Raw genomic sequence first — 144,179 nt, 5'->3', positions numbered from 1 at the left:
TCCCTCCCTTCCTGTTCCCTCCCCTCCTCTCTGGTTCTTTACATTCTTTCTGCTCTTTGTTTTATTGGGTCATTTTCCATTCCTCCTCTCCTCTGAATTCCCCAATCATCTTCCCTCTGTCTGGTCCAATCATCTTCCCTCTGTCTGGTCCAATCATCTTCCCTCTGTCTGGTCCAATCATCTTCCCTCTGTCTGGTCCAATCATTTTCCCTCTGTCTGGTCCAATCATCTTCCCTCTGTCTGGTCCAATCATCTTCCCTCTGTCTGGTCCAATCATCTTCCCTCTGTCTGGTCCAATCATCTTCCCTGTGTCTGGTCCAATCATCTTCCCTCTGTCTGGTCCAATCATCTTCCCTCTGTCTGGTCCAATCATCTTCCCTCTGTCTGGTCCAAGTCCCCCCATCTGGAGAAGTCATCATCATGCAGCCTGAACCAGGAACCAGCCTGCTGAATCTATACTGTTATAGGCTGGCCAGGTAGCTCACTGACCCCTTAACCTCTGACCTCAACTAGACAAAACAGACTGCTGTTAGCTGGCTAGGTAGCTCACTGACCCCCCGATCATATCACTGTTATAGGCTGGCTAGGTAGCTCACTGACCCCCCGATCATATCACTGTTATAGGCTGGCCAGGTAGCTCACTGAACCCCCCCCCCCCCCCCCCGATCATATCACTGTTATAGGCTGGCTAGGTAGCTCACTGACCCCCCGATCATATCACTGTTATAGGCTGGCCAGGTAGCTCACTGAACCCCCCCCCCCCCCCCCCCCCGATCATATCACTGTTATAGGCTGGCTAGGTAGCTCACTGACCCCCCGATCATATCACTGTTATAGGCTGGCTAGGTAGCTCACTGACCCCCCCCCCCCCCCCGATCATATCACTGTTATAGGCTGGCTAGGTAGCTCACTGACCCCCCGATCATATCACTGTTATAGGCTAGCTAGGTAGCTCACTGACCCCCCGATCATATCACTGCTGTTGGCTGGCTAGGTAGCTCACTGACCCCCCGATCATATCACTGTTATAGGCTGGCTAGGTAGCTCACTGACCCCCCCCCCGATCATATCACTGCTGTTGGCTGGCTAGGTAGCTCACTGACCCCCCCCGATCATATCACTGCTGTTAGCTGGCTAGGTAGCTCACTGACCCCCCCCCCCCGATCATATCACTGCTGTTGGCTGGCTAGGTAGCTCACTGACCCCCCCCCGATCATATCACTGCTGTTGGCTGGCTAGGTAGCTCACTGACCCCCCCCCCATATCACTGCTGTTGGCTGGCTAGGTAGCTCACTGACCCCCCCCCCGATCATATCACTGCTGTTGGCTGGCTAGGTAGCTCACTGACCCCCCCCCGATCATATCACTGCTGTTAGCTGGCTAGGTAGCTCACTGACCCCCCCCCCCCGATCATATCACTGCTGTTGGCTGGCTAGGTAGCTCACTGACCCCCCCCGATCATATCACTGCTGTTAGCTGGCTAGTAGCTCACTGACCCCCCCGATCATATCACTGCTGTTGGCTGGCTAGGTAGCTCACTGACCCCCCTCCGATCATATCACTGCTGTTGGCTGGCTAGGTAGCTCACTGACCCCCCCCGATCATATCACTGCTGTTAGCTGGCTAGGTAGCTCACTGACCCCCCCCCCCCGATCATATCACTGCTGTTGGCTGGCTAGGTAGCTCACTGACCCCCCCCGATCATATCACTGCTGTTAGCTGGCTAGTAGCTCACTGACCCCCCCTATCATATCACTGCTGTTGGCTGGCTAGGTAGCTCACTGACCCCCCCCGATCATATCACTGCTGTTAGCTGGCTAGGTAGCTCACTGAACCCCCCCCGATCATATCACTGCTGTTAGCTGGCTAGGTAGCTCACTGACCCCCCCCCCCGATCATATCACTGCTGTTGGCTGGCTAGGTAGCTCACTGAACCCCCGATCATATCACTGCTGTTGGCTGGCTAGGTAGCTCACTGAACCCCCGATCATATCACTGCTGTTGGCTGGCTAGGTAGCTCACTGACCCCCCCGATCATATCACTGCTGTTGGCTGGCTAGGTAGCTCACTGACCCCCCCCCCCGATCATATCACTGCTGTTGGCTGGCTAGGTAGCTCACTGACCCCCCCCGATCATATCACTGCTGTTAGCTGGCTAGGTAGCTCACTGACCCCCCCCCCCCGATCATATCACTGCTGTTGGCTGGCTAGGTAGCTCACTGACCCCCCCCCGATCATATCACTGCTGTTGGCTGGCTAGGTAGCTCACTGACCCCCCCCCCATATCACTGCTGTTGGCTGGCTAGGTAGCTCACTGACCCCCCCCCCGATCATATCACTGCTGTTGGCTGGCTAGGTAGCTCACTGACCCCCCCCCGATCATATCACTGCTGTTAGCTGGCTAGGTAGCTCACTGACCCCCCCCCCCCCGATCATATCACTGCTGTTGGCTGGCTAGGTAGCTCACTGACCCCCCCCGATCATATCACTGCTGTTAGCTGGCTAGTAGCTCACTGACCCCCCCGATCATATCACTGCTGTTGGCTGGCTAGGTAGCTCACTGACCCCCCCCCGATCATATCACTGCTGTTGGCTGGCTAGGTAGCTCACTGACCCCCCCCGATCATATCACTGCTGTTAGCTGGCTAGGTAGCTCACTGACCCCCCCCCCATATCACTGCTGTTGGCTGGCTAGGTAGCTCACTGACCCCCCCCCGATCATATCACTGCTGTTGGCTGGCTAGGTAGCTCACTGACCCCCCCCGATCATATCACTGCTGTTAGCTGGCTAGGTAGCTCACTGACCCCCCCCCCCGATCATATCACTGCTGTTGGCTGGCTAGGTAGCTCACTGACCCCCCCCAATCATATCACTGCTGTTAGCTGGCTAGTAGCTCACTGACCCCCCCGATCATATCACTGCTGTTGGCTGGCTAGGTAGCTCACTGACCCCCCCCGATCATATCACTGCTGTTAGCTGGCTAGGTAGCTCACTGAACCCCCCCCGATCATATCACTGCTGTTAGCTGGCTAGGTAGCTCACTGACCCCCCCCCCGATCATATCACTGCTGTTGGCTGGCTAGGTAGCTCACTGAACCCCCGATCATATCACTGCTGTTGGCTGGCTAGGTAGCTCACTGAACCCCCGATCATATCACTGCTGTTGGCTGGCTAGGTAGCTCACTGACCCCCCGATCATATCACTGCTGTTGGCTGGCTAGGTAGCTCACTGACCCCCCCGATCATATCACTGCTGTTGGCTGGCTAGGTAGCTCACTGACCCCCCCCCCCCCCCCCGATCATATCACTGCTGTTGGCTGGCTAGGTAGCTCACTGACCCCCCCCCGATCATATCACTGCTGTTGGCTGGCTAGGTAGCTCACTGACCCCCCCCGATCATATCACTGCTGTTAGCTGGCTAGGTAGCTCACTGACCCCCCCCCCCGATCATATCACTGCTGTTGGCTGGCTAGGTAGCTCACTGACCCCCCCCGATCATATCACTGCTGTTAGCTGGCTAGTAGCTCACTGACCCCCCCGATCATATCACTGCTGTTGGCTGGCTAGGTAGCTCACTGACCCCCCCCGATCATATCACTGCTGTTAGCTGGCTAGGTAGCTCACTGACCCCCCCCCCGATCATATCACTGCTGTTGGCTGGCTAGGTAGCTCACTGACCCCCCCCCCCCCCCGATCATATCACTGCTGTTGGCTGGCTAGGTAGCTCACTGACTCCCCCCCCCCCGATCATATCACTGCTGTTAGCTGGCTAGGTAGCTCACTGACCCCCCCCCGATCATATCACTGCTGTTGGCTGGCTAGGTAGCTCACTGACCCCCCCCGATCATATCACTGCTGTTAGCTGGCTAGGTAGCTCACTGACCCCCCCCCCATATCACTGCTGTTGGCTGGCTAGGTAGCTCACTGACCCCCCCCGATCATATCACTGCTGTTGGCTGGCTAGGTAGCTCACTGACCCCCCCCGATCATATCACTGCTGTTAGCTGGCTAGGTAGCTCACTGACCCCCCCCCCCGATCATATCACTGCTGTTGGCTGGCTAGGTAGCTCACTGACCCCCCCCAATCATATCACTGCTGTTAGCTGGCTAGTAGCTCACTGACCCCCCCGATCATATCACTGCTGTTGGCTGGCTAGGTAGCTCACTGACCCCCCCCGATCATATCACTGCTGTTAGCTGGCTAGGTAGCTCACTGAACCCCCCCCGATCATATCACTGCTGTTAGCTGGCTAGGTAGCTCACTGACCCCCCCCCCGATCATATCACTGCTGTTGGCTGGCTAGGTAGCTCACTGAACCCCCGATCATATCACTGCTGTTGGCTGGCTAGGTAGCTCACTGAACCCCCGATCATATCACTGCTGTTGGCTGGCTAGGTAGCTCACTGACCCCCCGATCATATCACTGCTGTTGGCTGGCTAGGTAGCTCACTGACCCCCCCGATCATATCACTGCTGTTGGCTGGCTAGGTAGCTCACTGACCCCCCCCCCCCCCCCGATCATATCACTGCTGTTGGCTGGCTAGGTAGCTCACTGACCCCCCCCCGATCATATCACTGCTGTTGGCTGGCTAGGTAGCTCACTGACCCCCCCCGATCATATCACTGCTGTTAGCTGGCTAGGTAGCTCACTGACCCCCCCCCCCGATCATATCACTGCTGTTGGCTGGCTAGGTAGCTCACTGACCCCCCCCGATCATATCACTGCTGTTAGCTGGCTAGTAGCTCACTGACCCCCCCGATCATATCACTGCTGTTGGCTGGCTAGGTAGCTCACTGACCCCCCCCGATCATATCACTGCTGTTAGCTGGCTAGGTAGCTCACTGACCCCCCCCCCGATCATATCACTGCTGTTGGCTGGCTAGGTAGCTCACTGACCCCCCCCCCCCCCCGATCATATCACTGCTGTTGGCTGGCTAGGTAGCTCACTGACTCCCCCCCCCCGATCATATCACTGCTGTTAGCTGGCTAGGTAGCTCACTGACACCCCCCCCCCCCCCCCCCCGATCATATCACTGCTGTTGGCTGGCTAGGTAGCTCACTGACCCCCCCCCGATCATATCACTGCTGTTGGCTGGCTAGGTAGCTCACTGAACCCCCGATCATATCACTGCTGTTGGCTGGCTAGGTAGCTCACTGACCCCCCGATCATATCACTGCTGTTGGCTGGCTAGGTAGCTCACTGACCCCCCCGATCATATCACTGCTGTTGGCTGGCTAGGTAGCTCACTGACCCCCCCCCCGATCATATCACTGCTGTTGGCTGGCTAGGTAGCTCACTGACCCCCCCCGATCATATCACTGCTGTTAGCTGGCTAGGTAGCTCACTGACCCCCCCCCCCGATCATATCACTGCTGTTGGCTGGCTAGGTAGCTCACTGACCCCCCCCCCATATCACTGCTGTTGGCTGGCTAGGTAGCTCACTGACCCCCCCCCGATCATATCACTGCTGTTGGCTGGCTAGGTAGCTCACTGACCCCCCCCCCGATCATATCACTGCTGTTAGCTGGCTAGGTAGCTCACTGACCCCCCCCCCCCCGATCATATCACTGCTGTTGGCTGGCTAGGTAGCTCACTGACCCCCCCCGATCATATCACTGCTGTTAGCTGGCTAGTAGCTCACTGACCCCCACGATCATATCACTGCTGTTGGCTGGCTAGGTAGCTCACTGACCCCCCCCCGATCATATCACTGCTGTTGGCTGGCTAGGTAGCTCACTGACCCCCCCCGATCATATCACTGCTGTTAGCTGGCTAGGTAGCTCACTGACCCCCCCCCCCCATATCACTGCTGTTGGCTGGCTAGGTAGCTCACTGACCCCCCCCCGATCATATCACTGCTGTTGGCTGGCTAGGTAGCTCACTGACCCCCCCCGATCATATCACTGCTGTTAGCTGGCTAGGTAGCTCACTGACCCCCCCCCCCCCGATCATATCACTGCTGTTGGCTGGCTAGGTAGCTCACTGACCCCCCCCGATCATATCACTGCTGTTAGCTGGCTAGTAGCTCACTGACCCCCCCGATCATATCACTGCTGTTGGCTGGCTAGGTAGCTCACTGAACCCCCCCCGATCATATCACTGCTGTTAGCTGGCTAGGTAGCTCACTGACCCCCCCCCCCGATCATATCACTGCTGTTGGCTGGCTAGGTAGCTCACTGAACCCCCGATCATATCACTGCTGTTGGCTGGCTAGGTAGCTCACTGACTCCCCCCCCCCCGATCATATCACTGCTGTTAGCTGGCTAGGTAGCTCACTGACCCCCCCCCCCCCCGATCATATCACTGCTGTTGGCTGGCTAGGTAGCTCACTGACCCCCCCCCCCCGATCATATCACTGCTGTTGGCTGGCTAGGTAGCTCACTGACCCCCCCCCCCCGATCATATCACTGCTGTTAGCTGGCTAGGTAGCTCACTGACCCCCCCCCCCGATCATATCACTGCTGTTGGCTGGCTAGGTAGCTCACTGACCCCCCCCCGATCATATCACTGCTGTTGGCTGGCTAGGTAGCTCACTGAACCCCCGATCATATCACTGCTGTTGGCTGGCTAGGTAGCTCACTGAACTCCCGATCATATCACTGCTGTTGGCTGGCTAGGTAGCTCACTGACCCCCCGATCATATCACTGCTGTTGGCTGGCTAGGTAGCTCACTGACCCCCCCGATCATATCACTGCTGTTGGCTGGCTAGGTAGCTCACTGACCCCCCCCCCGATCATATCACTGCTGTTGGCTGGCTAGGTAGCTCACTGACCCCCCCCGATCATATCACTGCTGTTAGCTGGCTAGGTAGCTCACTGACCCCCCCCCCCGATCATATCACTGCTGTTGGCTGGCTAGGTAGCTCACTGACCCCCCCCCGATCATATCACTGCTGTTGGCTGGCTAGGTAGCTCACTGACCCCCCCCCCATATCACTGCTGTTGGCTGGCTAGGTAGCTCACTGACCCCCCCCCGATCATATCACTGCTGTTGGCTGGCTAGGTAGCTCACTGACCCCCCCCCGATCATATCACTGCTGTTAGCTGGCTAGGTAGCTCACTGACCCCCCACCCCCCCCGATCATATCACTGTTATAGGCTGGCTAGGTAGCTCACTGACCCCCCCGATCATATCACTGCTGTTAGCTGGCTAGGTAGCTCACTGACCCCCCTGATCATATCACTGTTATAGGCTGGCCAGGTAGCTCACTGACCCCCCCGATCATATCACTGCTGTTGGCTGGCTAGGTAGCTCACTGACCCCCCGATCATATCACTGTTATAGGCTGGCTAGGTAGCTCACTGACCCCCCCCCCCCCCCCGATCATATCACTGTTATAGGCTGGCTAGGTAGCTCACTGACCCCCCCCCCCCCCCCGATCATATCACTGCTGTTGGCTGGCTAGGTAGCTCACTGACCCCCCCCCGATCATATCACTGCTGTTGGCTGGCTAGGTAGCTCACTGAACCCCCGATCATATCACTGCTGTTGGCTGGCTAGGTAGCTCACTGAACTCCCGATCATATCACTGCTGTTGGCTGGCTAGGTAGCTCACTGACCCCCCGATCATATCACTGCTGTTGGCTGGCTAGGTAGCTCACTGACCCCCCCGATCATATCACTGCTGTTGGCTGGCTAGGTAGCTCACTGACCCCCCCCCCGATCATATCACTGCTGTTGGCTGGCTAGGTAGCTCACTGACCCCCCCCGATCATATCACTGCTGTTAGCTGGCTAGGTAGCTCACTGACCCCCCCCCCGATCATATCACTGCTGTTGGCTGGCTAGGTAGCTCACTGACCCCCCCCCGATCATATCACTGCTGTTGGCTGGCTAGGTAGCTCACTGACCCCCCCCCCATATCACTGCTGTTGGCTGGCTAGGTAGCTCACTGACCCCCCCCCGATCATATCACTGCTGTTGGCTGGCTAGGTAGCTCACTGACCCCCCCCCGATCATATCACTGCTGTTAGCTGGCTAGGTAGCTCACTGACCCCCCACCCCCCCCGATCATATCACTGTTATAGGCTGGCTAGGTAGCTCACTGACCCCCCCGATCATATCACTGCTGTTAGCTGGCTAGGTAGCTCACTGACCCCCCTGATCATATCACTGTTATAGGCTGGCCAGGTAGCTCACTGACCCCCCCGATCATATCACTGCTGTTGGCTGGCTAGGTAGCTCACTGACCCCCCGATCATATCACTGTTATAGGCTGGCTAGGTAGCTCACTGACCCCCCCCCCCCCCCGATCATATCACTGTTATAGGCTGGCTAGGTAGCTCACTGAACCCCCCCCCCCGATCATATCACTGTTATAGGCTGGCTAGGTAGCTCACTGACCCCCCTGATCATATCACTGCTGTTAGCTGGCTAGGTAGCTCACTGACCCCCCCGATCATATCACTGCTGTTAGCTGGCTAGGTAGCTCACTGACCCCCCTGATCATATCACTGTTATAGGCTGGCCAGGTAGCTCACTGACCCCCCCGATCATATCACTGCTGTTGGCTGGCTAGGTAGCTCACTGACCCCCCGATCATATCACTGTTATAGGCTGGCCAGGTAGCTCACTGACCCCCCCGATCATATCACTGTTATAGGCTGGCTAGGTAGCTCACTGACCCCCCGATCATATCACTGTTATAGGCTGGCCAGGTAGCTCACTGAACCCCCCCCCCCCCCCCGATCATATCACTGTTATAGGCTGGCTAGGTAGCTCACTGACCCCCCGATCATATCACTGTTATAGGAAGGCCAGGTAGCTCACTGAACCCCCCCCCCGATCATATCACTGTTATAGGCTGGCTAGGTAGCTCACTGACCCCCCTGATCATATCACTGTTATAGGCTGGCCAGGTAGCTAACTGACCCCCCCGATCATATCACTGCTGTTGGCTGGCTAGGTAGCTCACTGACCCCCCCGATCATATCACTGCTGTTGGCTGGCTAGGTAGCTCACTGACCCCCCCGATCATATCACTGCTGTTGGCTGGCTAGGTAGCTCACTGACCCCCCGATCATATCACTGTTATAGGCTGGCTAGGTAGCTCACTGACCCCCCCGATCATATCACTGTTATAGGCTGGCTAGGTAGCTCACTGACCCCCCCGATCATATCACTGCTGTTGGCTGGCTAGGTAGCTCACTGACCCCCCCGATCATATCACTGCTGTTGGCTGGCTAGGTAGCTCACTGACCCCCCGATCATATCACTGCTGTTAGCTGGCTAGGTAGCTCACTGACCCCCCGATCATATCACTGCTGTTGGCTGGCTAGGTAGCTCACTGAACCCCACCTATCATATCACTGTTATAGGCTGGCTAGGTAGCTCACTGACCCCCCGATCATATCACTGCTGTTGGCTGGCTAGGTAGCTCACTGACCCCCCCGATCATATCACTGCTGTTGGCTGGCTAGGTAGCTCACTGAACCCCCCCGATCATATCACTGTTATAGGCTGGCTAGGTAGCTCACTGACCCCCCGATCATATCACTGCTGTTGGCTGGCTAGGTAGCTCACTGACCCCCCGATCATATCACTGTTATAGGCTGGCTAGGTAGCTCACTGACCCCCCGATCATATCACTGCTGTTGGCTGGCTAGGTAGCTCACTGACCCCCCCGATCATATCACTGTTATAGGCTGGCTAGGTAGCTCACTGACCCCCCCGATCATATCACTGCTGTTGGCTGGCTAGGTAGCTCACTGACCCCCCCCCGATCATATCACTGTTATAGGCTGGCCAGGTAGCTCACTGACCCCCCCGATCATATCACTGCTGTTGGCTGGCTAGGTAGCTCACTGACCCCCCCGATCATATCACTGTTATAGGCTGGCTAGGTAGCTCACTGACCCCCCCGATCATATCACTGCTGTTGGCTGGCTAGGTAGCTCACTGACCCCCCCCCCGATCATATCACTGTTATAGGCTGGCCAGGTAGCTCACTGACCCCCCCGATCATATCACTGCTGTTAGCTGGCTAGGTAGCTCACTGACCCCCCCCCCCCCCCCCCCCGATCATATCACTGTTATAGGCTGGCCAGGTAGCTCACTGACCCCCCCGATCATATCACTGCTGTTGGCTGGCTAGGTAGCTCACTGACCCCCCCGATCATATCACTGTTATAGGCTGGCTAGGTAGCTCACTGACCCCCCCGATCATATCACTGCTGTTGGCTGGCTAGGTAGCTCACTGACCCCCCCCCCGATCATATCACTGTTATAGGTTGGCCAGGTAGCTCACTGACCCCCCCGATCATATCACTGCTGTTAGCTGGCTAGGTAGCTCACTGACCCCCCCCCCCCCCCCGATCATATCACTGCTGTTGGCTGGCTAGGTAGCTCACTGACCCCCCCGATCATATCACTGCTGTTGGCTGGCTAGGTAGCTCACTGACCCCCCCGATCATATCACTGCTGTTGGCTGGCTAGGTAGCTCACTGACCCCCCCGATCATATCACTGCTGTTGGCTGGCTAGGTAGCTCACTGACCCCCCCGATCATATCACTGCTGTTAGCTGGCTAGGTAGCTCACTGACCCCCCCGATCATATCACTGCTGTTGGCTGGCTAGGTAGCTCACTGACCCCCCGATCATATCACTGCTGTTAGCTGGCTAGGTAGCTCACTGATCCCCCGATCATATCACTGCTGTTAGCTGGCTAGGTAGCTCACTGACCCCCCGATCATATCACTGCTGTTAGCTGGCTAGGTAGCTCACTGACCCCCCGATCATATCACTGCTTTTAGCTGGCTAGGTAGCTCACTGACCCCCCGATCATATCACTGCTGTTAGCTGGCTAAGTAGCTCACTGACCCCCCCGATCATATCACTGCTGTTAGCTGGCTAGGTAGCTCACTGACCCCCCCGATCATATCACTGCTGTTAGCTGGCTAGGTAGCTCACTGACCCCCCCGATCATATCACTGCTGTTAGCTGGCTAGGTAGCTCACTGAACCCCCGATCATATCACTGCTGTTGGCTGGCTAGGTAGCTCACTGAACCCCCGATCATATCACTGCTGTTGGCTGGCTAGGTAGCTCACTGAACTCCCGATCATATCACTGCTGTTGGCTGGCTAGGTAGCTCACTGACCCCCCGATCATATCACTGCTGTTGGCTGGCTAGGTAGCTCACTGACCCCCCCGATCATATCACTGCTGTTGGCTGGCTAGGTAGCTCACTGACCCCCCCCCCCCGATCATATCACTGCTGTTGGCTGGCTAGGTAGCTCACTGACCCCCCCCGATCATATCACTGCTGTTAGCTGGCTAGGTAGCTCACTGACCCCCCCCCCCCGATCATATCACTGCTGTTGGCTGGCTAGGTAGCTCACTGACCCCCCCCCGATCATATCACTGCTGTTGGCTGGCTAGGTAGCTCACTGACCCCCCCCCCATATCACTGCTGTTGGCTGGCTAGGTAGCTCACTGACCCCCCCCCCCGATCATATCACTGCTGTTGGCTGGCTAGGTAGCTCACTGACCCCCCCCCGATCATATCACTGCTGTTAGCTGGCTAGGTAGCTCACTGACCCCCCCCCCCCCCGATCATATCACTGCTGTTGGCTGGCTAGGTAGCTCACTGACCCCCCCCGATCATATCACTGCTGTTAGCTGGCTAGTAGCTCACTGACCCCCCCGATCATATCACTGCTGTTGGCTGGCTAGGTAGCTCACTGACCCCCCCCCGATCATATCACTGCTGTTGGCTGGCTAGGTAGCTCACTGACCCCCCCCGATCATATCACTGCTGTTAGCTGGCTAGGTAGCTCACTGATCCCCCCCCCCATATCACTGCTGTTGGCTGGCTAGGTAGCTCACTGACCCCCCCCCGATCATATCACTGCTGTTGGCTGGCTAGGTAGCTCACTGACCCCCCCCGATCATATCACTGCTGTTAGCTGGCTAGGTAGCTCACTGACCCCCCCCCCCCCCCGATCATATCACTGCTGTTGGCTGGCTAGGTAGCTCACTGACCCCCCCCGATCATATCACTGCTGTTAGCTGGCTAGTAGCTCACTGACCCCCCCGATCATATCACTGCTGTTGGCTGGCTAGGTAGCTCACTGACCCCCCCCGATCATATCACTGCTGTTAGCTGGCTAGGTAGCTCACTGAACCCCCCCCGATCATATCACTGCTGTTAGCTGGCTAGGTAGCTCACTGACCCCCCCCCCGATCATATCACTGCTGTTGGCTGGCTAGGTAGCTCACTGAACCCCCGATCATATCACTGCTGTTGGCTGGCTAGGTAGCTCACTGAACCCCCGATCATATCACTGCTGTTGGCTGGCTAGGTAGCTCACTGACCCCCCGATCATATCACTGCTGTTGGCTGGCTAGGTAGCTCACTGACCCCCCCGATCATATCACTGCTGTTGGCTGGCTAGGTAGCTCACTGACCCCCCCCCCCCCCCCCCGATCATATCACTGCTGTTGGCTGGCTAGGTAGCTCACTGACCCCCCCCCGATCATATCACTGCTGTTGGCTGGCTAGGTAGCTCACTGACCCCCCCCGATCATATCACTGCTGTTAGCTGGCTAGGTAGCTCACTGACCCCCCCCGATCATATCACTGCTGTTGGCTGGCTAGGTAGCTCACTGACCCCCCCCGATCATATCACTGCTGTTAGCTGGCTAGTAGCTCACTGACCCCCCTGATCATATCACTGCTGTTGGCTGGCTAGGTAGCTCACTGACCCCCCCCGATCATATCACTGCTGTTAGCTGGCTAGGTAGCTCACTGACCCCCCCCACCCCCCCCGATCATATCACTGCTGTTGGCTGGCTAGGTAGCTCACTGACCCCCCCCCCCCCCGATCATATCACTGCTGTTGGCTGGCTAGGTAGCTCACTGACCTCCCCCCGATCATATCACTGCTGTTAGCTGGCTAGGTAGCTCACTGATCCCCCCCGATCATATCACTGCTGTTGGCTGGCTAGGTAGCTCACTGACCCCCCCCGATCATATCACTGCCGTTGGCTGGCTAGGTAGCTCACTGAACCCCCGATCATATCACTGCTGTTGGCTGGCTAGGTAGCTCACTGAACTCCCGATCATATCACTGCTGTTGGCTGGCTAGGTAGCTCACTGACCCCCCGATCATATCACTGCTGTTGGCTGGCTAGGTAGCTCACTGACCCCCCCGATCATATCACTGCTGTTGGCTGGCTAGGTAGCTCACTGACCCCCCCCCCGATCATATCACTGCTGTTGGCTGGCTAGGTAGCTCACTGACCCCCCCCGATCATATCACTGCTGTTAGCTGGCTAGGTAGCTCACTGACCCCCCCCCCCCGATCATATCACTGCTGTTGGCTGGCTAGGTAGCTCACTGACCCCCCCCCGATCATATCACTGCTGTTGGCTGGCTAGGTAGCTCACTGACCCCCCCCCCATATCACTGCTGTTGGCTGGCTAGGTAGCTCACTGACCCCCCCCCGATCATATCACTGCTGTTGGCTGGCTAGGTAGCTCACTGACCCCCCCCCGATCATATCACTGCTGTTAGCTGGCTAGGTAGCTCACTGACCCCCCCCCCCCCCGATCATATCACTGCTGTTGGCTGGCTAGGTAGCTCACTGACCCCCCCCGATCATATCACTGCTGTTAGCTGGCTAGTAGCTCACTGACCCCCCCGATCATATCACTGCTGTTGGCTGGCTAGGTAGCTCACTGACCCCCCTCCGATCATATCACTGCTGTTGGCTGGCTAGGTAGCTCACTGACCCCCCCCGATCATATCACTGCTGTTAGCTGGCTAGGTAGCTCACTGACCCCCCCCCCCCCGATCATATCACTGCTGTTGGCTGGCTAGGTAGCTCACTGACCCCCCCCGATCATATCACTGCTGTTAGCTGGCTAGTAGCTCACTGACCCCCCCGATCATATCACTGCTGTTGGCTGGCTAGGTAGCTCACTGACCCCCCCCGATCATATCACTGCTGTTAGCTGGCTAGGTAGCTCACTGAACCCCCCCCCGATCATATCACTGCTGTTAGCTGGCTAGGTAGCTCACTGACCCCCCCCCCCCGATCATATCACTGCTGTTGGCTGGCTAGGTAGCTCACTGAACCCCCGATCATATCACTGCTGTTGGCTGGCTAGGTAGCTCACTGAACCCCCGATCATATCACTGCTGTTGGCTGGCTAGGTAGCTCACTGACCCCCCCGATCATATCACTGCTGTTGGCTGGCTAGGTAGCTCACTGACCCCCCCCCCGATCATATCACTGCTGTTGGCTGGCTAGGTAGCTCACTGACCCCCCCCGATCATATCACTGCTGTTAGCTGGCTAGGTAGCTCACTGACCCCCCCCCCCCGATCATATCACTGCTGTTGGCTGGCTAGGTAGCTCACTGACCCCCCCCCGATCATATCACTGCTGTTGGCTGGCTAGGTAGCTCACTGACCCCCCCCCATATCACTGCTGTTGGCTGGCTAGGTAGCTCACTGACCCCCCCCCGATCATATCACTGCTGTTGGCTGGCTAGGTAGCTCACTGACCCCCCCCCCGATCATATCACTGCTGTTAGCTGGCTAGGTAGCTCACTGACCCCCCCCCCCCCCCGATCATATCACTGCTGTTGGCTGGCTAGGTAGCTCACTGACCCCCCCCGATCATATCACTGCTGTTAGCTGGCTAGTAGCTCACTGACCCCCCCGATCATATCACTGCTGTTGGCTGGCTAGGTAGCTCACTGACCCCCCCCCGATCATATCACTGCTGTTGGCTGGCTAGGTAGCTCACTGACCCCCCCCGATCATATCACTGCTGTTAGCTGGCTAGGTAGCTCACTGACCCCCCCCCCATATCACTGCTGTTGGCTGGCTAGGTAGCTCACTGACCCCCCCCCGATCATATCACTGCTGTTGGCTGGCTAGGTAGCTCACTGACCCCCCCCGATCATATCACTGCTGTTAGCTGGCTAGGTAGCTCACTGACCCCCCCCCCCCCGATCATATCACTGCTGTTGGCTGGCTAGGTAGCTCACTGACCCCCCCCGATCATATCACTGCTGTTAGCTGGCTAGTAGCTCACTGACCCCCCCGATCATATCACTGCTGTTGGCTGGCTAGGTAGCTCACTGACCCCCCCCGATCATATCACTGCTGTTAGCTGGCTAGGTAGCTCACTGAACCCCCCCCGATCATATCACTGCTGTTAGCTGGCTAGGTAGCTCACTGACCCCCCCCCCCGATCATATCACTGCTGTTGGCTGGCTAGGTAGCTCACTGAACCCCCGATCATATCACTGCTGTTGGCTGGCTAGGTAGCTCACTGAACCCCCGATCATATCACTGCTGTTGGCTGGCTAGGTAGCTCACTGACCCCCCGATCATATCACTGCTGTTGGCTGGCTAGGTAGCTCACTGACCCCCCCGATCATATCACTGCTGTTGGCTGGCTAGGTAGCTCACTGACCCCCCCCCCCCCCCCCCCGATCATATCACTGCTGTTGGCTGGCTAGGTAGCTCACTGACCCCCCCCCCCCTCCGATCATATCACTGCTGTTGGCTGGCTAGGTAGCTCACTGACCCCCTCCCCCCCTACGATCATATCACTGCTGTTAGCTGGCTAGGTAGCTCACTGACCCCCCCCGCCCGATCATATCACTGCTGTTGGCTGGCTAGGTAGCTCACTGACCCCCCCCGATCATATCACTGCTGTTAGCTGGCTAGGTAGCTCACTGACCCCCCCGATCATATCACTGCTGTTGGCTGGCTAGGTAGCTCACTGACCCCCCCCGATCATATCACTGCTGTTAGCTGGCTAGGTAGCTCACTGACCCCCCCCCCCGATCATATCACTGCTGTTGGCTGGCTAGGTAGCTCACTGACCCCCCCCCCCCGATCATATCACTGCTGTTGGCTGGCTAGGTAGCTCACTGACTCCCCCCCCCCCCGATCATATCACTGCTGTTAGCTGGCTAGGTAGCTCACTGACCCCCCCCCCCCCCCCGATCATATCACTGCTGTTGGCTGGCTAGGTAGCTCACTGACCCCCCCCCGATCATATCACTGCTGTTGGCTGGCTAGGTAGCTCACTGAACTCCCGATCATATCACTGCTGTTGGCTGGCTAGGTAGCTCACTGACCCCCCGATCATATCACTGCTGTTGGCTGGCTAGGTAGCTCACTGACCCCCCCGATCATATCACTGCTGTTGGCTGGCTAGGTAGCTCACTGACCCCCCCCCCGATCATATCACTGCTGTTGGCTGGCTAGGTAGCTCACTGACCCCCCCCGATCATATCACTGCTGTTAGCTGGCTAGGTAGCTCACTGACCCCCCCCCCCCCCGATCATATCACTGCTGTTGGCTGGCTAGGTAGCTCACTGACCCCCCCCCGATCATATCACTGCTGTTGGCTGGCTAGGTAGCTCACTGACCCCCCCCCCATATCACTGCTGTTGGCTGGCTAGGTAGCTCACTGACCCCCCCCCCCGATCATATCACTGCTGTTGGCTGGCTAGGTAGCTCACTGACCCCCCCCCGATCATATCACTGCTGTTAGCTGGCTAGGTAGCTCACTGACCCCCCCCCCCCCCCCCCGATCATATCACTGCTGTTGGCTGGCTAGGTAGCTCACTGACCCCCCCCGATCATATCACTGCTGTTAGCTGGCTAGTAGCTCACTGACCCCCCCGATCATATCACTGCTGTTGGCTGGCTAGGTAGCTCACTGACCCCCCCCCGATCATATCACTGCTGTTGGCTGGCTAGGTAGCTCACTGACCCCCCCCGATCATATCACTGCTGTTAGCTGGCTAGGTAGCTCACTGACCCCCCCCCCCATATCACTGCTGTTGGCTGGCTAGGTAGCTCACTGACCCCCCCCCGATCATATCACTGCTGTTGGCTGGCTAGGTAGCTCACTGACCCCCCCCGATCATATCACTGCTGTTAGCTGGCTAGGTAGCTCACTGACCCCCCCCCCCCCCCGATCATATCACTGCTGTTGGCTGGCTAGGTAGCTCACTGACCCCCCCCGATCATATCACTGCTGTTAGCTGGCTAGTAGCTCACTGACCCCCCCGATCATATCACTGCTGTTGGCTGGCTAGGTAGCTCACTGACCCCCCCCGATCATATCACTGCTGTTAGCTGGCTAGGTAGCTCACTGAACCCCCCCCGATCATATCACTGCTGTTGGCTGGCTAGGTAGCTCACTGAACCCCCCGATCATATCACTGCTGTTGGCTGGCTAGGTAGCTCACTGACTCCCCCCCCCCCGATCATATCACTGCTGTTAGCTGGCTAGGTAGCTCACTGACCCCCCCCCCCCCCCCCGATCATATCACTGCTGTTGGCTGGCTAGGTAGCTCACTGACCCCCCCCCCCCCCGATCATATCACTGCTGTTGGCTGGCTAGGTAGCTCACTGACCCCCCCCCCCCCCGATCATATCACTGCTGTTAGCTGGCTAGGTAGCTCACTGACCCCCCCCCCCCCCCGATCATATCACTGCTGTTGGCTGGCTAGGTAGCTCACTGACCCCCCCCCGATCATATCACTGCTGTTGGCTGGCTAGGTAGCTCACTGACCCCCCCCCCCCCTCGATCATATCACTGCTGTTGGCTGGCTAGGTAGCTCACTGACCCCCCCCCCGATCATATCACTGCTGTTGGCTGGCTAGGTAGCTCACTGACCCCCCCGATCATATCACTGCTGTTGGCTGGCTAGGTAGCTCACTGACCCCCCCCCCGATCATATCACTGCTGTTGGCTGGCTAGGTAGCTCACTGACCCCCCCCGATCATATCACTGCTGTTAGCTGGCTAGGTAGCTCACTGACCCCCCCCCCCCCCGATCATATCACTGCTGTTGGCTGGCTAGGTAGCTCACTGACCCCCCCCCCGATCATATCACTGCTGTTGGCTGGCTAGGTAGCTCACTGACCCCCCCCCTCATATCACTGCTGTTGGCTGGCTAGGTAGCTCACTGACCCCCCCCCCGATCATATCACTGCTGTTGGCTGGCTAGGTAGCTCACTGACCCCCCCCGATCATATCACTGCTGTTAGCTGGCTAGGTAGCTCACTGACCCCCCCCCCCCCCCGATCATATCACTGCTGTTGGCTGGCTAGGTAGCTCACTGACCCCCCCCGATCATATCACTGCTGTTAGCTGGCTAGGTAGCTCACTGACCCCCCCGATCATATCACTGCTGTTGGCTGGCTAGGTAGCTCACTGACCCCCCCCCGATCATATCACTGCTGTTGGCTGGCTAGGTAGCTCACTGACCCCCCCCGATCATATCACTGCTGTTAGCTGGCTAGGTAGCTCACTGACCCCCCCCCCCATATCACTGCTGTTGGCTGGCTAGGTAGCTCACTGACCCCCCCCCCGATCATATCACTGCTGTTGGCTGGCTAGGTAGCTCACTGACCCCCCCCGATCATATCACTGCTGTTAGCTGGCTAGGTAGCTCACTGACCCCCCCCCCCCCCGATCATATCACTGCTGTTGGCTGGCTAGGTAGCTCACTGACCCCCCCCCCGATCATATCACTGCTGTTAGCTGGCTAGGTAGCTCACTGACCCCCCCCCGATCATATCACTGCTGTTGGCTGGCTAGGTAGCTCACTGACCCCCCCGATCATATCACTGCTGTTGGCTGGCTAGGTAGCTCACTGACCCCCCCCGATCATATCACTGCTGTTGGCTGGCTAGGTAGCTCACTGACCCCCCCCCGATCATATCACTGCTGTTGGCTGGCTAGGTAGCTCACTGACCCCCCCCCCCCCGATCATATCACTGCTGTTGGCTGGCTAGGTAGCTCACTGACCCCCCGATCATATCACTGCTGTTGGCTGGCTAGGTAGCTCACTGACCCCCCGATCATATCACTGCTGTTGGCTGGCTAGGTAGCTCACTGACCCTCCCCCCCTCCGATCATATCACTGCTGTTGGCTGGCTAGGTAGCTCACTGACCCCCCCCCCCCGATCATATCACTGCTGTTGGCTGGCTAGGTAGCTCACTGACCCCCCCCGATCATATCACTGCTGTTGGCTGGCTAGGTAGCTCACTGACCCCCCCCTCGATCATATCACTGCTGTTGGCTGGCTAGGTAGCTCACTGACCCCCCCCGATCATATCACTGCTGTTGGCTGGCTAGGTAGCTCACTGACCCCCCCCCGATCATATCACTGCTGTTGGCTGGCTAGGTAGCTCACTGACCCCCCCCCCCGATCATATCACTGCTGTTGGCTGGCTAGGTAGCTCACTGACCCCCCCCCGATCATATCACTGCTGTTGGCTGGCTAGGTAGCTCACTGACTCCCCCCCCCCCGATCATATCACTGCTGTTGGCTGGCTAGGTAGCTCACTGACCCCCCCCCCCCCGATCATATCACTGCTGTTGGCTGGCTAGGTAGCTCACTGACCCCCCCCCCGATCATATCACTGCTGTTAGCTGGCTAGGTAGCTCACTGACCCCCCCCCCCGATCATATCACTGCTGTTGGCTGGCTAGGTAGCTCACTGACCCCCCCCCGATCATATCACTGCTGTTGGCTGGCTAGGTAGCTCACTGAACCCCCGATCATATCACTGCTGTTGGCTGGCTAGGTAGCTCACTGAACTCCCGATCATATCACTGCTGTTGGCTGGCTAGGTAGCTCACTGACCCCCCGATCATATCACTGCTGTTGGCTGGCTAGGTAGCTCACTGACCCCCCCGATCATATCACTGCTGTTGGCTGGCTAGGTAGCTCACTGACCCCCCCCCCGATCATATCATTGCTGTTGGCTGGCTAGGTAGCTCACTGACCCCCCCCGATCATATCACTGCTGTTAGCTGGCTAGGTAGCTCACTGACCCCCCCCCCCCCGATCATATCACTGCTGTTGGCTGGCTAGGTAGCTCACTGACCCCCCCCCGATCATATCACTGCTGTTGGCTGGCTAGGTAGCTCACTGACCCCCCCCCCCATATCACTGCTGTTGGCTGGCTAGGTAGCTCACTGACCCCCCCCCCGATCATATCACTGCTGTTGGCTGGCTAGGTAGCTCACTGACCCCCCCCCGATCATATCACTGCTGTTAGCTGGCTAGGTAGCTCACTGACCCCCCCCCCCCGATCATATCACTGCTGTTGGCTGGCTAGGTAGCTCACTGACCCCCCCCGATCATATCACTGCTGTTAGCTGGCTAGTAGCTCACTGACCCCCCCGATCATATCACTGCTGTTGGCTGGCTAGGTAGCTCACTGACCCCCCCCCGATCATATCACTGCTGTTGGCTGGCTAGGTAGCTCACTGACCCCCCCCGATCATATCACTGCTGTTAGCTGGCTAGGTAGCTCACTGACCCCCCCCCCCATATCACTGCTGTTGGCTGGCTAGGTAGCTCACTGACCCCCCCCCCGATCATATCACTGCTGTTGGCTGGCTAGGTAGCTCACTGACCCCCCCCGATCATATCACTGCTGTTAGCTGGCTAGGTAGCTCACTGACCCCCCCCCCCCCCCGATCATATCACTGCTGTTGGCTGGCTAGGTAGCACACTGATCCCCCCCCTCCCCGATCATATCACTGCTGTTAGCTGGCTAGGTAGCTCACTGACCCCCCCCCCCCCGATCATATCACTGCTGTTAGCTGGCTAGTAGCTCACTGACCCCCCCGATCATATCACTGCTGTTGGCTGGCTAGGTAGCTCACTGACCCCCCCCGATCATATCACTGCTGTTAGCTGGCTAGGTAGCTCACTGAACCCCCCCCGATCATATCACTGCTGTTAGCTGGCTAGGTAGCTCACTGACCCCCCCCCCCCGATCATATCACTGCTGTTGGCTGGCTAGGTAGCTCACTGAACCCCCGATCATATCACTGCTGTTGGCTGGCTAGGTAGCTCACTGACCCCCCGATCATATCACTGCTGTTGGCTGGCTAGGTAGCTCACTGACCCCCCCGATCATATCACTGCTGTTGGCTGGCTAGGTAGCTCACTGACCCCCCCCGATCATATCACTGCTGTTAGCTGGCTAGGTAGCTCACTGACCCCCCCCGATCATATCACTGCTGTTGGCTGGCTAGGTAGCTCACTGACCCCCCCCGATCATATCACTGCTGTTGGCTGGCTAGGTAGCTCACTGAACCCCCCCCGATCATATCACTGCTGTTAGCTGGCTAGGTAGCTCACTGACCCCCCCCCCCCCGATCATATCACTGCTGTTGGCTGGCTAGGTAGCTCACTGACCACCCCCCCGATCATATCACTGCTGTTGGCTGGCTAGGTAGCTCACTGACCCCCCCGATCATATCACTGCTGTTGGCTGGCTAGGTAGCTCACTGACCCCCCCCCCCCCCGATCATATCACTGCTGTTGGCTGGCTAGGTAGCTCACTGACCCCCCCCCCCCCGATCATATCACTGCTGTTGGCTGGCTAGGTAGCTCACTGACCCCCCCCGATCATATCACTGCTGTTAGCTGGCTAGGTAGCTCACTGACCCCCCCCCGATCATATCACTGCTGTTGGCTGGCTAGGTAGCTCACTGACCCCCCCCGATCATATCACTGCTGTTAGCTGGCTAGTAGCTCACTGACCCCCCCGATCATATCACTGCTGTTGGCTGGCTAGGTAGCTCACTGACCCCCCCCGATCATATCACTGCTGTTAGCTGGCTAGGTAGCTCACTGACCCCCCCCCCCCCCCCGATCATATCACTGCTGTTGGCTGGCTAGGTAGCTCACTGACCCCCCCCCCCCCCCGATCATATCACTGCTGTTGGCTGGCTAGGTAGCTCACTGACCCCCCCCCCCGATCATATCACTGCTGTTAGCTGGCTAGGTAGCTCACTGACCCCCCCCCCCCCCCCCCGATCATATCACTGCTGTTGGCTGGCTAGGTAGCTCACTGACCCCCCCCCGGTCATATCACTGCTGTTAGCTGGCTAGGTAGCTCACTGACCCCCCCCCCCCGCCCCGATCATATCACTGCTGTTGGCTGGCTAGGTAGCTCACTGACCCTCCCCCCTCCGATCATATCACTGCTGTTGGCTGGCTAGGTAGCTCACTGACCGCCCCCCCCCGATCATATCACTGCTGTTGGCTGGCTAGGTAGCTCACTGACCCCCCCCCCCCCTTCGATCATATCACTGCTGTTGGCTGGCTAGGTAGCTCACTGACCCCCTCCCCCCCCTTCGATCATATCACTGCTGTTGGCTGGCTAGGTAGCTCACTGAACCCCCCCCCCCCCCCTCCGATCATATCACTGCTGTTGGCTGGCTAGGTAGCTCACTGACTCCCCCCCCCCCCGATCATATCACTGCTGTTGGCTGGCTAGGTAGCTCACTGACCCCTTAACCTCTGACCTCAACTAGACAGAACAGATAGGAGAGCAGAGCTCCAGAAACAAATTAGAAATTGACCGTGACCCAAATCATCCTCCAACAACCAAAATTAAGAAACAGTATGTATGGACCTCGCTTTGTGCATGGGGCATTGTCATGCTGAAACAGGAAACTGTTGCCACAGAGTTGGAAGCACAGAATCATCTAGAATGTCATTGTATACTGTAGTGTTAAGATTTCCCTTCACTGGAACTAAGGGGCCCGAACCATGAAAAACAGCACCAGACCATTATTCCTCCTACACCAAACTTTACAGTCGGCACTATGTATTGGGGCAGGTAGCGTTCTCCTGGCATCCGCCAAATCCTGATTCGTCTGTCGGACTGTCAGATGGTGAAGCGTGATTCATCACGCCAGAGAACACGTTTCCGCTGCTCCAGAGTCCAACGGCGGCGAGCTTTACACCACTCCAGCCGACGCTTGGCATTGCACATGGCGATCTTAGGCTTGTGTGCGGCTGCTCAGCCATGGAAACCCATTTCATGAAGCTCCTGACGAACAGTTATTGTGCTGCATTTTGGAACTCGGTAGTAAGTGTTGCAACCGAGGACAGACGATTTTTATGCGCTACGTGCTTCAGCACTTGGCGGTCCCGTTCTGTGAGCTTGTGTGGCCTACCACGTCGCGGCTGAGCCGTTGTTGCTCCTAGCCGATTCCACTTCACAATAACAGCACATCCTGTATGTATATTATTTTACTGCTCTATAATTATTGTTTGATAACCTTATTTAGTGTATTGATTTCTACATTATTCTTCCCTCTTCATGTGATGCGCAACGTAGAGAACGTCGGAAGAAGAATTATGATTTAGTTACCACAGTGAATTATTGTAATGTTTGCAAATGTGTCAATTACTCCCATAAGGGATGTGTTGCCAACTGGTGATTTGACACAAAAATAACATTTCATTCATTAATACAGTTGAGCAGGGCAGACATTTGATGAACTGACTAGTTGGAAAAGTGGCATCCTATGACGTTGCCACGTTGAAAGTCACTGAGCTCTTCAGTAAGGCTATTCTACTGCCAATGTTTGTCTATGGAGATTGCATGGCCGTGGGCTCGATTTTACACACCTGTCAGCAACGGGTGTGGCTGAAATAGCCAAACCCACTCATTTGAAGGGGTGTCCACATACTGCTGTACATATAGTGTATCAATAACTATGATGGGTGAAATTAAACCAATAAATAAACTTTGGTCACTTAATCATTTTTATTTAGGTTGAGCAGTTAGGAGAAGTGTGGATTATTGTCCACCACACGTCAGTTGTTGTACGACGTTGAAAGAGGCCGACAACGACACAACAAGTCCGTTGAAATGTGTAGCTAGGCGACCAAACCGCCTCATCACTACGACTCCTTGTTGTTTGAGTTCAAAACATCACCTTTTTTTTTTAAAAGAAACTTAAAAGAATATATATATATATATTATAAACAGAAACAGCCTATAACTAGAAGATGGCATTATGACCTAGAAGTAAACAGATGATCTGGGTAAGATAGGATGATTTACATAAAGGAGAGTCCAATGTCCTTTTCTCCCTCTCCACCTCTCTTTCTCTCATCCTCCCCCTTTCCTAATGGAATGATCACGGCTCCCTGCGCACAGGAAGTCCTTGTGATGTGTAAAAGTCTGTTACTGTACGTTTGTCTGTGTGTGTGTGTTTAAGAGTGTGTGATCAAGACGCAGCCAGGGCCTTAACCAGGTAGAGCTTGTCTCCCTGCTCGCTGGTGAAGATGGGAGCCTTCTTGTAGTGGTCCACCAAGTCCTCCAGAGAACTGAACTTCCGCTGGCCAATGCAGTACACAACATCCTTCAACTGAACCTTAAAATGCTTGTTCTTCCCCTGGGCCTTCAGAGAGATGGAGAAATCACTGGGCTGGAGGGAGGAAAGCAGGGGAAGGGAGGGAGAGAGAGAAAGAGGGAGACAGAGAGGAGAAAGAGAAAGAGAGAGAGCGAGAGCGAGAGAGACAAAGAGAGAGAGAGAGAGAGAGAGAGAGAGAGTGAGTCAAAAAAAGCTGTAAACTGACCGTTAAAACACAGGGCTCAGCTGGGATGTTGATAATCATCCTGCGATATGAAATCAATCCCCAGGTCTGAGACATTGTTCCTACAGTCCTTATGTCACTACTAATACCTCCCCCCTCTAAAACCTCTGACAGCTCTACAGCAACACTAACAACCTCAGGTCAACACAATGCAGGACTGATGGCAGCAAACAACACAATGCAGGACTGGAGGCAGCAAACAACACAATGCAGGAATGATGGCAGCAAACAACACAATGCAGGACTGATGGCAGCAAACAACACAATGCAGGAATGATGGCAGCAAACAACACAATGCAGGACTGATGGCAGCAAACAACACAATGCAGGAATGATGGCAGCAAACAACACAATGCAGGACTGGAGGCAGCAAACAACACAATGCAGGAATGATGGCAGCAAACAACACAATGCAGGACTGATGGCAGCAAACAACACAATGCAGGAATGATGGCAGCAAACAACACAATGCAGGACTGATGGCAGCAAACAACACAATGCAGGAATGATGGCAGCAAACAACACAATGCAGGAATGATGGCAGCAAACAACACAATGCAGGACTGATGGCAGCAAACAACACAATGCAGGAATGATGGCAGCAAACAACACAATGCAGGACTGATGGCAGCAAACAACACAATGCAGGAATGATGGCAGCAAACAACACAATGCAGGACTGATGGCAGCAAACAACACAATGCAGGAATGATGGCAGCAAACAAGCTGAACTCTCCTACTTATGACTGTAACGTAACTGTAGATGTAAAGACAGACGGCAACTAAAACGTTGACATAAATAGATGGAAGAGATTCCCTATCGTTTGCTCTAGAACTTCTAGATGAGTGTGGGATGTCTCTGATGAGGAAGTCTACACTGAGCTACAGATGGCTGTATAGCTATACAGACGGCTATACACCTCAAAAGATGGCTGTACACCTGTATAGATGGTTGTATAGCTCTCTACAGATGGCTATACTCCTCTACAGATGGCTGTAAAGCTCTACAGATGGCTGTATAGCTCTCTACAGATGGCTGTATAGCTCTATATATGGCTGTACACCTTTACAGATGGCTGTACACCTCTACAGATGGCTGTGAAGCTCTACAGGTGGCTGTAAAGCTCTACAGATGTCTGTAAAGCTCTACAGATGGCTGTAAAGCTCTACAGATGGCTGTGAAGCTCTACAGGTGGCTGTATAGCTCTATAAATGGCTGTACACCTCTACAGATGGCTGTACACCTCTACAGATGGCTATGAAACTCTACAGATGGCTGTATAGCTCTATAGATGGCTGTGAAGCTCTCTAGATGGCTATACACCTCTACAGATGGCTGTGAAGCTCTACAGATGGCTGTATAGCTATACAGACGGCTGTACACCTCAAAAGATGGCTGTACACCTGTACAGGTGGCTGTATAGCTCTATATATGGCTGTACACCTCTATATATGGCTGTACACCTCTACAGATGGCTGTACACCTCTACAGATGGCTGTACACCTCTACAGATGGCTGTACACCTCTACAGATGGCTGTACACCTCTACAGATGGCTGTACACCTCTACAGATGGCTGTACACCTCTACAGATGGCTGTACACCTCTACAGATGGCTGTACACCTCTACAGATGGCTGTGAAGCTCTACAGATGGCTGTGAAGCTCTACGGATGCCTGTATAGCTCTATAGATGGCTGTGAAGCTCTATAGATGCCTGTATAGCTCTACAGATGGCTGTATAGCTCTCTAGATGGCTATACACCTCTACAGATGGCTGTGATGCTCTATAGATGGCTGTATAGCTCTACAGATGGCTGTATAGCTCTACAGATGGCTGTGAAGCTCTATAGATGGCTGTGAAGCTCTACAGATGGCTGTATAGCTCTCTAGATGGCTATACACCTCTACAGATGGCTGTGAAGCTCTACAGACGGCTGTATAGCTCTGTAGATGGAGTTATAGATAGCGGTCAGGACTCACCGATGACTCAGAGTCTCTGATGAGGAAGTCTCCCTCCGCTCCTCTCTGGTTTAGAGCCACCTCTGCCTGATGACGCGTCACCTTGCCATAGTACCACTGCTTCCCCGCAAACCGCCCCACCGTGGCCGGAGAGATGTAGTCACAGTCGGGCGTGGGCGGCCCCGCGGGGCCCAGTGAGGCATTCTGGGTAGTAGAGTCCTGCTGGGGAGGCAGCACAGTGACGTAGTTTTTAGGCACTAGTCCCAGCTGTCCGTCTGCTTTACGGCACTTCCACCACTCAGGGTCGTTGTCTGGTTTCTCCACCACCTCCATCACCTCTCCCTTCTCAAAGTTCAGCTCCTCCTCGTTCTCCGAGCTGAAAGGGTACAGCGCCTGCACCGTGTGGAGTCTCCGGGTCCCGTTAGACGCACTGTGAACTACTGCCGCTAGCTTTTCAGTCAGCGACCCTGCCGGGTCCCCCAAACCTCCTCCCCCCGCTGTCCCGTCTGCGTCCTCCGTCACGTAGTTGGAGGGGAACCACCCGGAACGCCCCTGGTACCCCCCACGCCACCAGCCATCGCTACACTTCTCCATGACGATGACGTGGGTGCCCTTGACCAACGAGAGCTCGTCCTCCCGCTCGGCGGTGTAGTTGAACTTGACGAGCGCCGGCAGGTTGAGGTCGTACAGGCGCTCGCCGTTGTCGGAGTACATGTCAGCGTCTGCGTTGGAGGCCGTGTCACGCATCCCCGTTTTACGCTTCACCTTCCCAATGCCTGTTGGGAAACAGGAAAGGTTGTTATGGTTACTGAGAGGGTATTCAGACAGTTATATTATGGTCTGTTAGGAGAGATGCACCATGAGCTCTTATAAAGGGACATTCTGATACCTGTGTGATCGGTAATATAACAATAAATACTCTATGCCAGTGTTTTCCCTCAGTACGTGGAGTAGTTAGCCAAATAGACTGAACACTGGTGGCCTCTGGTATATTTTAATGAGCCTGGCTTACTGGTCTGGTATCTCAGGCTTGTAAAAAGGGGAGGTTAGCTCAAATTTTGACAGACTTTTTGATTGGTTCTCATACAGTATACGCGCTATTTGCATGCACAACACCTTCCTCGTCAATTTGCTATTGGAGAGGTAAAGTTAGGCTAGCTGGCGGGCTAGTCTAGCTAACTAACTCTGGTCTAGTTGGGCTAGCTAGTCTAGCTAACTAACACTGGTCTAGTTGGGCTAGCTAGTCTAGCTAACTAACACTGGTCTAGTTGGGCTAGCTAGTCTAGCTAACTAACACTGGTCTAGTTGGGCTAGCTAGTCTAGCTAACTAACACTGGTCTAGTTGGGCTAGCTAGTCTAGCTAACTAACACTGGTCTAGTTGGGCTAGCTAGTCTAGCTAACTAACACTGGTCTAGTTGGGCTAGCTAGTCTAGCTAACTAACACTAAAAGGAGAAAAACTCAGTGATGGATCTTTCTGAAAAGGAGATACTGCCACAAAGTAACCACCAATTGAGGGATTAAAACAGGAGCAACTAGAAGCATGTTGAGCCTTTGGGGAGGATGTACTAGTGGTCTTGCCAACAGGCTTTGGGGAAAAGCCTCATTTAGCTCTAGTCTTCAAGAAGCTAGGAAAACAGCCTTGAATTCTGACAGTCGTGTCCCTGCTAAAGACTGTGGTGGACGGAGGACCAAATCCGCCAGGCAACAGCCCTGGGTCTGAGTGGTGGTTGTGGAGGAAAACAAGAACGCTATATGGGAGGGTGCATGAGACCTCGTCTTCGGGAAGTCTGGTTGGGGAAGACCGGGAGAGATGTATAGGCCTCAGTCCTACACTGCTCAAAAACCATCTGAATCCTTGTGGATGAAGTCCATATGACTAATGGTATATACAATGATCAACAAATGTACTTCAACAGTATAGAATGTTACTGTGATGGATACATGTAATGTCTGAGTGTTCTAGAACTGTACTTAAACAGTATAGAATGTTACTGTGATGGATACATGTCTGAGTGTTCTAGAACTGTACTTCAACAGTATAGAATGTTACTGTGATGGATACATGTAATGTCTGAGTGTTCTAGAACTGTACTTCAACAGTACAGAATGTTACTGTGATGGATACATGTAATGTCTGAGTGTTCTAGAACTGTACTTCAACAGTACAGAATGTTACTGTGATGGATACATGTAATGTCTGAGTGTTCTAGAACTGTACTTCAACAGTACAGAATGTTACTGTGATGGATACATGTAATGTCTGAGTGTTCTAGAAATGTACTTCAACAGTATAGAATGTTACTGTGATGGATACATGTAATGTCTGAGTGTTCTAGAACTGTACTTCAACAGTATAGAATGTTACTGTGATGGATACATGTAATGTCTGAGTGTTCTAGAACTGTACTTCAACAGTACAGAATGTTACTGTGATGGATACATGTAATGTCTGAGTGTTCTAGAACTGTACTTCAACAGTATAGAATGTTACTGTGATGGATACATGTAATGTCTGAGTGTTCTAGAACTGTACTTCAACAGTATAGAATGTTACTGTGATGGATACATGTAATGTCTGAGTGTTCTAGAACTGTACTTCAACAGTATAGAATGTTACTGTGATGGATACATGTAATGTCTGAGTGTTCTAGAACTGCACTTCAACAGTATAGAATGTTACTGTGATGGATACATGTAATGTCTGAGTGTTCTAGAACTGTACTTCAACAGTATAGAATGTTACTGTGATGGATACATGTAATGTCCGAGTGTTCTAGAACTGCACCTCAACAGTATAGAATGTTACTGTGATGGATACATGTAATGTCTGAGTGTTCTAGAACTGTACTTCAACAGTATAGAATGTTACTGTGATGGATACATGTAATGTCTGAGTGTTCTAGAACTGTACTTCAACAGTATAGAATGTTACATGTAATGTCTGAGTGTTCTAGAACTGTACTTCAACAGTACAGAATGTTACTGTGATGGATACATGTAATGTCTGAGTGTTCTAGAACTGTACTTCAACAGTATAGAATGTTACTGTGATGGATACATGTCTGAGTGTTCTAGAACTGCACTTCAACAGTATAGAATGTTACTGTGATGGATACATGTAATGTCTGAGTGTTCTAGAACTGTACTTCAACAGTATAGAATGTTACTGTGATGGATACATGTCTGAGTGTTCTAGAACTGCACTTCAACAGTATAGAATGTTACTGTGATGGATACATGTAATGTCTGAGTGTTCTAGAACTGCACTTCAACAGTATAGAATGTTACTGTGATGGATACATGTAATGTCTGAGTGTTCTAGAACTGCACTTCAACAGTATAGAATGTTACTGTGATGGATACATGTAATGTCTGAGTGTTCTAGAACTGTACTTCAACAGTATAGAATGTTACTGTGATGGATACATGTAATGTCTGAGTGTTCTAGAACTGTACTTCAACAGTACAGAATGTTACTGTGATGGATACATGTAATGTCTGAGTGTTCTAGAACTGTACTTCAACAGTATAGAATGTTACTGTGATGGATACATGTAATGTCTGAGTGTTCTAGAACTGTACTTCAACAGTATAGAATGTTACTGTGATGGATACATGTAATGTCTGAGTGTTCTAGAACTGTACTTCAACAGTACAGAATGTTACTGTGATGGATACATGTAATGTCTGAGTGTTCTAGAACTGTACTTCAACAGTATAGAATGTTACTGTGATGGATACATGTAATGTCTGAGTGTTCTAGAACTGTACTTCAACAGTATAGAATGTTACTGTGATGGATACATGTAATGTCTGAGTGTTCTAGAACTGCACTTCAACAGTATAGAATGTTACTGTGATGGATACATGTAATGTCTGAGTGTTCTATAACTGTACTTCAACAGTATAGAATGTTACTGTGATGGATACATGTAATGTCTGAGTGTTCTAGAACTGTACTTCAACAGTACAGAATGTTACTGTGATGGATACATGTCTGAGTGTTCTAGAACTGTACTTCAACAGTATAGAATGTTACTGTGATGGATACATGTAATGTCTGAGTGTTCTAGAACTGTACTTCAACAGTATAGAATGTTACTGTGATGGATACATGTCTGAGTGTTCTAGAACTGTACTTCAACAGTACAGAATGTTACTGTGATGGATACATGTAATGTCTGAGTGTTCTAGAACTGTACTTCAACAGTATAGAATGTTACTGTGATGGATACATGTAATGTCTGAGTGTTCTAGAACTGCACTTCAACAGTATAGAATGTTACTGTGATGGATACATGTCTGAGTGTTCTAGAACTGTACTTCAACAGTATAGAATGTTACTGTGATGGATACATGTCTGAGTGTTCTAGAACTGCACTTCAACAGTATAGAATGTTACTGTGATGGATACATGTAATGTCTGAGTGTTCTAGAACTGTACTTCAACAGTACAGAATGTTACTGTGATGGATACATGTAATGTCTGAGTGTTCTAGAACTGTACTTCAACAGTATAGAACAGCCTATCTGGGTGATGTTTTTTCCTCGCCTGAATTATCGGAATCTAGGATTACAGGTACTCTCCGCAACTATATTCAATGTGCAGGACAAAATTGAGGCTATGATTAAGAAACTGGAGCTCTTCTCTGTCTGCATTAACAAGGACAACACACAGGTCTTTCCATCATTGTATGCTTTTTTTGGTGTGCAAATGAACTCAAGCTTACGGACAATGTCAAATGTGACATAGCGAAGCACCTGAGTGAGCTGGGTGCGCAATTACGAAGGTACTTTCCCAAAAAGGATGACACAAACAACTGGATTCGTTATCCCTTTCATGCCCTGCCTCCAGTCTACTTACCGATATCTGAACAAGAGAGCCTCATCGAAACAAGCTGTTCTGTGAAAATGTAATTTAATCAGAAGTCACTGCCAGATTTCTGGATATGGCTGCGCTCAGAGTTTCTTGCCGTGGCAAATCGCGCTGTTAAGACACTGATGCCCTTTACAACCACTTACCTATGTGAGAGTGGATTCTCGGCCCTCACTAGCATGAAAACTAAATACAGGCACAGACTGCGTGTGGAAAATGATTTAAGACTGAGACTCTCTCCAATACAACCCAACATTGCAGAGTTAATTGCATCCTTTCAAGCACACCCTTCTCATTAACCTATGGTGAGTTATTCACCATTTTCAATGAACAAATAATGTTTTATATGTAAGATGGCTAAATACAGAGCAAAAGTATTGATTATTATTATATTATTATTTGTGCCCTGGTCCTATAAGAGTTCTTTGTCACATCCCACGGGCCAGGTTGTGACTAAAACTGAAGGTGGGAATTAATAATCTATAGCCTACTGTTTACCACAGTCAGCAATCTAAAAACAGTATCTTTCTGGAGGGGTCAGGGCTCAAAACAAAAACCAGCCTCAGGGCTCAAAATGAAAACCAGCCTCAGGGCTCAAAACGACAACCAGCCTCAGGGCTCAAAACGACAACCAGCCTCAGGACTCAAAATGAAAACCAGCCTCAGGGCTCAAAACGACAACCTGCCTCAGGGCTCAAAATGAAAACCAGCCTCAGGCCTCAAAACGAAAACCAGCCTCAGGGCTCAAAATGAAAACCAGCCTCAGGGCTCAAAACGACAACCTGCCTCAGGACTCAAAACGACAACCTGCCTCAGGACTCAAAACGACAACCTGCCTCAGGACTCAAAACGACAACCTGCCTCAGGACTCAAAACGACAACCTGCCTCAGGACTCAAAACGACAACCTGCCTCAGGGCTCAAAACGACAACCAGCCTCAGGGCTCAAAACGACAACCTGCCTTTCAGGAGAGCTTGTGCTCTTTGGTGAAAGAAGACGAGATTACTAAACATGAGCACATGATGTTACAATTGGCATCAGGCAACATTACTTGAGTAGCAGAGAGAGTTAAACATGAGGAGCTATGTTGAGAAGGCATCACTTACTATAGATTATAGCCCATGTTGACTGTCTATTTTACGAGGGGCCATCACCACTCATAGATAGTGTCTTACTGTTAAAATTAGAAACGGATATCTGAAAATGTAGCTCTAACCCATATACATGGATGAATGCTTCTCCCTCTCTGTCACGGATGCCATGGTTACCCTTTTGAAGATGTAATCCGGAGACAGGGGTTTTACACCTTTCTGTGTTCTCTTTTTGGACTCTCTCCTGCTTCCATCGGGCATTCCACTGATTTCAAAACTCGGTCAACCTCTTCCGTGACACCGTCATCAGAAGACTTCGACAATGTCGTGTTCAATTAAAATGTTTTTACCTAAAATCAGGGACTCCCTCATTATCTGATTCCTTTTCAGAGTCAGCATGACACGATCATCCTCCAGAGAGTTGTCCGTTTTCCCACTGAGCTTTGTCGATAGTGCCATTAACTTCAGGGCAGCAATGTTGAGAGCAGTAGCAAAACGTTATTAATGAGACAGGATTATCCAAACATAATTAGCATCGTCTGTTATAGAAAGAAGCGTACTACATGGCAGACCAATCCAAACTCATCTTTCAGCATGTCCGTTATCTCAGCCAATCATGGCAAGCGGGAAGGTTCCTGTATTTTTCCGTGGCTAAACCAACTAGGCTTGTTATTTAACAATTGTATTCCTCTTTACAGATGGCATACACATTTGTTATTAAGGCGCATTCCTGCCCAAAAACATTGCTACATTTCTTTTTAAACATTCAAATGCCTCTCCTTTGAAGTAGTGACGTGAGACAGACGCCTAGTTTCCTGAAACGGGTCACATTTATACTGACTCTACACACACTCACATACAATCTGCTGCTACTCTGTTTATCTTATATCCTGTTGCCTAGTCACCTTACCCCTATACATATCTACCTCCATCACTATACATATCTACCTCCATCACTATACATATCTACCTCCATCACTATACATATCTACCTCCATCACTATACATATCTACCTCCATCACTCCAGTATCCCTGTACATTGTTAATATGGTACTGACCCTGTATATAGTCACCTTACCCCTATACATATCTACCTCCATCACTCCAGTATCCCTGTACAGTGTTAATATGGAACTGACCCTGTATAAAGTCACCTTACCCCTATACATATCTACCTCCATCACTCCAGTATCCCTGTCCCATTACCCCTATACATATCTACCTCCATCACTATACATATCTACCTCCATCACTCCAGTATCCCTGTACAGTGTTAATATGGAACTGACCCTGTATATAGTCACCTTACCCCTATACATATCTACCTCCATCACTCCAGTATCCCTGTACAGTGTTAATATGGTACTGACCCTGTATATAGTCACCTTACCCCTATACATATCTACCTCCATCACTCCAGTATCCCTGTACAGTGTTAATATGGAACTGACCCTGTATATATACTCAGCAAAAAAAGAAACATCCCCTTTTCAGGACCCTGTCTTTTAAAGATTAAAATCCAAATAACTTCACAGATCTTCATTGTAAAGGGTTTAAACACTGTTTCCCATGCTTGTTCAATGAACCATAAACAGTTAATGAACATGCACCTGTGGAACGGTTGTTAAGACACTAACAGCTTACAGACGGTAGGCAATTAAGGTCACAGTTATGAAAACTTAGGACACTAAAGAGGCCTTTCTACTGACTGAAAAACACCAAAAGAAAGATGCCCAGGGTCCCTGCTCATCAGCGTGAACGTGCCTTAGGCATGCTGCAAGGATGCATGAGGACTGCAGATGTGGCCAGGACAATAAATGGCTATGTCCGTACTGTGAGACGCCTAAGACAGCGCTACAGGGAGACAGGACAGACAGCTGATCGTCCTCGCAGTGGCAGACCACGTGTCACAACATCTACACAGGATCGGTACATCCGAACATCACACCTGCGGGACAGGTACAGGATGGCAACGACAACTGCCCGAGTTACACCAGGAACGCACAATCCCTCCATCAGTGCTCAGACTGTCTGCAATAGCCTGAGAGAGGCTGGACTGGGGGCTTGTAGGCCTGTTGTAAGGCAGGTCCTCACGAGACATCACCGGCATCATCGTCGAAGGAATGAGCGTTAAACCGAGGCATGTACTCTGGAGCGGGATCGATTTGGAGGTGGAGGGTCCGTCATGGTCTGGGGCGGTGTGTCACAGCATCATCGGACTGAGCTTGTTGTCATTGCAGGCAATCTCAACGCTGTGCGTTACAGGGAAGACGTCCTCCTCCCTCATGAGGTACCCTTCCTGCAAGCTCATCCTGGCATGACCCTCCAGCATGACAATGCCACCAGCCGTACTGCTCGTTCTGTGCGTGATTTCCTGCAAGACAGGAATGTCAGTGTTCTGCCATGGCCAGCGAAGAGCCCGGATCTCAATCCCATTGAGCACGTCTGGGACCTGTTGGATCGGAGGGTGAGGGCTAAGGCCAATACCCCCAGAAATTCCCCCCAGAAATGTCAGGAAACTTGCAGGTGCCTTGGTGGAAGAGTGGGGTAACATCTCACAGCAAGAACTGGCAAATCTGGTACAGTCCATGAGGAGGAGATGCACTGCAGTACTTAATGCAGCTGGTGGCCACACCAGATACTGACTGTTACTTTAGATTTTGACTTTGATCTTTGGTTTACTTGTCTCGGTGCGATACCATGGACATATAACTACGTTGTATGATTTCTGAATTGCTAAGAGCACCATGTTGCAGAGGGACCAGAGAGAGGCATGAGGAAACTAGTTTAGATCAGGCATGGTAGTACAAGTGCTAAAACAAATTGGCTCACTATTTTTTTTTAAAGAAAGGAGAAGAAGCTATGAAAAAAACATACTGGAGTTTTTGGTGTAGGTACAGCTATCTAGCAAAACGATACGACAAAATATATCGTCAAAAATACCCCCCCCCCCCGATATGGAACTATCGATTTCCCCCAAAGTGCCCAGTCTAGTGGTTCCTCATCCAGCCTCTCTCTGCCCAGTCTAGTGGTTCCTCATCCAGCCTCTCTCTGCCCAGTCTAGTGGTTCCTCATCCAGCCTCTCTCTGCCCAGTCTAGTGGTTCCTCATCCAGCCTCTCTCTGCCCAGTCTAGTGGTTCCTCATCCAGCCTCTCTCTGCCCAGTCTAGTGGTTCCTCATCCAGCCTCTCTGCCCAGCCTGGAGCTTACTAGCTGCGCTGGACCCCTGACCTCTACCTCGCGTAGCCTAGCCAGCTCTACCTCGCGTAGCCTAGCCAGCTCTACCTCGCGTAGCCTAGCCAGCTCTACCTCGCGTAGCCTAGCCAGCTCTACCTCGCGTAGCCTAGCCAGCTCTACCTCGCGTAGCCTAGCCAGCTCTACCTCGCGTAGCCTAGCCAGCTCTACCTCGCGTAGCCTAGCCAGGCGGGTTACACCCTAGTAGCCAGGGAAGCTGAGCTGATCTTTGGCAGGGCCAGCGGTGAAAATGGTGTTACCAGACAGGAATGTCTTGGCAGACCAGGCAAGCTCTGACCTCCCCGTCATACCAATACACACACACACACACACACACACACACACACACACACACACACACACACACACACACACACACACACACACACACACACACACACACACACACACACACACACACACACAGAGTGCTTGGTGAGACGTGTTAACTCCAACCCTGTTCCTGGAGAGAAACCCTCCTGTAGGTTTTAACTCCAACCCTGTTCCTGGAGAGATACCCTCCTGTAGGTTTTAACTCCAACCCTGTTCCTGGAGAGCTACCCTCCTGTAGGTTTTAACTCCAACCCTGTTCCTGGAGAGATACCCTCCTCTAGGTTGTAACTCCAACCCTGTTCCTGGAAAGCTACCGTCCTGTAGGTTTTAACTCCAACCCTGTTCCTGGAGAACCACCCTCCTGTAGGTTTTAACTCCAACCCTGTTCCTGGAGAGATACCCTCCTGTAGGTTTTAACTCCAACCCTGTTCCTGGAGAGATACCCTCCTGTAGGTTTTAACTCCAACCCTGTTCCTGGAGATACCCTCCTGTAGGTTTTAACTCTAACCCTGTTCCTGGAGAGATACCCTCCTGTAGGTTTTAACACCAACCCTGTTCCTGGAGAAATACCCTCCTGTAGGTTTTAACTCCAACCCTGTTCCTGGAGAGAGACCGTCCTATAAACCTACAGGAGGGTAGCTCTCCAGGAACAGGGTTGGAGTGTACTGATTTAGAACAACCATCAAATAAATATGGATAATTTTTATTAATCTTTGAAATGTATCAGCCCTTATGGATTCACAGAAGATATTTAAATAAGCTGTACAGGGCTCTGTAGCACCAAACAGATGCCGGACATTCAGATAGCCAAAGAATGCTTGTTTATTTGTCAAATTCTAAAATACAGGGAAGTGTAAACTATTTAATGCTAACTCAAGAGAACTGGGTATTCAACAAGAATTTTATATGGTAAAAGTAAAACATATATATTATGAACAGTGTAGTTCAGCGTGTCCGAGTGTGTCTCAGGTGTAGAGACACACAAGTGCAGAGAACTGTAGCTACACATTATTACAGCAGATAATATGATTTACCCAAAAAGTTTTGCGACAGGTGGGTGTCCAACCCAAAATACTGCATGTCCTGATGACAGAGACATGTTTCGATCAATGAGTGAGAAGACTTGAAATAGACACGATGGTGGCGCACACCTTGTTGGATTACTTTATGGAGCAAAAAATGTGTTTATTTTAATAACAGCATTTTTAAAATTTAAACACAGACGTTTTGTGAGACTCCTGTTTCCCCGACTCAAGGACGAAGACGACATGGCTAAGGTTGGTTGAAAATTCTCTATGTTACACCAAACAGTAGCTATCATTTAACTTCCAGTAATGGACACCAACAATCTGTGGTAAAATCACACTAACTGGTGTAACAGTCTGTGGCTAAGATAACTGGTGATCAGCAGATGATGGGAGAGGTGGTCATGATGAAACTGCCATTCACAAAGGAACACACTAAGTTCACGGTATACTTGCACAGCTGTGGGAGGAGTGTTGTCATGATCAAACTGCCATTCAGCTGCTCATGAGTCATCTGCTTGAAATCCAGCATAATGTCTAATCTCTCGAAAGGAATACCCTTCACTGGATACAGTTCTGCTACAATGACACACGCAGGCAAAGGAATTCTGTTTCAGTATCTAGAATCCACTCCAGGAAGAAGCCCAGGCACCACAAGGTATTGTCTGGAAGGCAAAAACTATACTCTATTGTACAGTTTGAATAACAGTTGAACCATGCCAGCTTAACTTTAACATTAGGGACTAGTTGAACATGCATAAATGTGCACAGGCACAGGAATTACATTTAGAAAAATATCTACCCTAATAGGAAGAGATATGGCATAACCCTCAACCATTGCACAGTGACCAGAACATACAAATGAGCCTAGGTAGGTAGGCAGACAGTATCTACCTATAGCCATGTCTATCAGGCATGCTCAGGCAAATATTTTTTATAGTTACAGTTTTAGAACAGTAAATTGTTCTAATATTGTTTCTCCTCACTGTTTGCTAGTAAACTTAGCTAGCTAGCTTGGTGGATATACAATACTTGTTATTTATATCTGTTTGGAATCCTATCTTGCATCATGCCTGTAATTTAGTGAGATTGGTTATGATTATGACCACGGATGTATTTCAATGTCAACCCTCATCCATTATCTCACGTAGCTAGCTGGTAAAATTATTTAGTTGCTGATGTTACACATTTGCGAACAAGTTACAAATTTGAGGCGTGGCGCATAAGTTAGCAGGCACCAGGCTAACTAGCTAGCCAACTCCAGTCATGTGCTAACATTTGCTGACAAACCTAGCTTTAGGTGGCTGGTTGTAACATTGTAGCTTGCTGTTTAGTAGCCATATCTACAACTAAAATGAGAAGAGGTGTTTACAATCGAGATACAAAAGATCTCTGATTGTAAAACCTCTTCTATTTTTAGTCATAGATATGGTTACTGGTAGTTGGTTATCTAGCTAGCTAAGTTAGCAAACAGAAAGATGATTTGATTTCCCATGTATGTCAGCCAGCAATACACAATATGGGTTTCAGTAGACAAACTAAAGTTAGCTCGGTGACTTACAGGGAAAATAACTGTCTGCTTGGATATTTAGCAATGAATCCGCCGGTAGGAACATGGCTGAAAGACGTCCAAAGGCTCTATCAAACATGGATAATCATATCTACACAACAAAAACGTATAGTGCGATAAACATAACACCGAGTCTTTGCGAAATGCCACAAAGCAGGACTACATTTATTTTTAAATCTCGGAATTCGTCAAAGGGTGTATCATTCAGCGTGAGAAGCCCTGACCTTGCCTTCCTCACTGTCCTAGAAATACCTCAGACATGATGAAAACAAGCCGAAATTCCCCTTTAAAGGGGTTGAATTCTTATTGACTCAAGACATTTCAGCTTATCTTTTTTTATTACATTTGTCAAAATTTAAAAAAACATTATTCCACTTTGACATTATGATGTATTGTGTGCAGGCCAATGACAAAAAAAAATCGCTATTTAAATTCAAACTGAAACGCAACAAAATTTGGAAAAAGTTGAGGGGTGTCAATACTTTCTGAAAGCACTGTACACCCTTTTCTGTTTCAATGGGGCATCTATATGGGATCTTTAGGGTGTCATATATATAATTTGGTTCTATATTGGATCTTTAGGGTGTCATATATAGAACTTGGTTCTATATGGGATCTTTAGGGTGTCATATATAGAACTTGGTTCTATATTGAATCTTTAGGGTGCCATATATAGAACTTGTTTCTATATGGGATCTTTAGGGTGTCATATATAGAACTTGGTTCTATATGGGATCTGTAGGGTGTCATATATATAACTTGGTTCTATATTGGATCTTTAGGGTGTCATATATAGAACTTGGTTCTATATTGGATATTTAGGGTGTCATATATAGAACTTGGTTTTATATTGGATCTTTAGGGTGTCATATATAGAACTTGGCTTTACATAAAACTTTTTTTCTACAAGTGTACCAAGGTGAAAGTAGTGTTATCACACTGAGCATTAAGGGAATTGACTTAGCTCTTCCTCCACTATTCAAAACAACCACTTTGCATTAAAACAGCATGGAAGCAGAGACTGAATGCTGAATTTGCCTGGCTGGATGCTCAGTCCCTCACACTCTCCCTGCCATGCTACTATCAGGCAGTTATGGAGGTGAATGGTAGTTTGAATCCTCTGGAGTGATAGGGAGATGAGCTTGGTGGAAGATAAGAGGAGGAATCTAGGCCAGTTTAAACGTTTCTTTCCCAGGGCCAGCTGCCCACACAAACCGGTAACCCAGAGACCACGAAAATATGTTAGCAAAAAAGTCCAAGTAACATCTTGTCTTATCATCAGGTGAATGATAATGGCAAGTACAGTAATCCCTCGTTTATCGCGGGGGTTACGTTCCGAAAATGACCCGCGATAAGTGAAATCCGCGAAATAGAAAACTTTTTTTTTTTTTACAATTAGCAACTATTACATGTATACAAATACAGTGACTCACGTGTAGGCCGTTTCACTGCTCTTCAGACTGGGCCGCTGCATCCTGACTGCGCTCTGCAGTGTTCTCTTCTTCTGAAGCCCTCGGTTTGTTCGGGAGAAGAACATAGTGATAGGCAGCTGTTGTCGCTCTTTTTTCTTCTTTGCAAAAAGATCCTTGTACACCGACATGCCACCATCGATTACGTTGGAGAACTGTAATGAACGGCTCATCAAAGGGTCCCATTCCTCAGCTACTCGCTTAAGTTCAGTGGCCATTCGCACCATGGTTGCTAAGCGACCAAGCGTTAGTCCTTCCTTCCTTCCTGGCCAACTTAATGTAAATTTGCCAAGCTGTTTTATGTACGTACACATAACTGCACGAGACGACAAAATGATAGCACAATTCGTAGCATGTTTTGATACAAGAAGCGGGAGTGAGTTTTTAGCGAATCAGAATGCAGAGCACAATGCACCAAAAAAAAAAAAAAAATGCATTATGAAAATCCGCGAAATAGCGAATCCGCGATAAGTGAACCGCGAAGTGGCGAGGGATCACTGTAATCAACAAAATAATAAACTGTCTACCAAATCTATTCATTTTATTTTTTCATTTTCCAATATAAAGTAATCAACATTTTAAAATGAATAGATTTGGTAGACAGTTAATTATTTTGACCTCCCCCAGTTGATTGGAAGTGTAAACTAAGTCTATTAGCTAGATAGGTTAAGGGATCTTAGCAGAGTAGATAACATTGTGCTGTTTTAAAGCAAATTCTGTGCAAATCTACACAGTTTGGCATGGAGCTAAGAGATACCTTTGCAGTTTTAAAGCTAATTTCCTAATTTCCTGCACACTAATTTCCTGCACAGTGCTCCAGACTGTGACCATTTAGTCCCATTTTGTGACCCTTTGACTTGGCTGTGTGATATTGGTCGCACTGGTGCGACCTGCACATTTTCCCTGGTCACCTAAATAAAAACGTAATTTTTGGGGGCGGATAAAACCATGCATTTGTTAAACAGGAAAGTGCATTATCCTCATGATTGCTGTAATAAAAGTGTCTTCCCTGCTGCTATGCCTGTCTATAATATATCCCATCACAGACACACACACACACACACACACACACACACACACACACACACACACACACACACACACACACACACACACACACACACACACACACACACACACACACACACACACACACACACACACACACACACACACACACACACACACACACACACACCGTTCAAAAGTTTGGAGTCACTTAGACATGTCCTTGTCTTTGAAAGAAAAGCACATTTTTGCTCCATTAAAATAACATAAAATGTATCAGAAATTACAGTGTAGACGTTGTTAATGTTGTAAATGACTATTGTAGCTGGACACGTCTGATTTTTAATGGAATATCTACATAGGCGTACAGAGGCCTATTATCAGCAACCATCACTCCTGTGCTCCAATGGCACGTTGTGTTAACTAATCCAAGTTTATCATTTTAAAAGGCTGATTGATCATTAGAAAACCCTTTTGCAATTATGTTAGCACAGCTGAAATCTGTTGGGCTGATTAAAGAAGCAATAAAACTGGCCTTCTTTAAACTAGTTGAGTATCTGGAGCATCAGCATTTGTGGGTTCGATTACAGGCTCAACATGGCCAGAAACAAAGACCTTTCTGAAACTCGTCAGTCTATTCTTGTTCTGAGAAATGAAGGCAATTTCATGCGAGAAATTGCCAAGAAACTGAAGATCTCATACAACGCTGTGTACTACTCCCTTCACAGAACAGCACAAACTGGCTCTAACCAGAATAGAAAGAGGAGTGGGAGGCCCCGGTGCACAACTGAGCAAGAGGACTAGTACGTTAGAGTGTCTAGTTTGAGAAACACATGCCTCACAAAAGTATTAATCTCCCTTGGCATTTTTCCTATTTTGTTGCATTACAACCTGTAATTTAAATGGATTTTTATTTGGATTTCATGTAATGGACATACACAAAATAGTCCAAATTGGTGAAGTGAAATGAAAAAAATTACTTAAAAAATAAAAATTCTCAAAAATAAAAAACGGAAAAGTGGTGCCTGCATATGCACTATTCACCCCCTTTGCTATGAAGCCCCTAAATAAGATCTGGTGAAACCAATTACCTTTAGAAGTCACAAAATGTGTTAAAAAAAGTCCACCTGTGTGCAATCTAAGTGTCACATGATCTGTCACATGATCTCAGTATATATACACCTGTTCTGAAAGGCCCCAGAGTCTGCAACACCACTAAGCAAGGGGCACCACCAAGCAAGCGACACCATGAAGACCAAGGAGCTCTCCAAACAGGTCAGAGACAAAGTTGTGGAGAAGTACAGATCAGGGTTGGGTTATAAAAAAATATCAGAAACTTTGAACATCCCACAGAGCACCATTACATCCATTATTATGAATAAATGGAAAGAATATGGCACCACAACAAACCTGTCAAGAGAGTGCTGCCCACCAAAACTCACGGACCAGGCAAAGAGGGCATTAATCAGAGGCAACAAAGAGACCAAAGATAACCCTGAAGGAGCTGCAAAGCTCCACAGCGGAGATTGGAGTATCGGTCCATAGGACCACTTTAAGCTGTACACTCCATAGAGCTGGGTTTTACGGAAGAGTGGCCAGAAAAAAAGCCATTGCTTAAAGAAAAAAATAGGCAAATGTGGGAGACTCCCAAAACATCGGCAGGGACTGGGAAACTGGTCAGCATTGAAGGAATGATGGATGGCGCTAAATACAGGGAAATTATTGAGGGAAACCTGTTTCAGTCTTCCAGAGATTTGAGACTGGGATGGAGGTTCACCTTCCAGCAGGACAATGACCCTAAACATACTGCTAAAGCAACACTCGAGTGGTTTAAGGGGAAACATTTTAACGTCTTGGAATGGCCTAGTCAAAGCCCAGACCTCAATCCATTTGAGAATCTGTGGTATGACTTAAAGATTGCTGTACACCAGCAGAGCCCATCCAACTTGAAGGAGCTAGAGCAGTTTTGCCTTGAAGAATGAGCAAAAATCCCAGTGGCTAGATGTGCAAAGCTTATAGAGACATACCCCAAGAGACTTGCAGATGTAATTGCTGCAAAAGGTGGCTCTACAAAGTATTGACTTTGAGGGGGTGAATAGTTATGCACACTCTAGTTTAATGTATTTTTTTTTTGTGGTAAGCATGTCAAATCAAATCAAATGTATTTATATAGCCCTTCGTACATCAGCTGATATCTCAAAGTGCTGTACAGAAACCCTGCCTAAAACCCCAAACAGCAAGCAATGCATGTGTAGAAGCACAGTGGCTAGGAAAAACTCCCTAGAAAGGCCAAAACCTAGTAAGAAACCTAGAGAGGAACCAGGCTATGAGGGGTGGCCAGTCCTCTTCTGGCTGGCCGGGTGGAGATTATAACAGAACATGGCCAAGATGTTCAAATGTTCATAAATGACCAGCAGGGTCAAATAATAATAATCACAGTAGTTGTCGAGGGTGCAGCAAGTCAGCACCTCAGGAGTAAATGTCAGTTGGCTTTTCATAGCCGATCATTAAGAGTATCTCTACCGCTCCTGCTGTCTCTAGAGAGTTGAAAACAGCAGGTCTGGGACAGGTAGCACGTCCGGTGAACAGGTCAGGGTTGTGTAAATCAAATGGTACAAACTCCCAAAATATCAATTTTAATTCCAGGTTGTAAGACAACAAAAAAGGAAAAATGCCAAGGGAGGTGAATATTGTCGCAAGCCACGATATATATCTATATATACACACACACACAATACCCCATAATGAAAACAGGTTTTTAGAAAATTGTTCAAATTTATTTAAAAAACTAAAACAGAAATACCTTATTTACATAAGTACTCAGACTCTTTGCTATGAGACTCGAAATTGAGCTCAGGTGCATCCTGTTTCCATTGATCATCCTTGAGATGTCACTTCAAAAGCTAACCACTGCCCCTCTGCTCTGCCTACTGGGAACAACCGTCTACTACAGGGAACCACCGTCTACTACAGGGAACCACCGTCGACTACAGGGAACCACCGTCGACTACAGGGAACCACCGTCTACTACTGGGAACCACCGTCTACTACTGGGAACCACCGTCTACTACAGGGAACCACCGTCGACTACAGGGAACCACCGTCGTCTACAGGGAACCACCGTCGTCTACAGGGAACCACCGTCTACTACATGGAACCACCGTCGACTACAGGGAACCACCGTCGTCTACAGGGAACCACCGTCTACTACAGGGAACCACCGTCTACTACAGGGAACCACCGTCTACTACAGGGAACCACCGTCTACTACAGGGAACCACCGTCGACTACAGGGAACCACCGTCGTCTACAGGGAACCACCGTCGTCTACAGGGAACCACCGTCTACTACAGGGAACCACCGTCTACTACAGGGAACCACCGTCTACTACAGGGAACCACCGTCTACTACAGGGAACCACCGTCTACTACAGGGAACCACCGTCTACTACAGGGAACCACCTTCTACTACAGGGACCACCTTCTACTACAGGGAACCACCGTCTACTACAGGGAACCACCGTCTACTACAGGGAACCACCGTCTACTACAGGGAACCACCGTCTACTACAGGGAACCACCGTCTACTACAGGGAACCACCTTCTACTACAGGGACCACCTTCTACTACAGGGACCACCTTCTACTACAGGGACCACCTTCTACTACAGGGACCACCTTCTACTACAGGGACCACCTTGAATAATGCTTCCTCCTTCCCCTCCAATCAGAGGGTTAGGACGTGAATAATGCTTCCTCCTTCCCCTCCAATCAGAGGGTTAGGACGTGAATAATGCTTGCTCCTTCCCCTCCAATCAGAGGGTTAGGACGTGAATAATGCTTGCTCCTTCCCCTCCGATCAGAGTGTTTGGACGTGAATAATGCTTGCTCCTTCCCCTCCAATCAGAGGGTTTGGACGTGAATAATGCTTGCTCCTTCCCCTCCAATCAGAGGGTTTGGACGTGAATAATGCTTGCTCCTTCCCCTCCAATCAGAGGGTTTGGACGTGAATAATGCTTCCTCCTTCCCCTCCAATCAGAGGGTTAGGACGTGAATAATGCTTGCTCCTTCCCCTCCAATCAGAGGGTTTGGACGTGAATAATGCTTGCTCCTTCCCCTCCTCATCTCCTGTGTTATTCTCTCGATGAACTGAGGCAGGTCAGAGGGAGAGAAGAAGAAAAGGGGACAGAGAGAGAGAAGAAAAGGAGGTAGGAGAAGAAAGTTAAGGACTAACGGGTATGAGACAGGAAGTCTATAGTTCCATAACACCATCTCCTCTCCTCCCTCTCCTCCCTCTCCTCATCCTCTCCTCCCTCTTCTCATCCTCTCCTCCCTCTTCTCATCCTCTCCTCCCCAGCTGTCCTTTGTCTACGTGGGACCTCCTGACCCCTCCACTTCCCTTCATTCCAGGGCTCTTCCTCTGGCTACACCAACACACACGTCAGCCAGTCTGAGATACACCACTCTGGTAGACCCATACAGTGCCTATCATAAGTACTCAACAAACTTGGATTTGTTCACATTTTATTGTTACAAAGTGGGAATAAGATGGATTTAATTATACGTTTCTGTCAAAAGTGGATGAAAAACATTTTTTTTAATGAATGAAAAAATAAAACACTAATGTATCTTGATTAAATAAGTATTCGGCCCCGTGTCAATACATGTCAGGAATAGGGGTGTGAACGTTTAAACGTTTAGTTGGGATCCTTATCGTTAAGGAAAAACTATAACCGCAAAACTTTTTTAGTTTTTTTTTACCAGACCAAATTCACATAGAAGTGTGTGTTACAGATATGTCAGTCAGTGAAAGAAAGACTAAAAAGTGGTAGATCTGTTCTATTAGTGCTATTCCTATACTCCCCTTCTCAAGATTTGTTTTTTGCGTCTTTTACTTTAGTTTTTGTACACCAGCTTCAAACAGCTGAACATATTTTGGGGTTATGGAAAATATATTTCACAGTGTTTTAGATGGTACAATGATTATCTACACCAGGGGTGTCACTCATTCCACGGAGGGCCTAGTGGCTGTGGGTTTTTCCTTTCAATTAAGACCTAAACAACCAGGTGAGGGGAGTTCCTTACTGAGACCTAGACAAGCAGGTGAGGGGAGTTCCTTACTGACACCTAGACAACCAGGTGAAGGGAGTTCCTTATTAATTAGTGACCTCAATTCATCAATCAAGTACAAGGGAGGAGCGAAAACATGTAACTATATAGGCTGACTATGCCATGTTTGTAGCCTATAGCCTAATATACCTAATATAAAGCTATTTGTAGCCTATAGTCTAATATAAAGCTATTTGTAGCCTATAGCCTAATATAAAGCTATTTGTTTTTTTGTTTTTTTTATTTCACCTTTATTTAACCAGGTAGGCTAGTTGAGAACAAGTTCTCATTTGCAACTGCGACCTGGCCAAGATAAAGCATAGCAGTGTGAACAGACAACACAGAGTTACACATGGAGTAAACAATAAACAAGTCAATAACATAGTAGGAAAAAAAAAGAGAATCTATATACAATGTGTGCAAAAGGCATGAGGTAGGCAATAAATCGAATAATTACAATTTAGCAGATTAACACTGGAGTGATAAATCATCAGATGATCATATGCAAGAAGAGATACTGGTGTGCAAAAGAGCAGAAAAGTAAATAAATAAAAGCAGTATGGGGGGTGAGGTAGGTAAATTGGGTGGGTAGTTTACAGATGGACTATGTACAGCTGCAGCGATCGGTTAGCTGCTCGGATAGCAGATTTTTAAAGTTGTTGAGGGAGATAAAAGTCTCCAACTTCAGAGATTTTTGCAATTCGTTCCAGTCGCAGGCAGCAGAGAACTGGAAGGAAAGGCGTCCAAATGAGGTTTTGGCTTTAGGGATGATCAGTGAGATACACCTGCTGGAGCGCGTGTTGCAGGTGGGTGTAGCCATCGTGACCAGTGAACTGAGATAAGGCGGCACTTTACCTAGCATAGCCTTGTAGATGACCTGGAGCCAGTGGGTCTGACGACGAACATGTAGCGAGGGCCAGCCGACTAGGGCATACAGGTCGCAGTGGTGGGTCGTATAAGGTGCTTTAGTAACAAAACGAATGGCACTGTGATAAACTGCATCCAGTTTGCTGAGTAGAGTATTGGAAGCTATTTTGTAGATGACATCGCCGAAGTCGAGGATCGGTAGGATAGTCAGTTTTACTAGGGTAAGTTTGGCGGCGTGAGTGAAGGAGGCTTTGTTGCGGAATAGAAAGCCGATTCTTGCTTTGATTTTGGATTGGAGATGTTTGATATGAGTCTGGAAGGAGAGTTTGCAGTCTAGCCAGACACCTAGGTACTTATAGATGTCCACATATTCTAGGTCGGAACCGTCCAGGGTGGTGATGCTAGTCGGGCGTGCGGGTGCAGGCAGCGAACGGTTGAAAAGCATGCATTTGGTTTTACTAGCGTTTAAGAGCAGTTGGAGGCCACGGAAGGAGTGTTGTATGGCATTGAAGCTCGTTTGGAGGTTAGATAGTACAGTGTCCAAGGAAGGGCCGGAAGTATATAGAATGGTGTCGTCTGCGTAGAGGTGGATCAGGGAATCGCCCGCAGCAAGAGCAACATCATTGATGTATACAGAGAAAAGAGTCGGCCCGAGAATTGAACCCTGTGGTACCCCCATAGAGACTGCCAGAGGACCGGACAACATGCCCTCCGATTTGACACACTGAACTCTGTCTGCAAAGTAGTTGGTGAACCAGGCAAGGCAGTCATTAGAAAAACCGAGGCTACTGAGTCTGCCGATAAGAATATGGTGATTGACAGAGTCGAAAGCCTTGGCCAGGTCGATGAAGACGGCTGCACAGTAATGTCTTTTATCGATGGCGGTTATGATATCGTTTAGTACCTTGAGCGTGGCTGAGGTGCACCCATGACCGGCTCGGAAACCGGATTGCACAGCGGAGAAGGTACGGTGGGATTCGAGATGGTCAGTGATCTGTTTGTTGACTTGGCTTTCGAAGACCTTAGATAGGCAGGGCAGGATGGATATAGGTCTGTAACAGTTTGGGTCCAGGGTGTCACCCCCTTTGAAGAGGGGGATGACCGCGGCAGCTTTCCAATCCTTGGGGATCTCAGATGATACGAAGGAGAGGTTGAACAGGCTGGTGATAGGGGGTGCGACAATGGCGGCGGACAGTTTCAGAAATAGGGGGTCCAGATTGTCAAGCCCAGCTGATTTGTATGGGTCCAGGTTTTCCAGCTCTTTCAGAACATCTGCTATCTGGATTTGGGTAAAGGAGAAGCTGGGGAGGCTTGGGCGAGTAGCAGCGGAGGGGGCGGGGCTGTTGGCCAAGGTTGGAGTCGCCAGGAGGAAGGCATGGCCAGCCATTGAGAAATGCTTGTTGAAGTCTTCGATTATCACGGATTTATCGGTGGTGACCGTGTTACCTAGCCTCAGTGCAGTGGGCAGCTGGGAGGAGGTGCTCTTGTTCTCCATGGACTTTACAGTATCCCAGAACTTTTTGGAGTTAGAGCTACAGGATGCAAATTTCTGCTTGAAAAAGCTGGCCTTTGCTTTCCTGACTGACTGCGTGTATTGGTTCCTGACTTCCCTGAACAGTTGCATATCGCGGGGGCTCTTCGATGCTATTGCAGTTCGCCACAGGATGTTTTTGTGCTGGTCGAGGGCAGTCAGGTCTGGAGTGAACCAGGGGCTATATCTGTTCTTGGTTCTGCATTTTTTGAACGGAGCATGCTTGTCTAATATGGTGAGGAAGTAACATTTAAAGAATGACCAGGCATCCTCAACTGACGGGATGAGGTCAATATCCTTCCAGGGAACCCGGGCCAGGTCGATTAGAAAGGCCTGCTCGCAGAAGTGTTTTAGGGAGCGTTTGACAGTGATGAGGGGTGGTCGTTTGACCGCGGACCCGTGGCGGATACAGGCAATGAGGCAGTGATCACTGAGATCTTGATTGAAGACAGCAGAGGTGTATTTGGAGGGCAGGTTGGTCAGGATAATGTCTATTAGGGTGCCCATGTTTACGGATTTAGGGTTGTACCTGGTGGGTTCCTTGATGATTTGTGTGAGATTGAGGGCATCAAGCTTGGATTGTAGGACTGCCGGGGTGTTAAGCATATCCCAGTTTAGGTCACCTAACAGAACAAACTCTGAAGCTAGATGGGGAGCGATCAATTCACAGATGGTGTCCAGGGCACAGCTGGGAGCTGAGGGGGGTCGGTAGCAGGCGGCAACAGTGAGAGACTTATTTCTGGAGAGATTAATTTTTAAAATTAGAAGTTCGAACTGTTTGGGCATAGACCTGGAAAGTATGACAGAACTTTGCAGGCTATCTCTGCAGTAGATTGCAACTCCTCCCCCTTTGGCAGTTCTATCTTGACGGAAAGTGTTATAGTTGGGTATGGAAATCTCAGAATTTTTGGTGGCCTTCCTAAGCCAGGATTCGGACACGGCAAGGACATCAGGGTTGGCAGAGTGTGCTAAAGCGGTGAGTAAGGCAAACTTAGGGAGGAGGCTTCTGATGTTGACATGCATGAGGCCAAGGCTTTTTCGATCACAGAAGTCAACAAATGAGGGTGACTGGGGACATGCAGGGCCTGGGTTTACCTCCACATCACCCGAGGAACAGAGGAGTAGTAGGATGAGGGTGCGGCTAAAGGCTATCAAAACTGGTCGCCTAGAGCGTTGGGGACAAAGAATAAAAGGAGCAGATTTATGGGCGTGGTAGAATAGATTCTGGGCATAATGTGCAGACAGGGGTATGGTGGGGCACGGGTACAGCGGAGGCAAGCCCAGGCACTGGGTGATGATAAGAGAGGTTGTATCTCTGGACATGCTGGTCTCAATGGGTGAGGTCACCGCATGTGTGGGGGGTGGGACGAAGGGGGTATCAGAGGTACGGAGAGTGGAACTACGGGGTCCATTGCAAACCAAAACAATGATAGCTAGCCTGAACAACAGTATGCAAGGCATATTGATATTTGAGGGAGACATACAATAAGGCATAAAGTGATTGCAGGTCTTGATTGGGAGAGCTAGCTAAAACAACAGGTGAGATAACAGCAGCTAGTCAGTTAACACAGCAGCAGCAGGTAAAAATGGCGACGGCTAGGCAGAGAGGGTCGGATTAACTACACACAGATCCTGAGTTAAAGCACAGAGCCGACAGATAAAACACAAATAAACGGAATGGAGTACCGTGAATTAATGGACAGTCAAGCAAGCATCAGCTATGTAGCCAAGTGATCATAGTGTCCAGGGGGCAGCCGTAGATGGAGCAGTGAGGCCTCCACTAAGCTAGCCCGCGGCGTAAGATTGTTCGATAGACCTGTTCAGATAGCAGCCGATATGCTCAAGACAGCTAACGATTAGCGGGCCGCAGTTAGCATATGTGCGTTCAGGTTACGTCGCGATGGAGGGGCCAGTTGAATAACTCCCTCGGGCAGATAACGTCGGTATCCCAGTCGTGAAGGCCCGGTGGGGCTCCGCATCGGCAGTAAAACGGGTCCGGATAGGTAATTGTAGCCCAGGAGTGGCTGATGGAACTCTTCAGCTGGCTAGCTCCGGGATAATTGGTGTTTGCTCCGGAATTGATGTTAGCCAATAGTCACTCGGATAGCAGCTAGTTAGCTGCAAGATCCAGGTGTAAATGTCCAGAGATTGCGGTAAAAATCCGGGGATATGGAGAGAAAATAGGTCTGGTATGCTCTGGTCTGAGTCGCGTTGTACAAAACTGGCAATAGTTTTCAGAGCTAAAGGATAGCTGATAAGCGCTAGCTGTGGTTAGCTGAACTACTCACGTTAGCTTGTGAGCTGGCTAACTTCTGGCTAGATGAATAACTCCCTCGGGCAGATAACGTCGGTATCCCAGTCGTGAAGGCCCGGCGGGGCTCCGCATCGGCAGTAAAACGGGTCCGGATAGGTGATTGTAGCCCAGGAGTGGCTGATGGAACTCTTCAGCTGGCTAGCTCCGGGATAATTGGTGTTTGCTCCGGAATTGATGTTAGCCAATAGTCACTCGGATAGCAGCTAGTTAGCTGCAAGATCCAGGTGTAAATGTCCAGAGCTTGCGGTAAAAATCCGGGGATATGGAGAGAAAATAGGTCTGGTATGCTCTGGTCTGAGTCGCGTTGTACAAAACTGGCAATAGTTTTCAGAGCTAAAGGATAGCTGATAAGCGCTAGCTGTGGTTAGCTGAACTACTCACGTTAGCTTGTGAGCTGGCTAACTACTGGCTAGCTTCTGTTGTAGATTTCGGATACGAGGTGAATAATACCTTTGAGGAGAAAAAAAGCAGATCCGCACCACATTTGGTGAGGTAGGTTGCAGGAGAGTGTTTTGAAGTTGAGTTTTTAAGAAGAAAAAATATATATATAAAAAGAAATGCGAAGAAAAATATATAAAAAATATATACACGGGACAGGACGAGGACAAAGGACATCTGACTGCTACGCCATCTTGGATTCCAAGTATTAGGCTGTAGCCTATAGCCTAATATAAAGCTATTTTTAGCCTATAGCCTAATATAAAGCTATTTGTAGGCTATAGCCTAATACAAAGCTATTTGTAGCCTATAGTCTAATATAAAGCTATTTGTAGCCTATAGCCTAATATAAAGCTATTTGTAGCCTATAGCCTAATATAAAGCTATTTGTAGCCTAATAAAGCTATTTGTAGCCTATAGCCTAATATAAAGCTATTTGTAGGCTATAGCCTAATATAAAGCTATTTGTAGGCTATAGCCTAATATAAAGCTATTTGTAGCCTATAGCCTAATATAAAGCTATTTGTAGCCTATAGCCTAATATAAAGCTATTTGTAGCCTATAGCCTAATATAAAGCTATTTGTAGCCTATAGCCTAATATAAAGCTATTTGTAGCCTATAGCCTAATATAAAGCTATTTGTAGGCTATAGCCTAATATAAAGCTATTTGTAGCCTATAGCCTAATATAAAGCTATTTGTAGGCTATAGCCTAATATAAAGCTATTTGTAGCCTAATAAAGCTATTTGTAGCCTATAGCCTAATATAAAGCTATTTGTAGCCTATAGCCTAATATAAAGCTATTTGTAGGCTATAGCCTAATATAAAGCTATTTGTAGCCTATAGCCTAATATAAAGCTATTTGTAGGCTATAGCCTAATATAAAGCTATTTGTAGCCTATAGCCTAATATAAAGCTATTTGTAGGCTATAGCCTAATATAAAGCTATTTGTAGCCTATAGCCTAATATAAAGCTATTTGTAGCCTATAGCCTAATATAAAGCTATTTGTAGGCTATAGCCTAATATAAAGCTATTTGTAGCCTAATAAAGCTATTTGTAGCCTATAGCCTAATATAAAGCTATTTGTAGCCTATAGCCTAATATAAAGCTATTTGTAGGCTATAGCCTAATATAAAGCTATTTGTAGCCTATAGCCTAATATAAAGCTATTTGTAGCCTATAGCCTAATATAAAGCTATTTGTAGGCTATAGCCTAATATAAAGCTATTTGTAGGCTATAGCCTAATATAAAGCTATTTGTAGGCTATAGCCTAATATAAAGCTATTTGTAGCCTATAGCCTAATATAAAGCTATTTGTAGCCTATAGCCTAATATAAAGCTATTTGTAGCCTATAGCCTAATATAAAGCTATTTGTAGCCTATAGCCTAATATAAAGCTTTTTGTAGGCTATAGCCTAATATAAAGCTATTTGTAGCCTATAGCCTAATATAAAGCTATTTGTAGCCTATAGCCTAATATAAAGCTATTTGTAGCCTATAGCCTAATATAAAGCTATTTGTAGCCTATAGCCTAATATAAAGCTATTTGTAGGCTATAGCCTAATATAAAGCTATTTGTAGGCTATAGCCTAATATAAAGCTATTTGTAGCCTATAGCCTAATATAAAGCTATTTGTAGCCTATAGCCTAATATAAAGCTATTTGTAGCCTATAGCCTAATATAAAGCTATTTGTAGCCTATAGCCTAATATAAAGCTATTTGTAGGCTATAGCCTAATATAAAGCTATTTGTAGCCTACAGCCTAATAGGCATCTGACTATGTGGTAAAGCTATTTGTCGGCTATAGCCTCATGTAAATACATATAGCTTACTATCATGGCTCTGTTTACGAGGAGAGCTTTACTGTGACTAGGTCATTCATTGTATTGTGTAGATTTCACTGTATTATAAATAAACTTTGATTTGATTAACTTGAACACATGATTACAATATAGGCTACCTGTTAGACTAAAATAAAAACCGAGGGGAACCTTTCATATAGTTTATTTGCAGACATTAAACATGCTGTGAAATCAATTGACCAAGTAGTGGACATTGATCATTACTACGTAGAATTGCAGGAAATTCGCTTTAAAACATCCATCTAGCTACCCTAGCACAAAAAACACGTCTAGCTACCCTAGCACAAAAAACACGTCTAGCTACCCTACCACAAAAAACACATCTAGCTACCCTACCACAAAAAACACATCTAGCTACCCTACCACAAAAAACACATCTAGCTAAACTACCACAAAAAACATGAGAGGAAAGGAGGGTGAAGAGAGGAGAGGAGGGTGATGAGAGGGGAGGAGGGTGAAGAGAGGAGAGGAGGGTGATGAGAGGGGAGGAGGGTGAAGAGAGGAGAGGAGGGTGATGAGAGGGGAGGAGGGTGAAGAGAGGAGAGGAGGGTGATGAGAGGAGGGTGAAGAGAGGAGAGGAGGGTGAAGAGAGGAGAGGAGGGTGAAGAGAGGAGAGGAGGGTGAAGAGAGGAGAGGAGGGTGATGAGAGGAGGGTGAAGAGAGGAGAGGAGGGTGAAGAGAGGAGAGGAGGGTGATGAGAGGAGGGTGAAGAGATGAGAATAAAGTAATATCTCTGTCCACAAAAGCTCAGTATGCACATTCCTGCTCCTGATAAATAACTGGCTGAAGAGTCGATATCCTGTACTAATCAATCAACATATAGACAGACAGGAGACAGACCCCCATCCTATGACACAATAACTACCATGTTCTACCTGGAACCCAAAGGTCTTACCCCACATCCCCCCCTACTGTAACTCATTAGAGAAGGGGAGTGACCCACAACCCAAAGGTCTTACCCCACATCCCCCCCTACTGTAACTCATTAGAGAAGGGGAGTAACCCACAACCCAAAGGTCTTACCCCACATCCCCCCCTACTGTAACTCATTAGAGAAGGGGAGTGACCCACAACCCAAAGGTCTTACCCCACATCCCCCCTACTGTAACTCATTAGAGAAGGGGAGTAACCAACAACCCAAAGGTCTTACCCCACATCCCCCCCTACTGTAACTCATTAGAGAAGGGGAGTGACCCACAACCCAAAGGTCTTACCCCACATCCCCCCTACTGTAACTCATTAGAGAAGGGGAGTAACCCACAACCCAAAGGTCTTACCCCACATCCCCCCTACTGTAACTCATTAGAGAAGGGGAGTGACCCACAACCCAAAGGTCTTACCCCACATCCCCCCTACTGTAACTCATTAGAGAAGGGGAGTGACCCACAACCCAAAGGTCTTACCCCACATCCCCCCTACTGTAACTCATTAGAGAAGGGGAGTGACCCACAACCCACAGGTCTTACCCCACATCCCCCCTACTGTAACTCATTAGAGAAGGGGAGTGACCCACAACCAAAAAGGTCTTACCCCACATCCCCCCCTACTGTAACTCATTAGAGAAGGGGAGTGACCCACAACCCAAAGGTCTTACCCCACATCCCCCCTACTGTAACTCATTAGAGAAGGGGAGTGACCCACAACCCAAAAACCCTCCAAGCAGTAACCCTCCCAGCAGTAACCCTCACAGCAGTAAGCCTCCCAGCAGTAACCCTCCAAGCCTCCCAGCAGTAAACCCTCCAAGCCTCCCAGCAGTAACCCTCCCAGCAGTAACCCTCCCTGAATTTACATTAACTCCACAGACTGAAAGCAGCTAGCCTAATTGACTTTTTAGTAATCTTTACACATACTCTTGTACAGTTCCAAAACATGGAATTTAGGAAGGATTATTATCAGGAAAAACTACAGTACAGTTTAGTATACAACCTACAGCTTTCTCTAGTGTAGAAAACAACTACAGCCCTACCTTCCACTTCATTGTAGTAAACTACAGCCCTACCTTCCACTTCATTGTAGTAAACTACAGCCCTACCTTCCACTTCATTGTAGTAAACTACAGCCCTACATTCCACTTCATTGTAGTAAACTACAGCCCTACCTTCCACTTCATTGTAGTAAACTACAGCCCTACCTTCCACTTCATTGTAGTAAACTACAGCCCTACATTCCACTTCATTGTAGTAAACTACAGCCCTACCTTCCACTTCATTGTAGGAAACTACAGCCCTACATTCCACTTTATTGTAGTAAACTACAGCCCTACCTTCCACTTCATTGTAGTAAACTACAGCCCTACCTTCCACTTCATTGTAGGAAACTACAGCCCTACCTTCCACTTCATTGTAGGAAACTACAGCCCTACATTCCACTTTATTGTAGTAAACTACAGCCCTACCTTCCACTTCATTGTAGTAAACTACAGCCCTACCTTCCACTTCATTGTAGGAAACTACAGCCCTACCTTCCACTTCATTGTAGGAAACTACAGCCCTACCTTCCACTTCATTGTAGGAAACTACAGCCCTACCTTCCACTTCATTGTAGTAAACTACAGCCCTACATTCCACTTCATTGTAGTAAACTACAGCCCTACCTTCCACTTCATTGTAGTAAACTACAGCCCTACCTTCCACTTCATTGTAGTAAACTACAGCCCTACATTCCACTTCATTGTAGTAAACTACAGCCCTACCTTCCACTTCATTGTAGGAAACTACAGCCCTACATTCCACTTTATTGTAGTAAACTACAGCCCTACCTTCCACTTCATTGTAGTAAACTACAGCCCTACCTTCCACTTCATTGTAGGAAACTACAGCCCTACCTTCCACTTCATTGTAGGAAACTACAGCCCTACATTCCACTTTATTGTAGTAAACTACAGCCCTACCTTCCACTTCATTGTAGTAAACTACAGCCCTACCTTCCACTTCATTGTAGGAAACTACAGCCCTACCTTCCACTTCATTGTAGGAAACTACAGCCCTACCTTCCACTTCATTGTAGGAAACTACAGCCCTACCTTCCACTTCATTGTAGGAAACTACAGCCCTACCTTCCACTTCATTGTAGGAAACTACAGCCCTACCTTCCACTTCATTGTAGTAAACTACAGCCCTACCTTCCACTTCATTGTAGGAAACTACAGCCCTACCTTCCACTTCATTGTAGGAAACTACAGCCCTACCTTCCACTTCATTGTAGGAAACTACAGCCCTACCTTCCACTTCATTGTAGTAAACTACAGCCCTACCTTCCACTTCATTGTAGGAAACTACAGCCCTACATTCCACTTCATTGTAGGAAACTACAGCCCTACATTCCACTTCATTGTAGTAAACTACAGCCCTACCTTCCACTTCATTGTAGTAAACTACAGCCCTACCTTCCACTTCATTGTAGGAAACTACAGCCCTACCTTCCACTTCATTGTAGTAAACTACAGCCCTACCTTCCACTTCATTGTAGTAAACTACAGCCCTACCTTCCACTTCATTGTAGGAAACTACAGCCCTACATTCCACTTCATTGTAGTAAACTACAGCCCTACCTTCCACTTCATTGTAGTAAACTACAGCCCTACCTTCCACTTTATTGTAGGAAACTACAAACCTACATTCCACTTTATTGTAGGAAACTACAGCCCACTTTACTGTAGGAAACTACAGCCCACTTTAGTGTAGAAACTACAGCCCACTTTAGTGTAGGAAACTACAGCCCACTTTAGTGTAGGAAACTACAGCCCACTTTACTGTAGGAAACTACAGCCCACTTTACTGTAGGAAACTACAGCCCACTTTACTGTAGAAACTACAGCCCCACAGCCCACTTTAGTGTAGAAGAATACAGGCTCTACTCGTGTACAACTAACACCAACTAACTTGCCTAACTAACAGACAACATGGCTGGATTCCCATAATCCTCTTCTCTCTATAACACACATTCTAGAACACTCCCTAAACCAGAGGGAAAAAAACTAGGAATCACTGAGTGGAAAAATAGGAAGGGAAACAAACGACAGCCCCTCTTCCTCCAAACTCAGGGAGGGAAGGAACAACTGAATGTTTAACTAAGTCATTACCAAGTCATATCCAAACAGAAAAGCAGAGGATCTCTATCAGACCAGAAATGTCAACTCACGAAAGAAGTGCTTGAAGAGGTTAGCCATGTCCATGTTGGGCGCTCCCTCTCTTTCTCTCTCTCTCTCTACTCTTCCCACTACAGCTGCAGAGTTATTCCATGTGAACACCCAGAGGAGGGCAGGCAGCCCACTCCCTGGACATGTGACCTGACTCAACCAATAGGGAGGCAGGGATAGAGGCCTCAGCTAACTTCCCACTGAGCACAGCCCAGTCAATGTGTCTCAGAGAGAGAGAGAGGGGAAGAAAGGAACAGGCCGAGCTAAGCCTCCCTCTGGGAGAGAGAGAGAGGCGAAGGAGTGAGAGAGGAACGGGGGAGAGAGAGAGGTACGGGGGAGAGAGAGGTGAAGGAGAGAGAAAGAGAGACACACAGAGAGAGAGGTACGGGGGAGAGCGAGGCGAAGGAGAGAGAGACACAGAGATACACAGAGAGAGAGAGAGAGAGAGAGATACAGAGAGAGAGAGAGAGAAATAAATATGGGAAAGAGAGAGAGATACACAGAGAGATACAGATACAGAGAGAGAGAGAGAGAGAGAGATACAGATACAGAGAGAGAGAGAGAGAGAGAGAGAGATACAGAGAGAGAGAGAGAGAGAGAGAGATACAGAGAGAGATACAGAGAGATACAGAGAGAGAGAGAGATACAGAGAGAGAGAGAGATACAGAGAGAGAGAGAGAGAGAGAGAGAGATACAGAGAGAGAGAGAGAGATACAGAGAGAGAGAGAGAGAGAGAGAGAGAGAGAGAGAGATACAGAGAGAGAGAGAGAGATACAGAGAGAGAGAGAGAGAGAGAGAGAGAGAGAGAGAGAGAGAGAGAGAGAGAGAGAGAGAGAGAGAGAGAGAGAGAGAGAGAGAGAGAGAGAGAGAGAGAAATAAATATGGGAAAGAGAGAGATTCCAGAGTTCCAAATTGAGCAGCAGCTGCTGAAAAAATGAGCTCCTATAAATATTGAAATTATCATGGTTTTGGAACATTGGAAAAAACAAAAGAAAACTACAAGACCGAATGGGAGACTAAACAAGCAACACATGAAAATAGGCTTGTGAAAAAGTATATATTTTTATAAAATTGTGCAGTTAGCTTAGCTGGTTGCTAAGCAGTTGCTAGGGACTCTCCTAAAATAAGCTAGCTAGCTAACTAAAAAACAGCTAGTTAACAAAATAATAGAAAAACAAAAGGACAGAAGACAAAGGACATTAAAGTAAAACAGGTATCTAAAGACACTAGAGACAATAATACAAGAAACAACGCTGTTTTGGAAAAGGTAGGCTTCTATTGCAGCATTGTAGCCAACATTACCAGCGTTGCTATGGAAACTGTTTACCCACCAGACATCCAGACGGAGAAAGGTTTGATGATGGGACAGAAACATGGATGTCTGTTTGCAGATCTTACCAGTTACAAAACAAGAGCAAATGTAATATCTAATACCAAACTGTTGTCCGGGCCTCTGGCAGTCTCTATGGGGGTGCCACAGGGTTCAATTCTCGGGCCGACTTTTTTCTCTGTATACATCAATGATGTCGCTCTTGCTGCTGGTGATTCTCTGATCCACCTCTACGCAGACGCCACCATTCTGTATACTTCTGGCCCTTCTTTGGACACTGTGTTAACAACCCTCCAGACGAGCTTCAATGCCATACAACTCTCCTTCCGTGGCCTCCAACTGCTCTTAAATGCAAGTAAAACTAAATGCATGCTCTTCAACCGATCGCTGCCTGCACCTGCCCGCCCGTCCAGCATTACTACTCTGGACGGTTCTGACTTAGAATATGTGGACAACTACAAATACCTAGGTGTCTGGCTAGACTGTAAACTCTCTTTCCTGACTCACATTAAGCATCTCCAATCCAAAATGAAATCTAGAATTGGCTTCCTATTTCGCAACAAAGCATCCTTCACTCATGCTGCCAAACATACCCTCATAAAACTGACCATCCTACCGATCCTTGACTTCGGCGATGTCATTTACAAAATAGCCTCCAATACCCTACTCAATAAATTGGATGCAGTCTATCACAGTGCCATCCGTTTTGTCACCAAAGCCCCATATACTACCCACCACTGCGACCTGTACGCTCTCGTTGGCTGGCCCTCGCTTCATACTCGTCACCAAACCCACTGGCTCCAGGTCATCTACAAGACCCTGCTAGGTAAAGTCCCCCCTTATCTCAGCTCGCTGGTCACCATAGCAGCACCCACCTGTAGCACGCGCTCCAGCAGGTATATCTCTCTGGTCACCCCCAAAACCAATTCTTCCTTTAGCCGCCTCTCCTTCCAGTTCTCTGCTGCCAATGACTGGAATGAACTACAAAAATCTCTGAAACTGGAAACACTTATCTCCCTCACTAGCTTTAAGCACCAGCTGTCAGAGCAGCTCACAGATTAATGCACCTGTACATAGCCCATCTATAATTTAGCCCAAACAACTACCTCTCCCCCTACTGTATTTATTTATTTATTTTGCTCCTTTGCACCCCATTATTTCTATCTCTACTTTGCACATTCTTCCACTGCAAATCAACCATTCCAGTGTTTAATTGCTATATTGTATTTCCTTCGCCACCATGGCCTTTTGTTGCCTTCACCTCCCTTATCTCACCTCATTTGCTCACATTGTATATAGACGTATTTTTCTACTGTATTATTGACTGTATGTTTGTTTTACTCCATGTGTAACTCTGTGTTGTTGTATGTGTCGAACTGCTTTGCTTTATCTTGGCCAGGTCGCAGTTGTAAATGAGAACTTGTTCTCAACTGGCCTACCTGGTTAAATAAAGGTGAAATAAAAAATAAAAAATGAGGGCACATATGGAAAAGGGTTATTTTCCTACCTCACCTGCAGCAGACAGAGCCAAGGACATGCCTACAACACCAAGAACACCTGCTATGCAATGTTTCCACAACACCCTCTCTCTAGTCGAAGCAGAGGTCATAGAACTCAGAGAGAACAAGCTTCAAGAGGAGGACACTGTCCAGAAACTTAAAGAAGAGATGAAACAGTTCAGGGAGGAGAGCAGAGCATCTATTGGTAAATTAGAAAGCAGAATGGACAAACTGAGTCAGACAACTGATGACCTCAGAGACCATCTGAGCACAACGAGAGAGGAGCCTGAGCAGAGAGAGAGGTACATTGACACCCTCAACCAGCAGCTAGTCATTATGTCCTCTGCATCTAGAGAACATGTCCACCAGCTTGGTACAACACAGGCAGAACCTGAGACCAGCACAACCACCACACAGCCTGATGACAATGCACCAGTCTGCTCCAGCCCAGGTCAACCAACCAGTCTGCTCCAGCCCAGGTCAACCAACCAGTCTGCTCCAGCCCAGGTCAACCAACCAGTCTGCTCCAGCCCAGGTCAAACCTACCAGTCTGCTTCAGCCCAGGTCAACCTACCAGTCTCCCAGTCTAACATCATCATCCACACTGGTACAAACAACATTCGTGCCTTAGGTGAAAATGTATCTGGGACAGTGAGAAGAGTGGCAGAACGGACACAGGCCATGTTCCCAACAACCACTATAGTAGTGTCCACCCTCCTACCAAGAAAATACTCCCCTGGATAGATAATCAACTAAATGAATCAAGAGATCCCTGTGGACTGTGCCTCACTGCTCAACATCAGAATGGCTCACCATCCCACTCTGACATGTGAACACTTATACGATAATATACACCTTGAACAGGACAGTATCAGAACCTTTGCCAAGGACCTAAAGGATGCAACACTTGGCAGGGACCCACACACCCATAACCCCAGCAGCAGAGGCCCCCCACCCCACCTTCTGAAACAACAGTAGCCCCACCATCCCCAGGAGAGAAGAGCCAGACACGGCTTAATACAGCACAGCTCTACTAGACCCCATCACAACACAGCTCTACTAGACCAGGCCCAACACAGCACAGCTCTACTAGACCAGGCCCAACACAGCACAGATTTACCAGACCAGACCCACCTCAGCACAGCTCTACTAGACCAGGCCCAACACAGCACAGATTTACCAGACCAGACCCACCTCAGCACAGCTCTACTAGACCAGGCCCAACACAGCACAGATTTACCAGACCAGATCCACCTCAGCACAGCTCTACTAGACCAGGCCCAACACAGCACAGATTTACCAGACCCGCCTCAGGACAGCTCTACTAGACCAGGCCCAACACAGCACAGATTTACCAGACCAGACCCGCCTCAGCACAGCTCTACTAGACCAGGCCCAACACAGCACAGATTTACCAGACCAGACCCGCCTCAGCACAGCTCTACTAGACCAGGCCCAACACAGCACAGATTTACCAGACCAGACCCGCCTCAGCACAGCTCTACTAGACCAGGCCCAACACAGCACAGATTTACCAGACCAGACCCGCCTCAGCACAGCTCTACTAGACCAGGCCCAACACAGCACAGATTTACCAGACCAGACCCGCCTCAGCACAGCTCTACTAGACCAGGCCCAACACAGCACAGATTTACCAGACCAGACCCGCCTCAGCACAGCTCTACTAGACCAGGCCCAACACAGCACAGATTTACCAGACCAGACCCGCCTCAGGACAGCTCTACTAGACCAGGCCCAACACAGCACAGATTTACCAGACCAGACCCACCTCAGGACAGCTCTAATAGACCAGGCCCAACACAGCACAGATTTACCAGACCAGACCCGCCTCAGGACAGCTCCACTAGACCAGGCCCAACACAGCACAGATTTACCAGACCAGACCCGCCTCAGGACAGCTCCACTAGACCAGGCCCAACACAGCACAGATTTACCAGACCAGACCCGCCTCAGGACAGCTCCACTAGGCCCGGCCCATCACAACAGGACATCATACTTGTTTGCATATCTTGCATTACTCATCTCATATGTATATACTGTATTTTATACCATCTATTGCATCTTGCCTATGCCGTTCGGTCATCGCTCATCCATATATTTATATGTACATATTCTTATTCCATCCCTTTACACTTGTGTGTATAAGGTAGTAGTTGTGGAATTGCTATGTTAGATTACTCGTTGGTTATTACTGCACTGTCGGAACTAGAAGCACAAGCATTTCGCTACACTCACATTAACATCTGCTAACCATGTGTATGTGACAAATAAAATGTGATTTGATCATAATTTGGCATGAGCAGGACTTAGCACTGAATGAAATTTAAAAAAGGTACTAATCACATTTGGCTTAAACTTAACAAAGAATCTATTGTGACAATGATGTTTAAATATGTACAGCTTCTGCTCCTCCTTCAGATTCATTGCGGCAGCGTAGCCTAGTGGTTAGAGCGTTGGACTAGTAACCAGCAGGTAGCCTAGTGGTTAGAGTGTTGGACTAGTAACCAGCAGGTAGCCTAGTGGTTAGAGCGTTGGACTAGTAACCAGCAGGTAGCCTAGTGGTTAGAGCGTTGGACTAGTAACCAGCAGGTAGCCTAGTGGTTAGAGTGTTGGACTAGTAACCAGCAGGTAGCCTAGTGGTTAGAGCGTTGGACTAGTAACCAGCAGGTAGCCTAGTGGTTAGAGTGTTGGACTAGTAACCAGCAGGTAGCCTAGTGGTTAGAGCGTTGGACTAGTAACCAGCAGGTAGCCTAGTGGTTAGAGTGTTGGACTAGTAACCAGCAGGTAGCCTAGTGGTTAGAGTGTTGGACTAGTAACCAGCAGGTAGCCTAGTGGTTAGAGCGTTGGACTAGTAACCAGCAGGTAGCCTAGTGGTTAGAGTGTTGGACTAGTAACCAGCAGGTAGCCTAGTGGTTAGAGCGTTGGACTAGTAACTGGAAGGTTGCAAGTTCAAATCCCTGAGCTGACAAGGTACACATCTGTCCTTCTGCCCCTGAACAAGGCAGTTGTTCCCCGTCAGGCCGTCATTGAAAATAAGAATTTGTTCTTTACTGACTTGCCTGGTTAAATAAAGGTAAATATTATGATAGTCTGTTTTGGGATATTCTCCATACAGAAATCATTACATTTCATATAGAGGGTAAAGTGCTTCTTTGTGGAGATGTCAATGTGAGAACAGGTTCTGATGCGGGAGGTAACCCCCCTCCTTGTACAGTAGTCCTGTTATACATAATAGAAACAGACCAAATACTGAACAGAAACGGGAAGCAGTTAGTGCGTCTCTGCCGAGCCTTAGGCCTGTACATGCTTAATGGTAGAATCAGAGAGGACTCTTTAGGTCGGCTGACTTACTGCTCAGCTCTTGGGACAAGTGTAGTCGATTATGCCATCGATTATGCCATCACTGACAGTGAATTATTTGAATGTACTAACGGAGGAGGGGTCCATGTCAGACCACAGACACCACTGATCAACGTGTTTCTGAAGAAATTAACCGGCAATATTAATTTTAAAAAACAGCCCAATAAACTCTACAACATAAACCAATCGTACAGACGGGCTCCATACAGCGCAGAGAGATTCATTGAAACGTTAAACTCAAATGATTAACTCTATACAGGTCTTCAATAATTTACTCAAAACATAAATTGCATTTTCCAAAAAGCATCAAAAGCAAATTTGAAATGCAACAAAAAACAAAACGTTTCTGAAAAATGGTTTGATAACGAATGTAAAACAATTAGAAAACACCTAAAGACAAATGTCAAACAAAAAACATAAGCAGCAAAACAACCCAGAGCTACGATATGAATACTTTGAAACAGTATAAACAAACACTGAAACGCAAGAAACTGAATTATACTAATAAAACACTTGATGAAATTGAAAACGCAATTGACCAAAATCAGTTCTGGGACATGTGGAACAATTTAAGCACGACAAAGCCACAAGAATTAGCCATGCAAGATGAAGGAATTTGGAAAACTTACTTTGATCATCTATACAAAAACATGTCACAAAAAGACATACAACATACCCAATTAGAAACTCAAGAAAAATGTAACAACCAAAATCCATTAGATTACCCAATAACCCAACTAAATGAGAACCTAAAACCTATAAAACCAAAAAAGGCTTGTGGTCTAGACAACATCAGAAATGAAGTGCTGAAAAACAGCACACCTGAGTTGCAAAATGCTTAAACTGTTCAACATGGTATTAACTTCTGGCTGCTTCCCTGATGTCTGGAACCAGGGGCTCATCTCCTCTATACACAAAAGTGGAGACAAATCAGACCCCAAAAATTACAGGGGAATTTGCGTAAACAGCAACTTGGGAAAGGTTTTCTGTAGCTTTTTGAATTCTGACCATATCTGCATGGGGAAACTTTAAAATGGCAATGAATGAACTCAAAGAGAAAGCCTGCAGAGCATTGTATGCAATAAAAAATTAATTATTCAAAATCAACATCCCAATTAGAATTTGGACCAAAATATTTGACAGTGTAATCCTACCGATAGCTCTTTACGGAAGTGAGGTTTGGGGGCCACTCAATAAAACTGGACCTTAAAATGTGGCACAAACATCCAATTGTAGCCCTACATGCAGAATTCTGTCCAGAGAAATACACCAACTAATGCATGTAAGGCAGAATTGGGCTGTTTTGAAAATACAGAAAAAAATCACACCATTTTTTTGCCACACCTAAATTCAAGTATATAAAGCACTTCAAACCCAAGAGTTGAGCCCAGAAACGAGCCCTCTCATTCAGCTGGTGTTGGACCTAACCAACCAAGCTCCAAAGGAAAGAATTCCAAAAAACAAAATCATGAACCAATCAAAGGACTCATATTTACAACATTGGAAAAACCAAACAAAATCCCAAAACCGACTAAATTGATATCCGGGCCTAAACAGAGAATATGAATTGGCTGGTCATCTCTACTCTGTCAGAGATACGAGGCAGAGAAAGATCCTTACCAAGTACAGGCTGAGTGACCACCTGGCTGATTATCTCTACTCTGTCAGCGATACGAGGCAGAGAAAGATCCTTACCAAGTACAGGCTGAGTGACCACCTGGCTGATTATCTCTACTCTGTCAGCGATACGAAGCAGAGACAGGTCCTTACCAAGTACAGGCTGAGTGACCACCAATTGGCAATAGAAACAGGCAGACATAAAAAGACAAGGCAACCTCTTCAAAGGGGGAGACACCCTGGACCCAAACTGCTACAGACCTATATCCATCCTGCCCTGCCTATCTAAGGTCTTCGAAAGCCAAGTTAACAAACAGATCACTGACCATCTCGAATCCCACCGTACCTTCTCTGCTGTGCAATCCGGTTTCCGAGCCGGTCACAGGTGCACCTCAGCCACGCTCAAGGTACTAAATGATATCATAACCGCCATCGATAAAAGACAGTACTGTGCAGCCGTCTTCATCGATCTGGCCAAGGCTTTCGACTCTGTCAATCACCATATTCTTATCGGCAGACTCAGTAGCCTCGGTTTTTCTGATGACTGCCTTGCCTGGTTCACCAACTACTTCTCTGACAGAGTTCAGTGTGTAAAATCGGAGGGCATGTTGTCCGGTCCTCTGGCAGTCTCTATGGCGGTACCACAGGGTTCAATTCTCGGGCCGAATCTTTTCTCTGTATATATCAATGATGTTGCTCTTGCTGCGGGCGATTCCCTGATCCACCTATACGCAGACGACACCATTCTGTATACTTCTGGCCCTTCCTTGGACACTGTGCTATCTAACCTCCAAACGAGCTTCAATGCCATACAACACTCCTTCCGTGGCATCCAACTGCTCTTAAACACTAGTAAAACCAAATGCATGCTTTTAAACCGTTCGCTGCCTGCACCCGCCCGCCCGACTAGCATCACCACCCTGGACGGTTCCGAACTAGAATATGTGGACATCTATAAATACCTAGGTGTCTGGCTAGACTGTAAACTCTCCTTCCAGACTCATATCAAAGATCTCCAAACCAAAATCAAATCTAGAATCGGCTTTCTATTTCGCAACAAAGCCTCCTTCACTCACGCCGTCAAACTTACACTAGTAAAACTGACTATCCTACCGATCCTCGACTTCGGCGATGTCATCTACAAAATAGCTTCCAATACTCTACTCAGCAAACTAGATGCAGTTTATCATAGTGCCATCCGTTATGTTACTAAAACACCTTATACCACCCACCACTGCGACCTGTATGCTCTAGTCGGCTGGCCCTCGCTACATATTCGTCGCCAGACCCACTGGCTCCAGGTCATCTATAAGTCCATGCTAGGTCAAGCTCCGCCTTATCTCAGTTCACTGGGCACGTTAACAACACCCGCCTGTAGCACACGCTCCAGCAGGTATATCTCACTGGTCATCCCCAAAGCCAACACCCCCTTTGGCCGCCTTTCCTTCCAGTTCTCTGCTGCCTGTGACTGGAACGAATTGCAAAAATCGCTGAAGTTGGAGACTTTTATTTCCCTCACCAACTTTAAACATCTGCTATCTGAGCAGCTAACCGATCGCTGCAGCTGTACATAGTCCATCTGTAATCAGCCCACCCAATTTACCAACCTCATCCCCATACTGTTTTTATTTACTTTTCTGGTCTTTTGCACACCAGTATCTCTACTTGCACATGATCATCTGATGATTTATCACTCCAGTGTTAATCTGCTAAATTGTAATTATTCGCTCCTATGGCCTATTTATTGACTACCTCCTCATGCCTTTTGCACACAATGTATATAGACTCATTTTTTCCCTACTATGTTATTGACTTGTTTATTGTTTACTCCATGTGTAACTCTGTGTTGTTGTCTGTTCTGCTATGCTTTATCTTGTCCAGGTCGCAGTTGTAAATGAGAACTTGTTCTCAACTGGCCTACCTGGTTAAATAAATGTGAAATAAACACACAAAAAACAGCTGAGGCCCCGAAACACACACAGCTCATATCCTGCACCTAGTTTCACTCATTCAGAACATTCATACAACAGCTGTGTGGATCTACAGCTGTGTGAATCTACAGCTGTGTGAATCTACAGCTGTGTGAATCTACAGCTGTGTGAATCTACAGCTGTGTGAATCTGTGTGTGGATCTACAGCTGTGTGGATCTACAGCTGTGTGGATCTACAGCTGTGCGGATCTACAGCTGTGCGGATCTACAGCTGTGCGAATCTACAGCTGTGCGAATCTACAGCTGTGCGAATCTACAGCTGTGCGGATCTACAGCTGTGCGGATCTACAGCTGTGCGGATCTACAGCTGTGCGGATCTACAGCTGTGCGAATCTACAGCTGTGCGGATCTACAGCTGTGTGGATCTACAGCTGTGTGGATCTACAGCTGTGTGGATCTACAGCTGTGTGAATCTACAGCTGTGTGGATCTACAGCTGGAATGTAGCTAGAGAATCTCCCCGAAATATGACATGTTCTACATTTTGTGGTCACCAGGCACCAGTCTCCAGGCTCCAGTCACCCGGCTCCAGTCACCAGGCTCCAGTCACCAGGCTCCAGTCACCAGGCTCCAGTCACCCGGCTCCAGTCACCCGGCTCCAGTCACCAGTCACCAGGCTACAGTCACCAGGCTCCAGTTACAAGGCTCCAGTCACCCGGTTCCAGTCACCAGGCTCCAGTCACCCGGCTCCAGTCACCCGGCTCCAGTCACCCGGCTCCAGTCACCCGGTTCCAGTCACCAGTCACCCGGCTCCAGTCACCAGTCACCCGGCTCCAGTCACCAGGCTCCAGTCACCCGGCTCCAGTCACCCGGCTCCAGTCACCAGGCTCCAATCACTCGGCCCCAGTCACCCGGCTCAGTTGATTTCAGTGTAGGCTGTATGTGCTCAAGCTATACATCACATCAGGCTACATGTCAGTAGTCTCAATACCTGCTGTGCTGTGCTGAGCTGTGCTGTGTGTCTGTCTATGACTCAAGAGCCCTCTTCCTGTTGTTGTAACATTCTTATCAGAGGACAAAGATTTTACCCTCAGCGGTCAAGCCGTACACACTTGATTGCTCAGATCACAGATGAATAGAGTATCTTCCTGTTTTGTTAATAAAGTGTTACAAAGTTTCCCCGTGTTTCTCACAAGCCAAACAAGTCCTTCTGTTCCTTCAGAATAGAGCGGTCAGACTTAACCTCCATCTAACTATTTGTTAGCTCGTTATCAAACGGTCATTCACAATCACAAAGTAAAAACCAAAGCTGTGCCAGCCAGTCAGTCTGCTACTACGGTAGCCTTCAGGTCCACAATGCTGAGAAGCTCAGACAACAGTAGCTATAGCTAACCTAACCGGCTGGTCCAACACAGAGGACCATCTCTTCCTGTACGTTGGTGGATAGCAAAGCAACAATGTGGTCTAAAACAAAGAGCCAACAAAGACAGACTGAAATGAGAGCTGGCAGAGAGAGAGAAAGAGACTGAGCTGAGAGCTGGCAGAGAGAGAGAGAGAGAAAGAGACTGAGCTGAGAGCTGGCAGAGAGAGAGAGAGAGAGAAAGAGACTGAGCTGAGAGCTGGCAGAGAGAGACTGAGCTGAGATCTGGCAGAGAGAGAGAGAGAGAGAGAGACTGAGCTGAGAGCTGGCAGAGAGAGAGAGAGAGAGAGAGAGACTGAGCTGAGAGCTGGCAGAGAGAGAGAGAGAGAGAGAGAGAGAGAGAGAGAGAGAGAGAGAGAGAGAGAGAGAGAGAGACTGAGCTGAGAGCTGGCAGAGAGACTGAGCTGAGAGCTGGCAGAGAGAGAGAGAGACTGAGCTGAGATCTGGCAGAGAGAGAGAGACTGAGAGCTGGCAGAGAGAGAGAGAGAGAGACTGAGATGAGAGCTGGCAGAGAGAGAGAGAGAGAGAGACTGAGCTGAGAGCTGGCAGAGAGAGAGAGAGACTGAGCTGAGAGCTGACAGAGAGACTGAGCTGAGAGCTGGCAGAGAGAGAGAGAGACTGAGCTGAGAGCTGGCAGAGAGAGAGAGACTGAGCTGAGAGCTGGCAGAGAGAGAGAGAGACTGAGCTGAGAGCTGGCAGAGAGAAGAGAGACTGAGCTGAGAGCTGGCAGAGAGAGAGAGAGAGACTGAGCTGAGAGCTGGCAGAGAGAGAGATAGACTGAGCTGAGATCTGGCAGAGAGAGAGAGAGAGAGAGACTGAGCTGAGAGCTGGCAGAGAGACTGAGCTGAGAGCTGGCAGAGAGAGAGAGAGACTGAGCTGAGATCTGGCAGAGAGAGAGAGACTGAGCTGAGAGCTGGCTGAGAGAGAGAGAGAGAGAGAGACTGAGCTGAGAGCTGGCAGAGAGAGAGAGAGAGAGAGAGAGAGAGAGACTGAGCTGAGAGCTGGCAGAGAGAGAGACAGAGAGAGACTGAGCTGAGAGCTGGCAGAGAGACTGAGCTGAGAGCTGGCAGAGAGAGAGATAGACTGAGCTGAGAGCTGGCAGAGAGAGAGAGACTGAGCTGAGAGCTGGCAGAGAGAGAGAGACTGAGCTGAGAGCTGGCAGAGAGAGAGAGAGACTGAGCTGAGAGCTGGCAGAGAGAGAGAGAGAGACTGAGCTGAGAGCTGGCAGAGAGAGAGAGAGAGAGAGACTGAGCTGAGAGCTGGCAGAGAGAGATAGAGACTGAGCTGAGATCTGGCAGAGAGAGAGAGAGACTGAGCTGAGATCTGGCAGAGAGAGAGAGAGACTGAGCTGAGAGCTGGCAGAGAGAGAGAGAGACTGAGCTGAGATCTGGCAGAGAGAGAGAGAGACTGAGCTGAGATCTGGCAGAGAGAGAGAGATAGACTGAGCTGAGCTGGCAGAGAGAGAGAGAGAGACTGAGAGCTGGCAGAGAGAGAGAAAGAAGAGGAAGAGAGAGAGAGGGAGAGGAGATGGAGAGAGAGAGAGATACAGTGCATTTGGAAAGTATTCAGAACCCTTTTTCCACATTTTGTTACGTTATAGCCTTATTCTAAAAGGATTCAATAAAAATGTTCCCTCATCAATCTACACACAATACCCCATAATGACATCACAATACCCCGTAATGACATCACAATACCCCATAATGACATCACAATACCCCATAATGACATCATAATACCCCATAATGACAAAGCAAAAACAGGTTTTTAGAAATGTTTGCAAATAAAAATAAAATTCTGATCCTTTGCTATGAGACTGGAAGTTGAGCTCAGGTACATCCTGTTTTCATTGATCATCCTTGAGATGTTTCTACAACTTGATTGGAGTCCACCTGTGGTAAATTCAATTGATTGGACATGATTTGCAAAGGCACACACCTGTCTATATAAGGTCCCACAGTTGACAGTGCATGTCAGAGCAAAAACCAAGCCATGAGGTTGAAGGAATTGTCCGTAGAGCACTGAAACAGGATTGTGTCGAGGCACAGATCTGGGGAAGGGTACCAAAACATTCCTGCAGTGACGCCCCCCATCCAACCTGACAGAGCTTGAGACGATCTGCAGGGAAGAATGGGAGAAACTCAACGAAGGTGTGCCAAGCTTGTAGTGTCATACCCAAGAAGACTCGAGGCTGTAATCGCTGACAAAGGTGCTTCAACAAAGTACAGAGTAAAGGGTCTGAACACTTATGTTAATACAATACAACAAAATTCTAAAAACCTATTTTTGCATTGTCATTATGGGTTATTGTGTGTAGATTGATGAGAGAGGGAAAAAAACGATTTAATCCATTTCAGAATAAGGCTGTAACGTATCAAAATGTGGAACAATTGGAGGTCTGAATACTCTGCGAATGCCCTGTATATATGATAGATAATAACCCCAAGAGCTGCAGGATACACAGCATCATCAGGGTAGTGCTTGAGGTCTGCATATTACAACGCTGTAGTCCAACACAGACAGGAATGTACACCGTAGCGGCTCTCGTCTGGCCTCTAAAGGAAAAACACAGCCTTATGCCCGTAATAAAACCTTTTCTCAACGTCAGCTTCTTCTCCAGGTTCTCAACAGGACTAGTGAAGTTCTCATCCAAACTCCCAGATATTTCTAGTTTATAATTTATCAGATAAACAGCTTTCTAGTGAACAAAATGATGTTTTAAGCAAAGGGGTTTTCCTTTGTAACATATACAGTTACAAATCCCCTTTCAAGTCAATATGAAAACTAACTACAGAGACGGAGTGCCACATTTACAACGTCAACGCAGCAATCCAAATGCTCTAATGACTTAATGAATTATCCTTCATTATCAGATAAGGGAGGTGGGATTAGTGATTCCTAATAGTAACATGTATATTAAACATTAAAAAATGTGTACAATAGATTTTTGATGATACCTCCAACTACAAAATCAAAGTGAATAAAAGTCCTTCGATAAAGGACTACAAAATAAAATGGTTGACAGAACAGGAATTGAAATATCTTTGTCCCGAAACCTCCAGTTTCAATCGTTTTATGGTCCTGTTTAAGGTTGACAAAATCAGACCCTCCTTTATTAAGACCTGTCGTTTCAGGAACCGGCTCCCTAACTGAAAAACGGTCTGACGTGGACTTTCACATTCATCCATTAGTCAAAACAGTTGCTATTTAAAAAGACACCACTGACTTTCTAATAAAACTACAACATAGACACGTTATAAGTGACGGGTGTCTTGATGTCTCATCTCTGTACACGCTGAATGATGGAGGTACGGTGGCCTTCTAGGTTTTCCTCTCCAACCAGCGACATGCCAACAAATTACATCATTCAATTAGTTGTCACTAAAAAACTGTTTTCTATTTGACAGACTACCTCCAGACCCTTGGAACAGCGATGGGAAACCCCCATTATCTCCTAACTACACAAATCTCTTCGTGAAGAAATTCACATTGGATTTAATCATACGTACAAAGATCCTGTCTGATATTGGACCCACTATACAGACGATTGCTTTGTGATCTGGACGGGATCCTAACTTCCTGAACTCTACAGGACAATCAATTTCCTTCACTATGGAAAAGAACATTAAATCTATACATTTCTTAGATGTACTTGTTACAAAGAAGGGACAATCTCTAAGTACTACAGTTTTACGATCAGCTGTCAATATAGTATTTTTATCACCCTGTCCCCATAAAAAGAGATGTACCAGTCAGCCAACTTCATAGACTGTGTCACATCTGTAACACATAGGAAAACATATTGAAAGACAATCACATTCTCTCTGTGAGCGTTTCTGATCGAGAGCTGAGAGAGAGCTGAGAGAGAGCTGAGAGAGAGCTGAGAGAGAGAGAGAGCTGAGAGAGAGCTGAGAGAGAGAGAGAGAGAGCTGAGAGAGAGCTGAGAGAGAGAGAGAGAGAGCTGAGAGAGAGCTGAGAGAGAGCTGAGAGAGAGCTGAGAGAGAGCTGAGAGAGAGAGAGAGAGCTGAGAGAGAGCTGAGAGAGAGCTGAGAGAGAGCTGAGAGAGAGAGAGAGAGCTGAGAGAGAGCTGAGAGAGAGCTGAGAGAGAGCTGAGAGAGAGAGAGAGCTGAGAGAGAGCTGAGAGAGAGAGAGAGCTGAGAGAGAGCTGAGAGAGAGAGAGAGAGCTGAGAGAGAGCTGAGAGAGAGCTGAGAGAGAGCTGAGAGAGAGAGAGAGAGCTGAGAGAGAGCTGAGAGAGAGCTGAGAGAGAGCTGAGAGAGAGAGAGAGCTGAGATAGAGCTGAGAGAGAGAGCGAGCTGAGAGCGAGAGCGAGAGCGAGAGCGAGAGAGAGAGCCTGAGCTGAGAGCTGGAGGGATGAAGCTCCAAAACAAGTTCAAATAACAGAAGCCAGTTACTTAATGAATCCCAACAAGAACAAACCGTTTTCTGACCTAGTGTGACTGAGGTTAGGAGAGTTCCTCACCTAGTGTGACTGAGGTTAAGGTTAAGACAGTTCCTCACCCAGTGTGACTGAGGTTAGGACAGTTCCTGACCTAGTGTGACTGAGGTTAGGACAGTTCCTGACCTAGTGTGACTGAGGTTTGGACAGTTCCTGACCTAGTGTGACTGAGGTTAAGGTTAGGACAGTTCCTGACCTAGTGTGATGAGGTTAGGACAGTTTATGACCTAGAGTGACTGAGGTTAAGGTTAGGACAGTTCCTGACCTAGTGTGACTGAGGTTAGGACAGTTCCTGACCTAGTGTGACTGAGGTTAGGACAGTTCCTGACCTAGTGTGACTGAGGTTAGGACAGTTCCTGACCTAGTGTGACTGAGGTTAGGACAGTTTCTGACCTAGTGTGACTGGGGTTAGGACAGTTCCTGACCTAGTGTGACTGAGGTTAAGGTTAGGACAGTTTCTGACCTAGTGTGACTGGGGTTAAGGTTAGGACAGTTCCTGACCTAGTGTGACTGAGGTTAAGATTAGGACAGTTTATGACCTAGTGTGACTGAGGTTAAGGTTAGGACAGTTTCTGACCTAGTGTGACTGAGGTTAGGACAGTTCCTGACCTAGTGTGACTGAGGTTAGGACAGTTCCTGACCTAGTGTGACTGAGGTTAAGGTTAGGACAGTTTCTGACCTAGTGTGACTGAGGTTAAGGTTAGGACAGTTTATGACCTAGTGTGACTGAGGTTAAGGTTAGGACAGTTTCTGACCTAGTGTGACTGAGGTTAGGACAGTTCCTGACCTAGTGTGACTGAGGTTAAGGTTAGGACAGTTTCTGACCTAGTGTGTCTTTGAGGTTCTTGACGATGGATGCCTTCCTGGCGCTGTTCTTCCTCTCGACATAGTTGGAAGGTACGAAGCCGGTCTTGTTGGTGGTGTTACGGACCCTCCACCAGGACTTACTGTCGTCCAGCAGCCACAGACGCTCGTTCTTCTTAATGTCCAACTCCTGGTCCTGCTGAGCCAGGTAGTCAAACTTGGCGATGACAATCACCTCTTCTGTCATCTTGGACCTCTGGACCTGAGAGACAGAGAGAAGATTTACGTTTTAGTTCTGTCATCTTGGACTTGGGGAACAGAGATGAGGTACATGTCAGGTTAATTTAAACTCCAACCTGTAACAACACACACCCCAATCACCTCATCTGTCACCTATGATCTGGCGCAATATTACACAGTGCATTTTCACACATTTTGATACGTTACAGCATTATTCTAAAATGTATTAAATTGTTTTTTTCCCTCATCAATCTAGACACAATACCCCATAATGACAAAACAAAAACAGGTTTTAGAACATTTTGCAAATGTATAAACAATAAACTGAAATATCACATTTACGTAAGTATTCAGACCCTTTACTCAGCACTTTGTTGAAGCACGTTTGTCAGTGATTACAGCCTCGAGTCTTCTTGGGTATGACGCTACAAGCTTGGCACAGCTGTGCCATGCCTCTCCTGTGAGGATCCAGAGATGAGGACAGTGGATCAGCGTCTACAGGGGGGGGGGTTGATGTGGGGGGGTTTATGACACCTCACGTCGATCGTACATTGCAGCAGACGACTCCTGTCTGGTGTCTAGTATGGGTGAATGGAATATCTCTGTGTTACAGAAGAGTTTGCCGCCTAAAACTTCAACATCAAACAATGAACGCTGGGACAATATATTTCAACATCCGAATGTTGGGAATGATGAGAGATAGAATACGGAAAATGAACGTCTATTTTGTGATGTCATTAAAATTGGTATAAAGACATTATAACGAAAACATTGCAACTTGGAGAGCTTTTACACTGTGTATATCAGGTTTACATCCTTTACGTTGTGTAGAAAATATCAAGGATAAAGAGAATATTTTTGTGACGATAGGATTGTGATTTTAGTTCTCAAACGGGAGCCTAGTTATTATGATAACTTGTCTCATAACTAGCCATGTCCCAGGTAGCATGTCAGCATATACCCGAGGGTATAAAAGATTGTGTTAATAATTAACATGGGAGACTCAACGGACCACATTAGTCATGACCGTGGAACTCAACACGAGGTTGAAGAAGACAAAGGAACCTCTAACAATCAATGCTGAGGTTGAGTAGCTGTCCTAAGTACTGTATCTAAGAACGTTAATTTAAGTAGGACAATCCGGTTATTCTCTCCAAATCATCGTCAGCTACACTGCTCTCATCACAACTCTGGGATCATCGACACGGCGGATCAGCCGTCCTCAGGAGACCACTCTGAGGATCATCGACACGGCGGATTAGCCGTCCTCAGGAGACCACTCTGAGGATCATCAACACGGCTGATTATCCGTCCTCAGGAGACCACTCTGAGGATCATCGACAAGGCTGATTAGCGGTCCTCAGGAGACCCCTCTGAGGATCATCAACACGGCTGATTATCCGTCCTCAGGAGACCACTCTGAGGATCATCAACACGGCTGATTATCCGTCCTCAGGAGACCACTCTGAGGATCATCAACAAGGCTGATTAGTCGTCCTCAGGAGACCACTCTGAGGATCATCAACAAGGCTGATTAGCCGTCCTCAGGAGACCACTCTGAGGATCATCAACACGGCTGATTAGCCGTCCTCAGGAGACCACTCTGAGGATCATCAACACGGCTGATTAGCCGTCCTCAGGAGACCACTCTGAGGATCATCAACACAGCTGATTAGCCGTCCTCAGGAGACCACTCTGAGGATCATCAACACGGCTGATTAGCCGTCCTCAGGAGACCACTCTTCCAGAACGAGTGCAAGAAAACAGACAACTAAGAAGATGGATGGACATTGTCACCTCTTGTGGACAACCAGAGACTTACACCTGAGAATGAAGGAGAAGGACATCTGAAGAAGATCGAACCCTTCTCACAAAGCGGAACCCTTTCCAGGAAAACCTAGGCCCAACAGAGATACCAGACCTTCAACACGTAAATACATGCATTACTTCTTACCCAAAGAGCGGCAGTTCGGGGCAAGGTATTAGGGTTATTGCGAGTCCCAAATGTATCCAAGTGTTGTTTCTCTCTCCATCTTGTGTAACAAGTGTCATATTGTGTAATTCCGCTAGGGACCTGTTGTCACAGAATTATGTTTCTAATCAATAACCTATCTGTTTGTGTGTGTGTATCCTGTGTTATCATTTAGTTAGTTAGTAAATAAATAATCAAATCCATTTGTGTGGTAAGGAACTATTAGTAAGACTCGGGTTTGTGCAGATTCATGAAGTCTGCGACGTTCAGAATGGTACCAATCGTTGTTTGAAGGGGGCGCGGCTCTGTTGTGACCTGCAGTGTGTGTGACGTTTGGTGTGGCGTTATCTTATGTTTTTAATGATATGTTTTTAATTTGTACACTTAGTGGCGTTATTTTATGTTTTTAATTTGTACACTTAGTGGCGTTATTCTTAATTTGTACACTTAGTTTACAAACATTCTGCCAACCATGGATTTCCAGTGGTGGGGTGTTGGACTGATCTTGTTGATCGTGTACATACCCGCTACGAACGGACTAAATAATGAAAACGCTGCTGGCAGCGGAATCCAATACAGCAGGGAGTTTTTACTACAATGCAACTCAAATACGAACGCGATGGATATCCCAATGGCCCATCTAATACCTGATTGTCTGCGAGTGGATTACAAACCCAAATGCAAACGTGGAAAACGCGGGGGAATCAGACAACGACTTAAAAAAATGAAGAACAAACTTCCCTTACCCACCACCTTGCTGATTAATGCCCAGTCACTGAGGGGGAAAGCGGATGAGTTGTCAGCGAATCTGCGCTTCCAACACGAATACCGGGAGGCCTGTTTGCTGGCATTTACTGAGACTTGGCTGGATGACAGAGTCCCGGACAGAGAAGTGGAGCCGGCCGGCTTCACCCTGGTCAGAGCGGACCGCGATCTGACAGTCACAGGGAAACTTCACGGCGGGGGCGTCTGCCTGCTTGTCAGGGACCAGTGGTGTAAATCGATCCTGGTAAGAGAGCGACTCTGTACCCCCGACATTGAACTGCTTTCTGTGTCACTGCGACCTTACTATCTGCCCCGTGAGTTCCCCCAATTGTTTGTTACCGTTGTGTACATTCAACCAAAAGCTAATATAACAAAGGCATCAGAGATTATTTATAATCTGTCACAGAAACTGGAATCCATCTCCCCCGACGCACCCAAATTTATTTTAGGGGATTTTAACAACTGTACCTTGCGCAAAGTTTTGCGCACATACCATCAGTATGTGAAATGTCACACTAGGAAAAATAGGACTCTTGATTTGTGCTATGGGACAATACCAAAGGCGTTCTCTGCCACCACTAGACCTCCTCTGGGGACATCAGACCACAATGTGGTCTACCTCAGGCCAACTTACTGTCGCCTCCTGGAGAGGGAGAAACCCACAGTTAAAACTGTCCAGATCTGGAATGACAACAGTATCACTTGTCTCCAGGGGTGTTTTGACTGTACAATGTGGGAGGTATTTGAGGACAGCAGCTCTGATCTGGATGAACTCACAGAGGTTATTTCAGACTATGTAAACTTCTGTGTTGAGTCAGTTGTGCCTACTAAGACCTGTAAAATCTTCCCTAACAACAAGCCTTGGGTATCAAAACATCTAAAATCACTACTTGATAGGAAGAAGGCAGTTTATGCTGGGGGTGATAGACAGGCTTTAAGAGATGTACAACGTGAGATAAAAAGACAGATACTGGTGGACAAGGAGGCATACAAGCAAAGGGTGGAGAGGACCCTCTCCTCAGGAAACGCAAGGGTGGCCTGGCAAGGGATTAAATCCATGGCTAGCGCCCCCCATATAGGCAGGGGAAAAACCAGTGCTGACCCTGGGGGATATGAGGGCCAGAACATGGCTAATGAACTGAATGTTTTCTTCTCAAGATTTGAATCAGACAACTTCGTGTCGGAGGTAAAACAAATGGAAGCATCATTACAAATGTTTGAGAGAGTTGTTGTTCAACAGTCTGATGTTCTAAAGTTGTTCAGGGGATGTAACGCATACAAAAGCCCAGGCCCAGACAAAATAAGTGGGCATGTGTTAAAACACTGTGCTGAACAACTGGCTGGTGTTTTTACAGACATTTTCCAATCCTCACTCAACCAGCAACACGTTCCAGTATTGTGGAAAAAATCTATAATTATACCAATTCCTAAAGTATCGAATCCCTCTGTGCTGAATGACTATCGCCCTGTCGCTTTGACATCCTTAGTTATGAAATGCCTTGAGAAAATTGTGAAAAGTCATATTCTCAGTGTCACCCAGAAGCTCCTCGACCCATTTCAGTTTGCCTATCAGACCAGCAGAGGAGTTGATGATGCCATTCTTACCCTCCTTAACATGGTCTATAGACATCTAGAAGGTACCAAATCCCATGTCAGGGTTCTGTTTGTTGACTTTTCTTCTGCCTTCAACACAATCCAGCCCTACATTCTGGCACAGAGACTCATTCGGGACTTTTCCTTAGATGGGGGGCTGGTTTTGTGGCTGTTGGACTTCCTGAGCCAACGCTCACAGCGAGTCAAAATAGGTCCCCATGTGTCGGATATACGCAACACCAATACAGGCTCTCCTCAGGGATGTGTTTTGTCCCCACTTCTGTACATCTTGTACACTAATAGTTGTACTAGTTCCCATACTGACAGACACCTCGTTAAGTTCGCTGATGACACTGCCTTGATCAGCCTGTTGCATGATGACGAGGAACATCATGGCCCGGTCCTAGATGACTTTGTAGAGTGGTGTGAAGAATCACACTTGGTCCTCAATACCAACAAGACCAAAGAGATGTGCATAGACTTCAGGAAGCGTACAACACCTACCTCTGCAACATCTATCAGAGGTCAGAACATAGAAATTGTAGAGGAATATAAATATCTGGGTGTCTTTTTGGACAGTAAGCTTCAGTGGAGTAAATGTACAGACCAGATCTACAAAAAGAGCCAACAGAGACTGTACTTTCTAAAAAAGTTGGGTTCTTTTAATATAGACTGTACTATATTGACTCTGTTTTACAAATCCTTTATTGAGAGTATTTTAACTTTTTGTATTGTTTGTTGGTTTGGCAATGCCACTGTCAGTCAGAGAAACATGCTGAGAAGGATTATTACCACCGCAAGCAAGGTACTTGGAGTCAAACAGACAGGCCTGGATGAGATTTTTAAGGTCAGGGCCCTCCGTAAGGCTCACAAAATCATTTTAGACCCAAGTCACCCCCTGTACCTGGACTTTGAATTACTCCCCTCTGGGCGCAGGTATAGGGCACCCCTCAGCAGGAAAAATAGAACGAGACAATCATTTGTGCCAGGTGTGATATCCCTCTTAAATAGCTCGGGCAAATGTTCCCATTGACCCCGTAAGGCCAGCAGGCTAGTCTTTGTTTTAAATGTTTTAAATGTTTTATTTCTTATTTCTTACTATTATTATTTTTTTTATTGGTGCGTGACTGTTATTGAAAGTTGTATTGTCAATCTTGTTTTGTATTTAACGCCACTTTAAATGTGTACATAACACTGCAACAAAATTTCCCCATGGGGACAATAAAGTAAGTAAGTAAGTAAGTAAGACTGATATGAGGAAATTATTAATTATCAAATCAAATGTTATTAGTAACATGCGCCGAATACAACAAGTGTAGACCTGACAGTGAAATGCTGAATACAACAGGTGTAGACCTTACAGTGAAATGCTGAATACAACAGGTGTAGTAGACCTTACAGTGAAATGCTGAATACAACAGGTGTAGTAGACCTTACAGTGAAATGCTTACTTACGAGCCTCTAACCAACAATGCAGTTAAAAAAAAATATGGATAAGAATAAGAAATAAAAGTAACAAGTAATTAAAGAGCAACAGTAAAAAAACAAAAGCAAAACTATTGGGGTACCGGTACAGAGTCGATGTGCGGGGGCACCGGTTAGTTGAGGTAATATGTACATGTAGGTAGAGTTATTAAAGTGACTTTTCATAGATGAAAACAACGGAGAGTAGCGGCGGTGTAAAAGAGGGGAGATGAAAATAGTCTGGGTAGCCATTTGATTAGGTGTTCAGGAGTCTTATGGCTTGGGGGTAGAAGCTGTTTAGAAGCCTCTTGGACCTAGACTTGGCACTCCGGTACCGCTTGCCGTGCGGTAGCAGAGAGAACAGTCTATGACTAGGGTGGCTGGAGTCTGACAATTTTTAGGACATTCTTCTGACACAGCCTGGTATAGAGGTCCTGGATGGCAGGAAGCTTGGCCCCAGTGATGCACTATGGTGTTGAACGCTGAGCTGTAGTCAATGAATAGCATTCTCACATAGGTGTTCCTTTTGTCCAGGTGTGAAACGGCAGTGTTGAGTGCAATAAAGATCGCATCATCTGTGGATCTGTTGGTGCGGTATGCAAATTAGGGTGGGTCTAGGGTTTCTAGGATAGTGGTCTTGGGCACAGGCACTATGGTTTTCTGCTTAAAACATGTTGGTATTACAGACTAAGATAGGGAGAGGTTGAAAATATCACTGAAGACACTTGCCAGTTGGTCAGCGCATGCTCTGAGTACAAGCCCTGGTAATTCGTCTGGCCCTGAGGCCTTGTGAATGTTGACTTGTTTAAAGGTCTTACTCACATCGGCTACGGAGATCGTGATCACACAGTCGCCGGAACACCTGATGCTCTCAAGCATGTTTCAGTGTTACTTGCCTCGAAGCGAGCATAGAAGTAGTTTAGCTCGTCTGGTAGGCTCGTGTCACTGGGCAGCTCTAGGCTATGCTTCCCTTTGTAGTCTGTAATAGTTTGCAAGCCCTCCCACATCTGACGAGCGTCAGAGCCGGTGTAGTACGATTCGATCTTAGTCCTGTATTGACGCTTTGCCTGTTTGATGGTTCGTCGGAGGGCATAGCAGGATTTCTTATAAGCTTCTGGGTTAGAGTCCCGCTCCTTGAAAGCGACAGCTAATGTCGCGTTGGTAGGATATACGTGCAAATTAGTCACTCGTCGGCGGATCCTCACAAGCCACCCTGATCTCCTTCCGCGAAACCTCTTCTGTCTCTTTCTCCTGCAAATGACGGGGATGAGCGCCTGTTCGGGTGTCTGGAGTAAATCCCTCTCGTCCGACTCATTAAAGAAAACTTCTTCATCCAGTTCAAAGTGAGTAACTTTTCAGTCATAAGAGACGGTAGCAGCAACATTATGTACAAAATAAGTTACAAACAATGTGGGAAAAAAACAACTAAATATCACGGTTGGTTAACAGCCCATAAAACGGCAGCTATGCCTCCGGACACGGAGGTGGATGTTTTGGTCTCAACAGACAACAGACGGTTTAGTCTCAACAGACGGTTTAGTCTCAACAGACAACAGACGGTTTAGTCTCAACAGACAACAGACGGTTTAGTCTCAACAGACGGTTTAGTCTCAACAGACAACAGACGGTTTAGTCTCAACAGACAACAGACGGTTTAGTCTCAACAGACAACAGATGTTTTGGTCTCAACAGACAACAGATGTTTTGGTCTCAACAGACAACAGACGGTTTAGTCTCAACAGACAACAGACGGTTTAGTCTCAACAGACAACAGACGGTTTAGTCTCAACAGACAACAGATGTTTTGGTCTCAACAGACAATTTAGTCTCAACAGACAACAGACGGTTTAGTCTCAACAGACAACAGACGGTTTAGTCTCAACAGACGGTTGAAACAGACGGTTTAGTCTCAACAGACGGTTTAGTCTCAACAGACAACAGATGGGTTTAGTCTCAACAGACGGTTTAGTCTCAACAGATGGTTTGGTCTCAACAGACGGTTTAGTCTCAACAGACAACGGGTGGTTTTAGTCTCAACAGACAACAGACGTTTTAGTCTCAACAGACAACAGACGGTTTAGTCTCAACAGACAACAGACGGTTTAGTCTCAACAGACGGTTGAAACAGACGGTTTAGTCTCAACAGACGGTTTAGTCTCAACAGACAATAGATGTTTTGGTCTCAACAGACAACAGACGGTTTAGTCTCAACAGACAACAGATGTTTTAGTCTCAACAGACAACAGACGTTTTAGTCTCAACAGACAACAGACGGTTTAGTCTCGACAGACAACAGACGTTTTAGTCTCAACAGACAACAGACGGTTTAGTCTCAACAGACAACAGACGGTTTAGTCTCAACAGACAACAGATGTTTTAGTCTCAACAGACAACAGACGGTTTAGTCTCAACAGACAACAGACGGTTTAGTCTCAACAGACAACAGACGGTTTAGTCTCAACAGACAACAGACTGTTTAGTCTCAACAGACAACAGACGGTTTAGTCTCAACAGACAACAGACGGTTTAGTCTCAACAGACAACAGACGGTTTAGTCTCAACAGACAACAGACGGTTTAGTCTCAACAGACAACAGACGGTTTAGTCTCAACAGACAACAGACGGTTTAGTCTCAACAGACAACAGACTGTTTAGTCTCAACAGACAACAGACGGTTTAGTCTCAACAGACAACAGACGGTTTAGTCTCAACAGACAACAGACGGTTTAGTCTCAACAGACGGTTTAGTCTCAACAGACAACAGACGGTTTAGTCTCAACAGACAACAGACGGTTTAGTCTCAACAGACAACGGACGTTTTAGTCTCAACAGACAACATACGGTTTAGTCTCAACAGACAACAGACGGTTTAGTCTCAACAGACAACGGACGTTTTAGTCTCAACAGACAACGGACGTTTTAGTCTCAACAGACAACAGACGGTTTAGTCTCAACAGACAACAGACGGTTTAGTCTCAACAGACGGTTTAGGTCTCAACAGACTGTTTAGGTCTCAACAGACGGTTTAGGTCTCAACAGACGGTTTAGTCTCAACAGACGGTTTAGGTCTCAACAGACGGTTTTAGTCTCAACAGACGTTTAGGTCTCAACAGACGTTTTAGTCTCAACAGACGGTTTAGGTCTCAACAGACGGTTTAGGTCTCAACAGACGTTTTAGTCTCAACAGACGGTTTAGGTCTCAACAGACGGTTTAGGTCTCAACAGACGGTTTAGGTCTCAACAGACGGTTTAGGTCTCAACAGACGGTTTAGGTCTCAACAGACGTTTAGGTCTCAACAGACGTTTTAGTCTCAACAGACGGTTTAGGTCTCAACAGACGGTTTAGGTCTCAACAGACGGTTTTAGTCTCAACAGACGGTTTAGGTCTCAACAGACGGTTTAGGTCTCAACAGACGTTTTAGGTCTCAACAGACGGTTTAGGTCTCAACAGACGGTTTAGGTCTCAACAGACGGTTTAGGTCTCAACAGACGGTTTAGGTCTCAACAGACGGTTTAGGTCTCAACAGACGGTTTTAGTCTCAACAAACAACAGACGGTTTAGTCTCAACAAACAACAGACGGTTTAGTCTCAACAGACAACGGACGTTTTAGTCTCAACAGACAACAGACGGTTTAGTCTCAACAGTCTCAACAGACAACAGACGTTTTGGTCTCAACAGACGGTTTAGTCTCAACAGACGGTTTAGTCTCAACAGACGGTTTAGTCTCAACAGACGGTTTAGTCTCAACAGATGTTTTAGTCTCAACAGACAACAGATGTTTTAGTCTCAACAGACAGCAGATGGTTTAGTCTCAACAGACAACAGACGGTTTAGTCTCAACAGACAACATATGTTTTAGTCTCAACAGACAACAGATGGTTTAGTCTCAACAGACAACAGACGGTTTAGTCTCAACAGACAACAGACGGTTTAGTCTCAACAGACAACAGACGGTTTAGTCTCAACAGACGGTTTAGTCTCAACGGACAACGAATGGTTGAGTCTCATAGCAAAGGGTCTGAATACTTACGTAAATAAGGTATATGTCTTTTAATTTTTAATAAATTAGCAAACATTTCTAAAAACCTGTTTTCACTTCGTCATTGTGAGATTGTGTGTAGATTGAGGAAAACAATTAATTTAATCCATTTTATAATAAGGCTGAAACGTAACAACAGGTGGAAAAAGTCCAGGGTCTGAATACTTTCCGAATGCTCTGTATATTACCTCCAAAATAACTTGTAACGTTACTGTATTTTAGCTAACAATTATTACATAAATCTATTTATAGGTTTGGCTAAACTTCCAGAATTACAAGCTAGCTAGCTAGTTACCTTGGAGGTTTATCTGCCAAACTATTTTATATGAACCAACACACTGAACATCTTACCTGTACTGCATCAAAGCTGTCAACTTCAGAGTTACGATGCTTCGCTGATGACCTCTGATGACCTGAACAAAAGAAAACAGAGGAACCCTTTTGTCAACAATGATGTTATTTTCATTGGAGATATATTGTGAGTGGTTTAACAGTCTTCAGGGCCCATCTAATCATCCCATATCAGAACATAATTATAATTAGGCATAATGAACCATTCACAACCAGATCAGAACATTTTATTAGATGCTTCACAGCCCTGGATGGTTTAGTGTCAACAGCCCTGGATGGTTTAGTGTCAACAGTCCTGGATGGTTTAGTGTCAACAGTCCTGGATGGTTTAGTGTCAACAGTCCTGGATGGTTTAGTGTCAACAGCCCTGGATGGTTTAGTGTCAACAGTCCTGGATGGTTTAGTGTCAACAGCCCTGGATGGTTTTAGTGTCAACAGCCCTGGGTGGTTTAGTGTCAACAGCCCTGGGTGGTTTAGTGTCAACAGCCCTGGATGGTTTAGTGTCAACAGTCGTCAGATGGTTTAGTGTCAACAGCCCTGGATGGTTTAGTGTCAACAGCCCTGGATGGTTTAGTGTCAACAGCCCTGAATGGTTTAGTGTCAACAGTCGTCAGATGGTTTAGTGTCAACAGCCCTGGATGGTTTAGTGTCAACAGCCCTGGATGGTTTAGTGTCAACAGCCCTGGATGGTTTAGTGTCAACAGCCCTGGATGGTTTAGTGTCAACAGCCCTGGATGGTTTAGTGTCAACAGCCCTGGATGGTTTAGTGTCAACAGCCCGGGATGGTTTAGTGTCAACAGTCGTCAGAGGGTTTAGTGTCAACAGCCCTGGATGGTTTAGTGTCAACAGCCCTGGATGGTTTAGTGTCAACAGCCCTGGATGGTTTAGTGTCAACAGCCTTGGATGGTTTAGTGTCAACAGCCCGGGATGGTTTAGTGTCAACAGTCGTCAGATGGTTTAGTGTCAACAGCCTGGATGGTTTAGTGTCAACAGCCCTGGGTGGTTTAGTGTCAACAGCCCTGGATGGTTTAGTGTCAACAGCCCTGGATGGTTTAGTGTCAACAGCCCTGGATGGTTTAGTGTCAACAGCCCTGGATGGTTTTAGTGTCAACAGCCCTGGATGGTTTTAGTGTCAACAGCCATGGATGGTTTAGTGTCAGCAGATGGTTTAGTGTCAACAGCCCTGGATGGTTTAGTGTCAACAGCCCTGGATGGTTTAGTGTCAACAGCCCTGGATGGTTTAGTGTCAACAGCCCTGGATGGTTTAGTGTCAACAGCCCTGGATGGTTTAGTGTCAACAGCCCTGGATGGTTTAGTGTCAACATCCTGGATGGTTTAGTGTCAACATCCTGGGTGGTTTAGTGTCAACAGCCCTGGATGGTTTAGTGTCAACAGCCCTGGATGGTTTAGTGTCAACAGCCCTGGATGGTTTAGTGTCAACAGCCCTGGATGGTTTAGTGTCAACAGCCCTGGATGGTTTAGTGTCAACAGCCCTGGATGGTTTAGTGTCAATAGCCCTGGGTGGTTTAGTGTCAACAGCCCTGGGTGGTTTAGTGTCAACAGCCCTGGGTGGTTTAGTGTCAACAGCCCTGGATGGTTTAGTGTCAACAGTCCCGGATGGTTTAGTGTCAACAGCCCCGGATGGTTTAGTGTCAACAGCCCCGGATGGTTTAGTGTCAACAGCCCCGGATGGTTTAGTGTCAACAGCCCCGGATGGTTTAGTGTCAACAGCCCTGGATGGTTTAGTGTCAACAGCCCCGGGTGGTTTAGTGTCAACAGCCCTGGATGGTTTAGTGTCAATAGCCCCGGATGGTTTAGTGTCAACAGCCCTGGATGGTTTAGTGTCAACAGCCCCGGGTGGTTTAGTGTCAACAGCCCTGGATGGTTTAGTGTCAATAGCCCTGGATGGTTTAGTGTCAACAGCCCCGGATGGTTTAGTGTCAACAGTCGTCAGATGGTTTAGTGTCAACAGTCGTCAGATGGTTTAGTGTCAACAGTCGTCAGATGGTTTAGTGTCAACAGTCGTCAGATGGTTTAGTGTCAACAGTCAACAGATGGTTTAGTCTCAACAGTCAACAGATGGTTTAGTCTCAACAGTCGTCAGATGGTTTAGTCTCAACAGTCGCCAGATGGTTTAGTGTCAACAGTCGTCAGATGGTTTAGTGTCAACAGTCGTCAGATGGTTTAGTGTCAACAGTCGTCAGATGGTGTAGTGTCAACAGTCGTCAGATGGTTTAGTCTCAACAGTCGTCAGATGGTTTAGTGTCAACAGTCGTCAGATGGTTTAGTGTCAACAGTCGTCAGATGGTGTAGTGTCAACAGTCCTTCCCATCTGTTGTGTGACTGACATTCACATGAGTAAATAGCGGATAAAGGTGACTATTGTTTTCAGTATTCAACACTGATCACTGCCAATAGTCAGTTTACAGTTTATCCTACAACTCCTGCTCCTCCATACAGAAGAGAATGGTTTCCTCTACACTGACGTCCGGACATTGTCTATTGTTACAACCCAGGGATGAATCCGAGAAGATGATGGCAAAGAAACAGAAGAGGGAGGAACGCAGTAGAGAGACTTCATGTTGATTGAACTCGAAGTGAGGTTACTGGTTCAAATACAAGACTATGAGGACAGGAGTCAAACCGGCTCTCAAAATTCCTTGAGTAGGTCCTCCATCAGATGGCCACCTGTAGAACCTCCACCAGATGGCCACCTGTAGAACCTCCACCAGATGGCCACATGTAGAACCTCCACCAGATGGCCACCTGTAGAACCTCCATCAGATGGCCACCTGTAGAACCTCCATCAGATGGCCACCTGTAGAACTTCCATCAGATGGCCACCTGTAGAACCTCCACCAGATGGCCACCTGTAGAACCTCCATCAGATGGCCACCTGTAGAACCTCCACCAGATGGCCACCTGTAGAACCTCCACCAGATGGCCACCTGTAGAACCTCCATCAGATGGCCACCTGTAGAACCTCCACCAGATGGCCACCTGTAGAACCTCCATCAGATGGCCACCTGTAGAACCTCCATCAGATGGCCACCTGTAGAACCTCCACCAGATGACCACCTGTAGAACATCCATCAGATGGACACCTGTAGAACCTCCACCAGATGGCCACCTGTAGAACCTCCACCAGATGGCCACCTGTAGAACTTCCACCAGATGACCACCTGTAGAACTTCCACCAGATGACCACCTGTAGAACCTCCATCAGATGGCCACCTGTAGAACCTCCATCAGATGACCACCTGTAGAACCTCCAAACGTGTACAAATTAATAAAAAATGAAAAGCTGAAATGTCTTGGGTCAATAAGTATTCAACCCCTTTGTTATGGTGAACCTAAATATGTTCAGGAGTAAAAATGTGCTTAACAAGTCACATAATAAGTTACATGGACTGACTGTACAATAATAGTGTCGGGGGATGGCCTCTGCAAGGTGTTGAAAGCGTTCCACAGGGATGCTGGTCCAGGTTGACTCCAACAGTTGTGTCAAGTTGGCTGGATGTCCTTTGGGTGGTGGATCATTCTTGATACAAACGGGAAACTGTTGAGCGTGAAAACCCCAGCAGCGTTGCAGTTCTTGATACAAACCGGTGCGCCTGGCACCTACTACCATACCCCGTTCAAAGGCACTTAAATGTTTTGTCTTGCCCGTTCACCCTCTGAATGGCGCACATACACAATCCATGTCTCAATTGTCTCAAGGCTTAACAATCCATCTTTAACCTGTCTCCTCCCCTTCATCTACACTGATTGAAGTGGATTTAACAAGTGACACCAATAAGGGAACATTCAGCTGGTCAGTCTACGTCATGGAAAGAGCTGTTGTTCTTAATGTTTTGAACACACGGTGTATGTTTCATGAACAGAAGATTTAAGCAAACATCTGTGACTCACGTGACTGGTTAACGGCAGTGATGGCCGTGCGAAATTTGCATAAAGTAGAGCAGGGCTCAACGTTTTCTACCGCTCCACTAGCAGGCTACTCGCCGCTCGCCTTCCCTACCAACGGGACATTAAAAACTGTAACATCTTATGCTTCACAGAGTCGTGGCTGAACGACGACAATATCAACATACAGCTGGCTGGTTATACGATGTACCGGCAGGATAGAACAGCAGCGTCTGGTAAGACGCGGTCTATGTATATTTGTAAACAACAGCTGGTGCATGATATCTAAGGAAGTCTCGAGCTATTGCTCGCCTGAGGTTGAGTATCTCATGATAAGCTGCAGACCACATTACCTACCGAGAGAGTTTTCATCAATATTCTTTGAAGCTGTTTACATACTACCACAGTCAGAGGCTGACAGCATTGAATGAGCTGTATTCCACCATAAGCAAACAAGAAAACGCTTACCCAGAGGCGGCGCTCCTAGTAGCCGGGGACTTTAAGGCAGGGAAACTTAAATCAGTTTTACCAAATTTCTACCGTCATGTTAATTGTGCAACCAGAGGGAAAAGACCTCTGGATCACCTTTACTCCACACACAGAGACACGTACAAAGCTCTCCCTCGCCCTCCATTTGGCAAATCTGACCATAATTCTATCCTCCTGATTCCTGCTTACAAGCAAAAATTAAAGCAGGAAGCACCAGTGACTCGATCAATAAAAAAGTGGTCAGATGAATCAGATGCTAAGCTATAAGATTGTTTTGCTATCACAGACTGGAATATGTTCCGGGATTCCTCCAATGGCATTGAGGAGTACATCACATCTGTCATTGGCTTCATCAATAAGTGCATCGATGATGTCATCCCCACAGTGACCGTACGTACATACCCCAACCAGAAGCCAAGGATTACAGGCAGCATCCGCACTGAGCTAAAGGCTAGAGCTGCCGCTTTCAAGGAGCGGGACTCTAACCCGGAAGCTTATAAGAAATCCCACTATGAAATACGACGAACCAAAACAGGACTAAGATCGAGTCATACAACACCATATAATATATATATATAATATAATATAATGTTTTAAGCAGACAACCATAGTACCTGTGCCCAAGACCTGCCTAAATGACTACCGACCTGTAGCACTCATGTCTGTAGCCATGAAGTGCTTTGAAAGGTTGGTAATGGCTCACATCAACACCATTATCCCAGAAACTCTAGACCCACTCCAATTTGCATACCGCCCCAACAGATCCACAGATGATGCAATCTCTATTGCACTCCACACTGCCCTTTCCCACCTGGACAAAACGAACACCTATGTGTGAATGCTGTTGATTACAGATCAGCGTTCAACACCATAGTGACCACAAAGCTCATCAATAAGCTAAGGACCCTGGGACAAACACCTCCCTCTGCAACCAGATCCTGGACTTCCTTACGGGCCGCCCCCAGGTGGTAAGGGTAGGTAACAACACATCCGCCACACTGATCCTCAACACTGGAGCTCCCCAGGGGTGCGTGCTCAGTCCCTCCTGTACTCCCTGTTCACTCATGACTGCACGGCCAGGCACGACTCCAACACCATCATTACATTTGCCGATGACACAACAGTGGTAGGCCTGATCACCAACAACAACGAGACAGCCTATAGGGAAGGAGGTCAGAGACCTGGCCATGTGGTGCCAGGACAACAACCTCTCCTTCAATGTGTTCAAGACAAAGGAGATGATTGTGGATTACAGGAAAAAGAGGACCGAGCACGCCCCCATTCTCATCGACGGGGCTGCAGTGGAGCAGGTTGAGAGCTTCAAGTTTCTTGCTGTCCACATACACCAACAAAATAACATAGTCCAAGCACACCATGACAGTCGTGAAGCGGGCACGACAAAACCTATTTCCCCTCAGGAGACTGAAAAGATTTGGCATGGGTCCTCAGGTCCTCAAAAGGTTCTACAGCTGCACCATCGAGAGCATCCTGACTGGTTGCATCACTGCCTGGTATGGCAACTTCTCGGCCTCCGAACCGCAAAGCACTACAGAGGATAGTGCGAACGGCCCAGTACATCTGCCATCCAGGACCTCGACACCAGGCGGTGTCAGAGGAAGGCCCTAAAAATTGTCAAAGACTCCAGCCACCCTAGTCATAGACTGTTCTCTCTGCTACCGCACGGCAAGCGGTACCGGAGCACCAAGTCTAGGTCCAAGAGGCTTCTAAACAGCTTCTACTCCCAAGCCATAAGACTCCTGAACATCTAGTCAAATGGCTACCTAGACTATTCACATTGCCCCTCCCCTCACCACTGCCACTCTCTGTTGTCATCTATGCATAGTCACTTTAATTAACTCTAGCTACACGTACATACTACCTCAACTAACCAGTGCACCTGCACATTGACTCTGTACCGGCACCCCCCTGTATATGTTGTTATATTTTACTGCTCCTCTTTAATTGCTTGTTACTTTTATCTCTTATTCTTATCAGCATTTCACTAAGGTCTACACCTGTTATATTCGGCGCATGTGACTAATAAAATTTGATTTGATTTATCCGCGTGCCCTCATTGAAATTGAATGGGAGCAGAACTTCTGCAGACACTGCGTCTGGGTTGCTTTTTTAGCCTGCTAGCTACTTAGCTAACTACTTATCTAGCGTTGGACACTAAACTCAGTGTGTTCAATGTTCAAGCTAGCTAACACGGCTACTTAGCGAGCTAACAAACATCTTCGGATTTGTACCTACTAAAAGGAATCTAGCTAGCTATATTATCTACACTGCATACACCTCCCAAGATGCCCTATGCTTTTTTTTCAACTAACGTTAGCTAGCTAATATATAGACCCTTTATACAGGTAACTAGCAAAATCAAGGAAAGACTGGAGTTGTCTGAGCTGTAATGGTGTGGGGTGAATTTTCCTGGTTTAGGTCCACTCTACCACTTAGATGCCAATAAATACACAGTAATTGTGAGTGATTACCTTCAACCTACGGTGAAGACTTTTTTATCCTGATGGGAGTGGTCTCTTCAAGTCGACTGCAGATATTTACTTAAATATTCAAATTAAATAAAAGATCACAGAAATGTTCAATACGCACAAACAGCTTATTTCTCTGAAATGTTGGGCACACATTTGTTTGCATCACTTGTTGGTGAGCATTTCTCCTTTGCCAAGATTATGCCACACCTGTTAGGTGGATGGATTTCAAGAAGCTGATTAAACAACATGATCCTTACACAGGTGCACCTTGTGCTGGGGACAATGTCCTCCCTTCTACTGACATACTGTTATGTTCAGCTCATAGTGTCTCCTGTTACTGTCCTCCCTTCCACTGACATACTGTTATGTTCAGCTCATAGCTGTTTTCTTTCTCTTAGCTGTTTCTCCCTCTCTCTCTCCCTTCTCCCTCTCTCTCTAATTAACGTAACCTCTGCCGGCTCTTACTGACACCTACCAATGAGCCCCCTCTCCTTCCGTTTACTGTAACCAGCATCTTCACCAACTGACAACAGACGTCTCTGGACGTTGAAAAGTAGTTTAAATTTGGTCAGTCCGTACTGGCGTTGATTTCAACGGACTGGTCTTCATTTGGCCCAAACATAGACATCTATGATTGGTTTAGATTTGGTCCGTCTGTGGACATAGACATCTATGATTGGTTTAGATTTGGTCCGTCTGTGGACATAGACGTCTATGATTGGTTTAGATTTGGTCCGTCTGTGGACATAGACGTCTATGATTGGTTTAGATTTGGTCCGTCTGTGGACATAGACGTCTATGATTGGTTTAGATTTGGTCCGCCTGTGGACATAGACGTCTATGATTGGTTTAGATTTGGTCCGTCTGTGGACATAGACGTCTATGATTCACAAGTTCGGACTATACGGTAAATTACAGTAGAGTGCAGGAGAGGACTATACGGTAAATTACAGTAGAGTGCAGGAGAGGACTATACGGTAAATTACAGTAGAGTGCAGGAGAGGACTATACGGTAAATTACAGTAGTGTACAGGAGAGAACTATACGGTAAATTACAGTAGTGTACAGGAGAGGACTATACGGTAAATTACAGTAGAGTGCAGGAGAGGACTATACGGTAAATTACAGTAGTGTACAGGAGAGGCCTATACGGTAAATTACAGTAGAGTGCAGGAGAGGACTATACGGTAAATTACAGTAGAGTGCAGGAGAGGACTATACGGTAAATTACAGTAGTGTACAGGAGAGGACTATACGGTAAATTACAGTAGAGTGCAGGAGAGGACTATACGGTAAATTACAGTAGTGTACAGGAGAGGACTATACGGTAAATTACAGTAGTGTACAGGAGAGGACTATACGGTAAATTACAGTAGAGTGCAGGAGAGGACTATACGGTAAATTACAGTAGTGTACAGGAGAGGACTATACGGTAAATTACAGGAGAGGACTACACAGTAAATTACAGTAGAGTACAGGAGAGGACTACACCAGAGGTCGACCGATTAATCGGAATGGCCGATTAAATCGGGGCCGATTTCAAGTTTTCATAACAATCGGAAATCGGTATTTTTGAGCGCCGATTTGCCGATAAAAAAAAAATATATATATATATATTTTTTTTTACACCTTTATTTAATATTTATTTAACTAGGCAAGTCAGTTAAGAACACATTCTTATTTTCAATGACGGCCTAGGAAGGGCAGAACGACAGATTTTTAATCTTGTCAGCTCGGGGGATCCAATCTTGCATTGATTACATTGCACTCCACGAAGAGCCTGCCTGTTAGCGAATGCAGTAAGCTAAGGTAAGTTGCTAGCTAGCATTAAACTTATCTTATAAAAAACAATCAATCAATGACTGTCATTGCTCCAATGTGTACTAAACCATAAACATCAATGCCTTTCTTAAAATCAATACACAAGTATATATTTTTAAACCTGCATATTTAGCTAAAAGAAATCCAGGTTAGCAGGCAATATTAACCAGGTGAAATTGTGTCATTTCTCTTGCGTTCATTGCACGCAGAGTCAGGATATATGCAACAGTTTGGGCCGCCTGGCTCTTTGCGAACAACTTTGCCAGAACTTTACGTAATTATGACAACATTGAAGGTTGTGCAATGTAACAGGAATATTTAGACTCATGGATGCCACCCGTTAGATAAAATACGTAACAGAATAAACGTTTTGTTGACTAGTCTCCTCTCCTGAGAGACCAGCCTGGTGCTGATATGACTAGGTCAATAACAACCTGACTAGTCTCCTGTTAGACCAGCCTGGTGCTGATATGACTAGGTCAATAACAACCTGACTAGTCTCCTCTCCTGAGAGACCAGCCTGGTGCTGATATGACTAGGTCAATAACAACCTGACTAGTCTCCTCTCCTGTTAGACCAGCCTGGTGCTGGTATGACTAGGTCAATAACAACCTGACTAGTCTCCTGTTAGACCAGCCTGGTGCTGATATGACTAGGTCAACAACAACCTGACTAGTCTCCTCTCCTGTTAGACCAGCCTGGTGCTGATATGACTAGGTCAATAACAACCTGACTAGTCTCCTCTCCTGTTAGACCAGCCTGGTGCTGATATGACTAGGTCAATAACAACCTGACTAGTCTCCTCTCCTGAGAGACCAGCCTGGTGCTGATATGACTAGGTCAATAACAACCTGACTAGTCTCCTCTCCTGTTAGACCAGTCTGGTGCTGATATGACTAGGTCAATAACAACCTGACTAGTCTCCTCTCCTGTTAGACCAGCCTGGTGCTGATATGACTAGGTCAATAACAACCTGACTAGTCTCCTCTCCTGTTAGACCAGCCTGGTGCTGATATGACTAGGTCAATAACAACCTGACTAATCTCCTGTTAGACCAGCCTGGTGCTGATATGACTAGGTCAATAACAACCTGACTAGTCTCCTGTTAGACCAGCCTGGTGCTGATATGACTAGGTCAACAACAACCTGACTAGTCTCCTGTTAGACCAGCCTGGTGCTGGTATGACTAGGTCAATAACAACCTGACTAGTCTCCTGAGAGACCAGCCTGTGCTGATATGACTAGGTCAATAACAACCTGACTAGTCTCCTGAGAGACCAGCCTGGTGCTGATATGACTAGGTCAATAACAACCTGACTAGTCTCCTGAGAGACCAGCCTGGTGCTGGTATGATTAGGTCAACAACAACCTGACTAGTCTCCTGAGAGACCAGCCTGGTGCTGGTATGACTAGGTCAACAACAACCTGACTAGTCTCCTGAGAGACCAGCCTGGTGCTGGTATGACTAGGTCAACAACAACCTGACTAGTCTCCTGTGAGACCAGCCTGGTGCTGGTATGACTAGGTCAATAACAACCTGACTAGTCTCCTGAGAGACCAGCCTGGTGCTGATATGACTAGGTCAATAACAACCTGACTAGTCTCCTGAGAGACCAGCCTGGTGCTGATATGACTAGGTCAATAACAACCTGACTAGTCTCCTGAGAGACCAGCCTGGTGCTGGTATGACTAGGTCAACAACAACCTGACTAGTCTCCTGAGAGACCAGCCTGGTGCTGATATGACTAGGTCAATAACAACCTGACTAGTCTCCTGAGAGACCAGCCCGGTGCTGGTATGACTAGGTCAACAACAACCTGACTAGTCTCCTGAGAGACCAGCCTGGTGCTGGTATGACTAGGTCAACAACAACCTGACTAGTCTCCTGAGAGACCAGCCTGGTGCAGGTATGACTAGGTCAACAACAACCTGACTAGTCTCCTGAGAGACCAGCCTGGTGCTGGTATGACTAGGTCAACAACAACCTGACTAGTCTCCTGAGAGACCAGCCTGGTGCTGGTATGACTAGGTCAACAACAACCTGACTAGTCTCCTGAGAGACCAGCCTGGTGCTGGTATGACTAGGTCAACAACAACCTGACTAGTCTCCTGTTAGACCAGCCTGGTGCTGGTATGACTAGGTCAATAACAACCTGACTAGTCTCCTGTTAGACCAGCCTGGTGCTGATATGACTAGGTCAACAACAACCTGACTAGTCTCCTCTCCTGTTAGACCAGCCTGGTGCTGGTATGACTAGGTCAATGACAACCTGACTAGTCTCCTCTCCTGTTAGACCAGCCTGGTGCTGATATGACTAGGTCAATAACAACCTGACTAGTCTCCTCTCCTGAGAGACCAGTCTGGTGCTGATATGACTAGGTCAATAACAACCTGACTAGTCTCCTCTCCTGTTAGACCAGTCTGGTGCTGATATGACTAGGTCAATAACAACCTGACTAGTCTCCTCTCCTGTTAGACCAGCCTGGTGCTGATATGACTAGGTCAATAACAACCTGACTAGTCTCCTCTCCTGTTAGACCAGCCTGGTGCTGATATTACTAGGTCAATAACAACCTGACTAGTCTCCTGTTAGACCAGCCTGGTGCTGATATGACTAGGTCAATAACAACCTGACTAGTCTCCTCTCCTGTTAGACCAGCCTGGTGCTGATATGACTAGGTCAACAACAACCTGACTAGTCTCCTGTTAGACCAGCCTGGTGCTGATATGACTAGGTCAACAACAACCTGACTAGTCTCCTGTTAGACCAGCCTGGTGCTGGTATGACTAGGTCAATAACAACCTGACTAGTCTCCTGAGAGACCAGCCTGTGCTGATATGACTAGGTCAATAACAACCTGACTAGTCTCCTGAGAGACCAGCCTGGTGCTGATATGACTGGGTCAATAACAACCTGACTAGTCTCCTGAGAGACCAGCCTGGTGCTGGTATGACTAGGTCAACAACAACCTGACTAGTCTCCTGAGAGACCAGCCTGGTGCTGGTATGACTAGGTCAACAACAACCTGACTAGTCTCCTGAGAGACCAGCCTGGTGCTGGTATGACTAGGTCAACAACAACCTGACTAGTCTCCTGTTAGACCAGCCTGGTGCTGGTATGACTAGGTCAATAACAACCTGACTAGTCTCCTGAGAGACCAGCCTGTGCTGATATGACTAGGTCAATAACAACCTGACTAGTCTCCTGAGAGACCAGCCTGGTGCTGATATGACTAGGTCAATAACAACCTGACTAGTCTCCTGAGAGACCAGCCTGGTGCTGGTATGACTAGGTCAACAACAACCTGACTAGTCTCCTGAGAGACCAGCCTGGTGCTGATATGACTAGGTCAATAACAACCTGACTAGTCTCCTGAGAGACCAGCCTGGTGCTGGTATGACTAGGTCAACAACAACCTGACTAGTCTCCTGAGAGACCAGCCTGGTGCTGGTATGACTAGGTCAACAACAACCTGACTAGTCTCCTGAGAGACCAGCCTGGTGCTGGTATGACTAGGTCAACAACAACCTGACTAGTCTCCTGAGAGACCAGCCTGGTGCTGGTATGACTAGGTCAACAACAACCTGACTAGTCTCCTGAGAGACCAGCCTGGTGCTGGTATGACTAGGTCAACAACAACCTGACTAGTCTCCTGAGAGACCAGCCTGGTGCTGGTATGACTAGGTCAACAACAACCTGACTAGTCTCCTGAGAGACCAGGAGCCTGGACCAGAGTAATAATACCTGAGGAATGTGTGTGATCTTAGGACTCCACCCTCCATTTCAAAACAGCCATGACCGCCTCACAGTGCGCGCACACGCACACTGCACGCACAAACACAGCACACACAGCACGCACACACTGCACACACTGCACACACACACACACTGCACACACACACACGTGTTCCGGAACGGCTTCCTCTACCTTGACATTATGACTGATGTGCCTGTCTGTTTAATAAGTGCAGAAGGTACAAACATGGAGGAGGGTTATTATTGGTCTGTGTTGTTTTAGCGAGGAGGACGAAAAGGAGGAACATCAGGGTGTCTACAGTACAGTAGAATGTGGTCCTAGCTAGCTCCTAGTTCCTAGCTAGTTCCTAGTTCCTGGCTCCTAGCTAGTTCCTGGCTCCTAGCTAGCTCCTAGTTCCTAGCTAGTTCCTAGTTCCTGGCTCCTAGCTAGTCCCTGGCTCCTAGTTCCTAGCTAGTTCCTAGTTCCTGGCTCCTAGCTAGTTCCTGGCTCCTAGCTAGCTCCTAGTTCCTAGTTCCTGGCTCCTAGCTAGTTCCTGGCTCCTAGTTCCTAGCTAGTTCCTGTCTCCAAGCTAGCTCCTGGCTCCTAGCTTATTCCTGGCTCATAGCTATCTCCTAGCTATCTCCTGGCTCCTACCTATCTCCTGGCTCCTACCTATCTCCTGGCTCCTACCTATCTCCTGGCTCCTACCTATCTCCTGGCTCCTACCTATCTCCTGGCTAGTTCCTAGTTCCTGGAGCCTAGCTAGTTCCTGGCTCCTAGCTATCTCCTGGCTCCTAGCTAACTCCTAGTTCCTGGCTCCTAGCTAGTTCCTAGTTCCTGGAGCCTAGCTAGTTCCTGGCTCCTAGCTAGCTCCTGGCTCCTGGCGTGTCGTCTCCTGCCTCAACTCATTCAGCTCAGCCAACTATAATTACATTCATGAACCCTGGGAGGGAGGCAACATAGGGAGGGAGCACCGGGCTGGCCTCTGCCTGTAAAGAGCTGAAGGCCTGGAACTCTCTCCTCTCCACCCCTCACAGGGCTGGCTTAGACAAAGACGACAAGCTCCACTCTTCCTCGCCACTCTTCCTCACCCCTCTTCCTCTCCTACTCCTCAAATCAACTATTCTGCATTGGTCAAATTGTTTAAACCTTAATTTTCCACATTTTGTTACATTACAACCTTATTCTAAATGTATTAAATTGTTGGTTTTCCTCATCAATCTACACACAATATCCCATAATGACAAAGCAAAAACTGGTTTTTAGATTTTAAATAACATTTACGTGAGTATTCAGACCCTTTACTCAGTACTTTGTTGCAGCACCTTTGGCAGCGATTACAGCCTCGAGTCTTCTTGGGTATGACACTACAAACCTGGCACACCTGTATTTGTGGAGTTTCTACCATACCAAGCAACCTGGTCCATGTTACCTCAAAGATGAGAACTAGTTCACGGCCAGCGGCCCAACAAGCCCTCTGACCCCCTGTTGAGGTAGTGGACCAACACCAGGTCATAGCCCTCTGACCCCCTGGTGAGGTGGTGGACCAACACCAGGACATAGCCCTCTGACCCCCTGTTGAGGTGGTGGACCAACACCAGGTCATAGCCCTCTGACCCCCTGTTGAGGTGGTGGTAGTGGACCAACACCAGGTCATCCACTGTCATTAATGTGTGTCTCCTGACCCCTCCCGTCTCAGCCTCTAGTATTTATGCTGCAGTAGTTTGTGTCGGGGGGCTAGGGTCAGTCTGTTATATCTGGAGTACTTCTCCTGTCTTATCCGGTGTCCTGTGTGAATTTAAGTATGCTCTCTCTGATTCTCTCTTTCTCTCTTCCTTTCTTTCTCTCTGAGCCCTAAGACCATGCCTCAGGACTACCTGGCATGATGACTCCTTGCTGTCCCCAGTCCACCTAGCCGTGCTGCTGCTCCAGTTTCAACTGTTCTGCCCGCGGCTATGGAACCCTGACCTGTTCACCGGACATGCTACCTGTCCCAGATCTGCTGTTTTCAACTCTCTAGAGACAGCAGGAGCAGTAGAGATACTCTGAATGATCGGCTATGAAAAGCCAACTGACATTTACTCCTGAGGTGCTGACTTCCTGCACCCTCGACAACTACTGTGATTATTATTATTTGACCATGCTGGTCATCTATGAACATTTGAACATCTTGGCCATGTTCTGTTATAATGCTATGCTAGCAGGATGCTATGCTAGCAGGATAACCCAGGCCACCACTAACCCGTCTCCCTCACAGAGAACAGAGGATACATTTAAAAACAGCGGCAGCAGTACAAGTAACTCATCCAAAGACCTTTGACTTGTCACATCTCTCTAAGAAAGCAAGGCACTAGCCCAACTCTCACTTCTGACACAGTCACCTTAACGGTGTTAACCCAATGCTTACGCTAAGCTAACGCAAAGCTAACACCAATATCTTGTCCTGACGGAGGCTGAGCAATCACCAGTCAGTTACAGGAAGTAGGAAAAGTTCACCGCACGCTGCACACAAACCACAACTACGGCAGTTTTTACATCGTTGCAGCTCTTCCACAGTGCTGCACATGGCCTAGTTGTCAAGACAACCACGGTGCACAACTTCCTGACAGTGCAACACACGGCTGGTGAGACGGAGATATCTTATCTTTACCGTGAGAGGAATGACATAGTGATGGGAGTTCACCACATACTTAAAGCCTACACAGCTGCATGCTGCCGTATGTCTGTGTGTATTCAGAGAAATACTGCTGCTAAGACAGTTGAACAGCACCACTACTGCTGCTAAGACAGTTGAACAGCACCACTACTACTACTGCTGCTGCTAAGACAGTTGAACAGCACTACTACTACTGCTGCTAAGACAGTTGAACAGCACCACTACTGCTGCTAAGACAGTTGGACAGCGCCTCTACTACCACTACTGCTGCTAAGACAGTTGGACAGCACCACTACTACTACTACTGCTGCTAAGACAGTTGAACAGCACCACTACTGCTGCTAAGACAGTTGAACAGCACTACTACTGCTGCTAAGACAGTTGAACAGCACCACTACTGCTGCTAAGACAGTTGGACAGCGCTACTACCACTACTGCTGCTAAGACAGTTGGAAGACAGTTAAGACAGTTGAACAGCACTACTACTGTTGCTGCTAAGACAGTTGAACAGCACTACTACTGTTGCTGCTAAGACAGTTGAATAGCACCACTACTACTACTGCTGCTGCTAAGACAGTTGAACAGCACTACTACTACTACTGCTGCTAAGACAGTTGAACAGCACCACTACTGCTGCTGCTGCGACAGTTGAACAGCACCACTACTGCTGCTAAGACAGTTGAACAGCACTACTACTGTTGCTGCTAAGACAGTTGAACAGCACTACTACTGTTGCTGCTAAGACAGTTGAACAGCAGTACTACTGTTGCTGCTAAGACAGTTGAACAGCACCAATACTGCTGCTAAGACTGTTGAACAGCACCACTACTGCTGCTGCTAAGACAGTTGAACAGCACCACTACTGCTGCTAAGACAGTTGAACAGCACTACTACTGTTGCTGCTAAGACATTTGAACAGCACTACTACTACTGCTGCTAAGACAGTTGAACAGCACCACTACTACTGCTGCTAAGACAGTTGGACAGCACTACTACTGTTGCTGCTAAGACATTTGAACAGCACTACTACTGCTGCTGCTAAGACAGTTGAACAGCACTACTACTACTGCTGCTAAGACAGTTGAACAGCACCACTACTACTGCTGCTAAGACAGTTGGACAACACCACTACTACTGCTGCTAAGACAGTTGAACACCACTACTGCTGTTAAGACAGTTGAACAGCACTACTACTGCTGCTAAGACAGTTGAACACCACCACTACTGCTGCTAAGACAGTTGAACAGCACTACTACTACTGCTGCTAAGACAGTTGAACACCACCACTACTGCTGCTAAGACAGTTGAACAGCACCACTACTGCTGCTAAGACAGTTGAACAGCACCACTACTGCTGCTAAGACAGTTGAACAGCATCACCACTACTGCTGCTAAGACAGTTGAACAGCACCACTACTGCTGCTAAGACAGTTGAACAGCACCACCACTACTGCTGCTAAGACAGTTGAACACCACCACTACTGCTGCTAAGACAGTTGAACACCACCGCTGCTGCTGCTAAGACAGTTGAACAGCACTACTGCTGCTGCTGCTAAGACAGTTGAACAGCACTACTGCTGCTGCTGCTAAGACAGTTGAACAGCACCACTACTGCTGCTAAGACAGTTGAACAGCACTACTGCTGCTAAGACAGTTGAACAGCACCACTACTGCTGCTAAGACAGTTGAACACCACCGCTGCTGCTGCTAAGACAGTTGAACAGCACTACTGCTGCTGCTGCTAAGACAGTTGAACAGCACTACTGCTGCTAAGACAGTTGAACAGCACTACTGCTGCTAAGACAGTTGAACAGCACCACTACTGCTGCTAAGACAGTTGAACAGCACTACTGCTGCTGCTGCTAAGACAGTTGAACAGCACTACTGCTGCTGCTGCTAAGACAGTTGAACACCACCACTACTGCTGCTAAGACAGTTGAACAGCACCACTACTGCTGCTAAGACAGTTGAACAGCACCACTACTGCTGCTAAGACAGTTGAACAGCATCACCACTACTGCTGCTAAGACAGTTGAACAGCACCACTACTGCTGCTAAGACAGTTGAACAGCACCACCACTACTGCTGCTAAGACAGTTGAACACCACCACTACTGCTGCTAAGACAGTTGAACACCGCTGCTGCTGCTAAGACAGTTGAACAGCACTACTGCTGCTGCTGCTAAGACAGTTGAACAGCACTACTGCTGCTGCTGCTAAGACAGTTGAACAGCACCACTACTGCTGCTAAGACAGTTGAACAGCACTACTGCTGCTAAGACAGTTGAACAGCACCACTACTGCTGCTAAGACAGTTGAACACCACCGCTGCTGCTGCTAAGACAGTTGAACAGCACTACTGCTGCTGCTGCTAAGACAGTTGAACAGCACTACTGCTGCTAAGACAGTTGAACAGCACTACTGCTGCTAAGACAGTTGAACAGCACCACTACTGCTGCTAAGACAGTTGAACAGCACTACTGCTGCTGCTGCTAAGACAGTTGAACAGCACTACTGCTGCTGCTGCTAAGACAGTTGAACAGCACCACTACTGCTGCTAAGACAGTTGAACAGCACCACCACTACTGCTGCTAAGACAGTTGAACAGCACTACTACTGTTGCTGCTAAGACAGTTGTCTTAGCCCTGTCGCCTCACAGGTAACACAGAAGGATGATGAATGAAATAGGAGTCTGTATGGAGACAGTAGAATGGTTGAGGAGTCTGTATGGAGACAGTAGAATGGTTGAGGAGTCTATATGGAGAGACAGTAGAATGGTTGAGGAGTCTGTATGGAGACAGTAGAATGGTTGTGGAGTCTGTATGGAGAGACAGTAGAATGGTTGAGGAGTCTGTATGGAGACAGTAGAATGGTTGAGGAGTCTGTATGGAGACAGTAGAATGGTTGAGGAGTCTGTATGGAGACAGTAGAATGGTTGTGGAGTCTGTATGGAGACAGTAGAATGGTTGTGGAGTCTGTATGGAGAGACAGTAGAATGGTTGAGGAGTCTGTATGGAGAGACAGTAGAATGGTTGTGGAGTCTGTATGTAGAGACAGTAGAATGGTTGTGGAGTCTGTATGGAGACAGTAGAATGGTTGAGGAGTCTGTATGGAGACAGTAGAATGGTTGTGGAGTCTGTATGGAGAGACAGTAGAATGGTTGAGGAGTCTGTATGTAGAGACAGTAGAATGGTTGTGGTGTCTGTATGGAGAGACAGTAGAATGGTTGAGGAGTCTGTATGGAGAGACAGTAGAATGGTTGTGGAGTCTGTATGTAGAGACAGTATAATGGTTGTGGAGTCTGTATGTAGAGACAGTATAATGGTTGTGGAGTCTGTATGTAGAGACAGTAGAATGGTTGTGGAGTCTGTATGGAGACAGTAGAATGGTTGAGGAGTCTATATGGAGAGACAGTAGAATGGTTGAGGAGTCTGTATGGAGAGACAGTAGAATGGTTGTGGAGTCTGTATGGAGAGACAGTAGAATGGTTGAGGAGTCTGTATGTAGAGACAGTAGAATGGTTGTGGAGTCTGTATGGAGAGACAGTAGAATGGTTGAGGAGTCTGTATGGAGAGACAGTAGAATGGTGCTAAGACAGTTGAACAGCACTACTGCTGCTGCTGCTAAGACAGTTGAACAGCACTACTGCTGCTGCTGCTACTGCTGCTAAGACAGTTGAACAGCACTACTGCTGCTGCTGCTAAGACAGTTGAACAGCACTACTGCTGCTAAGACAGTTGAACACCACTACTGCTGTTAAGACAGTTGAACAGCACTACTACTGCTGCTAAGACAGTTGAACACCACCACTACTGCTGCTAAGACAGTTGAACAGCACTACTACTACTGCTGCTAAGACAGTTGAACACCACCACTACTGCTGCTAAGACAGTTGAACAGCACCACTACTGCTGCTAAGACAGTTGAACAGCACCACTACTGCTGCTAAGACAGTTGAACAGCATCACCACTACTGCTGCTAAGACAGTTGAACAGCACCACTACTGCTGCTAAGACAGTTGAACAGCACCACCACTACTGCTGCTAAGACAGTTGAACACCACCACTACTGCTGCTAAGACAGTTGAACACCACCGCTGCTGCTGCTAAGACAGTTGAACAGCACTACTGCTGCTGCTGCTAAGACAGTTGAACAGCACTACTGCTGCTGCTGCTAAGACAGTTGAACAGCACCACTACTGCTGCTAAGACAGTTGAACAGCACTACTGCTGCTAAGACAGTTGAACAGCACCACTACTGCTGCTAAGACAGTTGAACACCACCGCTGCTGCTGCTAAGACAGTTGAACAGCACTACTGCTGCTGCTGCTAAGACAGTTGAACAGCACTACTGCTGCTAAGACAGTTGAACAGCACTACTGCTGCTAAGACAGTTGAACAGCACCACTACTGCTGCTAAGACAGTTGAACAGCACTACTGCTGCTGCTGCTAAGACAGTTGAACAGCACTACTGCTGCTGCTGCTAAGACAGTTGAACACCACCACTACTGCTGCTAAGACAGTTGAACAGCACCACTACTGCTGCTAAGACAGTTGAACAGCACCACTACTGCTGCTAAGACAGTTGAACAGCATCACCACTACTGCTGCTAAGACAGTTGAACAGCACCACTACTGCTGCTAAGACAGTTGAACAGCACCACCACTACTGCTGCTAAGACAGTTGAACACCACCACTACTGCTGCTAAGACAGTTGAACACCGCTGCTGCTGCTAAGACAGTTGAACAGCACTACTGCTGCTGCTGCTAAGACAGTTGAACAGCACTACTGCTGCTGCTGCTAAGACAGTTGAACAGCACCACTACTGCTGCTAAGACAGTTGAACAGCACTACTGCTGCTAAGACAGTTGAACAGCACCACTACTGCTGCTAAGACAGTTGAACACCACCGCTGCTGCTGCTAAGACAGTTGAACAGCACTACTGCTGCTGCTGCTAAGACAGTTGAACAGCACTACTGCTGCTAAGACAGTTGAACAGCACTACTGCTGCTAAGACAGTTGAACAGCACCACTACTGCTGCTAAGACAGTTGAACAGCACTACTGCTGCTGCTGCTAAGACAGTTGAACAGCACTACTGCTGCTGCTGCTAAGACAGTTGAACAGCACCACTACTGCTGCTAAGACAGTTGAACAGCACCACCACTACTGCTGCTAAGACAGTTGAACAGCACTACTACTGTTGCTGCTAAGACAGTTGTCTTAGCCCTGTCGCCTCACAGGTAACACAGAAGGATGATGAATGAAATAGGAGTCTGTATGGAGACAGTAGAATGGTTGAGGAGTCTGTATGGAGACAGTAGAATGGTTGAGGAGTCTATATGGAGAGACAGTAGAATGGTTGAGGAGTCTGTATGGAGACAGTAGAATGGTTGTGGAGTCTGTATGGAGAGACAGTAGAATGGTTGAGGAGTCTGTATGGAGACAGTAGAATGGTTGAGGAGTCTGTATGGAGACAGTAGAATGGTTGAGGAGTCTGTATGGAGACAGTAGAATGGTTGTGGAGTCTGTATGGAGACAGTAGAATGGTTGTGGAGTCTGTATGGAGAGACAGTAGAATGGTTGAGGAGTCTGTATGGAGAGACAGTAGAATGGTTGTGGAGTCTGTATGTAGAGACAGTAGAATGGTTGTGGAGTCTGTATGGAGACAGTAGAATGGTTGAGGAGTCTGTATGGAGACAGTAGAATGGTTGTGGAGTCTGTATGGAGAGACAGTAGAATGGTTGAGGAGTCTGTATGTAGAGACAGTAGAATGGTTGTGGAGTCTGTATGGAGAGACAGTAGAATGGTTGAGGAGTCTGTATGGAGAGACAGTAGAATGGTTGTGGAGTCTGTATGTAGAGACAGTATAATGGTTGTGGAGTCTGTATGTAGAGACAGTATAATGGTTGTGGAGTCTGTATGTAGAGACAGTAGAATGGTTGTGGAGTCTGTATGGAGACAGTAGAATGGTTGAGGAGTCTATATGGAGAGACAGTAGAATGGTTGAGGAGTCTGTATGGAGAGACAGTAGAATGGTTGTGGAGTCTGTATGGAGAGACAGTAGAATGGTTGAGGAGTCTGTATGTAGAGACAGTAGAATGGTTGTGGAGTCTGTATGGAGAGACAGTAGAATGGTTGAGGAGTCTGTATGGAGAGACAGTAGAATGGTTGTGGAGTCTGTATGTAGAGACAGTAGAATGGTTGTGGAGTCTGTATGGAGACAGTAGAATGGTTGAGGAGTCTATATGGAGAGACAGTAGAATGGTTGAGGAGTCTGTATGGAGACAGTAGAATGGTTGAGGAGTCTGTATGGAGACAGTAGAATGGTTGAGGAGTCTGTATGGAGACAGAAGAATGGTTGTGGAGTCTGTATGGAGACAGTAGAATGGTTGTGGAGTCTGTATGGAGAGACAGTAGAATGGTTGAGGAGTCTGTATGGAGAGACAGTAGAATGGTTGTGGAGTCTGTATGTAGAGACAGTAGAATGGTTGTGGAGTCTGTATGGAGACAGTAGAATGGTTGTGGAGTCTGTATGGAGAGACAGTAGAATGGTTGAGGAGTCTGTATGGAGAGACAGTAGAATGGTTGAGGAGTCTGTATGTAGAGACAGTAGAATGGTTGTGGAGTCTGTATGGAGAGACAGTAGAATGGTTGAGGAGTCTGTATGGAGAGACAGTAGAATGGTTGTGGAGTCTGTATGTAGAGACAGTATAATGGTTGTGGAGTCTGTATGTAGAGACAGTATAATGGTTGTGGAGTCTGTATGTAGAGACAGTAGAATGGTTGTGGAGTCTGTATGGAGACAGTAGAATGGTTGAGGAGTCTATATGGAGAGACAGTAGAATGGTTGAGGAGTCTGTATGGAGAGACAGTAGAATGGTTGTGGAGTCTGTATGGAGAGACAGTAGAATGGTTGAGGAGTCTGTATGTAGAGACAGTAGAATGGTTGTGGAGTCTGTATGGAGAGACAGTAGAATGGTTGAGGAGTCTGTATGGAGAGACAGTAGAATGGTTGTGGAGTCTGTATGGAGAGACAGTAGAATGGTTGTGGAGTCTGTATGGAGACAGTAGAATGGTTGAGGAGTCTATATGGAGAGACAGTAGAATGGTTGAGGAGTCTGTATGGAGACAGTAGAATGGTTGAGGAGTCTGTATGGAGACAGTAGAATGGTTGAGGAGTCTGTATGGAGACAGAATAATGGTTGTGGAGTCTGTATGGAGACAGTAGAATGGTTGTGGAGTCTGTATGGAGAGACAGTAGAATGGTTGAGGAGTCTGTATGTAAAGACAGTAGAATGGTTGTGGAGTCTGTATGGAGAGACAGTAGAATGGTTGAGGAGTCTGTATGGAGAGACAGTAGAATGGTTGTGGAGTCTGTATGTAGAGACAGTATAATGGTTGTGGAGTCTGTATGTAGAGACAGTAGAATGGTTGAGGAGTCTATATGGAGAGACAGTAGAATGGTTGAGGAGTCTGTACGGAGAGACAGTAGAATGGTTGTGGAGTCTGTATGGAGACAGTAGAATGGTTGAGGAGTCTGTATGGAGACAGTAGAATGGTTGAGGAGTCTGTATGGAGAGACAGTAGAATGGTTGTGGAGTCTGTATGGAGAGACAGTAGAATGGTTGTGGAGTCTGTATGGAGACAGTAGAATGGTTGAGGAGTCTGTATGGAGAGACAGTAGAATGGTTGAGGAGTCTGTATGGAGAGACAGTAGAATGGTTGAGGAGTCTGTATGGAGAGACAGTAGAATGGTTGTGGAGTCTGTATGGAGAGACAGTAGAATGGTTGAGGAGTCTGTATGGAGAGACAGTAGAATGGTTGAGGAGTCTGTATGGAGAGACAGCAGAATGGTTGTGGAGTCTGTATGGAGAGACAGTAGAATGGTTGAGGAGTCTGTATGGAGAGACAGTAGAATGGTTGAGGAGTCTGTATGGAGACAGTAGAATGGTTGAGGAGTCTGTATGGAGACAGTAGAATGGTTGTGGAGTCTGTATGGAGAGACAGTAGAATGGTTGAGGAGTCTGTATGGAGACAGTAGAATGGTTGTGGAGTCTGTATGGAGAGACAGTAGAATGGTTGAGGAGTCTGTATGTAGAGACAGTAGAATGGTTGAGGAGTCTGTATGGAGAGACAGTAGAATGGTTGTGGAGTCTGTATGGAGAGACAGTAGAATGGTTGTGGAGTCTGTATAGAGACAGTAGAATGGTTGAGGAGTCTGTATGGAGAGGCAGTAGAATGGTTGTGGAGTCTGTATGGAGAGACAGTAGAATGGTTGTGGAGTCTGTATGGAGACAGTAGAATGGTTGTGGAGTCTGTATGGAGACAGTAGAATGGTTGAGGAGTCTGTATAGAGACAGCAGAATGGTTGAGGAGTCTGTATAGAGACAGCAGAATGGTTGAGGAGTCTGTATGGAGAGACAGTAGAATGGTTGTGGAGTCTGTATGGAGAGACAGTAGAATGGTTGTGGAGTCTGTATGGAGACAGTAGAATGGTTGAGGAGTCTGTATGGAGACAGTAGAATGGTTGAGGAGTCTGTATGGAGACAGTAGAATGGTTGAGGAGTCTGTATGGAGACAGTATAATGGTTGTGGAGTCTGTATGGAGACAGTAGAATGGTTGTGGAGTCTGTATGGAGAGACAGTAGAATGGTTGAGCAGTCTGTATGTAAAGACAGTAGAATGGTTGTGGAGTCTGTATGGAGAGAAAGTAGAATGGTTGAGGAGTCTGTATGGAGAGACAGTAGAATGGTTGTGGAGTCTGTATGTAGAGACAGTATAATGGTTGTGGAGTCTGTATGTAGAGACAGTAGAATGGTTGAGGAGTCTATATGGAGAGACAGTAGAATGGTTGAGGAGTCTGTATGGAGACAGTAGAATGGTTGAGGAGTCTGTATGGAGAGACAGTAGAATGGTTGAGGAGTCTGTATGGAGAGACAGTAGAATGGTTGTGGAGTCTGTATGGAGAGACAGTAGAATGGTTGAGGAGTCTGTATGGAGAGACAGTAGAATGGTTGAGGAGTCTGTATGGAGAGACAGTAGAATGGTTGAGGAGTCTGTATGGAGAGACAGCAGAATGGTTGTGGAGTCTGTATGGAGAGACAGTAGAATGGTTGAGGAGTCTGTATGGAGAGACAGTAGAATGGTTGAGGAGTCTGTATGGAGACAGTAGAATGGTTGAGGAGTCTGTATGGAGACAGTAGAATGGTTGTGGAGTCTGTATGGAGAGACAGTAGAATGGTTGAGGAGTCTGTATGGAGACAGTAGAATGGTTGTGGAGTCTGTATGGAGAGACAGTAGAATGGTTGAGGAGTCTGTATGTAGAGACAGTAGAATGGTTGAGGAGTCTGTATGGAGAGACAGTAGAATGGTTGTGGAGTCTGTATGGAGAGACAGTAGAATGGTTGTGGAGTCTGTATAGAGACAGTAGAATGGTTGAGGAGTCTGTATGGAGAGACAGTAGAATGGTTGTGGAGTCTGTATGGAGAGACAGTAGAATGGTTGTGGAGTCTGTATGGAGACAGTAGAATGGTTGTGGAGTCTGTATGGAGACAGTAGAATGGTTGAGGAGTCTGTATAGAGACAGCAGAATGGTTGAGGAGTCTGTATGGAGAGACAGTAGAATGGTTGTGGAGTCTGTATGGAGAGACAGTAGAATGGTTGAGGAGTCTGTATGGAGAGACAGCAGAATGGTTGTGGAGTCTGTATGTAGAGACAGTAGAATGGTTGTGGAGTCTGTATGGACAGTAGAATGGTTGTGGAGTCTGTATGGAGACAGTAGGATGGTTGAGGAGTCTGTATGGAGACAGTAGAATGGTTGAGGAGTCTGTATGGAGACAGTAGAATGGTTGAGGAGTCTGTATGTAGAGACAGTAGAATGGTTGTGGAGTCTGTATGGAGAGACAGTAGAATGGTTGTGGAGTCTGTATGGAGAGACAGCAGAATGGTTGTGGAGTCTGTATGTAGAGACAGTAGAATGGTTGTGGAGTCTGTATGGAGACAGTAGAATGGTTGTGGAGTCTGTATGGAGACAGTAGGATGGTTGAGGAGTCTGTATGGAGACAGTAGAATGGTTGAGGAGTCTGTATGGAGACAGTAGAATGGTTGAGGAGTCTGTATGTAGAGACAGTAGAATGGTTGTGGAGTCTGTATGGAGAGACAGTAGAATGGTTGTGGAGTCTGTATGGAGAGACAGTAGAATGGTTGTGGAGTCTGTATGGAGACAGTAGAATGGTTGTGGAGTCACACTGCACACACACACACTCAGATTCAGAGAGACAGACAGAGAGGCAGAGTAGAGCAGAGAGACAGACAGAGACAGACAGAGACAGACAGACAGACAGACAGACAGACAGACAGACAGACAGAGTAGAGCAGAGTAACCTAATCCCTTGGACTGCCTGCTAAAATTACAGGTCTCCAGGCTGATGGAATGTGCTGCTCTGTGAGCTCTGAGCAGGCGTCCTCCAGCACCACTACTGCACTTCCTTACAGCACACACTCTGTACACACACACTCTGCACACATACACACTCTGCACACATACACACTCTGCACACACACACACACACACTCTGCACACACACTCTGCACACACACTCTGCACACACACACACACACACACTCTGCACACACACACTCTGCACACACACACACACACACACACTCTGCACACACACACACACACACACACACACACACACTCTGCACACACACACACACACACTCTGCACACACACACACACTCTGCACACACACACACACACTCTGCACACACACACACTCTGCACACACACACACTCTGCACACACACACACTCTGCACACACACACACTCTGCACACACACACACTCTGCACACACACACACACCGAGTGTCTGAACCAAGGATGGACAGTGCAGGGCAGTGAAAGACCAGTTTAGAGTAGACTAGGCCGAGTTACAAGTGGGTGTGACCCAGTGTTTCTGCTGCAGTAATTTAGCTGTGGTGCTGCGCCACAGCAAAAAAAATATGGAACATGCCAAAATATTTCTGTGCAGTTTGAAGATGCTAGAACATTCCACATGTCAACCTTTCCTCTGCAGACAAAACTAGTAACGAATAGAACAACTATCATTCTATGGGGCTGTCTGGTTAATCTATGTACCTGGTCGGCTGTCTGGTTTACCTATTTACCTGGTCGGCTGTCTGGTTTACCTATTTACCTGGTCGGCTGGTTGGTGTACATTCTATGGGGCTGTCTGGTTTACCTATTAACCTGGTCGGCTATCTGGTTTACCTATTTACCTGGTCGGCTGGTTGGTGTACATTCTATGGGGCTGTCTGGTTAATCTATTTACCTGGTCGGCTGTCTGGTTTACCTATTTACCTGGTCGGCTGTCTGGTTTACCTATTTACCTGGTCGGCTGTCTGGTTTACCTATTTACCTGGTCGGCTGTCTGGTTTACCTATTTACCTGGTCGGCTGGTTGGTGTACATTCTATGGGGCTGTCTGGTTAATCTATTTACCTGGTCGGCTGTCTGGTTTACCTATTTACCTGGTCGGCTGTCTGGTTTACCCATTTACCTGGTCGGCTGTCTGGTTTACCTATTTACCTGGTCGGCTGGTTGGTCTACATTCTACGGGGCTGTCTGGTTTATCTATTTACCTGGTCGTCTGTCTGGTTTATCTATTTACCTGGTCGTCTGTCTGGTTTATCTATTTACCTGGTCGGCTGGTTGGTCTACATTCTACGGGGCTGTCTGGTTGACCTATTTACCTGGTCGGCTGTCTGGTTTACATTCTATGGGGCTGTCTGGTTTATCTATTTACCTGGTCGGCTGGTTGGTCTACATTCTATGGGGCTGTCTGGTTTACCTATTTACCTGGTCGGCTGTCTGGTTTACCTATTTACCTGGTCGGCTGTCTGGTTTACCTATTTACCTGGTCGGCTGGTTGGTGTACATTCTTTTGGGCTGTCTGGTTTACCTATTTACCTGGTCGGCTGTCTGGTTTACCTATTTACCTGGTCGGCTGGTTGGTGTACATTCTATGGGGCTGTCTGGTTTAACTACTTACCTGGTCGTCTGTCTGGTTTATCTATTTACCTGGTCGTCTGTCTGGTTTATCTATTTACCTGGTCGGCTGGTTGGTCTACATTCTACGGGGCTGTCTGGTTGACCTATTTACCTGGTCGGCTGTCTGGTTTACATTCTATGGGGCTGTCTGGTTTATCTATTTACCTGGTCGGCTGGTTGGTCTACATTCTATGGGGCTGTCTGGTTTACCTATTTACCTGGTCGGCTGTCTGGTTTACCTATTTACCTGGTCGGCTGTCTGGTTTACCTATTTACCTGGTCGGCTGGTTGGTGTACATTCTTTTGGGCTGTCTGGTTTACCTATTTACCTGGTCGGCTGTCTGGTTTACCTATTTACCTGGTCGGCTGGTTGGTGTACATTCTATGGGGCTGTCTGGTTTAACTACTTACCTGGTCGGCTGTCTGGTTTACCTATTTACCTGGTCGGCTGTCTGGTTTACCTATTTACCTGGTCGGCTGGTTGGTGTACATTCTATGGGGCTGTCTGGTTTAACTTCTTACCTGGTCGGCTGTCTGGTTTACCTATTAACCTGGTCGGCTGGTTGGTGTACATTCTATGGGGCTGTCTGGTTTACCTATTTACCTGGTCGGCTGTCTGGTTTACCTATTTACCTGGTCGGCTGTCTGGTTTACCTATTTACCTGGTCGGCTGGTTGGTGTACATTCTACGGGGCTGTCTGGTTTACCTATTTACCTGGTCGGCTGTCTGGTTTACCTATTTACCTGGTCGGCTGTCTGGTTTATCTATTTACCTGGTCGGCTGTCTGGTTTACCTATTTACCTGGTCGGCTGTCTGGTTTACCTATTTACCTGGTCGGCTGGTTGGTGTACATTCTATTGGGCTGTCTGGTTTACCTATTTACCTGGTCGGCTGTCTGGTTTACCTATTTACCTGGTCGGCTGGTTGGTGTACATTCTATTGGGCTGTCTGGTTTACCTATTTACCTGGTCGGCTGTCTGGTTTACCTATTTACCTGGTCGGCTGGTTGGTCTACATTCTATGAGAGAAATATTCCTCTCCAGGCACGTTCAGGTTGCCAGAGCCATAGGGAAGGAAACATGCATTCTGACAAGCAGTCAATACACAACCATTCTTAATGAAATTGCAGGGAGGGAAAGCAGTTTAAATGGCCTTTGTTAAAAACAGGAGGATCCAGCCTTTCCATTCGTACTTTATTTCTCATCCCCGAAATGTGTGAAAACTGCAGCATTTTACCGGAACTCAGCAGTTTGCTGTGAGTGCACAGGGGGAGAGTGCTGCACAGGGGGAGAGTGCTGCACAGGGGGAGAGTGCTGCACAGGGGGAGAGTGCTGCACAGGGGGAGAGTGCTGCACAGGGGGAGAGTGCTGCACAGGGGGAGAGTGCTGCACAGGGGGAGAGTGCTGCACAGGGGGAGAGTGCTGCACAGGGGGAGAGTGCTGCACAGGGGGAGAGTGCTGCACAGGGGGAGAGTGCTGCACAGGGGGAGAGTGCTGCACAGGGGGAGAGTGCTGCACAGGGGGAGAGTGCTGCACAGGGGAGAGTGCTGCACAGGGGAGAGTGCTGCACAGGGGAGAGTGCTGCACAGGGGAGAGTGCTGCACAGGGGAGAGTGCTGCACAGGGGAGGGTGCTGCACAGGGGAGAGCGCTGCACAGGGGAGAGTGCTGCACAGGGGAGGGTGCTGCACAGGGGAGGGTGCTGCACAGGGGAGAGTGCTGCTAAATGTAACACGAGTCAATTGTAGGGTAACTTGGGGTAAAACCCCTTCCTACCTACATGTTCTTGTGACTTAAATTTACATCTCTTTTGTTGTTGAGCAAAAGTAGTGGCAACCAGGGGGAGAGTGGTGACATGAAGTGGTTCTCTTTTCTGGCACCATCCTTACGGTGAAGCATGGTGGTGGCAGCATCATGCTGTGGGGATGTTTTTCAGCGGCAGGGACTGGGAGACTAGATAGGATCAAGGCAAAGATGAACAGAGCTCCTTGATGAAATTTGCTCCAGAGCGCTCAGGACCTCAGCCTGGGGCAAAGGTTCAACATCCAACAAGACAACGACCCTAAGCACACAGCCATCACAATGCTCCCCCTTTGGATATTTCAGCCCCAACAGACATCTACCCTGCCGCCACTCCAATGGACATTTATATTTATCATTTGTCACAGGTGTAAACATCTATATATTTGATATATATTCACACCTGCACTGTTGGAGGAGCTGAAGTATTTCACTGTGCACTGCAGCTACATCTGAAACTGTGTACATGTGACTAAATATGTATATATTTTTACAAAAACAGCGGCGGAGCGGCAATGGGTCATGGGAAACTTTGTGCCGGGACCAGCTGTGAGACAGGAAGTGGGGACATGGGAGAGAACAGGGGGGGATGACACAACACCCCTTTGAAACAGAGTCAAGAGTTCAACTTCAGAGTTCAGACACAGTCAAGATGGCTTTGTCTTCTCCTCAACGTGCCAGACAAGTTAAATCTGATTTATCGTCCTTAACAAGGCTTTAAGCCCGGAGGCCACTGAATTTGATCCAAGCGAAGAATAAGAAATAAAAAAAGGCTGTTCCATTGTCCAGAATGGGAGGCCAGCGCTACTCCTAATATCTGAAAGAGAGGCCCGGGGCTACTCCTAATATCTGAATGAGAGGCCCGGGGCTACTCCTAATATCTGAATGGGAGGCCCGGGGCTACTCCTAATATCTGAATGGGAGGCCCGGGGCTACTCCTAATATCTGAATGGGAGGCCGGGCCTAATCCTAATATCTGAATGAGAGGCCCGGGGCTACTCCTAATATCTGAATGGGAGGCCCGGGGCTACTCCTAATATCTGAATGGGAGGCCCGGGGCTACTCCTAATATCTGAATGGGAGGCCCGGGGCTACTCCTAATATCTGAATGGGAGGCCCGGGGCTACTCCTAATATCTGAATGGGAGGCCCGGGGCTACTCCTAATATCTGAATGGGAGGCCCGGGGCTACTCCTAATATCTGAATGGGAGGCCCGGGGCTACTCCTAATATCTGAATGGGAGGCCCGGGGATACTCCTAATATCTGAATGGGAGGCCGGGGCTACTCCTAATATCTGAATGGGAGGCCCGGGGCTACTCCTAATATCTGAATGGGAGGCCCGGGGCCACTCCTAATATCTGAATGGGAGGCCGGGGCCACTCCTGATATCTGAATGGGAGGCCCGGGGCCACTCCTAATATCTGAATGGGAGGCCCGGGGCCACTCCTAATATCTGAATGGGAGGCCCGGGGCTACTCCTAATATCTGAATGGGAGGCTACTCCTAATATCTGAATGGGAGGCCCGGGGCTACTCCTAATATCTGAATGGGAGGCCCGGGGCTACTCCTAATATCTGAATGGGAGGCCCGGGGCTACTCCTAATATCTGAATGGGAGGCCCGGGGCTACTCCTAATATCTGAATGGGAGGCCCGGGGCTACTCCTAATATCTGAATGGGAGGCCCGGGGCTACTCCTAATATCTGAATGGGAGGCCGGGGCTACTCCTAATATCTGAATGGGAGGCCCGATGCTACTCCTAATATCTGAATGGGAGGCCCGGGGCTACTCCTAATATCTGAATGGGAGGCCCGGGGCTACTCCTAATATCTGAATGGGAGGCCCGGGGCTACTCCTAATATCTGAATGGGAGGCCCGGGGCTACTCCTAATATCTGAATGGGAGGCCCGGGGCTACTCCTAATATCTGAATGGGAGGCCCGGGGCTACTCCTAATATCTGAATGGGAGGCCCGGGGCTACTCCTAATATCTGAATGGGAGGCCCGGGGCTACTCCTAATATCTGAATGGGAGGCCCGGGGCTACTCCTAATATCTGAATGGGAGGCCGGGGCTACTCCTAATATCTGAATGGGAGGCCCGGGGCTACTCCTAATATCTGAATGGGAGGGCTACTCCTAATATCTGAATGGGAGGGCTACTCCTAATATCTGAATGGGAGGGCTACTCCTAATATCTGAATGGGAGGGCTACTCCTAATATCTGAATGGGAGGGCTACTCCTAATATCTGAATGGGAGGGCTACTCCTAATATCTGAATGGGAGGGCTACTCCTAATATCTGAATGGGAGGCCCGGGGCTACTCCTAATATCTGAATGGGAGGCCCGGGGCTACTCCTAATATCTGAATGGGAGGGCTACTCCTAATATCTGAATGGGAGGGCTACTCCTAATATCTGAATGGGAGGCCGGGGCTACTCCTAATATCTGAATGGGAGGCCCGGGGCTACTCCTAATATCTGAATGGGAGGGCTACTCCTAATATCTGAATGGGAGGGCTACTCCTAATATCTGAATGGGAGGGCTACTCCTAATATCTGAATGGGAGGCCGGGGCTACTCCTAATATCTGAATGGGAGGCCGGGGCTACTCCTAATATCTGAATGGGAGGCCGGGGCTACTCCTAATATCTGAATGGGAGGCCGGGGCTACTCCTAATATCTGAATGGGAGGCCGGGGCTACTCCTAATATCTGAATGGGAGGCCGGGGCTACTCCTAATATCTGAATGGGAGGCCGGGGCTACTCCTAATATCTGAATGGGAGGCCGGGGCTACTCCTAATATCTGAATGGGAGGCCCGGGCTACTCCTAATATCTGAATGGGAGGCCGGGGCTACTCCTAATATCTGAATGGGAGGCCAGCGCTACTCCTAATATCTGAATGGGAGGCCCGGGGCTACTCCTAATATCTGAATGGGAGGCCGGGGCTACTCCTAATATCTGAATGGGAGGCCCGGGGCTACTCCTAATATCTGAATGGGAGGCCGGGGCTACTCCTAATATTTGATTTCGAACAGGGAGAATAGTGATTAGGGATGGGTGGTATGCAGACTTTCATATGGTCATACAGTACTCCTCACATTACGGGATTTACAACATACTGGTTGTCTTAGTAGCCAAGGGGACGCTGAAACGCAAAGAAAACGGCCATTGGTACTAGCGAATTTCCATAGGACGCTGCTAGCTAAATATGCTAACAAGACAGGCAATCCCGCTAATAATGTTACACATACAGTTGAAGTCGGAAGTTTACATACACTTAGGTTGGAGTCATTAAAACTTGTTTTTCAACCACTCCACACATTTCTTGTTAACAAACTATAGTTTTGGCAAGTTGGTTAGGACATCTACTTTGTGCATGACACAATTTTTCCAACAATTGTTTACAGGGAGATTATTTCACTTATAATTCACTGTATCACAATTCCAGTGGGTCAAATATTGACTAAGTTGACTGTGCCTCTAAACAGCTTGGAAAATTCCAGAAAATTATGTCATGGCTTTAGAATCTTCTGATAGGCTAATTAATGGACATCATTTGAGTCAATTGGAGGTGTACCTGTGGATGTATTTCAAGGCCTACCTTCAAACTCAGTGCCTCTTTGCTTGACATCATGGGAAAATCTAAAGAAATCAGCCAAGACCTCAGAAAGAAAATTGTAGACCTCAACAAGTCTGGTTCATCCTTGGGAGCAATTTCCAAACGTCTGAAAGTACCACGTTCATCTGTACAAACAATAGTACGCAAGTATAAACACCATGGGCCAACGCAGCCGTCATACCGCTCAGGAAGGAGACACGTTCTGTCTCCTAGAGATGAATGTACTTTGGTGCGAAAAGTGCAAATCAATCCCAGAACAACAGCAAAGGACCTTGTGAAGATGCTGGAGGAAACATGTACAAAAGTATCTATATCCATAGTAAAATTAGTCCTACATCAACATAACCTGAAAGGCCGCTCAGCAAGGAAGAAGCCACTGCTCCAAAACCGCCATATAAAAGCCAGACTACGGTTTGCAACTGCACATGGGGACAAAGATCGTACTTTTTTGAGAAATGTCCTCTGGTCTGATGAAACAAAAATAGAACTGTTTGGCCATAATGACCATCGTTATGTTTGGAGGACAAAGGGGGAAGCTTGCAAGCCGAAGAACACCATCCCAACCGTGAAGCACAGGGGGTGGCAGCATCATGTTGTGGGGAGCTTTGCTGCAGGAGGGACAGGTGCACTTCACAAAATAGATGGCATCATGAGGATGGAAAATGATGTAGATATATTTAAGACCAGTCAGGAAGTTAAAGCTTGGTCGTAAATGGGTCTTCCAAATGGAGAATGACCTCAAGCATACTTCCAAAGTTGTGGCAAAATGGCTTAAGGACAACAAAGTCAAGGTATTGGAGTGGCCATCACAAAGCCCTGACCTCAATCCTATAGAAAATTTGTGGGCAGAACTGAAAAAGTGTGTGCGAGCACTGGGAATGCGAACATCTAACGTTAGCTGGTTAGCTAACAGAAAGCTTTAACTAGCAATACAAACCCATTGTCATAGCTAGCTAAAGTTAGCCAATAGGTTCAATGTTAGCTAGTGAGCTAGCTAACATTAGGCTATAACTAGCAATGCGAAATGGCATTCTGAGAACACATCACTAACGTAACACACAGTTCATACACATAAGTTAATGTTAGTTAGCCAGCCACCTAACCTCAGCTAACGTTAGCTAGCTGACAGCAAGCTTTAACTTGGGCTATTTTGTTTAGACATGTCACGTTAAATTTTAGCTAGCTAATAATAAACTATAATCCCAATCCATAGAGTACCGTTACTAGCTATACAAACCGATTGTCATAGCAACCTAAAGTTAACCAAATAACGTTAGGTTTAATGTTAGTCATCGAACTCCAGCTGGCTAGCTAACAGCTAGCCTTAGCTTGTAATGAAAACAACTTTGACAACATTAGAAACGTATAATATCTGAATCTGTAGCTAGATTCTTACCTGTATACCTGGATGAAAGCTTCACGGCCGACTGCAACCCCTTTCATCAGACTTCCTGTGTTGTTTCAGTTTAGTTTGCACACCTTGTTTGGCCCGTTGTGTTCCACTGATTTCAAAACATGTTAATTTCCAGAGTGAGAGTCAGCATTCCTCATCCAGAAAGTAGTGCAACTATTTCCCACTGACCTTTGTCGATAGCGCCTAATAAATTCAGGGCAGCAATGTTATTGAGAGCAGTAGCAACATATTTGCAGTTCTCCATGGCTAACGTTATATTAACGTTATATCTTTAGAAAAAAACTGCAGTAGAAAGGATTATCTATGCATAACGAGCAGCTCATTTTAGACACAAGATGCCACACCGCAGACCAATCCAAACTCCTCTCTCAGCATGTCCAGCCCACTCATTATCTCAACCAATCATGGCTAGCGGGAAGGTTGCTGCCTTTCTCTGTAGCTAAACCAACTAGGCTCGTAATTTAACAATTTTATTCTATTTACAGACGACATAAGTTTGATATTAAGGTACATGAAAGATCACGTTCGAGAACCCATTTCTGCAAAAAAAAATGAATTTTGATTTAAAAAATATATTTTTTACATTCAAACGGCTCTCCTGTGAGTTCGTGACTTGCAACATATGCCTAGTTTCCTGAAATCGGGTCACATGACCAGTTAAGTTTTATTTTACGGTGGGTGGACCGGAGGTCATCATTGTAATTAGAAGTAAACATGTTAATTCACTGTAAAATGTCAATGTGTTACCAGCTAAATTGCAGTGGTCTGAAAGGATAGGTTCATTCTATCAATTCTGTTTCTATGATTGAAATGACACCGACCCTGAATTCAAGAGCATGTTGTGTCTCAACAGATGGTGTGCCCACAACACAAAAACCTCAGATGTGAATTTGGGTCTAAGCTTCAACAATATGAAACGAAAATCGGAGTTTATGCGTTTAGATATTTGACGATTAACGGTTTAAAAATGTTCATAAAATAGTTTAACACTGTCTGTAAGCTTTTAAATGATATCAAACTCAACCGTTTATCTTTTCCAGGGGATGAAGACATCACTGGACATGTCTAATGATATGGTGGGGTATGCAAGACGGGTCTTTATCTCTTTCAGGTCCAAAAAGTCACACTGACCACTTCTTCTATGGGCAAACATCTTTGGAAAGATTTCATCAAAAGGGATACTGTCAAAAGGTGATTGAATTCAAATGGATTTACCCAGGAGCATCTTTGGAAGCAGATGATGCCATGCCATACAGATGCTTGCTAGGCTAGGTTAGCTAGACTAGGTTAGCTAGGCTAGGTTAGCTGGGCTAGGTTAGCTAGACTAGGTTAGCTGGGCTACATACAACAAGGGAAATGATTGTAAGGAGGGTGAAAGAGAGAAGGAAGCAGACATGTCTCTCACACAGAACCACACCTGTTCTGCTGTTGGGATTGCTCCTTCCTTCCTTCCAGAAATCAGGTTAAAGCTCACGTACTATACACGTGCACACACAAACTGTAGGCCTATTTTCTATGTTCACCCCCTTTCTCTTCCTGTGTTGCTGGTTTTGACTTACCTGACTGAGTAATAGTGAAACGGTTGAGGCCTACTCTCGTTACGTAGAACCATTATCTCCCATGGTGCAGCCTGTTCACAAGTCTCACCACCTTGGAGACATTGTCCTTCACCAAACCATGAAGTATAGCTGAGACAAAAAAAGTATTTTGCATATGTCGGTACATTTGAATACACACCGGTTCCTGTAGATTAAAACCAGTATTTGGTCAACAGTAATCGTCTATACATTATTGTTGATTCCTGCTATGAAAGTATCTGCCCGTCGCTGTCTGTCAGCTGCTGTGTGAGCGAGCCACTCCGTCTCCTCACTGCGCACGGAGGAGGGAGAGATGCACACTGGGAAGCCTACGACTGCTCCTCAAAATTATATTGAGGGAAAATTATAGTTTTCAAAGCAACTACTGTTGTTCTGATTACACAGCTTTCTGTGAGTATATCATTTATTTAATCACCTCTTAAAACCCCCTAGAGTCCATGTCCGCTCCCCCACGGAAATCTAATTAGCATAATAAAGAACTTCGTAAAAACGGTGTTCTCCGTTTTGCTCTACGACCAGCGTCGTCTGAAGTCGGTACAGCTGATCTGATAACGTCTGTCTGATTTGAAATCAAATCCAATTTTATTGGGTCACATAAACATATTTAGCAGATGTTATTAAAGGTGTAGCGTAATGCTTGTCAATTTATAGTCATATGTTATCAATGAGTGTCCAGACGTGTCCACATGCAGCCATAGTGAAACCAGTCAGCCAGAGAGATGAACTAGACACGAGGAAGTGAAAGGGGGGTCAGTTTATGCAATATTGAGACTGGCAAGCACATAAGAGAAGTGACAAGATTGTGGTGAGCTTCTTTTTTCCACCATTGCTCAATTTAATCCTAGAATGTGAACTACCTAATAGACCAAGGTTGTCATTTGACCAGAGGGGTTTTGAAGCACTGATTACCAGAGAGAGAAGTGCACAGTTAGCGTTTTCGGTGAGGTCAGTGGATGTGGAAACTGGAGCCCACTAGCTAACTAAAGCCAGGCTTTCAGACAGACTAGCACAGGGAGTTTAGAGAGCATGAAGATACAGATGAAACAATGGAATAAAACTAAATATCTTATTTGGGACATATGATCTTCAAAACGTAGCCCATTAGATTAGAGATTAGCCACTTTGTAGGGACTGTTTTTGAAACGGTTTCAGTTCTTAATGCTAGCTAGCTTAGCTCGTTAGCTTGCTCCTGGCAACCCTCTAGGCAGAGCGGTGCAGTGCGGTGTGGGGAAGGAGGCAGGGCTTGTGAGTGAGAGACACATGAAGTAAATAAGGCCACGTCACTGCAATGTCAACATCTGCACACTGCCGGATGGTTCTGGAGAGAAAAGGGAAAGTAGGGCTGGGAAGTGGAGTGGAGAGGAGGACTGGGAAGTGGAGTGGAGAGGAGGACTGGGAAGTGGAGTGGAGTGGAGGACTGGGAAGTGGAGTGGAGAGGAGGACTGGGAAGTGGAGTGGAGAGGAGGACTGGGAAGTGGAGTGGAGAGAACTGGGAAGTGGAGAGGAGGACTGGGAAGTGGAGTGGAGAGGAGGACTGGGAAGTGGAGTGGAGAGGAGGACTGGGAAGTGAAGTGGAGAGGAGGACTGGGAAGTGGAGTGGAGAGGAGGACTGGGAGGTGGAGTGGAGAGGAGGACTGGTAAGTGGAGTGGAGAGGAGGACTGGGAAGTGGAGTGGAGAGGAGGACTGGGAAGTGGAGTGGAGAGGAGGACTGGGAAGTGGAGTGGAGAGGAGGACTGGGAAGTGGAGTGGAGAGGAGGACTGGGAAGTGGAGTGGAGAGGAGGACTGGGAAGTGGAGAGGAGAGGAGAGGCGGGCTGGGAAGTGGAGAGGAGGACTGGGAAGTGGAGAGGAGAGGAGAGCTGGGAAGTGGAGAGGAGAGGAGAGCTGGGAAGTGGAAAGGAGGGGAGAGGCGGGCTGGGAAGTGGAAAGGAGGGGAGAGGCGGGCTGGGAAGTGGAAAGGAGGGGAGAGGCGGGCTGGGAAGTGGAGAGGAGAGGAGAGGCGGGCTGGGAAGTGGAGAGGAGGGGAGAGGCGGGCTGGGAAGTGGAGAGGAGAGGCGGGCTGGGAAGTGGAGAGGAGGGGAGAGGCGGGCTGGGAAGTGGAGAGGAGGGGAGAGGCGGGCTGGGAAGTTGAGAGGAGGGGAGAGGCGGGCTGGGAAGTGGAGAGGAGAGGCGCGCTGGGAAGTGGAGAGGAGGAGAGGACTGGGAAGTGGAGAGGAGGGGAGAGCTGGGAAGTGGAGCAAGGGGCCTCTGCCTGGACTGAATAGCAGGGCTGTATCTCAGGGACCAGGCTAGAGCCTGTAGGGTCTTATCGAATTGCTGATTCCAGACACGTTCTTCTCATCTTTGTCCACTACAATATTAAAACTTGTTGCAGAGGACATTCCCCTTGTCAGCTTCTTTTCACTAGACTTTCTCCTCTAACTTCTATGAAAATAACCCCATCTGTCCTCAGGATCAGGGCGTAAGGTAAGCAGCTGGAACCAGTTTCAGCTGGACATAAGCTATACGTTTTATTGAGTTGCTTTCGTCAGACACAAATAACAGGCTTACACAGTTCTCATCACACAAACAGTCAATTAATAGGACAAGGTCCAGTCGGTAAATCAATTTTAATTGCACATACCCAAGACACGTGGCAATTATATCAGACCCGACCCAGATCCAAGACCCTGGGTCTCGACCCCGCTCTGTGCAACTGGGTCCTGGACTTTGACGGGCTGCCCCCAGGTGGTGAGGGTAGGAAACAACATCTTCACCCCGCTGATCCTCAACACTGGGGCCCCACAAGGGTGCATTCTCAGCCCTCTCCTGTACTCCCTGTTCACCCACGACTGCGTGGCCATGCACGCCTCCAACTTAATCATCAAGTTTGCTTGACGACACTACAGTGGTAGGCTTGATTACCAACAACGACGAGACGGCCTACAGGGAGGAGGTGAGGGCCCTCGGAGTGTGGTGTCAGGAAAATAACCTCACACTCAACATCAATAAAACAAAGGAGATGATCGTGTGTAACGGATGTGAAATGGCTAGCTAGTTAGCGGGTACGCGCTACTAGCATTTCAATAGGTTACGTCACTTGCTCTGAGACTTAAGTAGGGTTTCCCCTTGCTCTGCAAGGGCCGCGGCCTTTGTGGAGCGATGGGTAACGACGCTTCGTGGGTGATTGTTGTTGATGTGTGCAGAGGGTCCCTGGTTCGCGCCCGTGTCGGGGCGAGGGGACGCCGTAAAGTTATACTGTTACATTGATGCTGTTGACCCGGATCACTGGTTGCTGCGGAAAAGGAGGAGGTTGAAAGGGGGGTGAGTGTAACGGATGTGAAATGGCTAGCTAGTTAGCGGGTACGCGCTACTAGCATTTCAATCAGTTACGTCACTTGCTCTGAGACTTAAGTAGGGTTTCCCCTTGCTCTGCAAGGGCCGCGGCCTTTGTGGAGCGATGGGTAACGACGCTTCGTGGGTGATTGTTGTTGATGTGTGCAGAGGGTCCCTGGTTCGAGCCCGGGTATGGGCGAGGGGACGTACTAAAGTTATACTGTTACACGTGGACTTCAGGAAACAGCAGAGGGAGCACCCCCAAATCCACATCGATGGGACAGTAGTGGAGAAGGTGTAAAGTTCCTCGGCGTACACATCACGGACAAACTGAAATGGTCCACCCACACAGACAGCGTTGTGAAGAAGACGCAGCAGCGCCTCTTCAACCTCAGGAGGCTGAAGAAATTTGTCTTGTCACCAAAAACTCTCACCAACTTCTACAGATGCACAATCGAGAGCATCCTGTCGGGCTGTATCACCGCCTGGTACGGCAACTGCTCGCCCACAACCGCAAGCCTCTCCAGAGGGTAGTGAGGTCTGCACAACGCATCACCGGGGACAAACTACCTGCCCTCCAGGACACCTACACCACCCGATGTCACAGGAAGGCCATAAAGATCATCAAGGACAACAACCACCCGAGCCACTGCCTGTTCACCCCGCTATCATCCAGAAGGCGAGGTCAGTACAGGTGCATCAAAGCTGGGACCGAGACTGAAAAACAGCTTCTATCTCAAGGCCATCAGACTGTTAAACAGCCACCACTAACATTTAGTGGCCGCTGCCTACATACTGACTCAAATCTCTAGCCACTTTAATAATAGAAAATTTGATGTAATAAATGTATCACTAGTCACTTTAAACAATAACACTTTATATAATGTTTACATAACCTACATTACTCATCTCATATGTATATACTGTACTCTATACCATCTACTGCATCTTGATGTAATGTATCACTAGTCACATTAAACAATGCCACTTTATATAATGTTTACATACCCTACATTACTCATCTCAAATGTATATGTATATACTGTACTCTTTTCTAGTGTGTCTCAGTGTTTGCTCATCCATATACAGTGGCAAGAAAAGTAAAACTAAAATTACCTGGATTTCTGCATACATCACATTTGATCATAGTGTGCTTAAACTAATAGTATTTTTCTTGTCTATATTGAATACATAATTTAAACATTCAGTGTAGGTTGGAAAAAAATATGTGAACGCCCAGGCTAATGACTTCTCCAAAAGCTAATTGGAGTCAGGACTCAGCTAACCTGGAGTCCAATCAATGAGACGAGATTGTAGATGTTGGTTAGAGCTGCTTTGCCTTCTAAAACACACTCACAAAATTTGAGTTTTCTATTCACAAGAAGCATTGCCTGATGTGAACCATGCCTCGAACAAGAGAGACCTCAGAAGACCTAAGATTAAGAATTGTTGACTTGCATAAAGCTGGAAAGGGTTACAAAAGTGTCTCTAAAAGCATTGATGATCATCAGTCCACTGTTAGACAAATTGTCTATAAATGGAGAAAGTTCAGCACTGTTGCTACTCTCCCTAGGAGTGGCTGTCCTGCAAAGATGACTGTAAGAGCACAGCGCAGAACGCTCAATGAGGTTAAGAAGAGCACCTGGATGTCCACAGTGCTTCTGTGGACTGATGACAGACTACAGTTGAGTTGTTTGGAAGGAACACACAACACTATGTGTGGAGAAAAAAAGGCACCAACATCAAAACCCCATCTCAACTGTAAAGTATGGTGGAGGGAGCATCATGGTTTGGGGCTGCTTTGCTGCCTCAGGGCCTGGACAGCTTGTCAACGGAAAAATGTATTCCCAAGTTTATCAATACTTTTTGCCGGAGAATGTAAGGCTATCTGTCCGCCATTTGAAGCTCAACAAAAGTTAGGTAATGCAACAGGACAACAACCCAAAAGACAGAAGTAAATCAACAACAGAATGGCTTGAACAGAAGAAAATAGGCCTTCTGGAGTGGCCCAGTCCTAACCTCAACCCGATTCAGAAGCCTTATGATCTCAAGGGAACGGTTCACACCAGACATCCCAAGAATATTGTGGAACTGAAACAGTTTTTTTAAAGAGGAACGGTCCACAATTCCTCCTGACTGTTGTGCAGGTCTGATCCGCAACTACAGAAAACATTTGGTTGAGGTTGTTGCTGCCCAAGGAGGGTCAACCTGTTATTAAATCCAAGGGTTCACATACTTTGCCAACCTGCACTGTGAATGTTTACACGGTGTGTTCAATAGACATGAAAAATTATAATTGTTTGTGTGTTATTAGTTTAAGCAGACTGTGTCTGTCTATTGTTGTGACTTAAAATGTTATCTGATATTCATCTATGACCAATTTATGCAGAAATCCAGGTAATTCCAAAGGGTTCACAAACGTATTCTTCCCACTGTACTGATATATTCTTAATCCCATTCCTTTAGATTTGTGTGTATTGTTGTGAAATTGTTAGCCATTACTTGTCAGATATTACTCCACTGTTGGAGCTAGAAACATGTTCTATTTAAAAAATTTAAAAAACGTGTGACTTTAAGAGCGAAAACCTGAAGAAAAAATAAATAAATAGGGTAAAACAGAAAACTGATGAAACAAAAACAGAGAAAACTGAATTTGAGGCATTGGGTGGAGGCCTTCTTCTCCAGCTAGAGGATCCCAATGGGCCAGTTGTTGCAAGTCCAGTAAATCTCCAATGGACTGGGCTGACTTCTAGCCTGAAAGGAAATGGCCCTTTATAAATAGCCTAGCTGGCCTCAACACCCCTTTTCCCTAGCGAACTATAGCTTCCCCCCTCCTCCCTCTTGACTCCGGTCCAGTGGGTTACACTGCTGCTGCTGCAGACAAAATGTCTGTCTGCCTCTTCCCCTCCCGGTAGACTTAATTAGAGACTGTGGAGGGGCCTGTCAGTGTGACAATAATTACAGAAACTATACTAGTCACCAGCTGCAACAGGCCCCCTGCCCTGCCTCACACACACATTTCCCCCTGCCTCACACACACACTTCCCCCTCACTCACTCACACACACCCACACACTTCCACCTCCCTCACACACACACCCACACACTTCCAACTCCCTCACACACACACCCACACACTTCCACCTCCCTCACACACACACCCACACACTTCCACCTCCCTCACACACACACCCACACACTTCCACCTCCCTCACACACACACACACATTTCCCCCTCACTCACACACACACACTTCCATCTCCCTCACACACACACACACGTTTTCCAGTGAGGACAGAAAGGGAAATGTTGAAATCAAGATAAGTTAATATTGAGCAGATGCCAGACTGGAGACTACAGACATTGAGTTGCCATCCCACCATGAAAATAACGAACATAGGAAACTGGCTGCAATGAGATAACTGCCTCTCCAGGCCTGTCCTTGGACGCAACGCTCTCTACCGAGTTCCAAACTGCCCTTGGAAGCAACGTCAGCACAAGAACGGTTTCGGGAGCTTCATGAAATGGGTTTCCATGGCCTGGCAGCCAGACACAAGCCTAAGATCACCATGTGCAAAGCCATGAGAGGTGTAAAGCTTGCCGCCATTGGACTCTGGAGCACTGGAAGAGCGTTCTCTGGTGATGAATCATGCTTCACCATCAGACAGTCCGACAGACGAATCTGGGTTTGGCGGATGCCAGGAGAACGCTACCTGCCCCAATGCATAGTGCCAACTGTAAAGTTTGGTGTAGGAGGAATAATGGTCTGGGGCTGTTTTCCATGGTTCGGACCCCTTAGTTCCAGTGAAGGGAATCTTAACGCTACAGCATACAATGACATTCTAGACGATTCTGCACCTCCAACTTTGTAGCAACAGTTTGGGGGAAGGCACTTTCCTGTTTCAGCACAACATTGCCCCTGTGCACAAAGCGAGGTCCATACAGAAATGGTTTGTTGAGATCGGTGTGGTAGAACTTGACTGGCCTGCAGAGCCCCTTCTCCCTAAACCCTCTAAGTTATATCAACTGGGTGGGTGAACCCCTCTTCTCCCTAAACCCTCTAGGTTATATCAGCTGTGTGGGTGAACCCCTTCCCTTCTCCCTAAACCCTCTAGGTTATATCAGCTGTGTGGGTGAACCCCTCCCCTTCTCCCTAAACCCTCTAGGTTATATCAGCTGTGTGGGTGAACCCCTTCCCTTCTCCCTAAACCCTCTAGGTTATATCAGCTGTGTGGGTGAACCCCTCCCCTTCTCCCTAAACCCTCTAGGTTATATCAGCTGTGTGGGTGAACCCCTTCCCTTCTCCCTAAACCCTCTAGGTTATATCAGCTGTGTGGGTGAACCCCTTCCCTTCTCCCTAAACCCTCTAGGTTATATCAGCTGTGTGGGTTAACCCCTTCCCTTCTCCCTAAATCCTCTAGGTTATATCAGATGTGTGGGTGAATCTCGCTGCAGTTTTGCATTTCGCCTCCTGATGATTATGATGACTGACATTGTTAGAATTAAAAAAGACACGGCTTAATCAAGTCATCTCCCTCTCCATCAGTCTCTCGTCTGCAGGTATGTTTTGATGTGAGCCAAGAGTGTGCAAAGCTGTCATCAAGGCAAAGGGTGGCTTCTTTGAAGAATCTCAAATATATTTTGATTTGTTTAACACTTTTTTTGGTTACTACATGATTTCATGTGTTATTTCATAGTTTTGATGTCTTCACTATTATTCTACAATGTAGAAAATAGTAAAAAATAAATAAAAACCCTTGAATGAGTAGGTGTCCAAACTTTTGATTGGTACTGTACAGTCGTGTCCAAAAGTTTTGAGAATGACACAAATATTCATTTCCACAAAGTTTGCTGCTTCAGTGTCTTTAGATATTCTCAGATGTTACTATGGAATACTGAAGTATAATTACAAGCATTTCATAACTATCAAAGGCTTTTATTGACAATTACATGAAGTTGATGCAAAGAGTCAATATTTGCAGTGTTGACCAGACTTTTTCAAGACCTCTGCAATCTGCCCTGGCATGCTGTCAATTAACTTCTGGGCCACATCCTGACTGATGGCAGCCCATTCTTGCATAATCAATGCTTGGAGTTTGTCAGAATGTGTGGGTTGTTGTTTGTCCACCCGCCTCTTGAAGATTGACCACAAGTTCTCAATGGGATTAAGGTCTGGGGAGTTTCCTGGCCATGGAAGGAAGCCGTTGAATTGCGACTCCACTTTGACTCTGTACTGACGTTTTGCCTGTTTTTCCTCCGTAAGGCAATCATTCACGGAATCATGGCTTTCTCAGGATATACTGTCCCCGTCCATACAGCCAGCTGGGTTCTCAGTGCACTGCGCAGACAGGAATAAAGAACTCTGGATATACTGTCCCCGTCCATACAGCCAGCTGGGTTCTCAGTACACTGCCCAGACAGGAATGAAGAACTCTCTGGGAAGAAGAAGGGCGGAGGTGTATGTTTCATGTAGAGGTCGAACGATTTATGATTTTTTTCAACGCCGATACCGATTTATTGGAGTACCAAAAAACATCCGATGCCGATTTAAAAATATATATATATATTATTATTATTTTATTTTTTTTAAATCAAATGTTTTTATATATATATATTTGTAGGTTCTTGCCCTGAGCTCGTCTACTTTATTGTCCAGAGACTGAACATTCGATAGTAATATACTCAGAAGCGGTGGATGGTGTGCACGGAGTCAGACTAGACGTCCAGTCCGAATACCTCTTCTCCACTTGTGGTGTCTTGGAGCAGCCTCTGGAATAAGTTCAATTACCCTGGTGGGTGCGAACAAACGATCCAATTCGGGAAAGTCGTATTCCTGGTCGTAATGCTGGTGAGTTACCACCGCTCTGATATCCAAATGTTCTTTCTGTATGTAATAATACAAAAAACATTCTGGGCTAATAATGTAAGAAATAACACACACAAAAACACTGCAAAGTTGCTTAAGAGCTAGAAGCGGAGCTGCCATGTCTGCTGGCGCCATCTTGCACTCAAGGTTTATACAAATATGTCCATTCAATAGAGAATTACATCAGAACACCAATAGTCCAAACCCCATGTCTCTACCATATATGGTTCAAAAGTTACCGACGATTTACTCTGCTAATTTAGCATGTTTATAGTGAATGGAATGTCATCACAGCCATGATCAACAAGTGTCCCGTGCTGAATGGAACTCTGTGGCGCTGCGTCACGGCAGAACGGCGCTAACTTCAAACGTCAACTGACAAGCTAACTAGTGGCTGCAGGTTCGTGAGTGAAAATATGGACTTTTTGTAAATGAAATCCGCTGAAAACAAAAAATAAAAAAAGGGACTAAAGATATATTTACTTACAAAGCTGACAGACTGAATTTCAATATCCACCCTCTGCGAAGACAATCTGTTCCTGTTTTCATTGTGGATTTCTGAGTCTTTCCCTTTAAATCGCCATAGAAACGGCCCCTCAACATAGATTGATTGCGGTTATAGGCAATGGAAGCCAAGGATCTGGAGGTGAAAATTAGGAAAGTATCAAGTTGATTTTGATTGGTCCAACCAGCAGAAACACTTCCAGATGGTACCACCTCACAACACCAAATATGGAAGAGATAGAACCGGGTGCAGCCCGGTCTAAACTATCAACGTTCACAGCACATTAACGTTCTTATTTGATAGAACCAGGTGCAGCCCGGTCTAAACTATCAACGTTCACAGCACATTAACGTTCTTATTTGATAGAACCAGGTGCAGCCCGGTCTAAAACTAGCAACGTTCACACCACATTAACGTTCTTATTTGATAAAACCAAGTGCAGCCCGGTCTAAACTAGCAACGTTCACACCACATTAACGTTCTTATTTGATAGAACCAGGTGCAGCCCGGTCTAAACTAGCAACGTTCACACCACATTAACGTTCTTATTTGATAAAACCAGGTGCAGCCCGGTCTAAACTAGCAACGTTCACACCACATTAACCCTTTCTGGTGGGATCCATTTTCAATGTTTCCTAAAAGAAAGAAATTCAGCCTGAGACTCATTGGCTTATTTTCTGTGAAGAACATGTAAAAGAACACATTTTCATTGAGTTCACACTGTGCACCCCATTAGACATTTATATTACACATGTGGTGTTGGGGTCCACTGAACCCGAGGGTAATAAAAGTGTGTGTAGGTGTGGTGTAAACAAGTTCAAATGAAACAAAAAGGTTTGCTATGTGCCTTCACTCCATCTTCATCCTCCCTGGTCCTGCTGTTTCAACATAGCCCCAAGAACCTGCCTTCACTCCATCTTCCTCCTCCCTGGTCCTGCTGTTTCAACATAGCCCCAAGAACCTGCCTTCACTCCATCTTCCTCCTCCCAGGTCCTGCTGTTTCTACATAGCCCCAAGAACCTGCCTTCACTCCATCTTCCTCCTCCCTGGTCCTGCTGTTTCAACATAGCCCCAAGAACCTGCCTTCACTCCATCTTCATCCTCCCTGGTCCTGCTGTTTCAACATAGCCCCAAGAACCTGCCTTCACACCATCTTCATCCTCCCTGGTCCTGCTGTTTCAACATAGCCCCAAGAACCTGCCTTCACTCCATCTTCCTCCTCCCTGGTCCTGCTGTTTCTACATAGCCCCAAGAACCTGCCTTCACTCCATCTTCCTCCTCCCTGGTCCTGCTGTTTCTACATAGCCCCAAGAACCTGCCTTCACTCCATCTTCATCCTCCCTGGTCCTGCTGTTTCAACATAGCCCCAAGAACCTGCCTTCACTCCATCTTCCTCCTCCCTGGTCCTGCTGTTTCTACATAGCCCCAAGAACCTGCCTTCACTCCATCTTCCTCCTCCCTGGTCCTGCTGTTTCTACATAGCCCCAAGAACCTGCCTTCACTCCATCTTCCTCCTCCCTGGTCCTGCTGTTTCAACATAGCCCCAAGAACCTGCCTTCACTCCATCTTCATCCTCCCTGGTCCTGCTGTTTCAACATAGCCCCAAGAACCTGCCTTCACTCCATCTTCCTCCTCCCTGGTCCTGCTGTTTCAACATAGCCCCAAGAACCTGCCTTCACTCCATCTTCATCCTCCCTGGTCCTGCTGTTTCAACATAGCCCCAAGAACCTGCCTTCACTCCATCTTCCTCCTCCCTGGTCCTGCTGTTTGTAAGTAGCCCCAAGAACCTGCCTTCACTCCATCTTCCTCCTCCCTGGTCCTGCTGTTTCTACATAGCCCCAAGAACCTGCCTTCACTCCATCTTCCTCCTCCCTGGTCCTGCTGTTTCAACATAGCCCCAAGAACCTGCCTTCACTCCATCTTCCTCCTCCCTGGTCCTGCTGTTTGTAAGTAGCCCCAAGAACCTGCCTTCACTCCATCTCCCTCCTCCCTGGTCCTGCTGTTTCTACATAGCCCCAAGAACCTGCCTTCACTCCATCCTCCTCCTCCCTGGTCCTGCTTTTTCTACATAGCCCCAAGAACCTGCCTTCACTCCATCTTCCTCCTCCCTGGTCCTGCTGTTTCTACATAGCCCCAAGAACCTGCCTGCCTGTCTGTCTGCCCGTCTCCCTGCCTGCCCGTCTCCCTGCCTGTCTGTCTGGCTGCCTGTCTCCCTCCCTGTCTGCCCATCTTCCTGCCTGTCTGCCCGTCTTCCTGCCTGTCTGCCCGTCTCCCTGCCTGTCTGCCCGTCTCCCTGCCTGTCTGCCCGTCTCCCTGCCTGTCTGCCTGCCTGTCTGTCTGTCTGCCCGTCTCCCTGCCTGTGTCTGCCCGTCTTCCTGACTGTCTGCCCGTCTTCCTGACTGTCTGCCCGTCTCCCTGCCTGTCTGTCTGCCCGTCTCCCTGCCTGTCTGTCTGCCCGTCTCCCTGCCTGTCTGCCGCTTTTCTCCTACTCCTTACCCTTTGTAGTGTGTGAAACTACACAATGTCTTTACAATACATTATTCCGATACATTGTAGAAAATAATAAATACATCTGTATTATCCCACACTGAAAGAAATTCTGTATTTTCCCACACCTACCCCATCCAGGTGCAAATTGGGGGAGGGAAAACAAATAAATAGCTTTGCATGTGTGGCTCCTTACCACAATCAATCAGTATGGCAAAAATAATCCCTGCTCAGAGGGCCTTAGAAATCCTCTTTGCAGAGAAACTAGTGTGGAAGGAACGTCTTCCACTTCGGAAGATGAAGAATTTTCTGAATATGAGGATCATGTCTCTGTCAATTCAGAGACTGACCGTGAGTTGGAAGAAGAGGATGAAAATGACCCTCACCCAGCCCCAGGACCAGGACCAGCCCGTCAGCAGCCAGACCCAGGACCAGCCCATCAGCAGCCAGACCCAGAACCAGCCCATCAGCAACCAGCCCGTCAGCAGCCAGCCCCAGGACCAGCCCGTCAGCAACCAGCCCGTCAGCAACCAGCCCCAGGACCAGCCCGTCAGCAGCCAGCCCCAGGACCAGCCCTTCAGCAGCCAGCCCCAGGACCAGCCCATCAGCAACCAGCCCCAGGACCAGCCAATCAGCAGCCAGCCCCAGGACCAGCCAATCAGCAGCCAGCCCCAGGACCAGCCGGTCAGCAGCCAGCCCCAGGACCAGCCAATCAGCAACCAGCCCCAGGACCAGCCCGTCAGCAGCCAGCCCCAGGACCAGCCCCAGGACCAGCCCATCAGCAGCCAGCCCCAGGACCAGCCCGTCAGCAGCCAGCCCCAGGACCAGCCCGTCAGCAGCCAGCCCCAGGACCAGCCCATCAGCAGCCAGCCCCAGGACCAGCCCATCAGCAGCCAGCCCCAGGACCAGCCCGTCAGCAACCAGCCCATCAGCAGCCAGCCCCAGGACCAGCCCGTCAGCAGCCAGCCCAAGGACCAGCCCGTCAGCAGCCAGCAGGAGGAGAAATATTAATGTAAAAAAAATTCAATTGAATGGTCTTCCTGCCCAAGGAATGAGCCAGCCCACATGGCTGCCAATGTGATGAGGATACAACCAAGGTCGACGCGGATGGTGGTTACTCATGTGCAGGACATAAAGTCTTCTTTTGAACTGTTCATCCCAGACACCATCCAGAAAATAATTTTGGACTGCACTAATTTGGAGGGAAGGCGTGTTTTTGGAGACAGATGGAAGGAGATTGACCAAATTAATTTACATGCATACTTTGCGGTTCTTATCCTTGCTGGTGATTTCAGATCCAATGGGGAATCCACAGAATCCCTGTGGGATGCAGAAACTAAGAGAGAACTTTTCAGTGCAACAATGTCTCTGGAAAACTTCCACATTATTTCCAGGATTATTCGCTTCGATAACCGAGACACCAGACCAGCTCGGCGGCAGAGAGACAAGCTAGCTGCAATCAGGTCAGTGTGGGACAAGTGGTTGGACCGCCTTCCCCTGTTTTACAACCCTGGGCCCAACGTTACTGTTGATGAGCAGCTTATGCCATTTAGGGGCCGCTGCCCCTTCAGGCAGTACATAATGTCTAAACCAACAAAATATGGAATCAAGATCTGGGCTGCCTGTGATGCTGCTCCATCATATGCGTGAAACTTGCAAGTGTATACGGGGAAGCCAGATGGAGGGGCCCCTGAGAAGAACCAGGGGATGTGGGTTGTCCTGGATATGACACAGGGACTCTGTGGCCACAACGTCACATGCGATAACTTTTTTACTTTGTACAAGCTGGGACAGGAACTGCTCAAGAGGAAGCTGACGATGGTAGGAACAGTATGTAAAAACAAGCCAGAGCTCCCAGCTCAGCTGATGAATACACTGAACAGGCCTATCAATCAAGTTTGTGTTCACAGCCGACACGTCCCTAGTGCCAAAGAAAGGCAAAAATGTGGTACTCATGAGTAAGCTGCATAGGGATGGGAGAATCTGTGGCCAGGAACATCAACAACCAGAAATCATAATGGATTACAATGACAGAAAAGGAGTGGTGGACAATTTAGACAAGCTGGTGACTGGCTACAGCTGCAATTTGTGATATTCTTCAACATCTTGGACATCTCGGCGTACAAGGCGTTTGTCATCTGGATGGTGTTGAACCCAGATTGGGACAGAGAGAAGCTCCAGAGGAGACGGCTCTTTCTCGAGGAGCTGGGCAGGGCATTGGTAAGACCTCAAATCCAGAGGATACAACATTACCCAAGGACCCCAGCTTCTGCACCCATGGTGAGGAGGATTCAGGAGGAGGATGCTGGGGCCCCGTCCGCCCCGACCCACAGAACCAACAACTCCAATACCGGAAGTAAGCGTGAGTGATGTTGCATGTGTGTGTGTCTGACTCTCCTACCTTGGCCTGATGTAACTATAAATGTGAGTGAGATGTTAGTAAAACTCCTGAACTAAGTGTTTTCATCATTCTAGATTGCAGCCGGTAGCAACAAGAAGCGCTGCAATGTGTGTGGACCCAAGACGGACAGGAAGACACAGTTCACACAAGTGCAAGAAATACATTTGCAACACACACACAGTAAAACTCTGTCCCTCATGTGGTGTGTAGACCGGACTTAATTTGTGTTCAACCGGGCTCATTTATCATTTCCATAAAATACTGTATGTAAATGTTGTCCTTCCAATTTGTTCAGTTCAAAGCAATAAACATCAATGAAAACCTTGTTTCATTTATATATTTTTCTCTACGTTGTACAGCAGTGAGTGACTGCACTACAACATAGCTAACTCCTTTCTTGCTTATTGTGTAGCGGAGGATAACAAAAATTATTGTATGATTATGGATGTGTAGCTAGCTATGCAGGCGATATGTGTATGGACCGTAAAGCCTTTAATCTATTAGTTCAGAACAATGGTTTAGACTGCTTCCACCAGTTAATCATTCATCCCCAAGAAATTGCAGAAAATGACTGTTACACACATATCACTTTTACGTCAATACTATAATATCAATGTTAGCTAGTTATGAACTTCAGCTATCATAGCCGGATGTATTGACTTCAAGACACTCTGAATGGCGTCAATGAAGCCTATGGATTGAATAGAATATAATGTAACTTTATTGTGCCAAGGATGCAGGTCGTATATACGCTGACCAGCATCGCGGAGGACACACAGACCAACGCTCACCTCCCCACAATGACAAACCAACGCGTTGTCCTCCATTCATTTAAAACGTGTCGACATAGATATAGTTTGAGCTGCGCTGAGAAAACTAAAACCATCTGTCCAACACTCCAGGACACTGCTGTACGTGACGTCTCAGACTATGATAAAACATCTATGCACGACTGAAGTGAGTTCGGGAAAAAACTGAAAGTGTGCATATTAGAAATAGTTTCCACATACAGTCTGTATGTATCCGAAATCAGAATCAAATAAAGTTTAACTTCGCAAAAATAACATTGTCACTGTGGCAAAACGTTTATTTTCATTGCCGATTTTCTGCATTTATCAAAAGTCCCATCAGGTAGACTTATTTCAGATGTGTCATGTAAACTTGATTATTAAGGAAATCGTTCTTCTTGCAAAACATATAAAACGTTTTAAAACGAACTATTATATTAATCTGACTATCCACAATCATCCTACTATGTGAGACAATCTCAGCCAGCCAAATGAACACCCAGTTGGCATATCTGCCACCTTGGCAAGACAGCTAGCTAACAGATGGCTAACTAACGTTAGCAATCTAGACAACTAGCTTGCCAAGAAGGCAGTGATAGCTATGTAGTTAGCTCATCAATATGCAATTTTTCAGCATTCACTACATTACAAGGGATGATATTTTATTATCAAGCAGTGCCTCTGTTCCCAAGAGTTGAGGCCAGATGTTCTTTTTGCTAACCTACCAGCTAGCGAAGCTAATCAAGTTGCTGGCATGAACATTGCAGATCCCTCTGGCTCTTACCTGGTTAGCTGATCGGTCGTACCTGTCCTCTCTCGGTTGATGAAATCACCATGTACAGCAAAGATGATTTGAAACGCCCGTGGAGATGGATGGTGGCTAGGACCAAAACCTAGCTAGCTAAGGTAACCTTGCACAACTTGTCTCGCTGACTATAATCATAATACCAACCTAGTTGGAAATAGATAGCTTTCCCGTTTCCAGCATGACAAAGCTCAAGCCACAGAGCTTGCTCTCCGAGTTGCTCCCAGTGTTCACGATACACAATGCTCCCATTGGACAGTGGCAGTGTCAATCAAACCGGTCCACCACAACAGTGGTTGGCTGCCTATCAAATTTTTACCGCATCCCATTGGGTGAGTTCATCTTACAATTCCCGGTGCCCCGGGGAGGCGGAGTTAAAACATTCACTCATTTGGGGCACCGGGCCATGCCATGCAAAACGAACGGTCCTTGCTTTATTTATTTATTTATTTATTTAACCTTTATTTAACCAGGTAGGCAAATTGAGAACACGTTCTCATTTACAATTGCGACCTGGCCAAGATAAAGAAAAGCAGTTCGACACATACAACAACACATAGTTACACATGGAGTAAAACAAACATATAGTCAATAATACAGTGAAAAAAAATAAGTCTATATACAATGTGAGCAAGTGAGGTGAGATAAGGGAGGTGAAGGCAAACAAATATATGTATAAATAAATAAAAATATAAAAGGCCATGGAGGCGAAGTGAGTACAACACAGCAAGTAAAATAAAAACTAAAAAAAAACACTGGAATGGTTGGTTTGCAGTGGAAGAAAGTGCAAAGTAGAGACAGAAATAATGGGGTGCAAAGGAGCAAAATAAATTAATAAATAAATACAGTAGGTAAAGAGGTAGTTGTTTGGGCTAAATTGTAGATGGGTTATGTACAGGTGCAGTAATCTATGAGCTGCTCTGACAGCTGGTGCTTAAAGCTAGTGAGGGAGATAGGTGTTTCCAGTTTCAGAGATTTTTGTAGTTCGTTCCAGTCATTGGCAGCAGAGAACTGGAAGGAGAGGCGTCCAAAGGAAGAATTGGTTTTGGGGGTGACTAGAGAGATATACCTGCTGGAGCGCGTGCTACAGGTAGGTGCTGCTATGGTGACCAGCGAGCTGAGATAAGGGGGGACTTTACCTAGCAGGGTCTTGTAGATGACCTGGAACCAGTGGGTTTGGCGACGAGTATGAAGCGAGGGCCAGCCAACGAGAGTGTACAGGTCGCAGTGGTGGGTAGTATATGGGGCTTTGGTGACAAAACGGATGGCACTGTGATAGACTGCATCCAATTTATTGAGTAGGGTTTTGGAGGCTATTTTGTAAATGACATCACCGAAGTCGAGGATTGGTAGGATGGTCAGTTTTACAAGGGTATGTTTGGCAGCATGAGTAAAGGATGCTTTGTTGCGGAATAGGAAGCCAATTCTAGATTTGACTTTGGATTGGAGATGTTTGATGTGAGTCTGGAAGGAGAGTTTACAGTCTAACCAGACACCTAGGTATTTGTAGTTGTCCACATATTCTAAGTCAGAGCCGTCCAAAGTAGTGATGTTGGACAGGCGGGCAGGAGCAGGCAGCGATCGGTTGAAGAGCATGCATTTGGTTTTACTTGTATTTAAGAGCAGTTGGAGGCCACGGAAGGAGAGTTGTATGGCATTGAAGCTCGCCTGGAGGGTTGTTAACACAGTGTCAAAAGAAGGGCCAGAGGTATACAGAATAGTGTCGTCTGCGTAGAGGTGGATCAGAGAATCACCAGCAGCAAGAGCGACATCATTGATGTAAACAGAGAAGAGAGTCGGTCCAAGAATTGAACCCTGTGGCACCCCCATAGAGACTGCCAGAGGCCCGGACAACAGACCCTCCGATTTGACACACTGAACTCGATCAGAGAAGTAGTTGGTGAACCAGGCGAGGCAATCATTAGAGAAACCAAGGCTGTCGAGTCTGCCAATGAGGATGTGGTGATTGACAGAGTCAAAGGCCTTGGCCAGGTCAATGAATACGGCTGCACAGTATTGTTTCCTATCGATGGCGGTTACGATATCGTTTATGACCTTGAGCGTGGCTGAGGTGCACCCATGACCAGCTCTGAGACCAGATTGCATAGCGGAGAAGGTGTGGTGGGATTCGAAATGGTCGGTAATCTGTTTGTTGACTTGGCTTTCGAAGACCTTAGAAAGGCAGGGTAGGATAGATATAGGTCTGTAGCAGTTAGGGTCAAGGGTGTCCCCCCCTTTGAAGAGGGGGATAACCGCAGCTGCTTTCCAATCTTTGGGGATCTCAGACGACACGAAAGAGAGGTTGAAGAGGCTAGTAATAGGGGTGGCAACAATTTCAGCAGATAGTTTTAGAAAGAAAGGGTCCAGATTATCTAGCCCGGCTGATTTGTAAGGGTCCAGATTTTGCAGCTCATTTAGAACATCAGCTGACTGTATTTGGGAGAAAGAGAAATGGGGAAGGCTTGGGCGAGTAGCAGAGGGGAGGGCAGTGCTGTTGTCCGGGGTAGGGGTAGCCAGGTGGAAAGCATGGCCAGCCGTAGAAAAATGCTTATTGAAATTCTCAATTATAGTGGATTTGTCGGTGGTGACAGTGTTTCCTATCTTCAGAGCGGTTGGAAGCTGGGAGGAGGTGTTCTTATTCTCCATGGACTTTACGGTGTCCCAGAACTTTTTTGAATTTGTGTTGCAGGAAGCAAATTTCTGCTTGAAAAAGCTAGCCTTGGCTGTTCTAACTGCCTGTGTATATTGGTTTCTGGCTTCCCTGAAAAGTTGCATATCACGGGGGCTGTTCGATGCTAATGCAGAACGCCATAGGATGTTTTTCTGTTGGTTAAGGGCAGTCAGGTCAGGAGAGAACCAAGGGCTATATCTGTTCCTGGTTCTAAATTTCTTGAATGGGGCATGCTTATTCAAGATGGTGAGGAAGGCATTTAAAACAAATGACCAGGCATCCTCTACTGACGGGATGAGATCAATATCCTTCCAGGATACCCCGGCCAGGTCGATTAGAAAGGCCTGCTCGCTGAAGTGTTTCAGGGAGCGTTTGACAGTGATGAGTGGAGGTCGTTTGACCGCTGACCCATTACGGATGCAGGCAATGAGGCAGTGATCGCTGAGATCTTGGTTGAAAACAGCAGAGGTGTATTTGGAGGGCAAGTTTGTTAGGATGATATCTATGAGGGTACCCGTGTTTACGGAATTGGGGTGGTACCTGGTAGGTTCATTGATAATTTGTGTGAGATTGAGGGCATCAAGCTTAGATTGTAGGGTGGCTGGGGTGTTGAGCATGTTCAAATTTAGGTCGCCTAGCAGCACTAGCTCTGAAGATAGATGGGGGGCAATCAGTTCACATATGGTGTCCAGAGCACAGCTGGGGGCAGAGGGTGGTCTATAGCAGGCGGCAACGGTGAGAGACTTGTTTTTAGAGAGGTGGATTTTTAAAAGTAGAAGTTCAAATTGTTTGGGAACAGACCTGGATAGTATAACAGAACTCTGCAGGCAGTCTTTGCAGTAGATTGCAACACCGCCCCCTTTGGCCGTTCTATCTTGTCTGAAAATCTTGTAATTGGGGATGAAAATGTCTGAATTTTTGGTGGTCTTTCTAAGCCAGGATTCAGACACGGCTAAAACATCCGGGTTGGCAGAGTGTGCTAAAGCAGTGAACAAAACAAACTTAGGGAGGAGGCTTCTAATGTTAACATGCATGAAGCCAAGGCTATTACGGTTACAGAAGTCATCAAAAGAGAGCGCCTGGGGAATAGGAGTGGAGCCAGGTACTGCAGGGCCTGGATTCACCTCTACATCACCAGAGGAACAGAGGAGGAGTAGGATAAGGGTACGGCTAAAAGCTATGAGAATTGGTCGCCTAGAGCTACTAGAGCAGAGAGTAAAAGGAGGTTTCTGGGGGCGATAAAATAGTTTAAAGGAATAATGTACAGACAAAGGTATGGTAGGATGTGAATACAGTGGAGGTAAACCTAGGTATTGAGTGATGATGAGAGAGATATTGTCTCTAGAAACATCATTGAAACCAGGTGATGTCATTGCATATGTGGGTGGTGGAACTGAGAGGTTGGATATGGTATAGAGAGCAGGGCTAGAATCTCTACAGTGAAATAAGCCAATAAACACTAACCAGAACAGCAATGGACAAGGCATATTTACATTAAGGAGAGGCATGCTAATCGAGTGATCAATAAGGGTCCAGTGAGTAGAGGTTGGTTGGGGTCGTGGCGATCCAGACAGCTGGCCGGGTATATGGCTATCGGTAGCAGCATAGGATGGAGGTCTGTTTGTAGATACCTCGTGCGTTTCCGTCGGTAGGTTAGTGGGGTTCCGTGTAGTGGGGTTCCGTGTGGTAGAGGGGATCAATCCAAATTGGCAAAATAGATATAGTGACCCAAGGAAAAAATAAAATAAATAAATAGTAATAATAATAATAGTTGTCCGATATACTTGTTCAAATAGCAGCCGATAAGACAGCTAACGATTAGCGGGCCTCAGATGAGCGTCCAGGTAACGTCGGGACGGAGGTGCCAGTTGGATAAATCCCTCGGGCAGATAACGTCGGCAGTCAGTCGCGGCAGTCAGTCGTGAAGGCCCGGTGGGGTTCCGTATCTGCAGCAGCAACAAAAGAAACGGGTCCGGATGGTGATGGAACTCCTCAGCTGGCTAGCTCCAGAATGATTTGAGTTTGCTCCGGGGTCGACGTAAGCCAATAGTCACACGGTTTGCAGCTAGCTAGCTGCGAAATCAAGGTGCAAGTGTCCAGAGCCTGCGGCTGGAATCCGGGGAAACTGAGAGAAAAAGAGTCCCGGAATGCTCCGGTCCGAGTCGCGTTGCACAAAAGTGCCGGTAGATTATCGAGCTAAAGGAATAGCTGATGACCACTAAACGTGGGCAGCTGAAACACCAACGCTAGCCAGCAAACCGGCTAATTTCGGGGCAGCTACAGATTAGCTTCTGGCTAGCTATCGGAGTAGCTTCTGGTTAGCTTTCAGGCTAGCTTCTGAATTAGCCCCTGGCTAGCTTCCACGATGGATTTTCAGATTGAGGTAAATAATACTTTTTGTAATTGGTGAAGCGGGTTGCAGGAAAGCTTTTGCAGGAAAGCTTTTGTAGTTGAGTTCTTGGATAATAAAATAGATAAAAGATATGCGAAGAAAGGTGTAAATATATATATATACAGGACACGACAATACGGAACAGAAAAAGACGTCTGAACTGCTAAGCCACCTTGGACGTACGGGATCATTGGGACGTTCCTCCGTTCCCCGTTAGGGTTGACGTATGAAATAGTTATGGTAAGGATTATCCAGGCTGTATCACAACCGGCCGAGCGTCGTCCGGGGTTGGCCGTGTAGGCCGTCGTTGTAAATAAGAACTTGTTCCTAACGGACTTGCCTAGTTAAATAAAAATATAATATGGTTCGGGTTTATGTTAGGGTTGGGACATCCCAATGATCCCAGATAGCCCTAACCCAAAACAAACTCACCCGTTGACATGAAATGTTTGTTTTTCCCATGACACAAATCAAGTTGTCTCTCTGTGTATTTGTATTGCCATAACGTGCTCTCACGTAGAGTATGTCTTACCTGTAATGCTAAATGTAGTACAAACATCTATTAGCCTAGTATTTTCTATTACCATGATTTTCTTCCAGGGAAATAATGATCAAATCTCTGTAATTGGCAGGTTGTCCAACTATTTCAGGGTTAGCCTACTGCTGTAAAAGAGGACATTCTTTGACCACCATGGCATTCTTCAATGGCCACTGCATTGACCAGAATAGACTGGTATGCCTATCCTGCATTGACCAGAATAGACTGGTATGTATATCCTGCATTGACCAGAATAGACTGGTATGCCTATCCTGCATTGACCAGAATAGACTGGTATGCCTATCCTGCATTGACCAGAATAGACTGGTATGTCTATCCTGCATTGACCAGAATAGACTGGTATGCCTATCCTGCATTGACCAGAATAGACTGGTATGCCTATCCTGCATTGACCAGAATAGACTGGTATGCCTATCCTGCATTGACCAGAATAGACTGGTATGTATATCCTGCATTGACCAGAATAGACTGGTATGTCTATCCTGCATTGACCAGAATAGACTGGTATGCATATCCTGCATTGACCAGAATAGACTGGTATGTCTATCCTGCATTGACCAGAATAGACTGGTATGTATATCCTGCATTGACCAGAATAGACTGGTATGCCTATCCTGCATTGACCAGTGTAACCGATGTGAAATGGCTAGCTAGTTAGCGGTGGTGCGCGCTAATAGCGTTTCAATTGATGACGTCACTCGCTCTGAGACCTTGAAGTAGTTGTTCCCCTTGCTCTGCAAGGACCGCGGCTTTTGTGGAGCAATAGGTAACGATGCTTCGTGGGAGGCAGTTGTCGATCTGTGCAGAGGGTCCCTGGTTCGAGCACAGGTAGGGGCGAGGAGAAGGACGGAAGCAGCACTGTTACACCAGCATAGACTGGTATGCCTATCCTGCAGTGCTACTAGTCACAGTGGTATTAATATAAGGGTTATTTATTCATTCAACACTGGTGAAGTTTGTATGCATACCAACGCTTGGCAAGCACTTGTACAGTTGCCTTTACCTCCTGAGGCATTGAGAAACACATTTACAAATCAACATTTACAAGTTTATTCATGATCTAGGCCTATGTCAAATCAAATGTATGTTGTGTGATGGCCATGAGACACTTTACCACATTACTACGTCATACTGAGAGAGACTTTACCACAGTACTACGTCATACTGAGAGAGACTTTACCACAGTACTACGTCATACTGAGAGAGACTTTACCACAGTACTACGTCATACTGAGAGAGACTTTACCACAGTACTACGTCATACTGAGAGAGACTTTACCACAGTACTACGTCATACTGAGAGAGACTTTACCACAGTACTACGTCATACTGAGAGAGACTTTACCACAGTACTACGTCATACTGAGAGAGACTTTACCACAGTACTACGTCATACTGAGAGAGACTTTACCACAGTACTACGTCATACTGAGAGAGACTTTACCACAGTACTACGTCATACTGAGAGAGACTTTACCACAGTACTACGTCATACTGAGAGAGACTTTACCACAGTACTACGTCATACTGAGAGAGACTTTACCACAGTACTACGCCATACTGAGAGAGACTTTACCACAGTACTACGCCATACTGAGAGAGACTTTACCACAGTACTACGCCATACTGAGAGAGACTTTACCACAGTACTACGTCATACTGAGAGAGACTTTACCACAGTACTACGTCCTACTGGCCAGATTTCTGCCAGCTTGAATGCTAATAACTCAGATATACATGAAAACATGAAATGACCCAGGGAATCGATAGAACAATCACTCAGCGAAGCACAAAAACAATATACCATTTAAAATAGGTGAACCTTTCCTTGAAGTTACGCCACTGCAATGTATTGTAGCAGTCCTCGCTATACGAGCCATATTAGAATTCTGACCAAGTGGGTTCATCCTATTGGCACAGAGCTACCAACTCTCACGCATTGGCCATGATGCACGCTCATTTGACCCTCTTCTCACGCTCTCACGGCACACCTCGTATCTCACACATTGAAAAGTACTGCATTTATTTTTCTAATGAGTCCAGCGCGTTAACTTTTCAACCGTGCTCCAAATCGTTTTGAAATCGGACCATCTGCGCCACCATTTTAACATCACAAGCGGAACCTCTGTCATTGTCCCGTCTGGCCACTTCACTGTGACCCGCGGCACATTGAAGCATATGATTGGTCTAGTTATGTAAGGGCTAAATGGGATTGGATGCATGTTTCAAAGAAACGCCCATCAAGATTAGAGTGGAGCTGAATGGAGAGAGAGCGTTCTCTGTAAAAAGAGTAGCATGACAGCCTGTTTTATGTACAATGTTGTCAACAATGTTATGTTGCTCTTACTCCCGTCCCTATTGCAGAATGCATCCTTTTGACAGCAGGTACTACAGTTGATTTAACCCACACTTCATCAGTCCCCTCGTTTGGCAATTGTCATTTAGGCTGTGACAACTACAACGCAGCAGACAGACAGTATGTTGTAGCAGGGTAGTGTGGTGACTGACAGCAGACAGACAGTATCTTGTAGCAGGGTAGTGTGGTGACTGACAGCAGACAGACAGTATGTTGTAGCAGGGTAGTGTGGTGACTGACAGCAGACAGACAGTATGTTGTAGCAGGGTAGTGTGGTGACTGACAGCAGACAGACAGTATCTTGTAGCAGGGTAGTGTGGTGACTGACAGCAGACAGAC

The 144,179-nt window shown here is 47.5% G+C and overlaps 2 protein-coding genes across 4 annotated transcripts; one reads left to right on the top strand and one right to left on the bottom strand.

Moving 5' to 3' along the window:
- Nucleotides 1-23,554: 23,554 nt before the first annotated feature.
- LOC139583229 (SH2/SH3 adapter protein Nck1-like) lies at nt 23,555-136,150 on the bottom strand. Of its 2 annotated transcripts, XM_071414073.1 has the most exons (5): nt 135,842-136,150; nt 84,104-84,165; nt 73,699-73,939; nt 26,392-27,146; nt 23,555-24,240 (listed from the first exon to the last, which is right to left on the bottom strand). In XM_071414073.1, exons 3-5 carry the CDS (start codon nt 73,922-73,924, stop codon nt 24,040-24,042), a joined length of 1,182 nt encoding a protein of 393 aa, XP_071270174.1. In that variant the 5' UTR covers nt 73,925-73,939; nt 84,104-84,165; nt 135,842-136,150; the 3' UTR covers nt 23,555-24,039. The 2 variants fall into 2 exon arrangements, with proteins under 2 accessions (XP_071270174.1, XP_071270176.1); XM_071414075.1 differs by lacking the exons at nt 73,699-73,939; nt 84,104-84,165; nt 135,842-136,150 and adding an exon at nt 57,242-57,371.
- LOC139583230 (uncharacterized) lies at nt 132,158-134,590 on the top strand. Of its 2 annotated transcripts, none has more exons than XM_071414077.1 (2): nt 132,158-134,224; nt 134,344-134,590. In XM_071414077.1, the coding sequence occupies exon 1, from the start codon at nt 132,166-132,168 to the stop codon at nt 132,877-132,879; it is 714 nt and encodes a 237-aa protein (XP_071270178.1). In that variant the 5' UTR covers nt 132,158-132,165; the 3' UTR covers nt 132,880-134,224; nt 134,344-134,590. The 2 variants fall into 2 exon arrangements, with proteins under 2 accessions (XP_071270178.1, XP_071270177.1); XM_071414076.1 differs by having other exon boundaries at nt 132,158-134,230.
- Nucleotides 136,151-144,179: the final 8,029 nt, after the last annotated feature.

The sequence above is a fragment of the Salvelinus alpinus genome, chromosome 8 (genome assembly GCF_045679555.1).
Source record: "Salvelinus alpinus chromosome 8, SLU_Salpinus.1, whole genome shotgun sequence".
In the NCBI taxonomy this organism is placed as follows: Eukaryota; Metazoa; Chordata; class Actinopteri; order Salmoniformes; family Salmonidae; genus Salvelinus; species Salvelinus alpinus.
Note: the sequence above shows the minus strand (reverse complement) of the source record. Positions and strands in the feature narration are given on the sequence as shown.

Bases quoted from the DNA above. Each gene is read 5' to 3' on its own strand.
- LOC139583229 (XM_071414073.1), bottom strand. From the start codon at position 73,924: ATGACAGAAGAGGTGATTGTCATCGCCAAGTTTGACTACCTGGCTCAG. The intron at 27,147-73,698 runs GTCAGAAACTGT...GTTTCCCAACAG, and splicing joins GAACCTCAAAGACACACTAG to GCATTGGGAAGGTGAAGCGT. The intron at 24,241-26,391 runs GTGAGTCCTGAC...TCCTCCCTCCAG, and splicing joins TCAGAGACTCTGAGTCATCG to CCCAGTGATTTCTCCATCTC.
- LOC139583230 (XM_071414077.1), top strand. From the start codon at position 132,166: ATGAAGAATTTTCTGAATATGAGGATCATGTCTCTGTCAATTCAGAGA.